Source organism: Arachis ipaensis, chromosome B6, assembly GCF_059453495.1.
Source record: "Arachis ipaensis isolate K30076 ecotype BB chromosome B6, ASM5945349v1, whole genome shotgun sequence".
NCBI classification, from domain to species: Eukaryota; Viridiplantae; Streptophyta; class Magnoliopsida; order Fabales; family Fabaceae; genus Arachis; species Arachis ipaensis.
Genome location: NC_142441.1, coordinates 80,306,533 through 80,450,711, shown reverse-complemented (window position 1 = coordinate 80,450,711; position 144,179 = coordinate 80,306,533). Strand labels below are relative to the sequence as shown.

At 38.0% G+C, this 144,179-nt stretch overlaps 1 protein-coding gene and 4 non-coding genes across 5 annotated transcripts; 2 read left to right on the top strand and 3 right to left on the bottom strand.

Annotated features, from left to right (window-relative positions):
• Positions 1 to 33,016: 33,016 nt before the first annotated feature.
• LOC148561487 (small nucleolar RNA R71) lies at positions 33,017 to 33,124 on the bottom strand. The gene has a single exon (XR_015888095.1). It is a non-coding gene; the product is annotated as a small nucleolar RNA R71 (small nucleolar RNA).
• Positions 33,125 to 57,160: 24,036 nt separating this feature from the next.
• LOC148561486 (small nucleolar RNA R71) lies at positions 57,161 to 57,268 on the bottom strand. Its single transcript, XR_015887663.1, has one exon. It is a non-coding gene; the product is annotated as a small nucleolar RNA R71 (small nucleolar RNA).
• Positions 57,269 to 73,022: 15,754 nt separating this feature from the next.
• LOC148561485 (small nucleolar RNA R71) lies at positions 73,023 to 73,130 on the top strand. Its single transcript, XR_015887796.1, has one exon. It is a non-coding gene; the product is annotated as a small nucleolar RNA R71 (small nucleolar RNA).
• A 10,891-nt stretch (positions 73,131 to 84,021) lies between these two features.
• Positions 84,022 to 89,684, bottom strand: LOC107646929 (uncharacterized). The gene is made up of 6 exons (XM_088490761.1): positions 89,532 to 89,684; positions 87,096 to 87,170; positions 85,827 to 86,316; positions 84,949 to 85,172; positions 84,294 to 84,437; positions 84,022 to 84,198 (listed from the first exon to the last, which is right to left on the bottom strand). The coding sequence occupies exons 1-6, from the start codon at positions 89,682 to 89,684 to the stop codon at positions 84,022 to 84,024; spliced, it is 1,263 nt and encodes a 420-aa protein (XP_088346887.1).
• Positions 89,685 to 106,505: 16,821 nt separating this feature from the next.
• Positions 106,506 to 106,613, top strand: LOC148561484 (small nucleolar RNA R71). Its single transcript, XR_015887845.1, has one exon. It is a non-coding gene; the product is annotated as a small nucleolar RNA R71 (small nucleolar RNA).
• The last annotated feature ends 37,566 nt before the right edge of the window (positions 106,614 to 144,179 follow it).

The window sequence follows — 144,179 nt, the reverse complement described above, 5'->3', positions numbered from 1 at the left end:
ATCATATGAGTAGGTCTATGGCGGATTGTAATTGATTGGATCCAAATTCCTTGGCAATCCAATTTCTCTAATCATAGTAAATCATGCCAATTCCTTGAACTAATTGTCATGAGAAGAGGTTAAGTGCATTTCTCTCATCCATAGGCCACACTAACTCTCAAGACCTCAATTCCTCCGGAATGGTGTTGATCAAGAGAGTTGTGAAGGATAGAGCTCCAATTCTAATGCTCATGATTCTCCTTCCGAGGCTCATACAAGCATTCAATTGAATCAAACCCCCTTCCAGAGTGAATGATTCACAATCAAAACAGAAGGTATCCTATAGCTACCCAAGCGGATTGAGAAGAAGAAGATGTTCATTCAATCATGTGAATTACAACAGAGCTCCTCCCCCTAATGAGTTGGGATCAGTGAATCATAGCTATGAGAACATTTGCAGGAAATGAAAGTAAATTGACAGAAATGTAAAATTACAACAGAGAAGAAGTGCAGAAAATTGTAATTTGTATAAAAGTAAAATTGAATTCAGTACAAGCTAACAAAAAAGTGCAGAAAGTAAAATGGGAACAAAAGAGAAATTCGATACTAAGCTCTCTGGAGTCTCTAATCCTCCAAGAGAGCTCTGGAGTCTCTAATCCTCCAGCCTCTATCCTACCAGCGCCTCCTAGGCCTAACTTAAACTCAATGCTATTTATACACTTTCTGTATTTAGTCTTCAAGTCTTTGGATTGGGATGGCCTTTGTTGAAAAAGTTAAAGTGCCTCTCAATGACGTAGGAGGGACGTTTGGCAACTAACATTTATACTCTGCATGGTGCTCAATTATAGTGGAGTCACCATCAACGTTGGTGATCAACGTTTATGAGAAAACTTTGGGTCAAACGTTGTGAATAAAAGAATCTGGGCAGTGCCCTCAACGTCGGGACACCGACGTTTGTCCACCCACGCGTATGCATTACCCATGCGTACGCGACAAAACAGCATTTTGCGCGTATGCGTTGCTCACGCGTTTGCGAGATCGGCAAAAATGCATGTCCACGCATACGCGTCATCGACGCGTACGCGTCACTGCAAAATTTTCCAACTCCAAATTTTGAAATCTTTTTCGCAGGCATTGGAGGTAACGTTCGTGAGGCAACGTTCCCTCCAACGTTGGCTTTGCCACGCATGCGCGTCACCCACGCGTACGCGTGGAGAGTCAATTTCCACGGTCACGCGTGGGCGTCGCTGCAAATTTTTCCAATTCCAGAAATCAAAATTTATCGAAGACGTTAGACTCAACGTTGGATTGCCAACTTTACCTCTAACGTTGCACCCCTTTTTGCAAGAACGTTGCCAGCAACTTTGGTGAGCCAACTTTGGCCACCAACGTTGCTTCCTCATGAAAATGCACCAATTTAACCATGTTTGATTGAATCAAGATATACACGAATTTCTCATCCAATTACTTACTTATTGCTCAAGAAAGTGCATGAAACCTAATGAAAACAAATGAAAAATGGTTGTGAAATTAGTCTAAGATGACTTGATTGTTCAAACTCCCTCATTCCTTGTTGATATTCCCAGCCACCATGAGGATAATGACATGAATCATTTTGTGGTGTTGGGCAATATCCCATGTAATTTGCATGATCATTTCATCGCCCTGGAGTATATCCCCACTGGGTGGATTGCTCATAATCTATCATTTCTTGGTGATATTCCCAGCCACCATTAGGATAATGGCTTGAATTATTTTGTGGAGGTGGATAATATCCCATGAAATTTGCTTGATCAAAAGATGAGGTAAACTCCATTTGAATTTTCTAAAACATAATCACCAAGGAAAATTGAAATTCCTCATGTCATAGATAAGAATTTCTTAGTGAGGCAATAACACAAACACCTTACTATCAAGAGAAAATAGAAAATTAAAAGAAAATGCTTAATCTAGACTTATCACCCACTTAATCATTGTCAATCTAAATCAATCCCCGGCAATGGCGCCAAAAACTTGATACCAAAAACTTGCATCCGCATAAACTACCGGCAAGTATACCGGGTCGCATCAAGCAGTAAAACTCACCAGAGTTAGGTCGATCCCACAGGGATTGATGGATCAAGCAACTTTAGTGGGGTGATAAGTCTAGTCAAGTGAATATTAAAAGGATTTAGTGAAATTTGATTAACAGAATGTAAATGGCAAGGAATTTAAAGTGCTAAAAATAAATTGGCAGAAACTTAAATGGCACGAAAAGTAAAGAGCTGAATCTTGAAGAGAAAGAAACTTAAATTGTATGAAACTTAAAGGGGCTTGGGTGCTGGGAAATTAAAATGAGAAATAATAGAAGGAAAGAATCATTAGGGATTGGAGATATCATAATCCATAATGAATTAAATGGGTCTCAACTTCCTTCTCAATCATATGAGTAGATCTATGGCGGATTGTAATTGATTGGATCCAAATTCCTTGGTAATCCAATCTCTCTAATCACAATCAATCTTGCCAATTCCTTGATCTAATTGTCATGAGAAGAGGTTAAGTGCATGTCTCTCATCCATAAGCCACACTAACTCTCAAGACCTCAATTCCTCCCGAATAGTGTTGATCAAGAGAGTTGTGAAGGATAGAGCTCCAATTCTAATGCTCATGATTCCCCTTCCGAGGCTCACACAAGCATTCAATTGAATCAAACCCCCTTCCGGAGTGAATGATTCACAATCAAAACAGAAGGTATCCTATAGCTACCCAAGCGGATTGAGAAGAAGAAGATGTTCATTCAATCATGTGAATTATAACAGAGCTCCTCCCCCTAATAAGTTAGGATTAGTGAATTATAGCTCTGAGAATATTTGCAGGAAATGAAAGTAAAATGACGGAAATATAAAATTGTAACAGAGAAGAAGTGCAAGAAATTGTAATTTGCATAAAAGTAAAACTGAATTCAGTACAAGCTAAGAAGAAAGTACAGAAAGTAAAATGGGTACTAAAGAGAAATTCTACACTAAGCTCTCTGGAGTCTCTAATCCTCCAGCATCTATCCTACCAGTGCCTCCTAGTCCTAACTTAAACTCAATGCTATTTATACAATTTTTGTATTCAGTCTTCAAGTCTTTGGATTGGGCTTTTGGCCTTTGATGAAGCAATTTAAAGTGACTCTTAATGACATTAGGAGGGACGTTTGGCAACTAATGTTTAAACTCTGCATGGTGCTCAATTATAGTGGAGTCAGCATCAACATTGGTGATCAATGTTTTTGAGAAAATGTTGGGTCAAACGCTGTGAATAAAAAAATCTGGGCATTGCCCTCAACGTTTGAATCAACGTTGGTGCACCAAAATTCGTCCACCCATGCGTACCCGTTGCTCACGCGTTCGCAAGATTGGAAAAAATGCAAGTGCACGCGAACGCGTCACGGTAAATTTTCCAACTCCAAATTTTGAAATCTTTTTCATAGGCGTTGGAGGTAATGTTGGTGAGGCAACGTTCCCTCCAACATTGTCTTTATCACGCGTTGGCGTCACCCACGCGTACGCGTGGAATGTTAATTTCCACGGTCACACGTGCGCGTCGCTGCAAATTTTTCAAATTCCAAAAATCAAAATTTATCAAAGACGTTGGACTCAACGTTGGATTGGCAACATTACCTCCAACGTTGCACCCCTTTTTGCAAGAACATTGCCAGCAACGTTGGTGAGCCAACTTTGGCTACCAACGTTGTTTCCTCTGCTTCTTTCTCTACTTCTTCCCTGCTTCTCTTTACCTATCATCAACCAAACACATGCATCAAAGCTTTGCCCAAAATCACAAGAATTTGCATCATTCATAACAATCAAGTAAATCTTGCATAAATATCATGAAAATCCACCAATTTAACCATGTTTGATTGAATCAAGATATGCATGAATTTCTTATCCAATTACTTACTTATTTCTCAAGAAAGTGCATGAAACCTAATGAAAACAAATGAAAAATGCTTGTGAAACTAGCCTAAGATGACTTGTCATCAGTTATCCAACCACCTTTTTGCTTGGTTCTTTACTGCCAAAAGAAAAAGCAATAACCTGTAGACATCTTGGTCTACTCCCTCCCTGTGTACTGTGTAAGCAATTTTTAAGAAATCTGCCAGGAATTTTGTAGGTTCTTCCTGAGGAATCCCAGAATACTGGCAGTTTTGCTGTAATAGGGTAATAATTGAGGGTTCACATCAAAGCTACTAGCTCTAATGTGAGGTATGCTGATACTTCTTTCATAGAAGTTAGCAGTGGAATTTGTATAAGATTCCAGAGTTCTCTTGAACTCTTCATTCCCACTTGGGTTCATGATTGAAGAAAGGTAGAAGGAAAAGAAGCAAAAATAGAGATAGGAGAGTTGAATAAGAATTAAAATATTTTTGTTTTTATTTATTTATTTAATTAATTTTAAAAAATTAAGTTATTAATTTAAAAAGAATTTAAAATTTAAATGTTGATTTTCGAAAAATAGAAGGGAGAGAAGAGAGGGAAATTTTCGAAAATTAAGAGAGAAAAGAGTTAATTAGGTAGTTTTGAAAAAGAAGAGAGAGAGAGAAGTGATATTGTTTTCGAAAATTAAGAATAGAAAAGTCAGTTAGGTGATTTTGAAAAATAAGAGAGAGAAGATAAGATATCAATTAAGAAAAGATAAAAACAAAAAATGAAAATAAAACATAAGTTAATAAAAGATTTAAATTTAAAATAAGATAAGAAGTAAGATAAGAAAAGTTTTTAAAATTAAAATTTGAAATTAGAAAAAGATAAGATAAGTTTTTTAAATTTTGAAAAAGATATGATTAGTTTTGAAAAATATAAGATTTTTGAAAAAGATATGTTTTTTAATTTTGAAAGATTTAATTTTTGAAAACTTGACAACTAAAATATGATAAGATAAAATTTTTAAATTTGAAATCTGAATTTTATATGTAATTTTCGAAAATTATGGTTAGAATTTGTTAGAAAATATATTTTTTATTTTAAATTAGTGAGGAGAGAGAAACCCAAGTAAAAGACACCAAATTTAAAATTTTTAGATCTAGTGCACCCAATTTTCGAAAATTTGAAGGAAAACACAAGGAGACACCAAACTTAAAAATTTTAAGATGAAAACAAATACAAGACTCAAGAACACTTTGAATGTTAAAAAGAACACAAAGAAGAAGTCTCAAAGAATACAAGAACATAAAAAGAACACCAAACTTAAAACTTTTAGAAAACTAAAATAAATTTTTCGAAAAGAACACAAAGAAAAATAACAAGAAAACACCAAACATAAAAATTGAAACAAGGTTTAAATAAAGGAAAATTATTTTTGAAAAGTTTTTTTGAAAGAAAGACTCCAAAGAACACAAATTACCAAGAACATAAGCACAACGCTCTAACCAATTGAACACAAAAATTAAAATTATTTTTGAAAAACCCTTTTTTTTTTAAAAAAATTTTGAAAAAAATAGAGAAGGAAAAATAAAAATAAAAATAAAAGACTCAACAAGAACACAAGAATAAATGAAAATAGAATAAAGTAAAATAGAACAAAGTAAAATAAAACTAAGACTGAAAAAAGAACGATCATACCATGGTGGGTTGTCTCCCACCTAGCACTTTGCTTTTACGTCCTTAAGTTGGACGCTCATTAGGCTCATTCTGCTTCTGTTGGTGGGTCTTCCAAGAAAAAAACCTCTAGTTCTTTGTTATTCTTCAACTTCTCACCATGATAAAGCTTCAGGCGATATCCATTGACCTTTAAGAATTTGGATCTAGAATGATGACGCAGGTGGAAAACTCCGTATGGCTCTGCCTTTTCTACTCTATATGGACCTTCCCATCTTGATCTCAGTTTGCCTGGCATAAGCCTCAGTCTAGAGTTATAAAGAAGAACTAACTCCCCTGGTCTGAATTCTCTCCTTTTTATGTGCTTGTCATGGACAACCTTCATCTTTTCTTTGTATCTCCTGGAGTTATTATATGCTTCTAGGCGAAGATTCTCCAGTTCTGCTAGTTGCAGCTTTCTTTCAGCACCAGCTTTCTCAAGATTAATGTTGCACTCCCTCACAGCCAAGAAAGCCTTGTGTTCCACCTCCACTGGAAGGCGGCAAGCCTTTCCGTATACTAAGCAGAAAGGGCTCATCCCAATGGGTGTCTTGTAAGCTATTCTATACGCCCAGAGTGCATCTTGTAGCCTGGCACTCCAGTCCTTCCTATGAGGTTTTACTATCTTCTCAAAAATACGTTTAATCTCTCTGTTAGAGACTTCTGCTTGTCCATTGGTCTGGGGATGGTAAGCTGTTGCTACTTTGTGAATTATCCCATGCCTCTTCAGTAATCCTGTTAGTCTCCTGTTACAAAAGTGAGTGCCTTGATCACTCACGATTGCTTGTGGTGATCCAAAATGGCAAATAATATGGTTTCTAACAAAGGAAACAACAGTGTTAGCATCATCAGTACAGGTAGGAATTGCTTCCACCCATTTAGAAACATAATCTACAGCTAATAGTATATAAAAGTAACCATTAGAATTTAGAAATGGACCAATGAAGTCAATACCCAAACATAAAAAATTTCACAGAAAAGCATAATTTGTTGAGGCATCTCATCCCTCTTAGATATATTACCCAACCTTTGGCAAGGGGAACAAGATTTAAAAAATTCAGCAGCGTCTTTAAAAAGAGTAGGCCACAAGAATCCACAGTCTAGAATTTTTCTAGCTGTTCTTTGAGGGCTAAAATGTCCTTCACTCTCAGATGAGTGGCAGGCCTCTAAAATGGACTGAAGTTCTGATTGAGGCACACACCGTCTAATTACCTGGTCAGCACCACACCTCCACAAATATGGATCATCCCATATAAAATATTTAGACTTGCTTTTCAGCTTGTCTCTTTGATGCTTAGTAAAATTTGGAGGAAAAGTGTGGCTAACTAGATAATTAGCTACAGGTGCATACCAAGGAACTACTTCAGATACTGCATGTAAGCTATCAAATGGAAAATTAACAGTTATAGGAGTGGAATCATCCTTAATTTGCTCAAGGCAACTCAAGTGGTCTGCCACTAAATTTTGGTTACCACTCCTATCCTTAATTTCTAAATTAAATTCTTACAGCAGCAGTATCTAACGTATTAGCCTTGGTCCGGACTCCTTTTTAGCTAATAGATATTTTAGAGCTGCATGGTCTGAGTACACTACTACCTTAGTACCAAGTAAATAAGCTCGAAATTTATCCAGAGCAAAAACAATAGCAGTAGTATTGTTAGATTGAGCAGCATCTAAAGTCTTAGATGCATAAGCTATTACAAAAGGGTCCTTACCTTCACGCTGAGCCAGTGCTGCTCCTGCTGCATGGTTGGAAGCATCACACATAATTTCAAATGGCTGGCTCCAGTCTGGTCCTCTCACAATTGGAGCTTGAGTCAGAGCGATCTTCAGCTTATCAAATGCCTGCATACAGTCCTCACTGAACTCGAACTCAATATTTTTCTGCAGCAATCTGGATAAAGGCAATGCTACCTTACTGAGGTCCTTAATGAATCTCCTGTAAAAACCTACGTGGCCAAGGAACGAACGCACTTCGTGATGACATGTCAACATGTCATGTTTTTCTATGCTTTTTCCTTTGTTTTCAATAGGTTTTATGCACTTTCTTGAGCCATAAGTAAGCCAATTGGGTAAAATTTCATGGTTCCTTTGATTCAATCAATCATGGATAAATTGATGCATTTTCATGAGATTTTGTGCTATAATTGTCATATATTATGAAAGAGAAACAATCTCATGACTTTGAGCCTAGCTTTGATAATTTTGATTGATTGATGATGGGTGAAAAAGCCTTGAAGGAGGTTGAAGAAAAGAATATGGCAAGGGCAAGAAGGAGGACTCATCTTTGAGCTAAAGTTTGCCTCAAACTTAAGCTCAAACGTGAGGAAAAGCAAAACATCACCCAGGGAAGCAAAAAGCTTGCGCTAACGTTTGCCTCAAACTTGAGGTCAAACGTTGCTCCCCACAGCCTGAAGGGGTATACTTCCAACAAGAATAACTTGAGCTACAGAGCTCCAAATGAGGTGATTCAAAAAGAAATGGAAAGTAGGAATCGAGAGCTTTCCAAGCATATATGGCACTGCATGGTGGATGATGAGATATTTTGGTGGAAAAATGAATTTCTCCCAAAACACACAAATCTAACCGGCAAGTATACCGGGTCGCATCAAGTAGTAATAACTCACTTAGAGTGAGGTCGATCCCACAGGGATTGATGGATCAAGCAACTTTAGTGGGTGATTAGTTTAGTCAAGCTAATATTGAGTGAATTGTGTGAAGTTGAGCAACAGAATGTAAAAATTACAGGGAAATTAAAGTTGCAGAATGTAAATGGGCAGAAGCTTAAAGAGCAAGAAATGTAAATTGCAGAAACTTAAATAGCAAGAAATGTAAATTGCATGAAATGTAAAGGGGAGAGGGTGCTGGAAATTAAAAAAGAGCAATAGATCAAAGCTTAGATGAAATTTGACTTGCAGGAAAGAAAAGTGTAGCAGAGACTTGTAGAAACTGAGATTTCAGAAAACTGAATTCAAAATTAGAAAATGACAATTGCAGAAAATTAAAAGTGTATCAAAGGGGACTTTCTATTCTACTCTACTCCTAATGCTCTAGCAGAGCCAGCCTCCTCACAAATATGAAAATGATGCCTTATATAGGCTTTACAAAATGGAAATGAAAATGAAATTAAAAATAAATTACAATTAAATGAAATTCCTATTTTATCTATTTCTTGTGCCTTTGAGTGATGATCATTTGGGCCCTTGCTCTTGATGGAATTGGGTTGATAAAGGCCTTGGTTGATTGCTCTTGGAGTTTGAGGAGGAACCGAATTGAACCGGGTTGAGTTTGCAAAAGTTGGACCAAAAGTTGGAGCTAAAGTTAGGGGTCTAACTTTGGCTCCAACTTTTCATAGCAGCCCACAAAACTTGCTGGTATGAACGTTGGTGCCAACATTAGGGGTCTAACTTTGACCCTAACGTTGGCCTCCCTTATGCACATTTATGGCGCCAACTTTGTCCTCTTGTCATGTTGCCAATTTTATGCCCAATATGGTTGGAAAGCTCTGAATGTCAGCTTTCTAACCCACTTGGAATCACTTCAATTGGACATCTACAACTCAAGTTATGATCATTTGAAGAGGGCATGGTCGCTGGCTTTGGTGTGCAGCGTTTGAGGTAACGTTAGCCCTCAAACGTTGGCGAAAACGCCAGTTCTGGAGGCTCAAATGTATTGTCCAACCCATACTATTATACATTGTTGGAAAGCCCTGGATGTCTACTTTCCAATGCCGTTAGGAGCACATTATTTGGAGCTCTACAGCTCGAGTTATACTCCTTTGAAAGTGCAGAGGTCAAGTGGCCTCACTGCAGGTTGCCACCATGTTCATTTATGCACATTGCGGGGCAGTTTTCTCCCTCAATTTTAGTGTCCACCATGCAGTGCCATATATGCTTGGAAAGCTCTTGATTCCTACTTTCCAATGCTTCTTGAATCACCTCATTTGGAGCTCTGTAGCTCAAGTTATTCTTGTTGGAAGTATACCCCTTCAAGTTGTTGTGGTGTGTGGCGCCAACGTTAGCCTCCAAGTTAGGGGGCTAACGTTGGCGCAAACTTTTGCTCCTTCCCCATTGTAATTCATGTGCCAACGTTAGCCTCCAAGTTAGGGGTCTAACTTTGAGGCTAACTTTTCACCCAAAAGTTTTTGCTTCCTGGTTCAACTTATTCCATTGTCCTCTCTTTACTCCTAGCCATTCCTTCTTGCTTCACCCTTTCTCCAAGCCTTCTTCACCTATCATTAATCAACCAAACACATCAAAGCTATGCTCAAAATCATGAGATATTCATTCTTTCATAATATGTGAAAATTTTAGCATAAAACCTCATGAAATAGCATGAATTCATACATGGTTGATTAAATCAAAGGAAGCATGAAAATCTACCCACTTGGCTTGCTTATGGCTCAAGAAAGTGCATAAAACCTATTGAAAACAAAGGAAAAAGGCATAGAAAAACATGACATGATGACATGTCATCACAACACCAAACTTAAACCTTGCTTGTCCCCAAGCAAGAAAAGAATCATGCAATAAAGATTGACAATCCAAGGTAAGAAGAATAGCAACTCAATGTTCATGGTAAGCTAGTTTTCTAAGCATGCTACAATCACAAAAGAAATGTAAATGATTGATGCTTCCATCTAGCTCAATTTATGAAATCTTTCTTTTATATTTCTTCCTTGAAACAAGCTTTTGATTTTCTTATTTAGCTTCTCCTTTTGGGTGCTTTGCCCCATGAGTTGATAACAAAGCTACGACTTCTAAATGCTTTGTTTTCAAGTATTACCACTTGATACATAAGCACCACAAGCATTTGATTAGAGGACTTCATTAAGCTCATTTTTCTTTTCTTTTCTTAACTCTCTAATCATTGATGCTCAGAGCCTTGAGCTTTGAGGGAGTGCTTTTGCACTTTGAGCCTAGCCTTGACTTCTAAGTGTTTTGTTTTCAAGCATTTGGCTTGATACATAAACACCACAAGTACTTAGCAAATAAATTGCCATTGGTACTCAGAGCCTTCAGCTTTCTCATTCTTTCCCTTTTTCTTTTCTTGCTTTATTTTGCATTTGCTTCTTCAAGGTTTTCATGATTTTAAAAGATTTCACAAAATGTCCTAGATGAAAACTTCAATTAAATAAAATCTAATGCAATTAAGCAACAATCAAACATACTAGCTTACCAATACTTTTATGCACATGCTAAAATCTTCTTTACTGCCTTGTTTGTTTATGATCATGATACTTTGTTGCTTTTGAATTCACAAAACTCAAGTTGGTCATCATAATGACATAGCACCATGTTGCAATTTAGACATCAAACTATGCCTTTTCATACACTCATGAATACAGAGAAGGTACAGACAATCATGCAGTTTATGGTGCTTGAAACAAATGAGAGGAAAAGGAACTTTACAACCTTGTAGTTCATCTTCTCTATTGTTGTCATTTTCCTCCCATTCTCTTCCTTCCCATACCAAACTCAGAATGCTTGTTCATCCTCAAGCAACTATTAGAACCGTGGCTATGGGGCTAAGATGGATCATGAATGTCTTACACAAGGAATGTTAGTAGTACATGTGTTTCAAGCAAGCAAAATTAAAGATAATAATCAAGGCACAAGAGACAGAGACATTGTGATTGCATACTTAAGAAGGTGAGCATAATACTCTGCATAGAAGATAAATGGCACACCAAACTTAGTGTGACACTTTCACTTGGAATTAATGCAAGTATCTTGTAAGAATTGGAACTAAATTTTGTTGCATAGCAACACCAAACCTAGAATGCAACCATATGTCAATTTATTTGAACTAAAACTAAACAAAAGAAACTGTTATATGTTAAATACAATCACCAAATGAAGACTCTGTTATGAATAAGGATGTCTTGGTGATGTATTAACAAAAACAGTTAATGAAGGAAGGCATTAAAAACAAGTAAATAAATGAAACAAAGAGAAAACAAAAATTATCCAACTAAGAAGAAAAATAACACTGTAAAAGGCAATATGATTATACAGACAAGTGATGTTGCTGGATTGATTTGCATAGAAAAATAGGTGGCACACCAAACTTAGAATCTTGGTGTGTCACTTTCATGTAAAATTGATGCAATCATCCATGAAGATGGAAAACAGTTTGTTGCAGGGCAACACCAAACTTATAATGTGATCATATGCCAATTTATTGAAATTTAAACAAAGCAAGGAAAAGAAATGTACCTACTGTCTACCTGTTCTTTACTTTCTTCCTCTTCTTCCAATTTGTTAAGAGAAATGACTTCAAAGGAGGAGAAGTTTCAGCTAGTGCCCCCTGTCTTGGTCTCTCCTCAGCAAGCTTCCTTGTGAAATTGGCTTGATTGATCTTGCTTGCTGGATCAGGGGGAGGATTGTTTGCAGTTGACCTTCTCATGAATGTTGTCCTTGGTGTCTTGGTCACAATCCTCTTCTTGGTGCTTTTGTTAATTGCCTTCACTTCTTGGATGTCAAGACATAGTTGCTGTGTGATTATTGGAGTGATTTCTTCATTCAGGGCCTCTTGTATTGGTGGTTCCATGAACTCCTCCTTTATGTACTTCTCTGCATCACTTGAGTTTGGAATGACTTCTTCACTTTCTTGCTCCTCCACTTCCTCTTTTACACCCAACATTTGTTTCAATCGCTCTATCATGGGGGAGGTTTGTCGATCTTCCCAACATTTCTTCATCTCCTCGTCATACCTTTCAATCATGGATTCAAATGTTGAGGCGTTTTGGTCCAGGGAGGTTTGTGAGAGTTGTGAGTCTTCATGTTCTCTTGTCATCTCAAATGTAGTTTCAGGTTCAACCACCTCATTCTTCATTGAAAGTTCACTTGATGCAATGGCCTCCTTATCTTGCTCTTCCACTTTCTCCTTCATATCCATCAATTGGCCTTCATTTTTCTTGCTCAGTGGTTCTAAGTGTTTCCTTATTTTCTCTAAATCTTCATTCATATTTTTTAAGAGACTTTCTTCCCTTTTCCAGGCTTGTTGTTGTTCCTTCATGAATTGTTCTTGTCTTTTCAACAATTCTCTGGATTTTTGAAGTGGATCTTCATTTTGCTCTTCCACCTCCTCCTTTTTTGCAATTTCACTTAACACAGGGACCTTGCATTCTTGTTTTTCCATTTTCTCCTTCCTTGCATTCAACAATTGGCCTGCCATCACTTCCATGTTTTTGAATGAATTCTCTTGCTCGTTCCAAGATCTTTGCACCTCCCTCTCATATTTTTCAAACATGATCTCTAGCTTTGAGAGGCCTAGGTTCGTGGAAGTTTGTGTTGAGGCATATTTAGGTGATGAAGAATTTTCAAATGTAGAAGTGGGCGGTGAGGTTGGACAATCTCTCATGTGAGTTAACTGCTCAGAATTTGCAGTTTCTTGGTAATACTCCCAGCCACCTTTGAAATAATGACTTGAATCATTTTGTGGTGGAGGAAAATATCCCATATGTTTTTCTTTCTCATCTTGTAGTTCTGAGGCATGGCTCCATGAATTGGAGAGCCCAGAATTTGAAGTTTCTTGGTGATATTCCCATCCATCATTAGAGATTGGTGATGGTGGATGATATCCCATAGAATTTGTTTGATCATGAGATGAGTTGAACTCCATTTGAGTTTTGTAAAACACACAACCAAGGAAAATTGAAATTACTCATATCAGAGATGAGAATTTCTTAGTGAGGCAAAAACTCAAACACCTTGGTTTCACTTTGAAACAGAAACCAAAAATAAAGAAAATGCTTAATCTAGACTTCTCACCCACTTAATCATTGTTGATCTAATCAATCCCCGGCAACGGCGCCAAAAACTTGATGAGATATTTTGGTGGAAAAATGAATTTCTCCCAAAACACACAAATCTAACCGGCAAGTATACCGGGTCGCATCAAGTAGTAATAACTCACTTAGAGTGAGGTCGATCCCACAGGGATTGATGGATCAAGCAACTTTAGTGGGTGATTAGTTTAGTCAAGCTAATATTGAGTGAATTGTGTGAAGTTGAGCAACAGAATGTAAAAATTGCAGGGAAATTAAAGTTGCAGAATGTAAATGGGCAGAAGCTTAAAGAGCAAGAAATGTAAATTGCAGAAACTTAAATAGCAAGAAATGTAAATTGCATGAAATGTAAAGGGGAGAGGGTGCTGGAAATTAAAAAAGAACAATAGATCAAAGCTTAGATGAAATTTGACTTGCAGGAAAGAAAAGTGTAGCAGAGACTTGTAGAAACTGAGATTTCAGAAAACTGAATTCAAAATTAGAAAATGACAATTGCAGAAAATTAAAAGTGTATCAAAGGGGACTTTCTATTCTACTCTACTCCTAATGCTCTAGCAGAGCCAGCCTCCTCACAAATATGAAAATGATGCCTTATATAGGCTTTACAAAATGGAAATGAAAATGAAATTAAAAACAAATTACAATTAAATGAAATTCCTATTTTATCTATTTCTTGTGCCTTTGAGTGATGATCATTTGGGTCCTTGCTCTTGATGGAATTGGGTTGATAAAGGCCTTGGTTGATTGCTCTTGGAGTTTGAGGAGGAACCGAATTGAACCGGGTTGAGTTTGCAAAAGTTGGACCAAAAGTTGGAGCTAAAGTTAGGGGTCTAACTTTGGCTCCAACTTTTCATAGCAGCCCACAAAACTTGCTGGTATAAACGTTGGTGCCAACGTTAGGGGTCTAACTTTGACTCTAACGTTGGCCTCCCTTATGCACATTTATGGCGCCAACTTTGTCCTCTTGTCATGTTGCCAATTTTATGCCCAATATAGACTATCATATATGGTTGGAAAGCTCTGAATGTCAGCTTTCTAACCCACTTGGAATCACTTCAATTTGACATCTACAACTCAAGTTATGATCATTTGAAGAGGGCATGGTCGCTGGCTTTGGTGTGCAGCGTTTGAGGTAACGTTAGCCCTCAAACGTTGGCGAAAACGCCAGTTCTGGTTGATAATAGTATGGGGTGGACAATGCATTTGAGCCTCCAAAACCTGACGTTTTCGTCCACGTTTGAGGCAAACGTCGCCTCAAACGTTGCACACCAAATCCAACGACCCTGTCCCCTTCAATGGAGCATAACTTGAGTTGTAGATGTCCAATTGAGGTGATTCTAGTTGCGTTGGAAAGCTGACATTTAGAGCTTTCCAACCATATATAATAGCCTATAGTGGGCATGAAATTGGCAACGTTGACAAGAGGACAAAGAAGCATCCCAAGACTTGAACTTTAAAAACACACCCAGGAGGACTTAACGTTTGAGCTCACGTTTGACCTCAAACGTGAACTCAAACGTGAGTGACAGTAAACCCCCATTCTACATGATGCCATCACAAGACGTTTGAGTCAACATTTGCCTCAAATGTTGACTCAAACGTGAATGATCCCAATTCCATCAAGGCCATCCAGATCCATTCTTCCTCAAATCCAAAGCAAGCTAAGCCCATTACCATCACTCAAAGGCACACAGAGAAGCTAGATTAGAAATTTTTTTCAATTGTAATTTGTTTTTAATTTCAATTTCATTTTTATTTTTATTTGTAAAAAGCCTATATAAAGGCATCAATTCCATCTCATTAGTAGGCTAGCTCTAATAGAGAGCACTAGAGGCTGGCTCCACGAGGGAGTATTAGGAATAGAGAACTCTCTCTTTAGTTTTTATCTTTGTTTTGAATCTTGGGTTGAGAATTGAAGGAATTCTGTTTCATTCTCACTTTGAGATTTCTCTTGTTCTTCTTCTACAAAATTTCAGTGAATTAAGGATTTGAATCAACACTCTGTTTACTGCTTTCATCTTCATTTCTTTTGCAAATTGTTCTTTATTGGATCAAGGAAGGACTTGAGATCTAGACTTATTTTCTAGTCTCATTGAGCCCCTGAGATCTTCACTTGTCTTTCTAGATTTCACAATTGATTTGAGTTTTCTTGCTGATTTACTTTTCTGCTACAATTTCCTTCTCTGCAATTTTTACTTTCTACTGCATTGCTTCCAATTTACATTTCCTGCACATTTACATTCTACACTTTAACTTTGAGCTTGCTGCAAATCTGAATTTACTTTTCTTGCCTTGGATCCATTGCTTTCTTTAATTTCCAACACCCAGTCCCCCTTTACTTTTCATGCAATTTACATTTCTTGTCATTTAAGTTTCTGCAATTTACATTTCTTGTTCTTCAAGTTTTTTTTTGCCCATTTACTTCCTGCACTTTAAATTCTCTTGTTATTTACTTTCTGCTCCACCAATTATCACACAATTAACTCAATGTTAGCTTGACTAAATTAATCACCCACTAAAGTTGCTTGATCCATCAATCCCTGTGGGATCGACCTCACTCTAAGTGAGTTTTACTACTTGATACGACCCGGTACACTTGCCGGTGAGTTTTAGGTGTTTTGGAAATTCTTTTTCCACAAAAACACCATCACTTCCCTCATGGAGGAGGGGTAAGGTAAACTAGAAATGACATCCACCTTTGCTGGATCTATAGAAATACCAGTATTAGACACAACATGTCCTAGTACAATTCCTTGTTTTACCATAAAATGACATTTTTCAAAATTTAACACAAGGTTTGTACTAACACACCTGTCTAATACTCTAGATAAACTATCCAAGCAAAGGCTAAATGAATCACCATATATGCTAAAATCATCCATAAAAACTTCCATACAGTTCTCAATAAGATCTGAAAAGATACTCATCATACATCTTTGGAAAGTAGCAGGTGCATTACACAAGCCAAAAGGCATTCTTTTATAAGCATATGTTCCAAAGTGACATGTAAAAGTGGTCTTCTCCTGATATTCAGGAGCTATATGAATTTGAAATCATCTTGTATAACCATCTAAAAAACAATAATGATATTTAGCTGACACGCGATCAAGCATCTGATCAATAAATGGCAAGGGGTAATGATCCTTGCGAGTAGCTTGGTTGAGACGCCTATAGTAAATGCAAACTCTCCATGAATTCTACACTCTTGTTGCCTCCCAACAAGCTCTCTTTTAAAGTCACTAGCTTAACCTTCAGCTCCTTAAGGACATAAGTAAGGGCTCAGATTTTTGCCCCTTACAGTGAATTTTCTGCCTTTCCTCTCATGAATGAGTTCTACATGCTCTAGAGATAGGACACGGTTCACTGTATGTGGTAGGACTGAATTCTTAATGAAGCCAACTCTCATTCCAGGTGAGAGGCCTTCAGTTGGGACTTTCTTGTCCTTCTAGCCTTTAGGTACTTTCTTCTTATTACCTTTGTGCCTAGAGCTTGTTGAGGGCTGTCCAACACCAAACTTAGAATTGATGTCTGGGGGATCTGTAGAGCTCTGCACAGAAAGAGAGGGTTGGCACACTAGGTGTTACACTGTTATCTCTCTTTTAAAAGGAGACCTTGGATGAGGCATCTTGAATAAGATGTAATCTTCTCCTAACTTTAGGGTTATTTCTCCCTTATCCATATCAATGATAGCATTAGCTGTGGCTAGAAAAGGCCTTCCAAGGATGACACAGTCATCCTCACCCTTTCCTATATCCAAGACTATGAAGTTTGCTGGGATGTAGTGGTTTTCAACTTTAACCAAGACATCCTCCATTAAGCCATATGAATTTTTCATGGTGTTATCTACTATCTCTAAAGAGACGTGTGCAGCTTGTACCTCAAGTATGCCTAACTTCTCTATTACAGAGAGTGGCATGAGGTTGATGCTTGACCCTAGGTCACATAGAGCCTTTTCAAAGGTCATAGTGCCTATGGTGCAAGGAATCAGAAAGCGTCCAGGGTCTGGAAGCTTTGAGGTAGTTCTTGCTGAACCAAAGCATGGAGTTCTTTGGTAAGCAATGGAGGTTCTTCCTCCAGAGGTTTTGAAATAACCCCGTTTTTTCGAGTACGCGAGATCTTTTCTATAGGCACGAATTTCACCGGAAGATTAGTAAAGGGAACACCTCTGCTGTATCATCAAGAATCTCAATCCTCATTGTCATTATGTCATCCTTAAGCTAGAACCTCTTCTGAGGCAAGCTCGATAAGGCAATCACCAAGAACCTAGTTTTTGAACTGTATCGGTTAGGAGTTTTTATTCTAGTATCCGTAAACAGTCTCAGTTTCATGAACCGGACTCGATTCATGAGAGAAGAAAGATAATAGTATAATATTATTATTATATTAGTATTAGAAGAAGCTTTAAAGATATTATAATATTACCTGGTCTGTTTTAGTTAAAAACAGGAAATCGGTTTAACCGGGCTCACAGTCTACTGGTGCAGATTAACACTAGCACTCTCTGTTGACTTTAGCAATGCTAATGCCTCATCATATATCTTCTATTCTCATGTTATTCATTTTACTAGTCTCATTTAGACTAGTAGCTCAAATATTAATCTCTAGAAGTGTTATTAAGTGTATGTTCTAATACATCTACTTTTAGTAATATCTAGCTGAGATATTTTCCAACAACCTCCTAAACTAGCCAATCATCATCAAGCATGACTTTTATCACCCCCAAGACCTCAAAGGCTACCTCATTTGCTCATTGTGGACGAAAATTATCAAGAGAAAAAGGAGAGAAAGTTCTTAGTTCCAAATCTTCAAAGCTTGATTTCTTCTGAATTAAAACTCAAATCAAAACTCCGATTACACCATAAAGATTCTCTCTTCTACCTCTACATAACCATGTAACTTATCAAGGCTGAAAATAAGGTGAGATGGCTTTTCCGTTCCTTTTTGAATTTAGTTTTCAAGGAAACATGCATGAACATGTGTTTTCTTGATGTTCTTCCTTAGATCTCTTGCTTAGCTTGACTTGTGGGACAAATATCTTCAATTCCCAGCACATTTAAGATGAGGAATCCCTTCCTAACATGTTGATTAAGGTTTGCTCAGTTGAGGTTTTATGGATTCAAAGTTGTTCTTGATGTGTTTTAGGAGGAAAAAGTGCTTTAAGAACACTTCAAAGAGTAGCCGGATTTGGAGCAGCAAATCAAGGTAGGGTTTGGTAAAATTAATCTTGATTAATTGTGTTTGAGTTGTGTGACTATTATATGGTTTGGTTTTTCCTTGAATTGATTGTTTATATGAGTGATTCCTGTTGAAATTTCGGTGAAAATTTGATGAAATATGATGATATTTAACTATGAATTTGAGTTCTTCATGGCTGCTGGAATTTCAAACCCTAACCCTCAAATAGGGGTTGAATTTATGTTGTAATCAAGGGGAAAATATGGGGCTTTAGTGGCTGCAATTTTATTTTGAATTATGGTGAAAATCGGTTGCTTAAAAGATTGAAAAACGAGTGAAAAGAAAGAAAGAATCTGAAAAATTTACGAAGAACACGAAGAACACTTTGAGTGTGGTGAAGAACAATGAAGAACAACTTTTTGATCCATAAAAGGGCAAGGAAGTAAATATTTGGTGTTTGGGGGGTTATTTTGTAATTTCTAAAAGTTACGGTGGTTAAAGTATAAATATTAAAAGTTACTGGGGTAAAAAGTGAATTTTACTGGGGTAGAAAGTTACTTTTTCCTTTAATTAATTTTCAAGCTTTATTTTATTTAATTTATCATGTCTTCTTCTTATATTTTTATGAGTGTTATATCCATGTTAATGGAGTAGATTCCCTACTTGACACAGGGGTTGATTAAGATGAGTCACTTGAGTTGGAATGCTCAAGTGGTTAGTTAAATTGGAAGTTGTTGGCTAATTCTGTATTTACTAATGCTAGATCTTCCCAAGGGAGAGGACTAGGATTTGCGAATAAGAGTTAGCTCAATCACTTTACTTTCCTTTATTTAGTAAGGGTTAACTAAGTGAAAATAACAATCTCTTTATGTCACTTGAGAGAATCCAACAAGGATAGAACTTCCAATTAATCATTCCCCCCAGTCAAGGATTTTTATTTTGAATAATATAAATTCCTTTTTAATTTTCATTGCATTTAATTACAATTATTTATTTTCTGTCATTCAACACTTAAAATCTCTCGGAAACTCCTGATTAATGAATTAGCACCCTTTTTAGCAACTCGTTGGGAGACGACCTGGGGCTCATATTCCCAGTATTTTTATTCTAAACTTTTGTGACAACCTTTCTAAATTGATGAGGCAAATTTTAGCTGGTTAAGAACTATACTCACAACGCTGTTTTTATATTAACCTCTTAATTGGCCGACTTACGCCCCGCATCAACAACTTTAAGCTCAGAATCTCATAATTACCTTCATAAAACACTTAGGGAGTAGTAATAACATATTAGTAAGGCAAAGACAAAGAAAAAATAAAAAGTTGAAGAAAATATAAAAATCAAGGAAAAAGTCGGTAAAGTTTTAATGACAGAAACTAAATATAACCATTCATACCGAAATTTACATAAGCTTTAAATACATACATTAAACAGAATAATCAGAGCAGAGTAAAGAGATATAGAGAAAAGAGTAATCAGAGCAGAGTAAAGAGACAAAGAGAAAAGAGTAATATAACCAAGAGAGTAGAGGAAAAGAGTATAAAAATAAAGAGTTAAGCCTTGTCGCATGATATTCTATTGTATATTCATCTGTTGCTTTTCCGTTGGCCCTAGAGGTCCTGTAGGCCCAAGTTCACCTACAGTAAATTGTTATTCCTATAGGCCAAAATTCACCTACAGTGAATATCAATTGTGTAGCTCAGGATGTTGCTCTTGTAGGCCGAAGTTCACTTACAGGGGCACCATTTCTGTAAGCCGAAGTTCACTGACGTTAGGACTTTTGCCAGTAAAGAAGTTCATAAAAACAGTCGTGTTGTAGATATAGTCTCTAAACCAACAAAAATCCCTTCGTGCAAACGTTTTGGTTGTCACAAGTAACAAACCCCTTTAAAATTGATAACCGAGTATTTTAAACCTCGGGTCGTCTTCTCAAGGAACTGCAGGGAAGTATGTTCTTATTATTGGTTATGGAGGTTGTAAAATCGGGGTTGAGAGTGAAGAGTAGATATGACAAATAATTTAAATGGCAATTAAAATAAATAAATACTGTAAAGCAAACTTTTGGCAAGGTAAGAGAAATTGGAAGTCCAACTTAGTTATTCCTCTCAACAATAGTGAAAGTTGAATCTTAATTCCACTTAGTTAACCTTTACGAAAGTAAAGGAAAGTCAAGGGACTAATTAGTTTGACCTTCGAATCCTATTTATTTCCTAAGAAAAAGTTGGGATTATTGAAGTTCAGTTCAATTAGCAAGATAACGATTTTCAATTATGCTGAGTTTAATAATGTTGAGTTACTGATTTCTTAACCAAGACCAAAAAGGGAAAAAGTAAAATTGTTGGAATAAAAATGTCCTTAGATGGGAAGCAATAATAACTTAAATTAAAGAGAACAATAGTAAACTGAAATACCTCAAATAATCATTAATTCAAATAATAATCTGTAACATGGAATAATTCATAAGCCAATTGGGTAACATTTATAGATACGAATAAAAGCATTAAAGTAAAAGTAGCATAGAAACATAAATTAAAGTAAATACTAAACCTGGATCGAGAGTTACTCTTAAAAACTAAGAGATGTCCTAAATCCTAATCCTAAGAGAGAGAGGAGAGAATCTCCCTCTCAAAACTAAATCTAAATCATGGAAAGTAATAAAAATGCGAGCTCTCTTTTGAATGGATGCATTCCCCCACTTTATAGCCTCTAGTCTGTGTGTTCTATATCTGGATCTGGGCCAAAAGGGCTTCAGAATTCGCTGGGGGCGTATTCTGTAAATTCTGATACGTGGCCTCTGTCACGCGTCCGCGTGGGTCACGCGGTCGCGTCATCTGGAGTTTTCCTTGTGGCGCGGTCGCGTCGGTCATGCGTCCACATCGAATGTGCTATGCTCAAGTCACGCGGCCGCGTCAGTCATGCAGCCGCATCGCTGCTTCTTCGCTCCTGGCACACGATCGCATCGTCCATGCGATCGCATGCATGCCAGTTTCTTCAAAACTCCGTTTCGCACTTTTCTTCCATTTTTGTATGTTTCCTTTTCCATCCTTTAAGTCATTCTGTCTTAGAAAATCTGAAACTACTCAACACACTAATCACGGCATCGAATGGAAATAAAGTTAATTAAAATAATTAATTTTAAAGCTTAGGAGACATATTTTTCACGTACATCACATAATAAGTAAGGGAAAGTAAAACCATGCAATTAATATGAATAAGTGGGTGAAGGATTGAATAAATCACTCAAACTAAGCACAAAATAACTCATGAAATATGGGTTTATCATTCACTTATAAGGGTGCCATTTATGTAGACCAAAGTTCACCTACAGAAAGTTGTTGTGTTATGTTTAAACTATTCCTGTAAGCCGAAGTTCACTTACAAGAGTGCTTTTCCTGTAGGCCAAAGTTCACCTACAGAGATAGAGCCATATCTAGGACTAGTTCCAAGGTAATGTTAGGCTGCAGGGTGTAAACAGACACGTGAACTCATGGCCTACATAGGACAGATATGCATCATTCTTGGTTGTGCATTTCTTCTGTTATGATTGTTGTATGAATGTATGCTTTTCCTGTTTGCTTTCTATTCTCTGTGTCTGTGTTTTATTTTCTTGTATTTTTCTATTTGTTGTATGAATGTTTTATTCTCTGTTATGATTATTGTATGAATGTCTCGACAATATTTTTGCGAGAAGACATGGTCAACTATGTCCTACAGTAAGAAAAAGGAAAATGGGTTACTAAGAAAATAGCTCGGACATAAATGGATACAACTCGGACTAAAGCACGCAAATGTTAAGAAGCCAGTTACAAACAGCAAAAGGAAACCCTAGGACTCACACCAAAGATCCAGGGGCATCCTTTGGAGGCAGTAACGGAATAAGGACTCAGGAAAAATCTACAAACCTACATCTCGACACCTCCTAACAAGAAAATAACCCTCTTTCAATAAAGGAACACTCTGAAAGAAAAATCACGAACCAGAAAGTCATCAAAATCGTAATCTTTTATCTATCAGCAAAGGGAACTATCAATGCATCAAACATGCCAAAGGGAAATCACAAAAAATGCAATCTTTTTTCAGAATCAAACAGTTCATCACCCCAAAACATTAAATGTGGCGACTCAATCAGAAGCAATAGCAACATTCAAAGCCCTAGAAGCATCAACTAGCAAGAAATGAGAAAAGGTGTATACAAAAATTGAGGAAACCCTAGAATAATGCATATCATGGAAACAATCAGACACAGTAGACAAAGAAAGGTTCAAAACTCCCCAACGTGGAGGCAAGCAAAGATCAAAATTTCTTAAAGCATCAAAAATACATAGCATGAAAAGAATAAAGACAAAGAAAGAGGCCAACCTGTGAAGAAGACGATGAAATATCAGAGCAAAAGGTGAGCAGCTCCAACGATCACTTCCAAAAAGCAAGAAAATGCACAAAGACGTGAAAAGCTTGGGAATAGTAGAGCGAAGAGTCACAAACGAAACAGAGGAGCAAAAAGAAAAGGGGGGAGTTACGGCAAGCATGGAGAAGGGAAATTGAAGGGATGGCACTTTGAAATTTCAAAAGTTAAAATGAGAAAGGGGGAAACGGCGAAAAAGGAAGTTAATGAAATCCTTAAAAACCTTTGCACGTTCCCTAGGAAAAGCGCAACGCACGAGACAGTTAAAAGGAATGAGAAAACATTCTGCATTTAAAAACCACTAAAGGGAAAATTCTACCCAATGGAGACCAACCAAAAATGCTCGAGCTCGGCTTCTCCGGAAAAAGATCGAAGTCTAAAGGACTCGACCTTAAAAAAGACCGAGCTCAAGCAGGGGCACTATTCATACCTTGGGTCGAGCTGTACGATCCGGGATGATTGAAGACAAGTCGACCGACCTCTTCAAGTCAGGGTTACTCGACCTCTTCTTAAAGAGTTCGGCCAAAACACCAAGAGAAGCCCAAAAAGGGTCCAAACAGAGGAACACGACCCAATTCCAAAGGCAGCCCAAGCCTAGAGAGATAAGGGCAGTTCCGTTAAAGATAAGATAACTCCACTCAAATATAAGATAAGATAGCTATCTTATATCCCGAAAAGAACACTCCACAACATTATAAATACACTAGAGTACCCAGGTATAACTCATACTCTGATTCTACTAAAAACCTGCTTAATACCCTTGCTAACTTAAGCATCGGAGTCGCTTGCATGTACCACCACCCTCCGGTTACGAAGGATCAACATAACCAACAAGTCCAATAAGTCGGATACAACAGCTCCGACCAATTACAGAAGATCTCGTTCGAGATCGACCAACAGTTTCAGGTAACTCACGGAATAGTGTGGTTGTTTAGAACTGTTGTATCTATTAATACAAATGTTTAAAAAAAAAAGTACCTCGCAAAGTAACTACACTTTTAACAATGAATCAGGCTCATATAATTAAATAACAGATAATAATTAGGAAGACAAGTTGGTGATGCTCAGTTTTCGTTATGATCTAGACATACTGAGAATTGGGTCGTTATGTAACGACCTAATTTTCAATATGTCTAGATCATACCGGAAACTGAGCGCTACTAATTTGTCTTCCTAATTATTATCTATTATTTATCATATGAGCTTGATTCGTTGTTAAAAGCGTAGTTAATTTGCGAGGTGTATTTTTTTTTTTGAAAACGTTTGGATTAATAGACAGAATCATTTATAATCAATTCACAAATAATAACAGATAAAACAGTTATAAACAACCACACATAAATACATTACGAGTAGCTAGCAACATTCAGTTATCCAGCCTTTATTAGAGTATAGACCTTTAGTTAGAACACCCCTAGACATAGCTAGAGAATAACTATATACATATACATACATACAACATCCCAGGTCCTGACCTGTTCAAGAGGTCTCTAATCTGGCACCTAGGCTAGCCTAGACTCTATACTCACCTAGTCCCTCTAAACTACTAAAGCGAGGGAAAGTACATTCTAGGTCTTCAAAACTCAAGTCAGGTGGAACGTCATCAAAAGATAGAACATCATCTGCTACTCCTCTGCACGATCAGACTTTTCCACAGGACATCTCTCTGGTACCTCATGAAGTAGCCACACAATAGGAATCTCGTACACAGGATTTAGGTTAAAGTGCGCATACGAACGGGGTGCAGACGTTGGCTGGTCTCACAGTATATACATATAAACAGAGAACAATATTCACCCTAGACTCAGAAGACTATCTAGAGCAGAATCCTCTTCTTGCCAACAGTCATCAGCGAACTATGGTAAGGTACTCTTACTTCCATCTTAATGGGGAAGGGAGAGAGAAGGGGTAAGAACTGGGGAGTTCTTAGTAGGGTCGGGGTTATTAGTTACGTTCATTAATTCTATGTTGTTTAGCAGACTATTAGCAGAATACAAAGAAGCAGTAATTAGAAAACACAGATAAGTTGAGAAGATAGAGAAAACAGATAGCAGAACACAAACAGAAGAATACAAGAAAATAACACAAGTACAGAGAATGGAATACAAACAACGAAAGCATACATTCATACCACAATCATAACAAAGGAAATGCGCAACCATGTATGATGCATGTCTAGCCCTAGCGCAGGTAATGAGCTCATTTATCGGTTACATACCCGCTCCCGACGTTATCCGGAGTTCTCTGACCAGGTAAGGCTTCCCTGTTGGCAATGCCCCTCGCAAGAATCCTTTGACTTGTGAGGCAAACCACTGCAAGAGTCCTTTGACTTGCATGGCGAAGCTAGTTAACTTATATCTGCTCAACACACTCGCTGTAAGAGTCCTTTGACTTACAGGAGCACACACACACTCACTGTAAGAGTCCTTTGACTTACAGGAGTATATGCTAGTTGTGTTTTCTCGATACCTCTGTAAGAGTCCTCTGACTTACAGAATAGCATTATAGCTAAGTATCCCAGGAAAGCACTCTCAGTGGTCGTACCACCATCTATCTGACTACCTTTATGCAGCAGATCATCACATAATCATTCTCATTATCATTATTCATTATCATTCTCATTATTTATTATTACTTTCACATTCTTATACAGTACCTCTTTCTTTCTCTGTTCAATCATACTATACAAACTTTACATCTTTCACTTTTACAAAAGCTTGGCTCAAACCATTTCTCTTTATCATATTACTCTTTTCTCTTTGTATCTCTTTACTTTTCTCTGGTTACTCTTTCTTCTATATCTATATCACTTTTTCTCTTTATCTCTTTACTTTACTCTGGTTATTCTGTGATCTGTGTTTCTTTACTCTGCTCTGATTTTTCTGCATAACATATGTATTTAAAGCTTATGTTACTTTCGGTATGAATAGTTAGCCTGTCCCACGTATAGGCTCATTAAGTCTATACTGAAATAGTTTAACTTTTCATATAATACCTAACCCTAGTCGCAACTCAAGGACTAACTATGTTGCCTTAGTTCGTTCACTAGTCTCTGTCTATTTTTCTGTCGTTAAAACTTTACAGACATTTCTTTGTATTTTTTTATCTTTTCTTTAGCTTTTTATCTTTCTTTTATCTTTACCTCACTAATATGTTCTTACCACTCCTTAAGTGTTTTATGAAGGTAATTATGAGATTCTGCGCTTAAAGTTGCCTTTCTAAAACTTTTACAGAAAACTGCCTTTTCCGCATTATTTTATTATTTTTATTAAAATATTATTTTATTATTAAATATTATTATTTAATATTTTATTATTATTTATTATTTTATCATTAATTTTCGAAAATTACCTTATCTTTACCTTAAACCTTTAAAATTCACTTTTTACCACCCCTTAAACACCAAAAATTTTACTTCCTTGCCCTTTTTAAAGTCTGTTCTTCATTGTTTTTCATCACACTCAAAGTGTTCTTCATGTTCTTCATAAATTCTTCATATTCTTTCTCTGTTTTTACCCGTTTTTTAGTCTTTTCAGCAACCAATTTTTACTATAATAAATTAGCAGACACTAAAACCCCATCTTTTCTACATGATTTCAACACAAATTGAACCTCAATTTAAGCCTAGGGTTTCTTTTTTCCAGCTGCTCCAAGAACATGAACTTTAAAGCTTGAATTTCATCAAATTTCATCAAAATTTCACCAAATTTTCACCAAGAATCAATCATATATGCAACCAATTTTTAGCACAGCCAAATCACACAACATTCACACAAATCAAACACAAATAATCATGATTAATTTTGTTACACCCTACCTGGTTTTGCTGCTCCTAATTCGGTTAAACTTTCAGGTGGTCCTTAAGCACTTTTTCCTCCTAAATCACATCAAGAACAACTTTAAATCCAGAAACTCTCAACTGACCAAATCTCACTCAGTATGTTAGGAAGAGATATCTCACATTAGACTTGCTGGAAATTAACGTTTCTTGGCCCTCAAGTGAAGTTAAGCATGATTCCTAAGGAAGAACATCTAGAAAACACATGTTTTGCATGGTTTTCCTTGAAAACCGAATTGAAATAGGAGGGAGACAGCCATCTCACCTTATTTTCATCCTTGATAAGTTACATGGTTATGTAGAGGAAGAAGAGAGGATCATTTTGGTGAAATCAGAGTTTTGATTTGAGTTTCAGTTCAGAAGAAATCAAGCTTTGAAGATTAAATGTTCATGAAAGTTTCTCTCTTTTCTCTCGTTATTTTTGGCCAAAATGATGAAATGAGATAGCCTTGGAGGTCTTGGGGGTGTAAGGTGAGTTGTGATTGGTTGGCTTGGAGGTGGATTAAAATAATATTAAAATATCTCTGGTGTATAACTAATAAAACTAGGTGTATCGGAACACTTGTAAAAACATCTCTAAAAATTATTTTCTGAGCTACCAGCATAAATGATACTAGTAACATATTTATTATGAGAATAAAACATGTATAATGAGGCCTTAGCATTGCTAAAGTCATCAGAGAGTGCTGGTGCTAAGCTGCGCCAGTAAATTGTGAACCCGGTTAAACCGATTTTCTGTTTTTAACAAAAACAGACCAGGTAACCTTATAATGTCATTCAAGCACTTTCTAATACTAATATAATGATAATATTATACTATTATCTCTCTCCTCTCATGAATCGTGTCCTGTTCGTCAAATAGAGACTATTTACGAAAATCAGAATCAAAACTGCCAACCGATACGGTTCAAAAACAAGGTTTGTCGCGATTGCATTATCGAGCTTGCCTCAGAGGAGGTTCTAGCTTAAGGATGACATAATGATAATGAGGATTGAGATGCTTGATGATATAACAGAGGTGTTCCCTTTACTGATCTTCTGGAGAAATCCGTACTTTCAGAAAAGATCTCATGTACTCGAAAATCAGAGTTGTTACATTCTACCCTCCTAAAAGAAAATTTTGCCCTCAAAATTTCAGTTACCTGAGAACAGATGCGGGTAATCAGCTCTCATCTTATCTTCCAATTCCCAAGTGTGCTCTTCTTCTCCTCTTGGTTCCCATGCTACTTTGACTAAGCGAACAGTCTTGCCTCTTAGCTGCTTATCACTTCTTTCTATGATCTAAACTTGTGATGCTTGATATGTCAAATCATTTTATAACTGTACTATTTCTAGTTGTGAAATGTGCCTCTCATCGGGAACATATTTCTTAAGTTGCGAGACATAAAAAAAAATCATGAAGGTTTGATAAATAAGGAGGAAGGGCTATTTGATAAGCAACTAGACCGACTCTTTTAAGTATTTGGAAAGGTTCTATGTATCGTGGGTTAAGCTTTTTAGTCTTAAGGGCTCTACCTATTCCAGTAATCGAAGTTCTTTCTAGAAAGACATGGTTTCCCTCACTAAACTCTAAGGGTCTACGTCTATTATCGGCATAGCTCTTTTGACGGCCTTGTGCTGTCTGGATCTTTCGACGAATCTACTTTATATTCTCAGTAGTTTCTTACACTAAGTTTGGACCTAAGACACTAGCTTCCCCATCGTCATTCCAACACAATGGTGTCCAACATCTTCTTTCGTAGAGAGCTTCGTATAGTCTCTTCATTCCACCTGACTTGATTTTTGAAGACTTAGAATGTACTTTCTCTCGCTTTAGTAGTTTAGAGGGACTAGGTGAGTATAGAGTCTAGGCTAGCCTGGGCGCCAGCTTAGGGACTTCTTGAACAGGTTAGGGCCTAGGATGTTGTATGTATATATATGTATATTTGTATGTATATAATATCTATATACATATATATACATACAACATCCTAGGTCCTGACCTGTTCAAGAGGTCCCTAAGCTGGCTGATGAGCGGATAATTTATACGCTTTTTGGCGTTGTTTTTAGTATGTTTTTAGTAGAATCTAGTTACTTTTAGGGATGTTTTCATTAGTTTTTATGTTAAATTCACATTTCTGGACTTTACTATGAGTTTGTGTGTTTTTCTGTGATTTCAGGTATTTTCTGGCTGAAATTGAGGGACTTGAGCAAAAATCAGATTCAGAGGTTGAAGAAGGACTGCTGATGCTGTTAGATTCTGACCTCCCTGCACTAAAAATAGATTTTCTGGAGCTACAGAACTCAAAATGGCGCGCGTCGAATTGTATTGGAAAGTATACATCCAGGGCTTTCCAGTAATATATAATAATCCATCCTTTGCCTAAGTTTAGACGACGCAAACTGGCGTTCAACGCCAGCTCTCTGCCCAATTCTGGCGTCCAGCGCCAGAAACAAGTTGCAAAGTGGAGTTCAACGCCCAAACTGGCACAAAAGCTGGCGTTCAACTCCAAGAATGACCTCTCCACGTGTAGACTTCAAGCTCAGCCCAAGCACACACCATGTGGGCCTCGGAAGTGGATTTATGCATCAATTACTTACTTCTGTAAACCCTAGTGACTAGTTTATTATAAATAGAACTTTTTATCATTGTATTCGCAGTCTTGGTTACTCCGGTTCCCCTCTGGGGCCGAGACCAATGAACTCCATTATCACTTATGTATTTTCAATGGTAGAGTTTCTGCACTCCATAGATTAAGGTGTGGAGCTCTGCTGTTCCTCAAGGATTAATGCAAAGTACAACTATTTTCTATTCAATTCAACTTATTCAGTTTCTAAGATATTCATTCGCACTTCAACCTGAATGTGATGAACGTGACAATCATCATCATTCCCTATGAACGCGTGCCTGACAACCACTTCCGTTCTACATTAGATTGAATGAGTATCTCTTAGATCTCTTAATCAGAATCTTTGTGATATAAGCTAGATTGATGGCGGCATTCATGAGAGTCCGAAAAGTCTAAACCTTGTCCATGGTATTCCGAGTAGGACTCTGGGATTGAATGACTGTGACGAACTCCAAACTCGCGAGTGCTGGGCGTAGTGACAGACGCAAAAGGATAGTAAATTCTATTCCAGTATGATCGAGAACCTCCAAGATGATTAGCCATGCAGTGACAGCGCATCGGACCATTTTCACAGAGAGGAATAGGATGCATCCAACGACAAGGGTGATGCCTCCAGACGATTAGCCGTGCTGTGACAGAGCATTTGGACCATTTTCCCGAGAGGATTGAAAGTAGCCATTGGCACTGGTGACATCCTTACACAAAGCCAGCCATAGAAAGGAGTAAGACTGATTGGATGAAGACAGCAGGAAAGCAGGGGTTCAGAGGAATGAATGCATCTCCATACGCTTATCTGAAATTCTCACCAATGATTTACATAAGTATTTCTATCCTTATTTTAGTATTAATTTCGAAAACTCCATAACTATTTTATATCCGCCTGACTGAGATTTACAAGGTGACCATAGCTTGCTTCATACCAACAATCTCCGTGGGATCGACCCTTACTCACATAAGGTTTATTACTTGGACGACCCAGTGCACTTGCTGGTTAGTTATGCGAAGTTGTGAAGATATGTTTAGACCATGGTTGTGTGCATCCGTTTTTAGTGCCACCGCCAGGGAATCAATTTCGAACAATAATTCACAACCTGAGTAACAATTTCGCATACCAAGTTTTTGGCGCCGTTGCCGGGGATTGTTCGAGTTTTCGGCAAGCTTTTGGTCCGGTAACATCAGTGCCAAGTTTGATCTGGCAACAACACCAAGTTTTTGGCGCCTTTGCCGGGGATTGTTCGAGTTTGGACAACTGACGGTTCATCTTGTTGCTCAGATTAGGTAACTTTCTTTTTGTTTTCTTTTCAAAAAGTTTTCAAAAATCTTTCAAAAATTTATCCTTTGTTTTCTAAAAAAAAAATTGTTTTCAAAAATATATTTTTCTTCAAAATTTTTAAGAATGAATTCTAGTGTTTCATGAAGCATGTTGAAGCCTGACTAGCTATAAAGCCATGTCTAAATTCTTTTGGACTGAGGCTTCCAAACCATCAGCATAGAGGCAAGTTACTTTGATAAGTAATGAGCAGTATATTCTCTGATGTTATATGCTAAAGCTTGGCTAGCTATTAAGCCATGCCTAACCCTCAGATTAGAGCTTTAGACTAAGAATGCTAGATTCCAGGAATTCATATTAAAAATTTTGGAATCCTTATTTTTGTTTTTCAAATAATTTTCGAAAAAAAATACAAAAAAATTAGAAAATCATAAAAATCAAAAATATTTTTTGTGTTTCTTGTTTGAGTCTTGAGTCATGTTATAAGTTTGGTGTCAATTGCATGTTCATCTTGCATTTTTTGAAAAAAATTCATGCATTCATAGTGTTCTTCATGATCTTCAAGTTGTTCTTGGTAAGTCTTCTTGTTTGATCTTTGCATTTGCATGTTTTGTCTTTTCTTGTTTTTCATATGCATTCCTGAATTCTTTGTCTAAGCATTAAAGAATTCTAAGTTTGGTGTCTTGCATGTTTTCTTTGCATTAAAAATTTTTCAAAAATGTGTTCTTGATGTTCATCATGATCTTCATAGTGTTCTTGGTGTTCATCTTGACATTCATAGCATTCTTGCATGCATTCATTGTTTTGATCCATAACTTTCATGCATTGCATCATTTTTCTTGTTTTTCTCTCTCATCATAAAAATTCAAAAATAAAAATAATATCTTTCCCTTTTTCTCTCTTAAAATTTCGAAAATTAGATTTGACTTTTTAAAAAATTTTAAAATCTAGTTGTTTTTATGAGTCAAATCAAATTTTCAATTTAAAAAAAAATCTTATCTTTTTCAAAATCTTTTTCAAAAATCAAATCTTTTTTCAATTTTTTTTAGTTATTTTCGAAAAAATTTCAAAAATATTTTTCAAAAATCTTTTTCTTAATTTTACATCATATTTTCGAAAATAACATCATCAATTAATGTTTTGATTCAAAAATTTCAAGTCTGTTACTTACTTGTTAAGAAAGATTCAAACTTTAAGTTCTAGAATCATATCTTGTGATTTCTTGTGAATCAAGTCATTAATTGAGATTTTAAAAATCAAATCTTTTTCAAAAACTAATTTCTATCATATCTTTTCAAAAATATCTTCTTATCTTACCTTTTTCAAAAAAGTGATTGCAAAATATCTTTTCTAACCTCCTAACTTCTTATCTTTTCAAAATTTGTTTCAACTAACTAACTAACTTTTTGTTTGTTTCTTACCTTTTTCAAAACTACCTAACTAATTCTCTCTCTCTAATTTTCGAAAAAATCTTCCCTATTTTTCAAAATTTCTTTTTAATTAGACTAATTATTTTATTTTTTATTTGAATTTTCGAAAAACTACTAACCTTTTTCAAAAACTATTTTCGAAAATCACTAACTCTTTTTCAAAAATTATTTTCGAAAATCCTTCTCCCTCATCTCCTTCTATTTATTTATTCATCTACTAACACTTCTTTTCATCTCACATCTCTGCTCCTATCATCACCTTGGTGTTTGGATTCTTCATTCTTCTTCACCCCTATTCCTTTTCTTCTTCTACTAACAATAAGGAACCTCTTTACTGTGACATAGAGGATTCCTCTTCTTTTCTTTTTCTCTTCTCTTTCTTATGAGCAGGACAAAGAAAAAGGCATTCTTGTTGAAGCTGATCCAGAACTTGAAAGGACTCTGAAGAGAAAACTAAGAGAAGCTAAATTACAACAATCCAGAGACAACCTTATTGAAAATTTCGAACAAGTAAAGGAGATGGCAGCCGAACCCAACAACAATAATGCAAGGAGAATGCTTGGTGACTTTACTGCACCTAATTCCAATTTACATGGAAGAAGCATCTCCATTCCTACCATTGGAGCAAATAATTTTGAGCTGAAACCTCAGCTAGTTTCTCTGATGCAGCAGAACTGCAAGTTTCATGGACTTCCATCTGAAGATCCTTTTCAGTTCTTAACTGAATTCTTGCAGATCTGTGATACTGTTAAGACTAATGGAGTAGATCCTGAAGTCTACAGGCTCATGCTTTTCCCTTTTGTTGTAAGAGACATAGCTAGAATATGGTTGGACTCTCAACCCAAAGACAGCCTGAACTCTTGGGATAAGCTGGTCACGGCTTTCTTAGCCAAGTTCTTTCCTCCTCAAAAGCTGAGCAAGCTTAGAGCTGATGTTCAAACCTTCAGACAGAAAGAAGGTGAATCCTTCTATAAAGCTTGGGAAAGATACAAGCAGCTGACCAAAAAGTGTCCTTCTGACATGCTTTCAGAATGGACCATCCTGGATATATTCTATGATGGTTTGTCTGAGCTATCAAAGATGTCATTGGATACTTCTGTAGGTGGATCCATTCACCTAAAGAAAACGCCTGCAGAAGCTCAAGAACTCATTGACATGGTTGCTAATAACCAGTTTATGTACACTTCTGAGAGGAATCCTGTGAGTAATGGGACGCCTATGAAGAAGGGAGTTCTTGAAATTGATACTCTGAATGCCATATTGGCTCAGAATAAAATATTGACTCAGCAAGTCAATATGATTTCTCAGAGTCTGAATGGAATGCAAGCTGCATCCAACAGTACTCAAGAGGCATCTTCTGAGGAAGAAGCTTATGATCCTGAGAACCCTGCAATAGCAGAGTTAAAATACATGGGTGAACCATATGGAAACACCTACAATCCATCATGGAGAAATCACCCAAATCTCTCATGGAAGGATCAAAAGCCTCAACAAGGCTTTAATAATGGTGGAAGAAACAGGTTTAGCAATAGCAAGCCTTTTCCATCATCCACTCAGCAACAGACAGAGAATTCTGAGCAGAATCCATCTAGCTTAGCAAATTTAGTCTCTGATCTATCTAAGGCCACTGTGAGTTTCATGAATGAAACAAGGTCTTCCATTAGAAATTTAGAAGCACAAGTGGGCCAGCTGAGTAAAAGGATCACTGAAATCCCTCCTAGTACTCTCCTAAGCAATACAGAAGAGAATCCAAAAGGAGAGTGCAAGGCCATTGAATTAATTGCCATGGCCGAACCCACAAGAGAGGAGAAGGACGTGAATCCCAAGCAGAAAGACCTCCTGGGACGTCCAGTGATCAATAAGGAGCTTCCCTCTGAGGAACCTAAGGAATCTGAGACTCATCTAGAGACCATAGAGATTCCATTGAACCTCCTTATGCCATTCATGAGCTCTGATGAGTATTCCTCTTCTGAAGAGAATGAGGATGTTACTAAAGAGCAAGCTGCCAAGTTCCTTGGTGCAATCATGAAGCTAAATGCCAAATTATTTGGAATTGAAACTTGGGAAGATGAACTTCCCTTGTTCACCAATGAACTAAGTGATCTGGATCAACTGACATTGCCTCAGAAGAGACAGGATCCTGGAAAGTTCATAATACCTTGTACCATAGGCACCATGATCTTTAAGACTCTGTGTGACCTTGGTTCAGGAATAAACCTCATGCCCCTCTCTGTAATAGAGAAACTGGGAATCTATGGGGTGCAAGCTGCTAAAATCTCATTAGAGATGGCAGACAATTCAAGAAAACAGGCTTATGGACAAGTAGAGGACGTGTTAGTAAAGGTTGAAGGCCTTTACATCCCTGCTGATTTCATAGTCCTGGATACTGGAAAGGAAGAGGATGAATCCATCATCCTAGGAAGACCTTTCCTAGCCACAGCAAGAGCTGTGATTGATGTGGACAGAGGAGAATTGATCCTTCAATTAAATAAGGACAACCTTGTGTTTACAACTCAAGGATCTCTCTCTGCATCCATGGAGTGGAAGCAGAAAAAGCTTCTCTCAAAGCAGAGTCAACCAAAGCCGCCACAGTCAAACTCTAAGTTTGGTGTTGGGAGGCCACAACCAAACTCTAAGTTTGGTGTCAAACCTCCATATCCAAACTCTAAGTTTGGTATTGGAAGGTCTCAACAAAGCTTTGCACATCTGTGAGGCTCCATGAGAGCCCACTGTCAAGCTATTGACATTAAATAAGCGCTTGTTGGGAGGCAACCCAATGTTTATTTATCTAATTTTATTTTTTTCATATTTTCTTAGGTTCATGATCATGTGGAATCACAAAATAAACGAAAAATTTAGAAACAGAATAAAAAATAGCAAAAGAAAAATCACACCCTGGAGGAAGCACCTGCCTGGCGTTCAACGCCAGAACAGAGCATGGTTCTGGCGCTGAACGCCCAAAATGGACAGTATCTGGGCGCTGAACGCCAGAATTACACCCTGGAGAGGAGCTGGCACTGAACGCCCAGAACAAGCATGGTTCTGGCGTTCAACGCCAGAAATGGGCAACAAATGGGCGTTGAACGCCCAAAATGGGCACCAACCTGGCGCTGAACGCCTAGAGTTGTGTGCAAGGGCATTTTACATGCCTAATTTGGTGCAAGGTTGTAAATCCTTGAACACCTCAGGATCTGTGGACCCCACAGGATCATCTCAGGATCTGTGGACCCCACAGGATCCCCACCTACCTCCACTCACTCTCTTCTCTCTTCTCAATCATCCTCTATTCCCGATAAACACTCTTCCCCCAAACCCTTCACCTATCACCTCCATCTCTCTTCCCTATTAACCCTTCACCACTCACATCCACCCACTCTTCCCCAAACCCACCCATATGGCCGAAACCTAAACCCCCCTCCCTTCCCTATATATAGCCCTCCATTCTTTCTCATTTTCACACAACACAACCCTCTCTTCTCTTCTTGGCCGAAACACACCTCCCCCCTCTTCTCCATTTTTTCTTCTTCTTCTTCATCTAATTCTTTATTTTCTTGCTCGAGGGCGAGCAATATTCTAAGTTTGGTGTGGTAAAAGCATAAGCTTTTTGTTTTTCCATTACCATTGATGGCACCTAAGACCGGAGAATCCTCTAGAAAAGGGAAAGTGAAGACAAAAACTTCCACCTCCGAGTCATGGGAGATGGAAAGATTCATCTCCAAAGCTCATCAAGACTACTTCTATGATGTTGTGGCCAAGAAGAAGGTGATCCCCGAGGTCCCTTTCAAACTCAAAAGAAATGAGTATCCGGAGATCCGACATGAAATTCAAAGAAGAGGTTGGGAAGTTCTAACTAATCCCATCCAACAAGTCGGCATCCTAATGGTTCAAGAGTTCTATGCCAATGCATGGATCACCAAGAACCATGATCAAAGTAAGAACCCGGATCCAAAGAACTATGTTACAATGGTTCAGGGGAAATACTTGGATTTTAGTCCGGAAAATGTGAGGTTGGCGTTTAACTTACCTATGATGCAAGGAGATGAACGCCCCTACACTAGAAGGGTCAACTTTAATCAAAGGTTGGACCAAGTCCTTATGGAGATATGTGTAGAAGGAGCTCAATGGAAGATTGACTCCAAAGGCAAGCCGGTTCAACTAAGAAGATTGGACCTCAAGCCTGTGGCTAGAGGATGGTTGGAGTTCATCCAACGCTCCATCATCCCCACTAGCAACCGATCTGGAGTTACTGTGGATCGGGCCATCATGATCCATAGCATCATGATTGGAGAAGAAGTAGAGGTTCATGAAGTCATCTCCCTTGAACTCTACAAAATAGCCGAAAAGCCCTCTCCTGGGGCAAGGCTAGCTTTTCCTCATCTTATCTGCCATCTATGTTACTCAGCTGGAGCTTCCATAGAAGGAGAGATTCCCATTGAGGAAGAAAATCCTATTACTAAGAAAAAGATGGAGCAAGCAAGAGAGCCCATTCATGGAGCTCAAGAGGCGCAGGAAGCTCATCACCATGAGATCCCGGAGATGCCTCAAATGCACTTTCCTCCACAAAACTACTGGGAGCAATTCAACACCTCCCTAGAAGAATTAAGTTCCAACATGGGACAATTAAGGGTGGAACATCAAGAGCACTCCATCATCCTTCATGAAATTAGAAAAGATCAAAAAGCAATGAGGGAGGAGCAATAAAGACAAGGAAGAGACATAGAAGAGCTCAAGGACATCATTGGTTCCTCAAGAAGGAAATGCCACCATCACTAAGGTGGATTTATTCCTTGTTCTTATTTCTTCTGTTTTTCGTTTTCTCTATGTTAAGTGCTTATCTATGTTTGTGTCTTCATTACATGATCATTAGTAGTTAGTAAATTTGTCTTAAAGTTATGAATGTCCTATGAATCCATCACCTCTCTTAAATGAAAAATGTTTTAAATTCCAAAGAACAAGAAGTACATGAGTTTTGAATTTATCCTTGAACTTAGTTTAATTATATTGATGTGGTGACAATGCTTCTTATTTTCTGAATGTATGCTTGAACAGTGCATATGTCTTTTGAAGTTGTTGTTTAAGAATGTTAAATATGTTGGCTCTTGAAAGAATGATGACTAGGAAACATGTTATTTGATAATCTGAAAAATCATAAAAATGATTCTTGAAGCAAGAAAAAGCAGCAAAGAACAAAGCTTGCAGAAAAAAAAAAGGGCGAAAAAAATAGAAAGAAAGAGAAAAAGCAAGCAGAAAAAGCCAAAAGCTCTTAAAACCAAGAGGCAAGAGAAAAAAGCCAATAACCCTTAAAACCAAAAGGAAAGGGAAAATAAAGAGGATCCCAAGGCTTTGAGCATCAGTGGATAGGAGGGCCTACAGGAATAAAATCCTGGTCTAAGCGGCTAAACCAAGCTGTCCCTAACCATGTGCTTGTGGCGTGTAGGTGTCAAGTGAAAACTTGAGACTGAGCGGTTAAAGTCAAGGTCCAAAGCAAAAAAAAGAGTGTGCTTAAGAACCCTGGACACCTCTAATTGGGGACTTTAGCAAAGCTGAGTCACAATCTGAAAAGGTTCACCCAATTATGTGTTTGTGGCATTTATGTATCCGGTGGTAATACTGGAAAACAAAGTGCTTAGGGCCACGGCCAAGACTCATAAAATAGCTGTGTTCAAGAATCATCATACTGAACTAGGAGAATCAATAACACTATCTGAACTCTGAGTTCCTATAGATGCCAATCATTCTGAACCTCAATGGATAAAGTGAGATGCCAGAACTATTCAAGAGGCAAAAAGCTATAAGTCCCGCTCATTTGATTGGAGCTATGTTTCATTGATAGTTTGGAATTTATAGTATATTCTCTTCTTTTTATCCTATTTGATTTTCACTTGCTTGGGGACAAGCAACAATTTAAGTTTGGTGTTGTGATGAGCGGATAATTTATATGCTTTTGGCGTTGTTTTTAGTATGTTTTTAGTAGAATCTAGTTACTTTTAGGGATGTTTTCATTAGTTTTTATGTTAAATTCACATTTCTGGACTTTACTATGAGTTTGTGTGTTTTTCTGTGATTTCAAGTATTTTCTGGCTGAAATTGAGGGACATGAGCAAAAATCAGATTTAGAGGTTGAAGAAGGACTGCTGATGCTGTTGGATTCTAACCTCCCTGCACTATAAATGGATTTTCTGGAGCTACAGAACTCAAAATGGCGCGCTTTTAATTGCAATAGAAATTAGACATCCAGGGCTTTCCAGCAATATATAATAGTCTATACTTTTCTCAAGTTTAGATGATGCAAACTGGCGTTCAACGCCAGCTCTCTGCCCAATTCTGGCGTCCAGCGCCAGAAACAAGTTGTAAAGTGGAGTTCAACGCCCAAACTGGAACAAAAGCTGGCGTTCAACTCCAAGAATGACCTCTCCACGTGTAGACTTCAAGCTCAGCCCAAGCACACACCAAGTGGGCCCCGGAAGTGGATTTATGCATCAATTACTTACTTCTGTAAACCCTAGTGACTAGTTTATTATAAATAGAACTTTTTATCATTGTATTCGCAGTCTTGGTTACTCCGGTTCCCCTCTGGGGCTGAGACCAATGAACTCCATTATCACTTATGTATTTTAAACGGTAGAGTTTCTGCACTCCATAGATTAAGGTGTGGAGCTCTGCTGTTCCTCAAGGATTAATGCAAAGTACTACTGTTTTCTATTCAATTCAACTTATTCAGTTTCTAAGATATTCATTCGCACTTCAACCTGAATGTGATGAACGTGACAATCATCATCATTCCCTATGAACGCGTGCCTGACAACCACTTCCGTTCTATATTAGATTGAATGAGTATCTCTTAGATCTCTTAATCAGAATCTTCGTGGTATAAGCTAGATTGATGGCGGCATTCATGAGAGTCCGGAAAGTCTAAACCTTGTCCGTGGTATTCCGAGTAGGACTCTGGGATTGAATGACTGTGACGAACTCCAAACTCGCGAGTGCTGGGCGTAGTGACAGACGTAAAAGGATAGTAAATTCTATTCCAGTATGATCGAGAACCTCCAAGATGATTAGCCATGCAGTGACAGCGCATCGGACCATTTTCACAGAGAGGAATAGGATGCAACCAACGACAAGGGTGATGCCTCCAGACGATTAGCCGTGCTGTGACAGAGCATTTGGACCATTTTCCCGAGAGGATTGAAAGTAGCCATTGGCAACGGTGACATCCTTACACAAAGCCAGCCATAGAAAGGAGTAAGACTGATTGGATGAAGACAGCAGGAAAGCAGGGGTTCAGTGGAATGAATGCATCTCCATACGCTTATCTGAAATTCTCACCAATGATTTACATAAGTATTTCTATCCTTATTTTAGTATTAATTTCGAAAACTCCATAACTATTTTATATCTGCCTGACTGAGATTTACAAGGTGACCATAGCTTGCTTCATACCAACAATCTCCGTGGGATCGACCCTTACTCACGTAAGGTTTATTACTTGGACGACCCAGTGCACTTGCTGGTTAGTTATGCGAAGTTGTGAAGATATGTTTAGACCATATTTCTGTGCATCCGTTTTTGGTGCCATCGCCAGGGAATCAATTTCGAACAATAATTCACAACCTGAGTAACAATTTCGCATACCACTAGCACCTAGGCTATCCTAGACTCTATACTCACCTAGTCCCTCTAAACTACTAAAGCGAGGGAAAGTACGTTCTAGGTCTTCAAAACTCAAGTCAGATGGAACGTCACCAAAAGGTAGAACATCATCTGCTACTCCTCTGCTCGATCAGACATTGCCATAGGACGTCTCTCTGGTACCTCATCAAGTAGCCACACAACAGGAGTCTCGTACACATGATTTAAGTTAAAGTTCGCATACAAACGGGGTGCAGACATTGGCTGGTCTCACAGTATATACATATAAACAGAGAACGGGATTTACCCTATACTCAGAAGACTACCTAGAGCGGAATCCTTTTTACAAACGGTCGTCAGCAAACTACAGAAAGGAACTCTTGCTTCCATCTGAAGGGGGAAGGGAGAGAGAAGGGGTAAGAACTGGGGAGTCCTCAGTAGGGCTGGGGTTATTAGTTAAGTTCATTAATTATATGTTGTTTAGCAGATAAATAGCAGAATAAAAAAAGCAATAAATAGAAGGGGTTATTAGTTAAGAACTCTTCTATTTATTGCTTTTTTTATTCTGCTATTTATCTGCTAAACAACACAGAATTAATGAACTTAACTAATAACCCCGACCCTACTAAGAACTCCCCAGTTCTTACCCCTTCTCTCTCCCTTCCCCCTTCAAATGGAAGCAAGAGTTCCTTTCCATAGTTCGCTGACGACCGTTTGCGAAAAGGATTCCGCTCTAGGTAGTCTTCTGAGTCTAGGGTGAATGCCGTTCTCTATTTATATGTATATACTGTGAGACCAGCCAATGTCTGCACCCCGTTTGTACGTGAACTTTAACCTAAATCCTATGTACGAGACTCCTGTTGTGTGGCTACTTGATGAGGTACAAGAGAGACGTCATATGGCAATGACTGATCGTGCAGAGGAGTAGTAGATGATGTTCTACCTTTTGATGACGATCCACCTGACTTGAGTTTTGAAGACCTAAAACGTATTTTCCCTCGCTTTAGAAGTTTAGAGGGACTAAGTGAGTATAGAGTCTAGGCTAGCCTAGGTGCCAGCTTAGGGACTTCTTGAATAGGTCAGGACCTAGGATGTTGTATGTATATATATGTATATAGTTATTATCTAACTATATCTAGGGGTGTTCTAACTAGAAGTCTATACTTAAATAAAAGTTGCATCACTGAATGTTCCACCTGACTATGCTATACAAAGTAAGAACATACTCTGACATACCAGAGAACAAATATTAACATACTCTGCTAAAAGTTATAGCAGATAATAACATACTCATTAAATAATGCGGAAAATGGAGTTTTAAAATGAGCCTGACTCGTTGTTAGAAGCGTAGTTAGTTAGCGAGGTACTTTTTTTTTTGAAAATATTTGGATTAATAAACATAATCATTTATAATCAATTTAGCAAGCACAAGCACAAGACTCAGAAATGATGATACTGAGACGGATGAACACAGAAGCTGTGAGACAAGATCGTAGTGGCCTATAGAGGTACAAGAACAGAATTTGTGTGCCTAACTCTGGAGAATTGTGACAAAAGATTCTTGCTGAAGCTCACCAAAGTAGATTTTCTATGCATCCTGGAGTGACAAAGATATATCGAGATTTAAAACAAATGTTCTGGTGGCCAGGCTTAAAGAAAGAAGTAGCTGATTATGTCTCAAAATGTTTAACCTGCCAGAAGATGAAGGTGGAACATCAGAAGCTGTCAGGAACCCTGCAACCCTTAGAAATACCACAATGGAAATTGGAGCAGATTACTATGAATTTTGTCACGGGATTGCTAAGGACCTCAACAGGACATGATACCATCTGGGTAATTGTGGACAGGTTGACAAAGTCAGCGCACTACCTTCTGATTCGAGTTGACTATACTTTAGAAAGGCTGGAACGAATATATATTCAAGAAAACGTACGACTACATGGGTTACCTTCATAAATTGTCTCAGATCAAGTTTCGAGGTTTACTACTAGATTTTGGGGAGCTTTTCAGAAAGCGTTGGAAACAAAATTGCACACGAGTATAGCATACCATCCTCAGATAGATGGACAATCAGAGCAGACAATCCAGACATTAGAAGACATGTTACGATTATGAATGATAGACAACCAAAGCAGCTGGGATAAGTATTTGCTGTTGGTCGAATTTGTCTACAACAACAATTGCCAATAAAGTATCGGGATGGCACCATACGAAGCTCTCTACGAAAGAAGATGTCAGACACCATTGTGTTGGAATGACGATGGGGAAGCTAGTGTCTTAGGTCCAAACTTAGTGTAAGAAACTACTGAGAAGATAAAGGAGATTCGTCGGAAGATCCAGACAGCACAAGGCCGTCAAAAGAGCTATGCCGATAATAGACGTAGACCCTCAGAGTTTAGTGAGGGAAACCATGTCTTTCTAGAAGTAACTTCGATTACTGGAATAGGTAGAGCCCTTAAGACTAAAAAGCTTAACCCACGATACATAGAACCTTTCCAAATACTTAAAAGAGTCGGTCTAGTAGCTTATCAAATAGCCCTTCCTCCTTATTTATCAAAACTTCATGATGTTTTTTTTATGTCTCGCAACTTAAGAAATATGTTCCCGATGAGAGTCACGTTTCACAACCAGAAACAGTACAGTTATAAAATGATTTGACATATCAAGCATCACCAGTTCAGATCGTAGAAAGAAGTGATAAGCAGCTAAGAGGGAAGATTGTTCGCTTAGTCAAGGTAGCATGGGAACCAAGAAGAGAAGAAGATCACACATGGGAATTGGAAGATAAGATGAGAGCTGATTACCCGCATCTGTTCTCAGGTAACTAAAATTTTGAGGGCAAAATTTTCTTTTAGGAGGGTAGAATGTAACAACCCTGATTTTCGAGTACATGAGATCTTTTCTGAAAGTACGGATTTCTCCGGAAGATCAGTAAAGGGAACACCTCTGTTATGTCATCAAGCATCTCAATCCTCATTATCATTATGTCATCCTTAAGTTAGAACCTCCTCTGAGGCAAGCTCGATAATGCAATCGTGAAGAACCTTGTTTTTGAACCCTATCGGTTGGCAGTTTTGATTCTGATTTTCGTAAATAGTCTCTGTTTGACGAACCGGACTTGATTCATGCAAGGAGAGAGATAATAGTATAATATTATCATTATATTAGTATTATAAAATGGTTGAATGACATTATAAGGTTACCTGGTCTGTTTTTGTTAAAAATAGAAAATCGGTTTAACCGGGTTTACGGTTTACTAGTGCAGCTTAGCACCAGTACTCTCTGATGAATTTAGCAATGCTAAGGCCTCATTATACATGTTCTATTCTCATAATAAATATGTTACTAGTGTCATTTATGCTAGTAGCTCAGAAAATAATTTTTAGAGATGTTTTTACCAGTGTTCCGATACACCTAGTTTTAGTAGTTGTACACCAGAGATATTTTAATATTATTTTAATCCACCTCCAAGCCAACCAATCACAACTCACCTTAGACCCCCAAGACCTCCAAGGCTGTCTCATTTCATCATTTTGGCCGAAAATAACAAGAGAGAAAAGAGAGAAACTTTCATGAACACTTAATCTTCAAAGCTTGATTTCTTCTGAACTAAAACTCAAATCAAAACTCCGATTTCACCAAAATGACCCTCTCTTCTTCCTCTACATAACCATGTAACTTATCAAGGATGGAAATAAGGTGAGATGGCTGTCTCCCTCCCATTTCAATTCGGTTTTCAAGGAAAACCATGCAAAACATGTGTTTTCTTGATGTTCTTCCTTAGGAATCATGCTTAACTTGACTTGAGGGCCAAGAAATGTGAATTTCAAGCAAGTCTAAGGTGAGATATCTCTTCCTAACATACTGAGTGAGATTTGGTCAGTTGAGAGTTTTTGGATTTAAAGTTGTTCTTGATGTGATTTAGGAGGAAAAAGTGCTTAAGGACCACCTGAAAGTTTAACCGAATTAGGAGCAGCAAAACCAGGAAGGGATTGACGAATTTAATCTTGATTGATTGTGTTTGAGTTGTGTGATTATGATATGGTTTGGTTGTGCTTGAAATTGATTGTTTTTATGAGTAATTCTTGTTGAAATTTTGGTGAAAATTTGATGAAATTTGATGAAATTCAAGTTATGAATGTGTGTTCTTGTGGCTGCTGGAAAACGAAACCCTAGAGCTTAAATTGAGGTTCAATTTGTGTTAAAATTATGTAGAAAATATGGAGTTTTAGTGGCTGGAAATTTATTTTGAATTTTGGTAAAAATCGGTTGCTGAAAAGACTGAAAAACGGGTAAAAACAGAGAAAGAATTTGAAGAATATACGAAGAACATTGAAGAACACCTTTTAGATTTTAGAAAGGGCAAGCAAGTAAAATTTTTTGTGTTTAAGGGGTTATATGGTAATTTCTGGAAGTTAGGGTGGTAAAAGTAGAAATATTAAAAGTTTCGGGTGGTAAAAAGTGAATTTTAAAGGTTAAAAGTAAAAGGTAAGTTAATTTCAATATGATCTAGTCATATTGAAAATTGGGTCGATACCCAGGTAATGAGCTCATTTGTCGGTTTATAAAATAATGCGGAAAATGTAGTTTTCTACTCTGTTTGATCACTTGGTATCATTTATAATCAATTCACAAATAATAATAGGTAAAACAGTTATAAACAACCACACATAAATACATCACAAGTAGTTGACAGCATTCGGTGATTCAGCCTTTATTAGAAAACAGACTATTAGTTAGAACACCCCTAGATATAGCTAAATAATATCTATATACATATATAAACATACAACATCCCAGGTCCTGACCTGTTCAAGAGGTCCCTAAGCTGGCACCTAGGCTATCCTAGACTCTATACTCGCCTAGTCCCTCTAAACTATTAAAGCGAGGGAAAGTACGTTCTAGATCTTCAAAATTCATGTCAGGTGGAACATCACCAAAAGGTAGAACATCATCTACTACTCTTCTGCACGATCAGTCATTGTCATATGACGTCTCTCTAGTACCTCATCAAGTAGCCACACAATAGGAGTCTCGTACATAGGATTTAGGTTAAAGTTCACGTACAAACGGGGTGCAGACATTAGCTGGTCTCACAGTATATACATATAAACAGGTAATGAAGTTCACTCTAGACTCAGAAGACTACCTAGAGCGGAATCCTCTTTGCAGAACAGTCATCAGCAAACTACGGAAGGGTACTCATGCTTCCATCTGAAGGGGGAAGGGAGAGAGAAGGGGTAAGAACTGGGGAGTTCTTAATAGGGCCGGGGTTATTAGTTACGTTCATTAATTCCATGTTGTTTAGCAGATAAATAGCAGAATACCGAGAAGCAGTAGACAGAAGAAACAGATAAATAGAGAAAATAGAGAAAACAAAAAGCAAAACACAAACAAAAGAATACAAGAAAACAAAACAGATACACAGAGAATAGAATGAAAACAAAGAAGGCATACATTCAAACAACAATCATAACAGAGGAAATGCGCAACCAAATATGATGCATGTCTAGCCCTAGTGCAAGTAATGAGCTCATTTATCGGTTACATACCCGCTCCCGACATTACCCAGCAACCTCTGTCTGGATAAGGCTTTCCTGTTGGCAATATCCACTGCTAGCAACCTTTGTCTTGCAGGGTGGCACTTATTAGCCGATATACGCCCAACAGACTCACTGTAAGAAACCTCTGTATTACAGGAGCAACAACATACTCACTATAAGCAACCTCTGTCTTACAGGAGCAACAACTCACTCACTGTAAGCAACCTCTGTTTTACAGGAGCACACTCATCTCGATACCTCTGTAAGCAACCTCTGCTTACAGCAAAGCATTATAGCAAGGTATCCCAGGAAAGCGTTCTCAGTGGTCGTACCACCATCTATCTGACTGCCTCTCTGCAGCAGATTCTTACATAATCATTCTCATTATCATCATTCATTAACATTCTCATTATTCATCATCACTTTCATATTCTTATGCAGTACCTCTTTCTTTCTCTGTTCAATCATGCTATACAAACTCTACAACTTTTACTTTTACAACATCTTAACTCAAACCATTTCTCTTTATCACATTACTCTTTTCTCTTTGTCTTTTTACTTTGCTCTGATTACTCTTTTCTCAGTATCCCATTATGCTTCTCTGGTTACTCTGTTCTCTGTGTTTCTTTACTCTACTTTGATTTCTCTACTTTTTACTGGTGCAGCTTAGCACTGGCACTCTCTGATGACTTTAGCAATGCTAAGGCCTCATTATACATGTTTTATTCTCATAATAAATATGTTACTAGTGTCATATATGCTAGTAGCTCAGAAAATAATTTTTAGAGATGTTTTTACAAGTGTTCCGATACATCTAGTTTTAGTAGTTATACACCTGAGATATTTTAATATTATTTTAACCCACCTCCAAGCCAACCAATCACAACTCACCTTACACCCCCAAGACACTCCAAGGCTGGTCATTTACTCCCTTTGGCCGAAATTGAAAGGAGAGAAAAGAGAGAAAACTTCATGTACACTTAATCTTCAAAGCTTGATTTCTTCTGAACCAAAACTCAAATCAAAACTTCGATTTCACCAAAATGATCCTCTCTTCTTCCTCTACATAACCATGTAACTTATCAAGGCTAAAAATAAGGTGAGATAGCTATCTCCCTCCCTCTTCAATTCGGTTTTCAAGGAAACATGCTTAAATAAGTGTTTTCTTGATATTCTTCCTTAGATCTCTTGCTTAGCTTGACTTGTGGGCGAAGGATCTTTGATTTCCTGCACGTTTAAGGTGAGGATAACCTTCCTAAGATGCTACTGAAGTTCGTTTACTTGATGGTTTAGAGTTTTAAAGTTGTTCTTGATGTGTTTTAGGAAGAAAAGTGTTTTAAGAACACTTCAAAGAGTAATCGGATTTGGAGCAGCAAATCAAGGTAGGGTTTGAAGAATTTAATCTTGATTGATTATGTTTGAGTTGTGTGATTATGATATGGTTTGACAAATTGGTAGTACTCAGTTTCTGGTATGTCCTAGGCGTACCGAAAAATAGAGAAAGAATCTGAAGAATACACGAAGAACACGAAGAACACTTTGAGTGTGATGAAGAACATTGAAGAACACCTTTTAGATCTTAGAAAGGGAAAGGTTGTAATTATTTTGGTGTCTGAGGGGTTATTTGGTAATTTCTGAAAGTTAAGGTGGTTAAAGTAGAAATATTAAAAGTTACCAGGGTAAAAAGTGAATTTTAAAGGTTAAAAGGTAAAGGCAAGGTAATTTTCGAAAATTTAATGATAAAATAATAAATAATAATAAAAAATTAAATAATAATATTTAATTAAAAATCATATTTTAATAAAAATAATAAAATAATGCAGAAAATGCAGTTTTCTGTAAAAGCTTTAGAAAGACAACTTTAAGCGCAGAATCTCATAATTACCTTCATAAAACACTTAGGGAGTGGTAAAAACATAATAGTGAGGCAAAGATAAAGGGAAGATAAAAAGTTAAATAAGAGATAAAAATCGAAGAAAAAGTCTGTAAAGTATTAATGATAGAAAAACAGACAGAGACTAGCGAACGAACTAGGGCAACATAGTTAGTCCTTGAGTTGCGACTATGGTTAGGTATTATATGAAAAGTTAAACTGTTTCAGTATAGACTTAATGAACCTATTCTTGGGACAGGTTAACTATTCATATCAAAATTTACATAAGCTTTAAATACATACGTTAAACAGAAAAATCAGAACAGAGTAGAGAGATACAGAGAATAGAGTAATCAGAGCAGAGTAAGGAGACATTGAGAAAAGAGTAATATAACAAAGAGAATATAGGAGAAGAGTATAAGAATAAAGAGTTAAGCCTTGTGGCATGATGTTCTATTGTATGTTCATCTGCTTCTTTTCCCATTGGCCCTAGAGGTCCTGTAGGCCCTAGAGGTCCTGTAGGCCCTAGAGGTCCTATAGGCCCAAGTTCACCTACAGTGGGTTGTTATTCCTGTAGGCCGAAGTTCACCTGCAGTGAATATCAATTGTGTATCTCAGGGTGTTGCTCCTGTAGGCCAAAGTTCACCTACAGAGAGTTGTGATTCCTGTAAGCCGAAGTTCACTTACAGGGGCGCCATTTCTGTAAGCCGAAGTTCACTTACAGAAGTGTTATTTCTGTAGGCCAAAGTTCACCTATAGAAAGTTGTTCTGTTGTGTTTATATTATTCTTGTAAGCCGAAGTTCACTTACAGGGGCACCATTTCTGTAAGCCAAAGTTCACTTACAGAGGTGTTATTTCTGTAGGCTGAAGTTTACCTACAGAAAGTTGTTGTGTTGTATTTAGATTATTCCTGTAAGACGAAGTTCACTTACGAAAGTGCTATTTCTGTAGGCCGAAGTTCACCTACAGAAAATAAGCCATATCTAGGACTAGTTCCAAGGTAATGTCGGGCTGCAGGGTGCAAACCAACACGTGAGCTCATGGCCTGCATAGGACAGACATGCATCATACTTGGTTGCGCATTTCCTCTGTTATGATTGTTGATTGAATGTATACTTTCTTTGTTTTCATTCTATTCTCTGTGTCTGTCTTTTGTTTTCTTGTATTCTTTTGATTGTGTTTTGCTTTTTGTTTTCTCTATTTTCTCTATTTATCTGTTTCTTCTGTCTACTGCTTCTCGGTATTCTGCTATTTATCTGCTAAACAACACGGAATTAATGAACATAACTAATAACCCCGGCCCTACTAAGAACTCCCTAATTCTTACCCTTCTCTCTCCCTTCACCCTTCAGATGGAAGCTTGATTATTTTAACATAGTTAGTCCTTGAGTTGCGACTAGGGTTAGGTATTATATGAAAAGTTAAACTGTTTCAGTATAGACTTAATGAACCTATACGTGGGACAGGCTAACTATTCATACCGAAATTTACATAAGCTTTAAATACATACGTTAAGCAGAAAAATCATAGCAGAGTAAAGAAACACAGATCACAGAGTAACCAGAGTAAAGTAAAGAGATAAAGAGAAAAAAGTGATATAGATACAGAAGAAAGAGTAACCAGAGAAAAGTAAAGAGATACAAAGAGAAAAGAGTAATATGATAAAGAGAAATGGTTTGATCCAAGCTTTTGTAAAAGTGAAAGATGTAAAGTTTGTATAGTATGATTGAACAGAGAATGAAAGAGGTACTGTATAAGAATGTGAAAGTAATGATAAATAATGAGAATGATAATGAATGATGATAATAAGAATGATTATGTGATGATCTGCTGCGTAAAGGCAGTCAGATAGATGGTGGTACGACCACTGAGAGTGCTTTCCTGGGATACTTAGCTATAATGCTATTCTGTAAGTCAGAGGACTCTTACAGAGGTATCGAGAAAACACAACTAGCATATACTCCTGTAAGTCAAAGGACTCTTACAGTGAGTATGTGTGTGCTCCTGTAAGTCAAAGGACTCTTACAGCGAGTGTGTTGAGCAGATATAAGTTAACTAGCTCCGCCATGCAAGTAAAAGGACTCTTGCAGTGGTTTGCCTCACAAGTCAAAGGACTCTTGCGAGGGGCATTGCCAACAGGGAAGCCTTACTTGGTCAGAGGACTCCGGATAACGTCGGGAGCGGGTATGTAACCGACAAATGAGCTCATTACCTGCGCTAGGGCTAGACATGCATCATACATGGTTGCGCATTTCCTTTGTTATGATTGTGGTATGAATGTATGCTTTCCTTGTTTGTATTCCATTCTCTATGCTTGTGTTATTTTCTTGTATTCTTCTGTTTGTGTTTTGCTATCTATTTTATCTGTCTTCTCTACTTATCTGTGTTTTCTAATTACTGCTTCTTTGTATTCTGCTAATAGTCTGCTAAACAACATAAAATTAATGAACATAACTAATAACCCCGACCCTACTAAGAAGTCCCCAGTTCTTACCCCTTCTCTCTCCGTTTCCCCTTCAGATGGAAGTAAGAGTACCTTACCATAGTTCACTGATGACCATTCACAAGAAGAGGATTCTGCACTAGATAGTCTTCTGAGTCTAGGGTGAATATCGTTCTCTGTTTATATGTATATACTGTGGTACCAGCCAACGTCTGCACCCCGTTCGTATGCACACTTTAACCTAAATCCTGTGTACAAGATTCCTATTGTGTGGCTACTTCATGAGATACCAGAGAGACGTCCTGTGGAAAAGTCTGATCCTGCAGAGGAGTAGCAGATGATGTTCTATTTTTGATGACGTTCCACTTGACTTGAGTTTTGAAGACCTAGAATGTACTTTCCCTCGCTTTAGTAGTTTAGAGGGACTAGGTGAGTATAGAGTCTAGGCTAGCCTAGGTGCCAGCTTAGAGACCTCTTGAACAGGTCAGGACCTGGGATGTTGTATGTATGTTTATGTATATAGTTATTATCTAGCTATATCTAGGGTTGTTCTAACTAAAGGTCTATACTCTAATAAAGGCTGGATAACTGAACGTTGCTAGCTACTCGTGATATATTTATGTGTGGTTGTTTATAACTGTTTTATCTGTTATTATTTGTGAATTGATTATAAATGATTCTGTCTATTAATCCAAACGTTTTCAAAAAAAAATACACTTCGCAAATTAACTACGCTTTTTACAACGAATCAGGCTCATATGATAAATAATAGATAATAATTAGGAAGACAAATTAGTAGCGCTCAGTTTCCGGTATGATCTAGACATTGAAAATTGGGTCGTTACACGTTACAATTTGGTATCAGAGCAGTTCGTTCCCAGTAGAGCCTGGGGAGTGGACTGAGTATGCTTTACTGCATACTCTGCTTGTGTGTCTCATTCCGTGAGGGTATCTTTAAGATACATTAAGCATGAATGTCTATGAGTGCTCATTTTGGGAATTTTCGTGCTTAACTTGAGATATTAAGATTGATCACCTTAATGTTGATTGTTTGGTGTAGATAAGACCTCAATGAATGTGAACAGGCATGGTTTAATCGAGTTTCGAATGTCAAATCGATGCAAGGCACATCTATCTTCATAGTTGTTGTGATCTCCATGGCTATGACTATATGAGATTTGGATGCTGTAAGTAATGGGCTGATCTCTTCTTCAGGATGGCTTGAAGGAAATAGATCGCTTGAAGATGGATTCTACACATGGCTAAAATTTTGGGGGCAAAATTTTCTTTTAGGATGATTGAATGTAACAACCCTGTTTTTCGAATACGCGAGATCTTTTCTGAAGGCACGGATTTCTCCGGAAGATTAGTAAAGGAAACACCTCTATTGTATCATCAAGAATCTCAATCCTCATTGTCATTATGTCATCCTTAAGCTAGAACCTCTTCTGAGGCAAGCTCGATAACGCAATCACGAAGAACCTAGTTTTTGAACCGTATCGGTTAGGAGTTTTGATTCTAGTTTCCATAAACAATCTCAGTTTGATGAACTGGAGTCGATTTATGAGAGAAGAAAGATAATAGTATAACATTATTATTATATTGGCATTAGAAGATTCTTGAATGATATTATATGGTTACCTGGTTTGTTTTAGTTAAAAAAGGAAATCGGTTTAACCGGGTTCACAATCTACTAGTGCAGATTAACAACAGCACTCTCTGTTGACTTTAGCAATGCTAATGCCTCATCATATATCTTCTATTCTCATGTTATTCATGTTACTAGTGTCATTTATACTAGTGGCTCAGATATTAATCTCTAGAAGTGTTATTAAGTGTATGTTCTAATACATCTAGTTTTAGTAATTATACAGCTGAGATATTTTCCAACCACCTCCCAAACTAGCCAATCATCATCAAGCATGACTTTTCTCACCCCCAAGACCTCCAAGGCTTCCTAATTTGCTAATTGTGGCCGAAAATTATCAAGAGAAAAAGGAGAGAAAGTTCTTAGTTCCAAATCTTCAAAGCTTGATTTCTTCCGAACTAAAACTCAAATCAAAACTCCGATTACACCAAAATGATCCTCTCTTCTTCCTCTACATAACCATGTAACTTATCAAGGCTGGAAATAAGGTGAGATAGCTGTTGCTTTCCCTTTTGAATTCGGTTTTTAAGGAAACATGCATGAACATGTGTTTTCTTGATGTTTTTCCTTAGATATCTTGCTTAGCTTGACTTGTGGGCCAAATATCTTCAATTCCTAGCACATTTAAGGTGAGGAATCCCTTCCTAACATGTTGATTAAGGTTTGGTCAGTTGAGATTTTATGGATTCAAAGTTGTTCTTGATGTGTTTTAGGAGGAAAAAGTGCTTTAAGAACACTTCAAAGAGTAACCAGATTTGGAGCAGCAAATCAAGGTGTGGTTTGGTAAAATTAATCTTGATTAATTGTGTTTGAGTTGTGTGATTATGGATTGGTTATGCTTGAAATTTATTGTTTATATGAGTGATTCTTGTTGAAATTTCGGTAAAAATTTGATGAAATTTGATGATATTTAACTATGAATTTGTGTTCGTAATGGCTGCTGGAATTTCAAACCCTAACCCTCAAATTGGGGTTGAATTTGTGTTGTATTCAAGGGGAAAATATGCAGCTTTAGTGGCTGCAATTTTATTTTGAATTATGGTAAAAATTGGTTGCCAAAAAGATTGAAAAATGGGTGAAAACAAAGAAAAAATCCGAAAAATTTACGAAGAACACGAAGAACATTTTGAGTGTGGTGAAGAACAATGAAGAGCACCTTTTTGATCCATAAAAGGGCAAGGAAGTAAATATTTTGGTGTTTGGGGGTTATTTTGTAATTTCGAAAAGTTAGGGTGGTTAAAGTAGAAATATTAAAAATTACCGGGGTAAAAAGTAAATTTTAAAGTTTAAAAGTTAAAGGTAAGGTAATTTTTGAAAATTTAATAATAAAATAATAAATAATAATAAAATATTAAATAATATTATTTAATTTAAAATAATATTTTAATAAAAATAATAAAATAATACGAAAAAGAGAGTTTTTCTTAAAAGTTTTAGAAAGACAACTTTAAGCTCAGAATCTCATAATTACCTTCAAAAAACACTTAGGGAGTGGTAATAACATATTAGTGAGGCAAAGACAAAGAAAAGATAAAAAGTTGAAGAAAAGATAAAAATCAAGGGAAAAGTCGGTAAAGTTTTAATGACAGAAACTAACAGAGACTAGTGAACGAACTAGGAGCAACATAGTTAGTTCTTGAGTTGCGCCTAGGGTTAGGTGATATATGAAAAGTTAAATTATTTTAGTATAGACTTAATGAACCTATACTTGGGACAGGCTAACCATTCATACCGAAATTTACATAAGCTTTAATTACATACATTAAACAGAGTAATCAGAGCAGAGTAAAGAGATACAGAGAAAAGAGTAATCAGAGCAGAGTGATGAGCGGATAATTTATACACTTTTTGGCATTATTTTTACATAGTTTTTAGTATGATTTTGTTAGTTTTTAGTATATTTTTATTATTTTTTAATAAAAAATCACATTTCTGGACTTTACTATGAGTTTGTGTGTTTTTCTGTGATTTCAGATATTTTCTGGCTGAAATTGAGGGACTTGAGCAAAAATCAGATTCAGAGGTTGAAGAAGGACTGCAAATGCTGCTGGATTCTGACCTCCCTGCACTCAAAGTGGATTTTCTAGAGCTACAGAACTTAAAATTGCACGCTTTGAATTGCGTTGGAAAGTAGAGATCCAGGGCTTTCCAGCAATATATAATATTCCATACTTTGCCCGAGTTTAGACGACACAAACTGGCGTTAAACGCCAGTTCCATGTTGCATTCTGGAGTTAAACGCCAGAAACAGGTTGCAATTTGGAGTTAAACGCCATAAACAGGTTACAAACTGGCGTTCAACTCCAAGAGAAGCCTCTACACGTTTAAAGCTCAATGCTCAGCCCAAGCACACACCATGTGGGCCCCAGAAGTGGATTTCTGCATCATTTACTCATTTCTGTAAACCCTAGTATCTAGTCTGATATAAATAGGACATTTTACTATTGTATTAGACATCTTTGATCAGTTTTATGCTATCTTAGACCTTTATGAGAGCTAGCCAATTGGCCATACCTGGACCTTGTTCTTATGTATTTTCAACGGTAGAGTTTCTACACACCATAGATTAAGGTGTGGAGCTCTGCTGTTCCTCATGAATTAATACAAAGTACTATTATTTTTCTATTCAATTCAAGCTTATTCCGATTCTAAGATATTCATTCGCACTTCAATATGAATGTGATGATCGTGACAGTCATCATCATTCCCAACCTATGAACGCGTGCCTGACAACCACTTCCGTTCTACCTTAGATTGAACGAATATGTCTAGGATTCCTTAATCAGAGTCTTCGTGGTATAAGTTAGAATCCATGGACGGCCATTCTTGAGATCCGGAAAGTCTAAACCTTGTCTGTGGTATTCCGAGTAGGATCTGGGAAGGGATGGCTGCGACGAGCTTCAAACTCGCGAGTGCTGGGCGTAGTGACAGACGAAAAAGGATCAATGGATCCTATTCCAGTATGATCGAGAACCGACAGATGATTAGCCATGCAGTGACAGAGCATTAGACCATTTTCACTGAGAGGATAGGATGTAGCCATTGATAACGGTGACGCCTAACATACAGCTTGCCATAGAAAGGAGTATGAATGATTGGATGAAGATAATAGGAAAGCAGAGGTTCAGGAGGAACAAGCATCTTCATACGCTTATCTGAAACTTTCACCAATGAATTACATAGGTATCTCTATCTTTAATTTATGTTTTATTTATATTTTAATTATATTTTAATTATCAAATATCCATAACCATATGAATCTGCCTGACTGAGATTTGCAAGATGATCATAGCTTGCTTCAAGCCGACAATCTCCGTGGGGTGGGATCGACCCTTACTCACGTAAGTTTATTACTTGGATGACCCAGTGCACTTGCTGGTTAGTTGTGCGAAGTTGTGACAAAGAACTAAGATTATGAACGTGCGTATTAAGTTTTTAGCACCGTTACCAAGGAATGAACCGTCACAATTTCTGCTCACCAAGTTTTTGGCGCCGTTGCCGGGGATTGTTCGAGTTTGGACAACTGACGGTTCATCTTGTTGCTCAGATTATGTAATTTTATTTTAATTTTAAGCTTTTTGTTTCGTTAATTTTATTTTCGAAAAATAAAACAAAAAAAATTTTTTTTTTGTAAATAAATATTTTAAAAAAAAAATTATTCTATGTTCTTCATATTTTTTAAGAATGAATTCTAGAGTTTTATGAAGCATGTTGAAGCCTGGCTGGCTGTATAGCCATGTCTAATTCATTTGGAACTGGGGCTTCCACTTATCAGCATAGAATGAAGTTGGATGAAGTATCAGCTTTTGTATGTCTGATTTGTATCTGCTAAAGCTTAGCTGGCCATTGGCCATGTCTAGTGTTTTGGACCGGAGGTTTCAATGAAAGCTTGGCTGGCTACTAAGCCATGTCTAATTCCTGGACTGGAGCTTTATACTAATATTGCAAGATTCCTGGAATTCCTATTAAAAATTTTGAAATCCTTATTTTTCTTTTTCCAATTAATTTTCGAAAAAAATTTAATAAAATCATAAAACCAAAAATAATTTTGGGTTTCTTGTGTGAGTCTTGTGCCAATTTTTAAGTTTGGTGTTAATTGTATGTTTTTATAATTTTCTTGCATTTTTCAAAAATTCATCATGCATTCTTCATGATCTTCAGGTTGTTCTTGATGAATCCTCTTGTTTGATCTTCATGTTTTCTTATTTTGCATCTTTTCTTGTTTTCCATATGCAATTTTAATTTGTTGGTGTCTAGTTATTGAAAATTTCTAAGTTTGGTGTCTTGCATGTTTTTCTTTTCTTAAAAATTTTCAAAAATAAGTTCTTGGTGTTCATCTTGACATTCAAAGTGTTCTTAGTGTTCATCTTGACATTCATAGTGTTCTTGCATGCATTGTGTGTTTTGATTCATAATTTTTATGTCTTGTGTCTTTTTTGTGTTTTTCTCTTTCTTCATTAAAAATCAAAAATAAAAAAAAATATCTTTCCCTTATTTTACTCATAATTTTTGAAAATTTGAGTTGACTTTTTCAAAACTTTTTAAAATTTAGTTGTTTCTTATGAGTCAGATCAAATTTTCAATTTAAAAATTCTATCTTTTTTTTCAAATCTTTTTCAAAAATCAAATCTTTTTCATTTTTCTTTTATGATTTTCGAAAATTTCAAATTGATTTTCAACATCTTTTTCTTATTTTTATTTCATATTTTCGAAATTAATGTTAACAATTAATGTGATTGATTCAAAATTTTTAAGTTTGTTACTTGCCTAGTAAGAAAGGTGCAGTCTTTAAACTCTAGAATAATACCTTTTTAGTTTCTTGTTAGTCAAGTAATCAACTTTGATTTCAAAAATCAAATCTTTTTAAATTTCTTTTTCAAATCTTTTTCAAAATAAATGTCAATTACATCTTTTTCAAAATCAATTTCAAAATCTTTTCCAACTTCTTTTCTAACTTCTTATCTTTCCAAAAATTGATTTTCAAATCTTTTTCCATCAACCACTTAATCTTTTGTTTGATTCTTATCTTTTTCAAAACTACCTAACTAACTCTCTCTCTCTAATTTTCGAAAATCCCTTCCCTGTTTTTCAAAATTCCTTTTTAAATTAACTAACTGTTTTTAATTTAATTTAATTTGATTCAATTTTCCTTTCTATTTTTCGAACTTTAATTTTTATTTTTATTTTAAATTCAATTTAAAAACAAAAATACTTTTATTTTAATTTATTTAATTTTCAAATTTCTCTTCTCCTCATCTCTTTCTAATTATTTATTCATCTACTAACACCCCTCTTTCACCCAAGAATTCGAACTCATTCCTCTCCCTTGTGTTTGGATTCTTATCTCTTCTTTCCTCCATTATTCTCTTCTTATACTTACATAAGGAATCTCTATACTGTGACATAGAGGATTCCTCTTCTTTTCTGTTTTCTTCTTTTTCATATGAGCAGGAACAAGGATAAGAACATTCTTATTGAAGCTGACCCTGAACCTAAAAGGACTCTGAAGAGGAAGCTAAGGGAAGCTAAAGCACAACTCTCTGGAGAAAATCTGACAGAAATTTTCGAAAAAGAAGGAGACATGGCCGAAAATAATAACAATGCAAGGAAGATGCTTGGTGACTTTACTGTACCTAATTCCAATTTACATGGAAGAAGCATCTCAATCCCTGCCATTGGAGCAAACAATTTTGAGCTGAAACCTCAACTAGTTTCTCTGATGCAACAGAATTGCAAGTTTTATGGACTTCCATCCGAAGACCCCTTTCGGTTGATCCCGAGGTTAACAGGCTTATGCTTTTCCCATTTGCTGTAAGAGACAGAGCTAGAATATGGTTGGACTCTCAACCTAAAGACAGCCTGAACTCTTGGGATAAGCTGGTCACGGTTTTCTTAGCCAAGTTCTTTCCTCCTCAAAAGCTTAGCAAGCTTAGAGTGGATGTTCAAACCTTCAGACAGAAGGAAGGTGATTCCCTCTATGAAGCTTGGGAGAGATACAAGGAACTGACCAAAAAGTGTTCTTCTGACATGCTTTCAGAATGGACCATCCTGGATATATTCTATGATGGTCTGTCTGAATTATCAAAGATGTCATTGGACCATTCTTCAGGTGGATCCATTCAGCTAAAGAAAACGCCTGCAGAAGCTCAAGAGCTCATTGACATGGTTGCAAATAACCAGTTCATGTACACTTCTGAAAGGAATCCTGTGAGTAATGAGACGCCTCAGAGGATGGGAGTTCTTGAAATTGATACTCTGCATGCCATACTGGCTCAGAATAAAATATTGACTCAGCAAGTCAATATGATCACTCAGAGTCTATATGGATTGAAGGAATCATCCAACAGTACTAAAGAGGCATCTTCTGAAGAAGAAGCTTATGATCCTGAAAACCCTGCAATAGCAGAGGTAAATTACATGGGTGAACCCTATGGAAACACCTAAAATCCCTCATGGAGAAATCATCCAAATTTCTCATGGAAGGATCAACAAAAGCCTCAACAAGGCTTTAATAATGGTGGAAGAAATAGGTTTAGCAATAGCAAGCCTTTTCCATCGTCCACTCAGCAACAGACAGAGAATTCGGAGCAGAATCCATCTAGCTTAGCAAATATAGTCTCTGATCTATCTAAGGTCACTGTAAGTTTCATGAATGAAACAAGGTCCTCCATTAGAAATTTGGAGGCACAAGTGGGCCAACTTAGTAAAAGAGTCACTAAAACTCCTCCTAGTACTCTCCCAAGCAATACAGAAGAAAATCCAAAGAGAGAGTGCAAGGCCATTGATTTAACCATCATGGCCGAACCCACAAGGGAGGAGGAGGATGTGAATCCTAGTGAGGAAGACCTCCTGGGACATCCAGTGACCAATAAGGAGTTTCCCTTCGAGGAACCAAAGGAATTTGAGGCTCAATTAGAGACCATAGAGATTCCATTGATCCTCCTTCTGCCCTTCATGAGCTCTGATGAGTATTCGTCCTCTGAAGAGGATGAAGAAATTACTAAAGAGCAAGTTGCTAAGTACCTTGGTGCAATCATGAAGCTGAATGCCAAATTATTTGGTGATGAGACTTGGGAAGATGAACCTCCCTTGCTCACCAATGAACTAAATGCATTGGATAGGCAGAAATTACCTCAAAAGAAACAGGATCCTGGTAAATTCTTAATACCCTGTACCATAGGCACCATGACCTTTGAGAAGGCTCTGTGTGACCTGAGATCAGGAATAAACTTAATGCCACTCTCTGTAATGGAAAAATTTGGGATCTTTGAGGTACAAGCTGCCAGAATCTCATTAGAGATGGCAGACAACTCAAGAAAACAGGCTTATGGACAAGTAGAGGAAGTGTTAATAAAGGTTGAAGGCCTTTACATCCCTACTGATTTCATAATCCTAGATACTGGGAAGGAAAAGGATGAATCCATCATCCTTGGAAGACCTTTCCTAGCCACAGCAAGAGCTGTGATTGATGTAGACAGAGGAGAACTAGTCCTTCAACTGAATGAGGACAACCTTGTGTTTAAAACTCAAGGATCTCTCTCTGTAACCATGGAAAGGAAGCATAAAAAACTTCTCTCACTACAGAGTCAACCAAAGTCCCCACATTCAAACTCTAAGTTTGGTGTTGGGAGGTCCCAACAATGCTCTGAACATCTGTGAGGCTCCATGAGAGCTCACTGTCAAGCTATTGACGTTAAAGAAGCGCTTATTGGGAGGCAACCCAATGTTATTAAATTATATCTATTTTATTTTCCTTGTGTAATTTCATGTTTTATTAGGTTGATGATCATGTGGAGTCGCAAAACTACTGAAAAATCAAAAACAGAATGAAAAACAGCATTAAAAATAGCACACCCTGGAGGAGAGCAGTCTGGCATTTAAATGCCAGAAACAAGCATCTGTCTGGTGTTTAATGGTAGAAACAAGCACCAAGCTGGCGTTTAACGCCAGAAACAAGCATCTGCCTGGCATTAAACGCCAGAAACAGGCTACATTTGGGAGTTTAACGCCAGAAACAAGCAGTAATCTGGCGTTAAACGCCAGGATTGCACAGCAAGGGCGTTTTACACGCCTAATTATAGCAGGGATGTTAAGTCCTTGACCCCACAAGATCTGTGGACCCCACAGGATCCCTCAGGATCTGTGGACCCCACAGGATCCCCACATCTTCTTCTCTCCTTTTCACACCGTTTCATAACTCTCTTCCCCAAATACCCTTCACCAATCACCTCAATCACTCTTTCCCATCACCTCTTCACCACTTACATCTATCCTCTCTTCCCCATAAACCCCACCTACCTCCAAAATTCAAACTCTTTTCCCTCCCAAACCCAACCCTAATGGCCGAACCCTAAATCCCATCCCACCCCTATATAAACCCCTCTTTCCTTCTTCATTTTCACACAACACAACCCTCTCTTCTTACCCTTGGCCGAATACACCTTCTCCCTCCATCTCCTCTATTCTTTTTCTTCTTCTCCTTCTTTCTTTCTTCTTTTTCTCGGGGACAAGCAAACATTTTAAGTTTGGTGTGGTAAAAGCATAGCTTTTTGCTTTTTCATAACCATTTATGGCACCTAAGGCTAGAGAAACCTCTAGAAAGAGGAAAGGGAAGGCAATTGCTTCCACCTCTGAGTCATGGGAGATGGAGAGATTCATCTCAAAGGTCTATCAAGACCACTTCTATGAAGTTGTGGCTAAGAAGAAAGTGATCCCTGAGGTTCCTTTCAAGCTCAAAAAGAATGAGTATCTGGAGATCCGACATGAGATCCGAAGAAGAGGTTGGGAAGTTCTCACCAACCCCATTCAACAAGTCGGGATCTTAATGGTCCAAGAGTTCTATGCAAACGCATGGATCACTAGAAATCATGATCAAAGTGTGAAACCGAATCCAAAGCATTGGCTCACCATGGTTCGGGGGAAATACTTAGACTTCAGTCCGGAAAATGTAAGGCTAGCGTTCAACTTGCCAATGATGGAAGAGAACGCACGCCCCTACAGAAGAAGGGTCAACTTTGATCAAAGGTTGGACCAAGTCCTCATAGACATATGTGAAGAAGGAGCTCAATGGAAAATTAACTCAAGAGGCAAGCCGGTTCAATTAAGAAGGCATGACCTCAAACCAGTGGCTAGGGGATGGCTAGAGTTCATTCAACGCTCAATCATTCCTACTAGTAACCGGTCTGAAGTTACTCTAGCCCGGGCCATCATGATCCATAGTATCATGATTGGAGAGGAGGTGGAAGTTCATGAGATTATACCTCAAGAACTTTACAAGGTGGCTGACAAGTCCTCCACTTGGGCAAGGTTAACCTTTCCCCACCTCATATGCCACCTCTGCAATTCGGCTGGAATTGACATAGAGGGAGACATCCTCATTGAAGAGGACAAGCCCATCACTAAGAAAAGGATGGAGCAAATAAGAGATCATGGACCTCAACAAGAGCATGAGGAAATTCCCCACCATGAAATCCCTGAGATGCCTCAAGGGATGCACCTTCCTCCACAAAACTATTGGGAGAAAATCAACACCTCCCTAAGAGAATTAAGTTCCAACATGGGACAACTAAGGGTGGAGTATCAAGAGCACTCCATCATCCTTCATGAGATTAGAGAAGATCAAAGAGCTATGAGGGAGGAGCAACAAAGGCAAGGAAGAGACATAGAGGAGCTCAAAAGCACCATTGGTTCTTCAAGAAGAGGAAGACGCCACCCTCACTAAGGTGGACTCATTCCTTAATCTCCTTGTCTATTTATTTTACTGTTTTTCATTTATTATGCTTTATGTTTATTTATGTTTGTGTCTTATTACATGATCACTAGTGTTTAAGCGTCAATGTCTTAAAGCTTTGAATGTCCTATGAATCCATCACCTTTCTTAAATGAAAAATGCTTTAATTACAAAAGAACAAGAAGTACATGGTTTTGAATTCATCCTTAAAACTAGTTTATTTATTTTGATGGGGTGACAATACTTTTTGTTTTCTGATTGAATGCTTGAACAGTGCATATGTCTTTTGAAATTGTTGTTTATAAATGTTAAATATGTTGGCTCTTGAAAGAATGATGAAAAAGGAGACATGTTATTTGATAATCTGAAAAATCATAAAAATGATTCTTGAAGCAAGAAAAAGCAGTGAATACAAAATCTTACAGAAAAAAAGAGAGAAAAAAGAAAATGGCGAAAAAAAAGAAGAGAAAAAGAAAAAGAAAAAGCAAGCAGAAAAAGCCAATAGCCCTTAAAACCAAAAGGCAAGGGTAAAAAGGATCCAAGGCTTTGAGCATCAGTGGATAGGAGGGTCTAAAGGAATAAATCCTGGCCTAAGCGGCTAAACCAAGCTGTCCCTAACCATGTGCTTGTGGCGTGAAGGTGTCAAGTAAAAACTTGAGTCTGAGCGGTTAAAGTCAAGGTCCAAAGCAAAAAGAAGAGTGTGTTTAAGAACCCTGGACACCTCTAATTGGGGACTCTAGCAAAGCTGAGTCACAATCTGAAAAGGTTCACCCAGTTATGTGTCTGTGGCATTTATGTATCCAGTGGTAATACTGGAAAACAAAGTGCTTAGGGCCACGGCCAAGACTCATAAAGTAGCTGTGTTCAAGAATCAACATACTGAACTAGGAGAATCAATAACACTATCTGAATTCTAAGTTCCTATAGATACCAATCATTCTAAACTTCAATGGATAAAGTATGATGCTAAAACTATTCAAGAGGCAAAAAGCTACAAGTCCCGCTCATCTGATTGGAGCTAAGTTTCATTGATATTTTGGAATTCATAGTATATTCTCTTCTTTTTACCCTTGCCTTTTGGTTTAAAGGGCTATTGGCTTTTTCTGCTTGCTTTTTCTTTCTCTTTTTTTTCTTCTTTTTTTTCGCATTTTTTTGGCATATCTGTATTTTTTCTGCAAGCTTTTCACTGCTTTTTCTTGCTTCAAGAACCAATTTTATGATTTTTCAGATTATCAAATAACATTTCTCCTTTTCCTATCATTCTTTCAAGAGCCAACAATTTTAACATTCATAAACAACAATATCAAAAATATGCGCTGTTCAAGCATTCATTCAGAAAAACAATAGTATTGCCACCACATCAAAATAATTAAACTGTTTTAAAATTTGAAATTCATGTACTTCTTTTTCTTTTTCAATTAAAAACATTTTTCATTTAAGAAAGGTGATGGATTCATTTTCATAGCTTCAAGGCATAGACACTAAGACACTAATGATCATGTAATAAAGACGCAGACATAGATAAACATAAAGCATAATTTTCAAAAAACAGATAAATAAAGAACAAGGAAATTAAAGAACGGGTCCACCTTAGTGATGGCGGCTAGTTCTTCCTCTTGAAGATCTTATGGAGTGCTTGAGCTCCTCAATGTCTCTTCCTTGCCTTTGTTGCTCCTCTCTCATGGTTCTTTGGTCTTCTCTAATTTCATGGAGGAGGATGGAATGCTCTTGGTGCTCCACCCTTAGTTGTCCCATTTTGGAACTTAATTCTCCCAAGGAGGTGTTGATTTGCTCCCAATAGTTTTGTGGAGGAAATTGCATCCCTTGAGGCATCTCAGGGATTTAATGATGAGGAAATTCCTCATGCTCTTGGTGAGGTTCTCTTATTTGCTCCATCCTTTTCTTAGTTATGGGCTTATCCTCATCAATGAGAATGTCTCCCTCTATGTCAATTCCAACCGAATTGCAAAGGTGACAAATGAGATAAGGGAAGGCAAACCTTGCCAAAGTAGAGGACTTGTCCGCCACCTTGTAGAGTTCTTGGGATATAACCTCATGAACTTCTACTTTCTCTCTAATCATGATGCTATAAATCATGATAGCCCGGTCTATAGTAACTTCAGACCGGTTGCTAGTGGGAATGATCGAGCGTTGGATGAACTCCAACCATCCCCTAGCCACGGGCTTGAGGTCATGCCTTCTTAGTTGAACTGGCTTCCCTCTTGAATCTCTCTTCCATTAGGCGCCCTCTTCACAGATGTCCATGAGGACTTGGTCCAACCTTTGATCAAACATGACCCTTCTAGTGTATGGGTGTGCATCTCCTTGCATCATGGGCAAGTTGAATGCCAACCTTACATTTTCCGGACTAAAATCTAAGTATTTCCCCCGAACCATTGTAAGCCAATTCTTAGGGTACAGGTTCATACTTTGATCATGGTTCTTGGTGATCCATGCATTGGCATAGAACTCTTGAACCATTAAGATCCCGACTTGTTGAATGGGATTAGTGAGAACTTCCCAACCTCTTCTTCGGATCTCATGTCGGATCTCCGGATATTCACCCTTTTTGAGCTTGAAAGGGACCTCGGGGATCACCTTCTTCTTGGCCACAACTTCACAGAAGTGGTCTTGATCCACCCTTGAGAGGAATCTCTCCATCTCCCATGACTCGAAGGTGGAAGCTTTTGCCTTCCCTTTCCACTTTCTAGAGATTTCTCCGGCCTTTGGTGCCATAAATGGTTTTGAAAAAACAAAAAGCTTTAGCTTTTACCACACCAAACTTAGAGGGTTTGCTCGTCCTCGAGCAAAAGAAGAAAGAAGAGAGTAGAAGAAGAAGAAATAGAGGGGATGGAGGGGGCTTTGTGTTTCGGCCAAGGGGGAGAAGTAGTGTTTAGGTTGTGTGAAAATGAAGGAGTGAAGATGGGTTTATATAGGAGTGGAGAGGGGGGGTATGGTTTGGCCATTATGGGTGGGTTTGTGAGGGAAAGTGGTTTGAATTTGAATGGTGAGGTAGGTGGGGTTTTATGATGGATGGATGTGGATTGGTAGGATTTGATAGGGTAGGATTTGATAGGTGAGGGGTTTTTGGGGAAGAGGTATTGAGGTGATTGGTGAATTGATGAAGAAGAGAGAGAGAGATGAGATAGGTGGGGATCCTGTGGGGTCCACAGATCCTGAGGTGTCAAGGATATCTCATCCCTGCACCAAGTGGCGTGCAAAAACGCCCCTTTCTACCAATCCTGGCATTAAACGCCAAGCTGCTGCCCATTTCTGGCGTTTAACGCCAGCTTCTTGCCCTTTTCTGGTGTTAAACGCCAGTCTGGTGCCCATTTCTGGCGTTAAACGCCCAGAATGGTGCCAGACTGGGCGTTTAACGTCCATTCTACTACCCTTACTAGCATTTAAACGCCAGTAAGTTTCTCCTCTAGGGTGTTCTGTTTTTAATACTATTTTTCCTTCTGTTTTTGCTTTTTCAATTGTTTTTGTGACTTCACATGATTATCAACCTACAGAAAACATAAAATAACAAAAGAAAACAGAAATTTAACAAAAATAATTAAAGATTGGGTTGCCTCCCAACAAGCGCTTCTTTAATATCAATAGCTTGACAGTGGCTCTCATGGAGCCTCACAGATGTTCAGAGCAATGTTGGAACCTCCCAACACCAAACTTAGAGTTTGAATGTGGGGGTTTTAACGACCCAACTTCCAGTACGTCATGATCGTACCGAAAGTAAGGCATTACCAACCTGCTTTCCTTTATTAACTATTTACTATTGAGCCTTTAGTTCAATATCGCGTTTTAGTTTTATAGAAAATTCCAGAAAAATTTTGTTTTTATTATTTAAAATCATATAGCAAACATCACCAAGTAATAATAATCACATAATTATTAGTAATAATATCTGTCATACAAAAGATTTCAAATAAAACTCAGATACAAATCCTATCCCTCTGTATAAAATAAAAATCTTAAGCAATAAGGGCGAGGGAACTCTATGAAAGCAAATTAACTCATACACTTAACTCATAAATATAGTCCAACAATCGTCCGCAGCTTCAAACTGAGTCTTCGAACCTGTGTCACTGAAAGGGTGGAAGATTTTGTGGTGAGAACAAACCACACGTTTTCAGTAGGGAATGGGAATGCCGTAAAAGTAATGATTAATATGCAAATAATTAACATACTCAAGGAAACTATATTTTTATCAAAACTTTTTGAAAATACTTTTGGTTTTACTTTAGCTAATTAACTACCTCCTTCAAAAATCTCTAAACTCAAAACAAATTCTAAATACGAAACTAGTCACATTAACCATCTATCAGTCACATAATTACTTCTCAATCAAAACGTCAATTCTCAATCACCTTCATATATTCATTAACCAATAGCACTAACAAGAGATTCAATTCAACATACAAACAAGTCATAGCAAGGCAAACAGCACAATCACAGGGAAGTACAACGAGCAAGCCCAATCAAATGCAAATGCACACACAAGGATGATGCATGGCTAGCCCTAGTGCAGGTAATGAGCTCATTTGTCAGTTACATACCCGCTCCCGACGTTACCCGGAGTCCTTTAACTAGGTAAGGCTTCCCTGTTGGCAATGCCCCTCGCAAGAGTCCTTTGACTTGTGAGGTAAACCACTGCAAGAGTCCTTTGACTTGCAGGGCGGCACTAGCAACCCACTGCAAGAGTCCTTTGACTTGCATGGCGGAGCTAGTTAACTTATATCTGCCCAACACACTCACTGTAAGAGTCCTATGACTTACAGGAGCATACACACACTCTCACTGTAAGAGTCCTTTGACTTACAGGAGTATATGCTAGTCGTGTGTTCTCGATACCTCTGTAAGAGTCCTCTAACTTACAGTATAGCATTATAGCTAAGTATCCCAGGAAAGCACTCTCAGTGGTCGTACCACCATCTATCTGACTGCCTTTACGCAGCAGATCATCACATAATCATTCTCATTATCATCATTCATTATCATTCTCATCATTCATCATCACTTTCACATTCTTATGCAGTACCTCTTTCTTTCTCTGTTCAATCATACTATACAAACTTTACATCTTTCACTTTTGCAATATTTTGGCTCAAGCCATTTCTCTTTACCATTCATTCATAAAAATCTCAATCATCAATTCAGTTCCTAATCTCTGCTATGGCAATCTTGAGTCAAGCCAACTTTAAAACTATCTTTCATTTTAGTTCTCTATCAAAGACTCAAGAAAATCATTTATTATTATTTTTTTAATTCATTAAACACTTTTCAAAACATAACCTTTCATTAGAAGTAATCAAATAAAACTTTCTCAAGTTTACCAACTTAACAAAGATTCAAAAATCATCTCTCTTACTATTCAAATTCAAATATTATTATTTCACCAAATTTCTAAAAAGGTAATCCTTTATTTCAAGCCCAAAACATAACTCTTTCTATATTGAATCAAATTCAAAACATAATTTCTTTCTTAAATAATTCAAGTTCGAAACATAAACCCTTCCTTGGTAATTCAAATTCAAAATATTATAATTCTTTTCTTAACTAAATAAAACCCAAATAATATAATTTTCCAAGTTCAAATCTTCTAAAATAACTTCTCAAATAAAATCTCAGATTTTATAAAATTTCGGCAGCACCTCCCCTAAAACTCGGACTTAGCCACCCTTACGGGTCTCCTCTTTCTCAACATCTTATCAAACCTTTCTCAATAATTATCACAGCAAATTCTCAATCAATCAGAAATTTAACAATCCGCAATAGTTAGCAATTCAGCCATAATCCGCAACTTTCACATACTCCATCAGTCCAATTCCATTCTTATCAATTCATAACTAATTTCCACATAATCCATCATTAACTTCTATTTCATCAATTCATCCTTTATTTTAACCAAAGGACTAACAGTTTTTCACTTTCCAAATACCCAACACACATTATCACCTAACTTAACCAAAATCTTAGCAATATTGACACCAAAATACCCAAAGTATGTGTTATTTACATAATTCCAGTTCTCTTATAATTTGTTCACCCAAAAATTCTGCTCCATATAGTTTCCAATTATCACAAGTTATCCTTATACTTTTTAGAGTTACTGATTTTATCTCTAAATTCAGATTTCATAAAAAAGTCAATTTAATAATCAAGATTCAATCTTTTAACAGTTCTCAAGCATAACCCTAATTAATCACGAATCAACATTAACAAGCATCAAAACCAATTCCAGCCAGTCACAAGTCAATTCCACAGCCATTTTGACATATCAAATTACTAAAATCTACAGCAAATGCTTGTTCTCAATAACCAAAATACAGCCACACAACTCAACTAATTCAATATAATCACATAGAATCAGAACTTTTCAACAATTCCATCAAAAACAGAAAAACCAATATCAATTACAGCTTTAAGTACTCACAACAATGCCCAAGAACATTCACAGCCATAACCTGAATTCAATACTCCTATTGAAACACTAAAACATCATCAAGCTTAATCCAAGTTTCACAACCTCAAACCAAGCTTATTTCTATCAATTAGTCTCTCATAACAACAAAACCAATTACATTCACAGCAATAATCCAACCTCAATTCATCAGTTATCCATACCACAGCTTTTCAATAATTAACTCGGCATATTTCAATTTAATAAACTATACTATATTAATCATTATTCACAACAGCATCTAAATTCATTCACAGCTCAGAATAATCACAACAACTAACTAATTTCAAATGCATTTCAAATCATTCATGTCAATTAAGAAATTCTTAACCATTGTTAGCCATTTGCACTTATCCAATAACTTTGTAGGCATTCTAAATTAAAAACGTTAAATTCCCTACCTCAGTGTCGCATTAACAACGGAATCAAACAAAACAGCAGCCTTGGTGATGTTTTTCCTATGAGTTCCCTTCCTCTAGCAATGACACAACAGTTCAGAACCTACGTAGCAGCATCAGAATTATCAAGGGCAGCTCCAACATTGGTTCCTAGCGACTCCAATGGTAGTATCCACGGTAGCAGAGACTCTGGTAACTACGAAAATCACAAGCAGAGGTAGAACAGAGCAAGAACAGCAACAGCGATCTTGAACCCAACAAACAGCAGTGATAGTGGCATTTTCTCAGATTCCAGAAACCCAGAAGCAAAAGCAGAACTGGCGAGCCTTTCCATTCGATCCTCCAGCAATGATGTCCAGCGATGTAGCAGCTCAAGGATGGTTGTGGCAGTGGCAACAGCATCAACGGCGGGATTGGAAGCAGCAGCGATGACTGGGTACATAACAGTGACGAGAACTCCTCTTCTGCGCGTTCTACTCGTCGGCGGCTCCAAGGCAGACCGGCAGCGATGGCGACGGCAACAATGAACGGCGACGAAGGCGGCTGGCTCCAGCGACGGTGACGGCTCTAAGGGAGACAACGAGCAAGGACAACGGTGGCTCCTTGGATGACGGCACATGCGACGGATCCAACGGCGGTGGGAACAGCCGAGGCGACAGCAACGCGGGCTCCACGGAGGTCACGGTGGCTGGACTTCTGATGGGATATTTTTGTGGAAAAACGAATTTCTCCAAAACACCCAAAACTAACCGGCAAGTGCACCGGGTCGCATCAAGTAATAATAACTCACGGGAGTGAGGTCCATCCCACAGGGATTGAAGGATTGAGCAATTTTAGTTTAGTGGTTGATTTAGTAAAGCGAATCAAGATTTGGTTGAGAGATTTGTGATTTGCAGAATTTAAATTGCATGAAATTAAAGAGAACTGAAATTTAAAGTGCTGAATCTTAAAGAGCAAGAAATTAAAGAGCAGAAGCTTAGAACGCAAGAAATGTAAATTGCAGAATCTTAGAGTGCAAGAAATGTAAATGGCTTGAATTGTAAAGGGAATTGGGAATTGGATTTGCAGAAATTAAACAAGGAAAAGTAAAATTCAACACACAGAAGAGTAGAAGATGGCTTGGATTGAACCGGATCTAAAACGGAAATGTAAATGAACATGAAAAAGCGTTAAACAGAGAAAGTAAAATGATAATTCAGATCTCAGGACCCAAGAGACTAGATAACCAAGTCTAGATCTCAATGCCTTCCTAGATCCAACAAGAGCAATTGCAAAGGAAATGTAAATTGCAGAGAAAGTAGATGAAAAAGCAAGTACAGAAATGGAAATTCAATTATGCAGTAAAATTAAACAGAGAGATCTCAGGATGAGATTGAAACAGAATTCCTTCAATTCTCCACCCAAGATCCGAAGCAAGAAAAGTAAAGAGTGCTCAAGCAAGAACAAGGAAGAAGAGAGATCAATTCTCCTCCCCAATTCTCTTGAATTCTAGAACAACAATGCCAAAATGTAAAAGTGAGCTCTCTACAAACTACCAAATCAAAACCGAAAAGAAAAGCTCTCTACTGCAAGTATTGAAAATTCTAAAAAGGAAGCTCTCTTAGAAACTTAAATCCTATGCTATTTATACACTTTCTTCAAATGGTCTTCAAGCCTTCAATTGGGCCTTTGCTCTTGATGGACTTGGGTTGATAGAGGCCTTGGTTGATTGCTCTTGGAGTTTGGAGAAGAACCGAATTGAACCGGGTTTGGAATCATGAAAGCTTGAGTAAAAGTTTGAGTAAAAGTTTGAGGCTAACTTTTACTCCAACTTTTCACATCAGCCACCCTTCTTTGCTGATACCAACGTTGGGGCAAAAGTTAGGGGTCAAACTTTTGTTCCAACATTGGCCTCCCCTTGCATACTCATGGCGCCAACGTTAGCCAAAAAGTTAGAGGCTAACGTTGGCGCAAACTTTTGCTCTCCAGGGTGTGTTGTTCATGCGCCAACGTTTGCCAAAAAGTTAGGGGCTAACGTTGGTGCAAACTTTTGCTCTCCAGGGTGTGTTTTTCATGCGCCAACGTTAGCCAAAAAGTTAGGGGCTAACGTTGGCGCAAACTTTTGCTCTCCAGGGTCTTGATTTGTGATGCCAAAAGTTAGCCAAAAAGTTTGAGGCTAACTTTTGCTCCAGCTTTTTGCCCAAAAGTTAGCCAAAAAGTTTGAGGCTAACTTTTGCTCCAACTTTTTGCCCAAAAGTTAGCCAAAAATTTTGAGGCTAACTTTTGGTCCAGCTTTTTGCTCCCTGGTTCATTTTCAATTAATCCAAAAGTTTGAGCTAAAGTTTGAGGCAAACTTTTGCTCAAACTTTTTGTCCTCTCTTCCTCCTAGCCATTCCTTCTTGCTTCAACCTTTCTCCAAGCTTTCTTCACCTATCATTAATCAACCAAACACATCAAAGCTATGCTCAAAATCATGAGATATTCATTCTTTCATAATATGTGACAATTTTAGCATAAAACCTCATGAAATTGCATTAATTCATACATGGTTGATTAAATCAAAGGAAGCATGAAAATCTACCCAATTGACTTGCTTATGGCTCAAGAAAGTGCATAATTCAGTTGAAAACAATAGAAAAAGGCTAGTGAAACTAGGCTAAGATGACTTGTCATCAACTTCGCAACGCTGCAACTCACGTGGATGGCGACGAGGGTGACGGTGAAGAACCCCCAGCGGCGGCTCTGGCGACTGAACGGTGGCTGCGTGGCAATGATGTCTCCCTCCTCTCCTTCCTTGGATCACACTCTGATTTCCTATTTCTCCCTGTCTGATTCCGTTTCTATGTTAGGTTTAGGAAGGGAGTGGGGGCTGCGGTCAGAAGCTGAGGAAAAGGAAAAATTAGGGTTAGGGTTTCTTAATTTAGGAATTTAGGGTTTTTGAGTTTGATTTGGGAATTAAGATTAGAAATTAGGATTTTATAAAAGAATATAGATAGATATGAATAGATATTTTGATAAAATTGGAGGGTAGGATAATTTTAAAATCAAATATACTCTATTAAAAATATTTAGGAACATTATTTATCAATATATTGCTAAGTTCAATCAATTATTTCTAATTTACATTATAAAATGAACAAGTTAATTATATTTTATAAAGTACAATTTAAATCCAAATATCAATTTTCTAGATTAAATCATACAAATCTCTATTATTTTTCTATCTCTGAAACTTTAATTTCAATTTATAAAATAATTAATTATAATAAAAATTGTACATAAATATTAATTGACTTAAACTTAAAGTATTTATAAATATCAATCTAATCATTTTTAATAAAATAATTTCTAGGAGTTCAAATTAATAACATAATTCATTTAAAATAGAATTTATTTAAATTAAATTATACAATTCTTTCTTATTTTTCAATTACCAAAATTATAATTTCAATCATACCAAATATCTAATAAAGATTATATAAAAATTCTAATTAATTTAATCACCTTTAGCAAAATAATTTTCTTAAAATAAATCACCAATAACTAATTATTTGATTTTCAAAAACTAGGGTTGTTACAGGGGTTCAACACCAAACTTAAAGTTTGGTTGTGGCCTCCCAACACCAAACTTAGAGTTTGACTGTGGGGCTCTCTTTGTCTCTGTATTGAGAGAAGCTCTTCATGCTTTCTCTCCATAGTTACAGAGGGATATCCTTGAGCTTTAAACACAAGGGAGTCTTTATTCACTTGAATGATCAATTCTCCTCTGTCAACATCAATCACAGCTTTTGCTGTGGCTAGGAAGGGTCTGCCAAGGATGATGGATTCATCCATACACTTCCCATTCTCTAGGATTATAAAGTCAGTAGGGATGTAGTGGCCTTCAACCTTTACCAAGACATCCTCTACAAGTCCATAAGCCTATTTCTTTGAATTGTCTGCCATCTCTAGTGAGATTCTAGCAGCTTGTACCTCAATGATCCATAGCTTCTCCATTACAAAGAGAGACATGAGGTTTATACTTGACGCTAGGTCACACAGAGCCTTCTCAAAGGTCATGGTGCCTATGGTACAAGGGATTGAGAATTTTCCAGGGTCTTGTCTCTTCAGAGGTAATTTCTGCCTAGTCAAGTCATCTAGTTCTTTGATGAGCAATGGAGGTTTATCCTCCCAAGTCTCATTAGCAAACAACCTGGCATTTAGCTTCATGATTGCTCCAAGGTACTTAGCAACTTGCTCTTCAGTAACATCTTCATCCTTTTCAGAGGAAGAATACTCATCAGAGCTCATGAATGGCAGAAGTAAATTCAATGGAATCTCTATGGTCTTCGTGTGAGCCTCAGATTCCCATGGTTCCTCATCAGGGAACTCCATGGAGGCCAGTGGACGTCCAGTGAGGTCTTTCTCAGTGGAGATCACTGCCTCTTCCTCCTCTACAGGTTCGGCCGTGTGGGTTGTGGTTATGGCCTTGCACTCTCTTTTTGGATTCTTTTCTGTATTGCTTGGGAGAGTACTAGGAAGGAGTTCAATAATTTTCTTACTCAGCTGACCCACTTGTGCCTCCAAATTTCTAATGGAGGACCTTGTTTCAGTCATGAAACTTTGAGTGGTTTTGATTAGATCAGAGACAATGGTTGCTAAGTTATAGTGGCTCTGCTTAGAATTCTCTGTCTGTTGCTGAGAAGATGATGGAAAAGGCTTGCTATTGCTAAACCTATTTCTTCCACCATTATTGTTGTTGAAACCTTGTTGAGGTCTCTGTTGATCCTTCCATGAGAGATTTGGATGATTTCTCCATGAAGGATTATAGGTGTTTCCATAGGGTTCTCCCATGTAATTCACCTCTTCCATTGCTGGGATCTCAAGATCATAAGCTTCTTCTTCAGAGGAAGCTTCCTTAGTACTGCCTGTTGCTGCTTGCATTCCAGACAGACTCTGAGAAATCATATTGACTTGTTAGGTCAATATTTTATTCTGAGCCAATATGGCATTTAGAGTATCAATCTCAAGAACTCCTTTCTTTTGAGTTGTCCCATTATTCACAGAATTCCTTTCAGAAGTGTACATGAATTGGTTATTTGCAACCATCTCAATGAGTTCCTGAGCTTCTGCAGGCGTCTTCTTCAGATGAAGAGATCCTTCAGCAGAGCTGTCCAATGACATGTTGGACAGTTCAGACAGACCATCATAGAAGATTCCTATGATACTCCATTCTGAAAGCATGTCAGAAGGGCACCTTCTGATCTATTGCTTGTATTTTTCCCAAGCTTCATAGAGGGATTCACCTTCCTTCTGTCTGAAGGTTTGGACTTCCACTCTAAGCTTACTCAATTTTTGAGGTGGAAAGAACTTTGCCAAGAAGGCATTAACTAGCTTTTCCCAAGAGTTTAGACTTTCTTTAGGTTGTGAGTCCAACCATGTCCTAGCTCTGTCTCTTACAGCAAAAGGGAAGAGCATAAGTCTGTAGACCTCAGGATCAACCCCATTGGTCTTGACAGTGTCACAGATTTGCAAGAATTTAGCTAAGAATTGATGAGGATCTTCCAATGGAAGTCCATGAAACTTGCAATTCTGTTGTATTAGAGAAACTAATTGAGGCTTAAGCTCAAAGTTGTTTGCTCCAACGGCAGGGATTGAGATGCTTCTCCCATAGAAGTCGGGAGTAGGTGCAGTAAAGTCACCAAGCACCTTCCTTGCATTATTGGCATTGTTGTTTTTGGTTGCCATGGCTTCTTCCTCCTTGAAGAGCTCTGTTAGGCCCTCTAGAGAGAGTTGTGCTTTAGCTTCTCTTAGCTTTCTCTTCAAGGTCCTTTCATGTTTAGGATCAGCTTTAACATGGTTGCCTTTGTCTTTGCTCTTGCTCATATGAAAGAGAAGAGAACAAGAAAGTATGAAATCCTCTATGTTACAGTATAGAGATTCCTTGAGGTGTCAGTGGAAAAGAAGAATAGAAGGAGATGGTAGATACAAGAGAATTCGAACTTATCAAGAAGGATAGAGTTCGAATTGCACCTTGAGGAGGAGTGTTAGTCCCTTAAATAGAAGGATGTGAGAAGAGGGGAAGAATTTTCGAAATTAAAGTAAAAGATTTTGAAATAATTAAAAGAAATTTTGAAAATTTGATTGATGATTTTTGAAAACAAAAATTGGGAAAGAAATTAAGTGATTTTGAAAAAGATTTTGAAATTAGAAATTAAAAAGATATGATTGAAAATTAATTTTGAAAAAGATGTGATTGAAAAGATATGATTGAGAAGATATGATTGAAAATTAAATTAAAAAAAAATTTTAAAATTAAAGTTGATTACTTGAGTAACAAGAAATTAAAAGATATGATTCTAAAATTTAAAATTTGATCCTTTCTTAATAGGCAAGTAACAACTTGAAAATTTTGAAGTAAATCATTAATTATAGCAAGGATTTTCGAAAATAATAATAATAAAACAAATTGAAAAGAAATTGATTTTGAAGAGATATGATTTGAAAAAGATTTGATTTTGAAAAATTATGAAAATTTGAAAAATATTTGAATTAAAAACAAAATCTTCCCTCTAGTGTCCTCATGGCGTTAAACGCCCAGAATGGCATCCATTCTGGCATTTAACACCCAAAATCCTACCCTTTTGGGCGTTTAACGCCCAGCCAGGTACCCTGGCTGACGTTTAAACGCCAGTTTTCCTTCTTCATTGGGCGTTTTGAACGCCCAGCTTTTTCTGTTTGATTCCTCTGCTGAATGTTCTAAATCTTCAATTCTCTGTATTATTGACTTGAAAAGACATAGTTTTGAAAATTTTTTTGAATTTTTCAATGATGAGAAACAATCAAAATACAACTAATCTTAGGAAACTCAAATCAAACAAACAATGCATTCAGGACACCAAACTTAAAAATTTTCATATAAGAGACACTAACAAATTGAGAATGCATATGAGAAACAACAAAACACACAAAACAAGAGAATTTAAAGATCAGAGCAATGAAATCATCAAGAACATCTTGAAGATTAATGAAGAACATAATGCATGTAATTTTTGAAAATTAGATGCATGCAATTGACACCAAACTTAAAACTAGACACTAGACTCAAACAAGAAACATAAAATATTTTTTATTTTTATGAAAGCTGGTGGTTCATCATTGTCCGATGAAAGACGTACTTTGAACCCATGTAGAATGTGATAACCTTATGCCAGTTCAATGCATCCATATTGATGAAGAACGAATAAACATCTTTGAATTGATCAAACACAGATCGAAGAGAAACAGTAATACTTTTATTAATTCATAAAACTCAACAAGGCTCCTCTCCTCAACCTAGGAGGTTTAGAAACTCATACTGAGGTAAAAACAATGGAAAAACAAAAATAATGCTGAATGGTGGTAAAAGTGTATGAATAACATGAATCTAATCCCTTAAATACTAAACAAATGACTACTAAGGTAAAACAGTCTATTTAGGGCTAAAATCAACTTCTGGGGCCCACTTACTGGGTGCTTGGGCTAAGCTTTGATGAGATCCAAGTGCTATGAGGCTCCTTGGGCATGGAATGCCAGCTATGGGGTCCTCTAGGCCTTTGGACTCTGGGCTCTGCTCTTTGGGCACTGGACACCTGGAAGGGGGTAGGAGGCTGGCGTTGGATGCTAGTTTTGGGCCTTCTAATCCGAAGCAAACTATGGACTATTATATATTTTTGAAAAGCTCTGGAAGTCAGATTTCTATAGCCATTGAGAGCGCTCCATCTGGACCTCTGTAGCTCCAGAAAAACTCTTCCGAATTCAGGCAGGTCAGATCTAGACAGCATCTGCAATGCTTCCTCTGTCTCTGAATCAGACTTCTGCTCCAGCTCCTCAATTTCAGCCGAAAAATACCTTAAATTGTCCAAAAATACAAAAACTCATAGTAGAATCCAAAAATGCGATTTTAACACTAAAACCTATAAAACATTAATAAAAACTACTAAAAGCTATATGAAAATGATGTCAAAAAGCATATAAAATGTCCGCTCATCACTTTTGCTTATCTGTCATCCACAGATTAGCATAAAATTCCCGGACCATGTTGTATCCAACATTTAACTCAGGATCACATAGAATCTCCCAGCCTCTCCTTCGAATCTGCTCTTGGATCTCTGGGTATTCTTCTTCTCCAAGGTCGAATCCTACTTCAGAGATTACTGGCCTTTTACTCGTTACCTTGTGGTAATGTTCCTCATGTTGCTTGGTGAAGGATCGAACAGGTTTGAAAACAACTGTTGAGTTGTCTTCTTTCCTGTTCTTTGGGGCGGTCTGGCTACTTTTTGGAGGCATGGAATTGAATTCTTGATAAGAGAACAGGGTTCCTGTCACACCAAACTTAAAAATTTGCTCGTCCTAGAGCAAAAGGTAAGAAAGGAAGCACACTTGAAAAGAGAGTAGAAGAAGAAATAGAAGAGGGAATTCAAATGAGAGGTGGTGCATGAGGGAGAAAAAGCGCAGCATACATATATATAGGAAGCGGGGGAGGGATTTTCGAAAATAAGCATGAATAAAAGATAATGACTTTTGAAAAAGATGAAAAATTAAGTTGTTAAATTTAAAAAAATATAAGATAAGATTTTAAGAAGATAGAAAAAACATTAAAGACAAGATATGGAACATGAAAAGGATTTGAAAGGTTAATAAAAGATATGAATAAGATAAGAAAGGATTTTGAAAAGATTTTGAAAGCAAGTTGTAAAAGAGATGAAAATTTGAAAAGGATTTGAAAGAAATTTGAAAAAATTATTTTAATTTTAAAATTAAATTGAAAATGAAATATTTGAACAATATTTAATTTAAAAATTAAAGAATTTTTGAAATTAAATTGGATGAAGATGAGTTGAATCAAGATAAGATTGAAAAATTGAAGTTACCTCCCTGTTGCCATGCTGGTGTTTAAACGCCCATAATGCTAGCATTCTGGCGTTTAATGCCAGAGTAGTCCTCCCTGTGGGGCGTTAAACGCCTAGCCAGGACCTCCTGGCTGGCATTTAACGCCAGGCCTGCTGCCTCTATGGGCATTTAAACGCCCAACACCCTACCCTTTCTAGCGTTTAAATGCCAGAAAACTCTTTACTTTAGGGTATACTATTTGCTGTTCCACATCATTCTGTCACTGTTTAAGCACTGTACAGGATCACTAACATGAAAAATAACTTAAAATATAATTAAAAACTAATTAAAAAGAAAATTGATCAAAATGGAAACAACTAGAAAGTCAATAAAGCATGAGTGATTATTGGGTTGCCTCCCAACAAGCGCTTCTTTAATGTCTTTATCTGGACTTCACTGTACTTAACTTAGTAATAGTGTTGAGCCTTCTGGCTCTATATCTCCTTCAAGGTAATGCTTAAACCTCTGTCCATTGACAGTGAACCTGGTTTCTTTACCTTGAAGCTCTATATGCCCGTATGGTGATACCTTAGTAATCACAAATGGTCCTGTCCAACAGAATTTGAGTTTCCCAGGGAACAGTTTGAGTTTTAAGTTGAAGAGCAGGACCTTCTGTCATGGTTCAAAGACTTTGGAAGCTAGCTTCCTGTCATGCCACCTCTTTGCCTTCTCCTTATAGATTTTTGCATTTTCAAATGCATCTAACCAGAATTCATCCAACTCATTCAGTTGGAGCATCCATTTCTCTCCTGTTGCTTTAGCATCAAGGTTGAGGAATCTTGTAGCCCAATAGGCTTTGTGTTCTAGTTCCACTGGCAGATGACAGGACTTCCCATATACTAGCTGATATGGTAAAGTTCCAATGGTGGTTTTGAAAGTTGTTCTGTATGCCAATAGAGCATCATCAAGCTTTCTAGCCCAATCCTTTCTAGAGGCACTTACTGTCCTCTCTAGAATTTGCTTTAGTTCTCTATTTGAGACCTCAGCTTGTCCATTGGTTTGAGGATGATGTGGTGTTGCTAATTTATGGCAAACTTCGTATCGGCTTAAGATAGAATCCAGTTGTCTGTTGCAGAAATGAGTTCCTCCATCACTGATTAGTGTCTTAGGGACACCAAACCTAATAAAAATGTTCTTTTGGAGGAAATTCATTACCACTCTAGGGTCATTAGTGGGTGTTGCTATTGCTTCAACCCATTTAGACACATAATCTACTGCCACAAGGATGTAGATGTTTAAGTATGAAGGCGGGAAGGGTCCCATGAAATCTATGCCCCAGACATCAAACAAATCAATCTCTAAGATTCATTGCTGAGGCATTCTCTGACCATGAGGAAGATTGCCAGCCCTCTTGCAACTATCACAGTTACGGACGAACTCTCTAGAATCTTTAAAGAGAGTAGGCCAGTAAAAGCCACTTTGAAGTACCTTAGTGGCTGTCTGCTCACCTCCAAAGTGTCCTCCATAGTCAGAGCTATGGTAATGCCATAGAATTCTCTGTGCCTCTTCTTCAGACACACAGCGTCGGATTATTTCATCCGAGCATCTCTTAAAGAGATATGGCTCATCCTATATGTAATATTTTACATCATACATGAGTTTCCTGGCTTGCTGCTTGGTAAACTCCTTGGGAATGAACCGTATAGCCTTGTAATTTGCAATGTCTGCAAACCAAGGTACTGTTCGGATGGCATAGAGCTGCTCATCTGGAAAGGATTTGGATATGTCAGTAGAGGAAGAAGAAGTCCCTACTACTAGCTCAATCCCGGATAAGTGATCAGTCACCTGATTTTCTGTCCCTTTTCTGTTCCTTTTCTATCTCTAATTTCTCTATCAAACTCTTACAGGAGTAACATCTATCTTATAAGTCTGGATTTAGAATCCTGCTTAGTGAGTAGATACTTTAGAGCAGCATGGTCAGTATAAATAATGACCTTAGATCCTACTAGGTAGGATTTAAACTTGTCAATGGCATAAACCACTGCAAGTAGCTCCTTTTCTGTAGTAGTGTAGTTTTTCTGCGCATCATTTAATACGCGACTAGCATAATAAATGACATGCAGAAGCTTGTCATGTCTCTGACCTAGGACTACGGCAATTGCATGATCACTTGCATCATACATTAGCTCAAATGGCAGGTCCCAGTTGGGTGCAGAGATGATAGGAGCAGTGACAAGCTTGGCCTTCAGAGTTTCAAAGGCATGCAGGCATTCTTAGTCAAAGACAAATGGAACATCAGTGGCTAGGAGATTACACAGGGGTTTGGAGATTTTTGAAAAATCTTTTATGAACCGTCTGTGGAATCCTGCATGTCTTAGAAAGCTTCTGATTGCCTTAACACTAGTTGGTGGAGGCAAGCGTTCTATCACTTCCACCTTATCTTGATCCACCTGTATCCCTTTATTTAAGATCCGATGCCCAAGAACTATGCCTTCAGTTACCATGAAGTGGCATTTCTTCCAGTTTATAACTAGGTTTGTTTCTTGGTATCTTTTCAGGACCAGGGTCAGATGATTAAGACAGGAGTCAAATGAGTCTCCATAAACAGAGAAGTCATCCATGAATACTTCAAGGAATTTCTCTACCATATCAGAAAAGATGGATAACATGCATCTCTGAAAGGTGGCAGGTGTATTGCACAGGCCAAATGGCATTCGTCTATAGGCGAACACGCCAGATGGGTATGTGAATGCTGTCTTCTCTTGATCCTGTGGATCTACTGCTATTTGATTGTACCCGAAATATCCATCCAGGAAAAAATAAAAAGCATGACCTGCTAGTCTTTCTAGCATTTGGTCAATGAAGGGTAAAGAAAAGTCATATTTCCTAGTGGTGTCATTGAGTTTTCTATAATCAATGCACATACTTGATGGGTGGAAGTCAGAATTCCACACAAAACTCACCGGCAAGTGTACCGGGTCGCATCAAGTAGTAATAACTCACTTAGAGTGAGGTCGATCTCACAGGGATTGATGGATGAAGCAACTTTAGTGGGTGATTAGTTTAGTCAAGCTAACATTGGTGAATTTGATGAAATTGAAGCAATAGAATGTAAATTGCAGAAATTATAAATTGCAGGAAGTAAAGTGACTGAATCTTAAAGAACAAGAAAAGTAAATTGGCAGAATCTTAAATGACAACAAAGGTAAATTGCATGAAATTTAAAGGGGTCTGGGTGCTGGAAATTAAAGAAAGCAATGAAGCAAGCAATCAAAGAGATCTTGAGAACAAGTGATAGGAAATTTAAACTGCAGGAAAATTAAATTCAGATCACAGTAGCTCAAATGTAAAATGCAGAGGAACAAAAGTGCAGGAAAGTAAATTGGGAGCAATAGAAACAGAAAGTAAAAATTTTAGAGAAGGAAATTGTAGCAGAAAAGTAAACCAGCAAGAAGACTTAGACCAATTCTCAAATCTCAAAGAGAAATTAACAATTTCTCTTCAAATAGCAAAAACAGAAAGAAAGCCAAGAGCTCAATTGCTCTCTCGATCAAAACAGAAAGGAAATTGCAGAAGAAGGAATTTGAAACTTGCATAAGCCAATTTGAATTCAATACTTGAAATGAAAAAATGCAGAAAAATAAAAGTGTTTCAAAGAGAATTCTCTATTTTACTCTACTCCTATTACTCTCTAGCAGAGCCAGCCTCCCTAATAAAATGAAACAGATGCCTTTTTATAGGCTCTACAAAAAATAAAAATGAAATTGAAAATGAAATCAAATTACAAATTAAATGAAATTCCTAATCTAGCTTGTTCTTGTGCCTTTGAATCATATCAATGGGCTTTGCTTGCTTTGGGGCTTCAATGAAATGGGTTGATTTGGATTTGGCTTTGAATGAATATGGATCCGGATTGGCACTTTATGGCATGGGTTAGAGTGGCTTGGTGCAGCTCTAGTGGAGTCAGGGTGTGTTGGGTGGAGCTTAGGTCATTCCCAGTGGAGCGCTCAGTTCATTTAGTGAATGTAGCACTACATGCCTTGTGTGCCTTGTGTGCCTCCCTTCGAACCTTCCTCCTTGCCCATGCATAGCGCTCAGTTGGAATTTCCAACGTAGCTCCCCAAGCTTGCCTTGGTTGCCCCATTTGTGCCAATTTCGTTGTGATGGGCCACGAAAAAGTGAAACTAGTTAACGGAGCACTCCTTGTTTGAGTGCTGGCTTGCTATCCCTTGAGCGCTCAGTTAGTTCACTCAACGTAGCGCCCCTTGCTTTGCTTTGGTCTCCCTCTTCGAGCCTTGGCTCCTTCATTTGTGAATGTCATCCCTTGATTTTTGGGCCTTAAAGATGCCTTTTATTTGTGCTTCCATTTCATGCCAAATATAAATTGCTATATATTGTTGGAAAGCTCTGAATGTCAGCTTTCCAACGCAACTGGAAGTGTATCAATCAGACATTTGTAGCTCAAGTTATGGTCCTTTGAAGGAGGCATGGTCGTGCTGTCTAGCGCTCAAAGCGTAGCGTTTACTAACACAACGTAGCGCGATGGGCACTGTTTGGAGGCCAAACTTAGCGCCAGCTTCTGAGGACCATCCTTGAGGTTCACCCAATACTATTATATATTATTGGAAAGCTCTGGATGTCTACTTTCGAATGCAATTGAGAGCGCATCATTCCTAGCTCTACAGCTCAAGTTATCCTCCTTGGAAGGTGAAGAGGTCAGCTGGCCTTACTGCAGGTTGATACAGAACTAGAAAATGAATTAATACAGATAGATTTACAGACGGATTTAGTCTTTATTACAGACAGATTTTTGGTTACCGACAAAATTACCGACGGATTTTGTCCCTCTGTAAAAGCCCCGTCGGAAATTATTTACCGACGGATTTTTTTCCGTCGGAAAATTACCGACGGATTTTTACCAGTTACCGACGGATTTTCCCTCTGTAAATTCTCCATTCATTTTTCGGAGGCGACGAACTTTCCGACGGATTTTCCGTCTGTAATTACAGACGGATTTTCCGTCTGTAATTTTAACTTTGGAAAATCATCTCACACTCTGATTACAGACAGAAAATCCGTCTGTAAATCTGTCAGTAAGTTAAAATATAATTTTTTTTAGATTTTTTCATTGCAAAAACTTGTTTTCATACAAAATAAATATAAATTTAATACAAATTTTTATCTATTTTGTATTTGAATATTTATATTATTTCAAAAAATAAACAAATTCATCGTATTATCAAATTAAAAGAAAAGTATTATAAACAAACAAGTCAATATAATTCAAAACACAAACAAATTGATACATCAACTATAATTAAAACTGAAAGTTAGCAATAAACACAAATATGAGCAAGCACACAAATATTTCTCTGAATATAGGGGCATTCACCTCAGATAATTAAAACTGAAAGGGCTTTAAATACGCCATAGGATAAAATAAATAAATAAATACACTAAAAAAATTGAACATGGAAATAAATTGATAGACCCAGAATATAAGGATCAATAATTTCTTATATGAAGGAAAATCTTGTAACATGAGAGCTGCTTAATTGGAGATTGGAGAGCTGCTTAACATGGGAGTTGGTGAAGTAAGCAATTCGTCAACCTTGTCATCTTTATCCCGAAAAGTCTGCAACAAAGGCATAGATTACACAACCTTGGTAGCATGAACACTAACATGTTCTCTGATGAGTTCATTATGAATCACCCTCAACATCTCAATCATCTTCTCTGCAACAAAGGCATAGATTACACAACCTTATGATTGCTATATCACAGTTTTCTAGAATGGTATGATTAAAACTAATCGAATTTCTTGCAATGATGCATGGAACTATTCCCATGAATTCACATAAGAATAAAGAATGCACTCTAAATTTTAGAGCACATATAACAGATAAGCAAAGAGACATGTATGAGGAGTGACATGGTGGAAGAGACGGACCTTATGCTAGAAGCATTGCCAGCAGTCACAGTACCACCATTCTGCTTGAAGTTTGCTCTAAGCTTCTTTAACTTTGCAGCATCAAACTAGCCACAAGAACAATAATATAGATATTAATCAAAATGCACAAATCTCCACCATAATTCAATGCCAAGTAAGTCAGAAAGACCATGAATCAAGTAAACTGCGAACCATAAAAAGTCAGAAGAACTTCTTAACTAAATAACAGAAGTAATCACACCAACATTAACCATTGTATGATACCATATTAACAGAGCTTAATTTTAGGGTGTTCAGAAGAACCTTAACCTTGGCGATACCAAAAGGCTAGATGCTGAGATAACACTGAAAACAAAAATAACAATGAACTGAAAAATTTCCCTTGCCTTCCAAAAATCAACAACAGATACAGATTTTTTTTTTATTACCGAACATACGTGAATTCGGTGACAAATTTCTCTAGTTATACCAATAGAGGCAGAAGACGTGAATTCAACAAATTTCTCGTTATGTCATTTGGTGAGCTAGTAAATAATTGGGGAAAGGATTAAAAGAAAAAGCACAAGAGTCCAAAGCCCCAAACTCCAATCAGAATTGGAAGAAAACATAACAGAATTGGATAGAAGCCGAGCAGATAATAAACAATTTCCTTAACTCACATGTATATCAAAGAAGTCCTGGATCAAATGGAAATCCTTATTAAAAAGTAAGAAACAGAAATAAAATAAGATGAATTGAATTGACAAACCTTATATTGAATTCCAAAACAGAAATAAAATAACAAAAATAACTTTCTTCCAATCATCTCCAATACTTTCTTCTCATGCTTGACAGGACTTTAGAAACCATGAAATGAGATAATTAGATGAGAAAATAGCTACAAACAAATGAATTAAATATTTCAGAAAGGGACAGTTTTTTGTACCTTCCAGCAAAGACAATAATCCTTTGCTGCTGCTTCTTATTTTGCCGATGCTTAAGAGCCTATTGTGCCACCTGAATGCCAGCAGCTAGGTTCATATCACCACCTATTTCTAATCCTAAATCAGGAAGAAAAATCTTCCTTCGGCTATGTTTCAGATTTCATAAATTATGTTTCAGATTTCACAAATTATTTCATAAATTATGTTTCCTAAATAGTTCATAAACAAACTTCATTCTATACTACAATCATAGAAATTATGTTTCAGATTTCACAAATTACAGGAATATACAAAATTCATACCTTAGAATTTACAAACTTCATTCTAAACTCAGTATATGATGCTCTGGCTGATAGAAGATGATGCACAAGTGACAAAAAGAATTAGTCAATTTAAGGAACAAAATGCCCTATCCCCAATTTAACTCCAAAAGTTCAGTCCAAGTATTGCCTCCTAAATATATTTTGAAGCATTCTAGAAGCATTCAGGAAAACTATGAAAGCTTACCTTTAGACTTGGTAGAAAAGGAATCAACATCAAAACTCAATCTGGAACCAGTTCCACTGCTGGAGATGCTTGTATCATTAAAGCTATTCTCAAATATTTCCGAGCCCATTGACTGTAATGGGCCAAAACCTCCTTTATAATTATCACCTTTGTTCTTTATAATCTATATATTACATGAATTGCCTTTTGATTAAATGATGCACACTATTAGAATTTAAAATAAACAAAAATTAAAAAGAAAATCACATCCAGTCATACCTTGTTTTTATCAATCTCATTAGCTTTCCTTTTCATTTCATCCTTTGCTTCTCTAATCTTGTCCTCCCTCATCTGTCTGTGCAGCTTCTCTTCATGACTCTCCATCTCACAATATTGCTTAACTTGTGCAACAGTCACATTTTCCTTGTGTCCAAGAGAGATTAAAATTAGGTCAAATGCACATTTGCAAATACTTTCTTCAAAGTAGTAAGAATATTCAGGTACCTAAAATGTTAAGGATTAAGGAATAAACTAATTGTAAGCTAAATTTTGACAGAAATTTCATCAATGGTTCCAAATCAGAGATCAAAGCTAAAATATCCTCCCATACCAAAAACCATTTGGTCAAATGTTAACCATTCTGAACCTTACTATAAAGATTAATGTTACTAAATGCAACCTCCGAAGTAAGAATGCAAAGTCATGTACCAAAATATTTTACCATTAAAAGTTAGAACTAAAAGGGAAAACAACAGAAAGAGAGGAAACTTAGAATACAAGGCATAGAAAAAGTCAATGAAATAACTGATTTAGGCGAACAAGCTGTATAAGTTCAAGGACAAAACTGACATTGCACATATCCAGAAGACTAACCAATTGAAATTTAAGAACATACTTAATATCTACCAAACATATAGGTTCAGAAGAAGGATACAAGTTTCGACAAAATTCTTAGAGTATCCAAATCTTCCAGTATGTTGCTCTGCTTGTTTGTTATAAGAAGCAGGTACAGTGCCTCCATTGGCTGATAAACATAACGCACATTCTCAGTCTCAACATACGTGTGCTGTTTTCCAGTTCCTATCAACTTGGGAAATGCTGCTAGAAGACCTTCAATTCTCATGCGAGTCATATCCACAAACTGTCTAGAAACCAAAACTGCAAAAGAAGTAAAAGGCTTATCAGCATAAGGGCATTGATGCTGAATCCAAAATAATTTAGCAATACCAGACTCAACATCAATTCAGGACTTATCGGCAGTTTGCAAACTAAAAATGAATCTAGGATACCCAAAATATAAAATATAAAATAGCACCTCCTAAACATATTGCCTCCTAAACTCTTGCTGAGGTGAAAATAGCACCTCCTCTCAAGTTTTCTTCTATTTGCTCAACTGCTTGTGTCCACTCAAGAAAATCCCTATAGTTAGGTTAGTAGACTGTTGCTATAAAGAACCTGTTTGATAAATACAAAAGAATATGAAAAAAATTTGATAATTGGAAGTACAGCACAACCAATCTTCCTTTGTATCATCTCATCTTCTTAAAATACTTCTCTTATCAACCAATCTAAATTTAATAATTTAATAGTAATAAGATATCAAACAAACTAACAATTTTCATATCTATAAAAATACTTCTCCTATCAACCAATCATACATTATTTCATCACTAGGCCCTGTTTCGTACATTGTATAAGGCATGATAGAATTATTTAACAATATCAAATAGAATTTTATCACATGTTTGAAGCTATATGAGTTAAAAACTAAACTTAAAAGAAGAAAACACAAAGAAATGATTTAGCAGATACCTGCATACTCAAACAAGAACTCCTTTTTCCGAATCCACTGGTCAGAATGCAAACACCACCCTTTCCTTGCATCCCTCACAATCTTCACCCGAACAGCAACCCCATTCTGAATCAACCGGTTTCCGCACTCTGGTCCGCACCCACATCCCGGCCCGCACTCACTGCCCACGTCATCTAGCACACCCAAGCCCAAACAAGGGCAGTCGGAACCCACACCGCCACAAGCCTCGCAGTCACAACCAGACAACACACTTTGACCTAACTCGTCGACCAAACTCACCGATTCCGCGGGGATCCGACTCGGCGCGGAGGCGGGAGGAGCAGCGGATCCCCAGGGTTGGCGGAGGAGGCGGGATGCGACGGAGGGAAGGATGAGGGAAGGGGTGTAGAGGAAGTAGGCATAGGGGTAGTGGTTGACGGTGTTGTAGAAAGGGACTGGAAGGTTCTCGAAGGTTCTAGAAGCGTCAGAGGATCGGCGGGTGGTGATGGAGGCAAAAGAAGCGTCAGCTGAAGAAAAATACAAAATACGAACTAATAGAAAAGTTAGGGTTTGTGATCTACCAGCTGCGCGAAGGGAATCTGATAAAGAAAGTGCTGATCTGGAACGAAAAGAAGCTCGGAATCCGACGGCAACGAATCTTCTACGGTGGCGGTGGAGGCTGTGTCTGTGTAGGGGCTGCGGTGGCTGCACCGCTGAGGGGCTGCGAGGCTGTGGGGGTTACGGGGAGCTGCGAGGGCTGATGCGGGGGCTGCGTGGCTGCAGTGGCGGCAGAGACTGCGGTGGCTGTGGGCGGCGGGGTGCAGGGCGAAGTGAATGGCGAGTGAAATGGAGTGAATGGCGAGTAACTAGGTGTGAATGGCGAGTGAATGGAGTTAATCTTCAACTAGGGTTTTTAACATTTCTGACGGATTTCATTTAAATTACAGACGAATTTTCTGTCTGTAATAATTTAATAAAATGCGCATTTTGTCTACTTAATTACAGACGGAAAATCCGTCTGTAACTATTCGCACGAAAAAAAAATTAATTTTTCCGACGGAAATATAGACGGATTCTCTTTTCCGTCTGTAATTTATGCTAATCGATTTTTTTTGTTTTCCGACAAAAAAATCCCTCTGAAATTCCGTCTGTATTTCAGTGGGATAAAATCCGTCGGAAATATCTGTAAGTAATAACTAGTTTTCTAGTAGTGATACCATGTTCATCTATGCACTTTCGGGGCAGTTTTCTCCCTCAGATTTAGTGTTCACCATGCAGTGCCATATATGCTTGGAAAGCTCTAGATGTCTACTTTCCAATGCCACTAAAATCACTTCATTTGGAGTTTTGTAGCTCGAGTTATTCTTTTTGGAGTGTAAAGAGGTCAGGGTTGCAAATCCTCTTTGCTCCTTTTGAGCTTAATTGAGCTTAATTTGTGTTTCTTTGCTTCTTTTTCTTCTTATTTCCTACAAAGTTTATCAAACCAAAAGATCAAAGAAATATAACATTTAAGCACAAATCATCAATTTCTTGTATGAAAAAGCATAGAAAAACATGACATGATGACATGTCATCACAACACCAAACTTAAACCTTGCTTGTCCCCAAGCAAGAAAAGAATCATGCAATAAAGATTGACAATCTAAGCTAAGAAGAATAGCAAGTTAATGTTCATGGTAGGCTAGTTTTCTATACATGCTACAATCACAAAAGAAATGTAAATGATTGATGCTTCTATCTAGCTCATTTTATGAAATCTTTTCCTTATGTTTCTTCCTTGAAACAAGCTTTTGAATTTATTTTTTTCTTGAAACAAGCTTTTGATGAACTTGAGCCTAACCTTGACTTCTAAGTGTTTTGTTTTCAAGCTTTTTGCTTGATACATAAACACCACAAGTATTTAACAATGGAATTGTCATTGGTACTCAAAGCCTTCAGCTTTCTCATTCTTTCCATTTTGCTTTTCTTAATTTGCAATTGCTTCTTCAAGGTTTTCATGATTTCAAAAAATTTCACAAAATGTCCTAGATGAAAACTTCAATTAAATAAAATCCAATGTAATTGAGCAACAATTAATCATACTAGCCTTCCAATTACTTGTATGCTCATGCTAAATTCTTCTTTAATTCCTTGTTTGTTTATGATCATGATGCTTTACTGCTTTTGAACTCACAGAATTCAAGTTGGTAGTCATAATGCCACAACATGATGTTACAAATCAAAATTCAAGCTATGCTTATTCATACCACACATGCATACAGAGAATATAAAGACAATCATGCAATTTAAAGTGCTGGAAACAAATGAGAGGAAAAAGAACTTTACAACCTTGTAATTCATCTTCTCTATTATTATCATTTTCCTCCCATTCTCCTCCTTCCCATACCACACTTAGAATGCTTGCTCATCCTTAAGCAACAATTAGAAAAATGGTGGTGGGGTCTAAAATGGATCATAAATGTCTTACACAAGAAGATGTCAGTAGCATATGTGTTTAAGCAAGCAAGTTAAAAATAACCATCAAGGCACAAAAAAATAGAAACATTGTGATTGCAAACATAAGAGGGTGTGCATGATACATTGCATAAAGAATAAGTGGCACACCAAACTTAGTGTGACACTTTCACTTGAAATTGATGCAAGTATCCAGTAAGGATTGGAAGCGAATTTTGTTGCATAGCAACACCAAACTTAGAATGCAGTCACATGTCCATTTTATTTGAACTAAGACTAAGCAAAGGAAATTTTTATACGTTAAATACAATCACCAAGCCAAGAATTTGTCATTAATAAGGATTTCTTGGTGATGTATTAACAAAAACAGTTAATAAAAGAAAGCATTGAAAACAAGGAAATGACTAAAACAAAGAGAAAACTAAAATTGTCTAACTAAAAGAAAGATAACACTGCAAAAGGCCTTATGATTATGCAGACAAGTGGTGTTGCTGAATGAATTGCATAGAAAAATAAGTGGCACACCAAATTTAGAATCTTAGTGTGACATTTCCATGTAGAATTGATGCAATCATCCAAAGGGATTGAAACACAAATTGTTGCAGGGCAACACCAAACTTAGAGTGTAACCATATGCCAATTTATTGAAATTTAAACAAAGCAGACAGAGAACATAAACAAAGCAAAGAAATAAAATGTTACCCAAGGTTGGGTTGCCTCCCAACAAGCGCTCTTTTAGTGTCATTAGTTTGACATGTTGTTCTTTACTTTCTTCCTCTTCTTCCAGTTTGTTAAGAGGAATGACCTCAAGGGGGGAAAGATTCAGCTAGTGTCCCCTGTCTTGGCCTCTCCTCAGCAAGCTTCCTTTTGTTAATGGCTTGATTGAGCTTGCTTGCTGGATCAGGGGTAGGATCGGTGCTCATGTTAGTTGTCTTCACTTCTTTAGATTCAAGACTTGGTTACTGTGTGATTATTGGAGTTTTATCTTTATCCTGAGCCTTTTGAATTGCAGCCTCAATGAGCTCTTCCTTCATGTACTTCTCTTCCTCATTTGAGAGTGAATTTTCTTGACTGGCTTCCTCACTTTCTTGTTCTTCCACTTTCACTTTTGCACTCAACATTTGAGTTAATAGAACTTTCATAGAGGAGGTCTATTGTTCTTTCCAAGATTTCTTCATCTCCTCTTCATATCTTTCAATCACAGATTCAAGTGTTCAGCATCTTTGGTTCAGGGAAGTTTGTGGGGGTTGTGAGCATTCATGTTCCTTTGCCATCTCAAGTGGCTTCTGTGGATATGCAAGTTCAGGTTCAAATTCCTCCTCCGCTTCATTCTTCATTGAAATTTCACTTGATACAGTAGCCTTTTCTTCTTGCCCTTCCACTTTCTTCTTTGCACTCAACATTTGATCTACCATCACTTCCATGTTTGTGAGGGAGTTTTCTCGTTCTTTCCAGGATTTCTTTGTCTCCTCCTCATATCTTTTGAACATGGACTCAAGCTTTGAGAGTCTTTGGTTCATGGAAGTTTGTGTTGGTTGTGAGTCATGGGAGGGATTTTGTGTTGAGGTGATAAGCGGATAATTTATATGCTTTTTGGCATTGTTTTTAAGTAGTTTTTAGTATGTTTTGGTTAATTTTTATTATATTTTTATTACTTTTCAAGCAAAATTCACATTTCTGGACTTTACTATGAGTTTGTATGTTTTTCTGTGAATTCAGGTATTTTCTGGCTAAAATTGAGGGACCTGAGCAAAAATCTGATTCAGAGGCTGAAAAAGGACTGCAGATGCTGTTGGATTCTGACCTCCCTGCACTCAAAATAGATTTTATGGAGTTACAGAACCCCAATTGGTGCGCTCCCAATTGAGTTGGAAAGTAGACATCCAGGGCTTTCCAGCAATATATAATAGTCCATATTTTGCCCGAGTTTTGACGACTCAAGCTGGCACTCAAACACCAACTTCCTGCCCTATTCTGAAGTTAAACGCCAGAAACAGGTTACAAACTAGAGTTAAACGCCACAAACAGGCTGCAACCTGGCGTTTAACTCCAAGAGAAGTCTCTACACGTGTAAATCTCAATGCTCAGTCCAAGAACACACCAAGTGGGCCCCGGAAGTGGATTTCTGCATCATTTACTTAACTCTGTAAATCCTAGTAACTAGTTTAGTATAAATAGGACTTTTTACTATTGTATTAGATGTCTTGGTCATTCTAGTTCCCTCTCTGGGGGCCGAAGCCAATGAACACCATTATCACTTATGTATTTTCAACGGTGGAGTTTCTACACCCCATAGACTAAGGTGTGGAGCTCTGCTGTTCCTCATGAATTAATGCAAAGTACTATTGTTTTTCTATTCAATTCAAGCTTATTCTTATTCTAAGATATTCATTCGCACCTAAGAACATGATGAATGTGATGATTATATGACGGTCATGACCATTCTCACCCATGAACGCGTGCCTGACAACCACTTCCGTTCTACATGAAAACAAGCTTGAATGCATATCCCTTAGCCTCCTGGTTCATGATCAGAGTCTTCGTGGTATAGGCTAGAATTATTGGCGGCCATTCCTGAGATCCGGAAAGTCTAAACCTTGTCTATAGTATTCTGAGTAGGATCTGGGGATGGGATGACTGTGACGAGCTTCAAACTCGCGAGTGTTGGGCGTAGTGACAGACGCAAAAGGATCAATGGATCCTATTCCAACATGATCGAGAACCGACAGATGATTAGCCGTGCGGTGACAGCACATTTGGACGATTTTCACTGAGAGGACGAACGGTAGCCATTGACAACGGTGATCCCCCAACATACAGCTTGCCAAGGAAAGGAATATGAAGGATTGAATGAAGGCAGTAGGAAAGTAGAGATTCAGAAGGAGCAAAGCATCTCCATACGCTTATCTGAAATTCTCACCAATGAATTACATAAGTATCTCTATCTTATTTTATGTTATATTTATATTTTAATTCTCGAAACCTCATAACCATTTGAATCTGCCTGACTGAGATTTACAAGATGGCCATAGCTTGCTTCAAGCCAACAATCTCCGTGGGATTTACCCTTACTCACGTAAGGTTTATTACTTGGACAACCCAGTGCACTTGTTGGTTAGTTGTGCGGAGTTGTGACAAAGAAGTTGAGATTACATTCATGCGTACCAAGTTTTTGGTGCTGTTTTAGAGATCACAATTTCGTGCACCATGAGGCATAGTCAAGTGATGAAGAATTTTCAAATGTAGAAATGGGAGGTGAGGTTGGACAATATCTCATGTGATTAGCTTGATCAATTTGTGGCTCTGGAGCAAATCTCCATGGATTGGAGTGCTCAGAATTTGTAATTTCTTGGTGATACTCCCAGCCACCATTAGGATAACGACTTGAATCATTTTGTGGTGGTGAGAAATATCCCATATGATTCTCTTGCTCATCTTGTGGTTCTGAAGCATATCTCCATGGATTGGAGTGCTCAGTATCTGAAATTTCTTGGTGATATTCCCAGCCACCATTAGAGATTTGTGATGGTGGGTAATATCCCATAAAAGTTGTTTGATCACAAGATGATTTGAACTCCAATTGAACTTTGTAAAACACAACACCAATAAAAATTGAAATTGCTCATATCAGAGACGAGAATTTCTTAGTAAGTAACACAAACACCTTGCTTATTGAAGTCAACGTTGAAGTCAACGTGATCATATTTGGGTTAGGAACGTTAGTGAAAAAGGTGATTGTCACTAACGTTCTCGAACCCACACTTTCACTTAACGTTGACACCACTAACATCCTGAGTTAAAGTTCCTGCCTACTTCACCTTTTCTCTCTTCACCTTTTCTCTCTGAAAAGGATAACTACTTCAAACTCAAGATTCAGAGGCCCATACCCAAGACTTGAAGAGCCAACTAGAAGATGAGAAGAGTAGTATATATAGGAATAGCTTCGAATTAGTTAGGGAGTTAGAAAAATTAGGGAGCCTTTGGCATAGAACTACTCTCTGTATTTTACTTTCTGTGCACTTCTAGTTTTACTTTCATCATGTATTCTCCATCTTGTTTTTTATTTTCCAGAGCTATGAACAACTAAACCCCTTTCATTGGGTTAGGGAGCTCTGTTGTAATTTGATGGATCAATATTAGTTTTCATTCTCCTTCTTCTATCTTTTCTCTTGATTTTACTAGAAAGCTTTCGATCTTCATCCAATTGGGTAGTTATCTTGGAAAAGAAGCTATTCATACTTGGATCTCTTCTGAACCTTGAAAGAGGAATGAAGAGATCATGCTAGAAATGTTTTCTCATGCTGGACCAAATTGGGTTTGGATGGATATGTGACTATAATCCTACCAACACTTGATTTGAGAAATGCATGTGGTATAATCAGTGACCATACTTCATCTCTTCTCATGAGCAATTGACCAAGGAATTGGCTATTGATCAAGATTTGAGAGATTGAATTACCAAGAAATTGGAATTCGATCACTTAAGATTGCCAAGGAGATCAATGAACGCATTGATTGAGGAAGAGATGAAAATGAACTTGATCCGGAGAATGCAACATCTCCTGAGCCCAATGAACTCCCCATTTCTGACCTTACCCATTCTCTTTAATTTCTGCCATTTACTTTTATGAGCAATTACCCCATTCCCGTTTAAGATTCTGCAATTTACTTTCCGCCATTTACATTCAGCTCTTTATTTCTAGCATTTACTGTTTCTGCTATTTACTTTCCCGCCATTTAATTTTCTGCAAATCTCAAATCAAATTCTGGTTCGCTCAACTAGAACATTCCTCTAATAAAAGTTGCTTGATCAATCAATCTCTGTGGGATTTGACCTCACTCTATTGTGATTTTTTACTTGACGACAAATTCGATACACTTGCCAAAGAAAATTTGTTGAGAGACAAGTTTTGTGCGTATCACTTATCAGCAAAGAATAAAAACAAAGTTTTTGGCACCGTTGCCGGGGATTGTTCGAGTTTGGACAACTGACGGTTCATCTTGTTGCTCAGATTAGGTAATTTTATTTTAATTCTAAGCTTTTTGTTTTTATTTTTATTTTCGAAAAAGTTTCAAAAAAATATTATTCTATGTTCTTCAGAATTTTTAAGAATGAATTCTAGAGTTTCAGATGATGCATTTATCATCACAGGAGCTAGTTGATTCCATCAATTTGGCTGTTGTATATAATGTCCTGCTGAAGCTTGGCTAGCCATGTCTAATCTTTTTAGACTGAAGCTTTAGACTAACATTGCACGATTCCTGGAATTCTTATTAAAAATTTTGAAATCCTTATTTTTCTTTTTCCAAATAATTTTTGAAAAATACAAAATTTTTGTTTTATAAAATCATAAAACCAAAAATAATTTTGTGTTTCTTGTTTGAGTCTAGTGTCAATTTATAAGTTTGGTGTCAATTGCATCTTTTTAATTTTCAAAAAAAAAATTCGAAAACTCATGCATGGTGTTCTTCATGATCTTCAAGTTGTTCTTGATGATCTTCTTTGTTTGATTTTTGCATTTTTATGTTTTGTGTCTTTTCTTGTTTTTCATATGCATTTTCAACTTGTCATTGTCTAAAGTTTGAAAATTTCTAAGTTCGGTGTCTTGCATGTTTTTCTTTTCTAAGAAAAAAAACAAAAGTCTTGATGTTCATCCTGATCTTCAAAGTGTTCTTGCATGTATTAGTTGTTTTGATTCATAATTTCTATGTTTTGTTTCAATTTGGTGTTTTTCTCTCTCTTTACTAAAAATTCAAAAATAAAAAATATATCTTTCCTTATTTTACTCATCAATTTCAATTTCAAAATGCTATCTTTTTCAAATCCTTTTCAAAAATCAAATCTTTTTCATTTATTTTTACATATTTTTTATTTTTTTTTTTAATTTGATTTTCAAAATCTTTTTCTTATTCTTACTTCATATTTTCGAAAATCTCACTAACATTTAATGTTTTGATTCAAAAATTTTCAAGTTGTTACTTGCCTATTAAGAAAGGTTCAATCTTTAAACTCTAGAATCATATCTTTTTAGTTTCTTGTTAGTCAAGTAATCAACTTTAATTTTCAAAATCAAATCTTTTTAAATTTCCAATTCAAATCTTTTTTAAAATGATTTTCAATCATATCTTTTTCTATTTCAATCATATCTTTTTCAAAAATCAGTTTCAAAATCTTTTCTAACTTCTTATCTTTTCAAATTTGATTTTCAAATCTTTTTCAATTAACTACGTGACTTTTTGTTTGATTTTAAAAGTTTTCTATTTTAATCATATCTTTTTTAAAACCACCAAACTATTTCTTTCTCTCCAACTTTCGAAAATCACTAACAATTTTTCAAAATTCTTTTTAATTAACTAATTGTTTCAAATTTTAATTTTAATTTTATTTCTCCTTTTAATTTTTGAATTCTAACTAATAATTAAAATAAAAACAAAAATATTTTTCTTTTATTTTTTTAAAATTCGAAATTCTCTCTCTTATCTCTCTCATCTCTCTTTTCTCCTTCTTCTATTCTTCTCTTCTTCTACTCACATAAAGGAATCTCTATACTGTGACATAGAGGATTCCTCTTCTTTTCTGTTCTATTCTTTTTCATATGAGCAGGAACAGGGACAAAGACATTCTTATTGACGCTGATCCTGAACCTGAATGGACTCTTAAGAGGAAACTAAGAGAAGCTAAAGCACAACCCTCTGGAGAGGACCTGACAGAAATTTTCGAAAAAGAAAGAGACATGGCTGATAAACCATTATTTTATGGTTTATATTGTGTTTAATTGTGTGGTTTTATCAAATCTTTACCCACTTATTCATATGATTAGCATGTATTTACAATTCCTTCCCAAAATTATTCCATGGTTGAAAACTTGCTTCCTAGAGACTTTTAATTATGTATTTTAATTCTCCTTTATTTCATTCGATGCCGTGATCCCTGTGTTAAGTGTTTCAGGATTTATAGGGCATGAATGACTTGGAAATTGGAGAGGAGGCTTGCAAAAATGGAAGGAACACAAGAAATTAAGGAGATGACCAGCAAGAAGAGACGCGGACGCATGGCTCACGCAACCGCGCGAAACGGAGAAATCGTAGTAACGCGCCTGTGTGCCTAACGCAAACGCATGGATTGGAAACTGCACGGATGACGCAAATGCGTGGAAGATGCGCACGCGTGGCAAGGCAAAATGCTGGATGACGCGAACGCGTGGATGACGCGATCGCATGACGTGCGCGATCTGCAGAATTTGCAGAATTTGCTGGGGGCGATTTTGGGCCATGTTTTGAACTAGTTTTTGGCCCAGAAAAGCAGATTAGAGCCAGGGAACATGCAGAGACGAGAGGAGACATTCATTCCGGATGATTTTTAGTTTTTAGATCTGAATTTACTCCTCCTTTAATTTTTTCTCTACACATTTATAGTTCCTAGGATTTTGTTTTTATTGCTTTTTGGATTGGGATATTGAGAAGAGTTATTACCTCCGCCAAGACTTCATCATTCTAGTTTGTTTTCCTTACTTGTCACTTACTCTTTCATATCCTTAATTTGTTCAGAATTACTATTGGATTATTTTTAGAATTTATTAATACAAGAACTATTTTTATTTTTAATTGGTCTTTAGGATTATTATTTATCATGTCTTCCTTTATTTCCCTTTCTTATTTTGTGAAGTTTACATTCATAATGAGCGAGTAGTTCCATAACTTGATTGGGAGTTGATTGAAAGGAGAACCTTGAGTTGGAATGCTCAAGAGTAAAATTGTAATTGGGTTTATTGTTGGATCGCCCTCTAGTCACTGACACTAATCCTTCCCAAGGGAGAGGATTAGAACTTGTGAATAGAAATAGACTTCCAACTTGATTGACTTTCGTCTACCTGGTAAAGGATAACTAAGCAGAACAACCTTCAATTATCAATTAATCTTGGGAGAACTCCAACAAGGATAGACTTTCCTACTAATCTACTCCCGGTCAAGATTTTTATTTAAATTACATAAATTCTCTTATTTAATTTCCTATTTATCAAACTCAAAACCATTTTTGAAAATATCTGATTAATAAAATAGCACATCTTTCTGCAACTCGTTGGGAGACGACCTGGGATTCATACTCCCAGTATTTTAATTCTAATTTTGTGACAACACTTCTAAATTGATAAGCGGATTTTTGTTGGTTAAGAACTGTACTTGCAACGTATCTCTTACATTAATTTCTTAATCCGCCAATTTCCGCTACGTCAATTTTTGGCGCCGTTGCCGGGGAGTTGCAATAGAGTGCTAAGTTATTGATTGGAATTTATTTATTTGCATTTTATTTTATTTTGCTACTATGAGCTGCATGTTTCTTTCATTAAATGACGCGTTCACTTCCTGATCCAAGCTTGCCAGTATTTGATCCTGAGATTGAAAGAACTATTTCACGTATAAGGCAAGCTCGGCGTCGGTTAGTCCTCTTCGAGGGCAAATCTGAAACGTCACTTGAGGAAGAAAGAAGCTCCCTTTCTACTGATTCGGTTGATTAACGTGCAGGTGACATGGCAGCACCTAGGAGAGTTACTGTCCAGGAAGCTGGAGCCCCTGATTTTACACTGCAACCGTATCAAGCGCATCACCCAGTAGTGGCTGTAGATTTTGAACTCAAGACTGCACTACTCAACTTGATGCCTAAGTTTTATGGCTTACCTGCTCAAGAGCCTATCAAGCACCTTAGGGATTTCCAGGTAGCCTGTTCTACTGTCAGGCATGATGGTACAGATGAAACTTCTATTTTGTTAAAAGCCTTCTCATTCTCTCTTGTGGGAAAGGCGAGAGAGTGGTACTACACTCAACCCGCAGCAACTGTTTCTAACTGGGATACACTTAGAAGAGAATTATTGGAAAATTTCTTTCCAGCTGAAGTTACTGATAAACTGAGGAAAGACATTTCCATGATTGTTCAGGATGAATTCGAGACTCTCTACAAATACTCGGAGTGCTTCAACAATCTTCTGGAAGCATGCCCCCACCATATGATTGACAAGATAGTGTTGCTCGGCTACGTCACACAGGGCATGAGGCCTCAAGATAAGACCACATTGGAAAGTGCTAGCAACGGGTCTATGAAAAAGTACAAGACCACTGATGAGGCATGGCAATTGATTAGTGACTTAGCTGAATTTACTCGGAATCACAGGCAGAAACAAAGCCGATCAAAAGCTGTTGCAGAGGTATCCTCTAGTAGAGAGACTGCTGCCCTAACTCAAGAGTATATGTGAAATGACCAACTTACTGAAGTAAATGCAGTTGAGTCAACAACAAGCTTAGCAAGCTCAGCCCTCTCTACCACAGCAAAGCCAACAGTTAGTTCCACAGAGAGTGTGTGGAATCTGTGCTGATTATAGTCATTATACTGATGAATGTCCGCAGCTCCAATAGGAAGACAATACTGTAGCAACCACTCATAACTTTTATGACCGCCCCAATCAAGGATACAATCAAGGTGGCAGCTACAACCATGGATGGCAGGACAATTCCAACCAAGGTTGGAGAGATAATTCTAACCAGGGTTGAAGGGACAACAATAACAGAGGAGGCAGAGATAATCAAGGAAACCAGAGGTGGAATAATAACAACAACAGGCAGCAGAACCAGAACCAGCCTTACAGAGCACCTCACCTGAGGCAATCCCAAGGACCACAGCACAACCAACAACAAGTGCCTCAGGTCACTTATTCTAATTCCTCTCCAAATGATGAGATGTTTCAATCCATTGCGCAAGGACAAAAGAACATGGAAAGTTCACTTAACGGTCTAACATCCGCTATACAAACTCTCATCTCTAAGATGGGATCATCCAATACTTCAAACACTCAACATGCAAGCTCCAGTAGAATTCCTTCTCAACCGTTACCCAATCCAAAGGGTGGCATCAATGCTATCACCCTAAGGTTCGGAACCATACTGCAAGAGAGGAATCAGGAGGAGCCAAACCCACCTGAACACGCCCCAGCTGAAGAGGTGGTGGAAGTAAAGGATGCTGAAGAGGAAGAGGACATACAAGACATGGTTAAAGAAGAAGAAGCTCAACCACAGAAAGAAGCACCAAGAGTTGCAGACGCTGCAGAAAATGCCCTCCCTATTCCATTTCCACAAATTGCAAGGAAGCCCAGGAAGCAGATGGAACTTGATCCCAAAATGGTAGAAATATTCAAAAAGGTTGAGGTAACTGTTCCCCTTTTTGATGTTATTCAGCAGGTACCTAAATACGCAAAGTTTCTAAAAGATTTATGTATACATAAAGACAAAATTAATGAATTAGAAACTATTCCTTTAGGTAGTTCTATATCTGCTTTAATGGGAGGTATACCTGAAAAGTGTAGTGATCCAGGTCCATGTATGGTTAACTGTACTATTGGAGGTGTGATATTTTCAGACTGCATGTGTGATTTAGGAGCGTGTGTTAGTATAATGCCTTTGTCTATATATGATACCTTGAGGCTCCCTCCCTTAAAAAGGTCGACAGCTCATTTTATGTTAGCAGATAAAAGCATTATTACAGTGATTGGAGTTGCTGAAGATGTATTAGTGAGCATTAAAGGGCTCACATTTCCCATTGACTTCTATATCCTGGAAATGCCCCCTAATGACTCAAGAAGGCCATCATCAATCCTGCTTGGAAGACCATTCCTGAAGACTTCAAAGTTCAAGCTAGACGCATTTTCAAGAACTTAATCTTTTGAAATAGATGGCAGAATAGTGAAATTCAGTTTAAATGAAGCTCTGAAGCACCCTCGGGATGATCATTCTATCTCCTAGTGTGACATCATAGATGAAACTGTGGCTGAAGTTCATCAGGAGGAATTAGAAGAGAAGTACATAGGGCAAGATCCAAGTGTGGGGATATTCTCAGAGGACAATGAGAGCACTGCACCATTATCACCAGCTCTGAATGATCCAGAGCCTGGCCATGAGCAGAAATTAGAATTAAAGCCCCTCCCTCCACACCTCAAGTATGCTTACCTTGAGGACAAGCAGAAGTTTCCAGTTATCATTGCAAGGGAGCTCACTTCTCAACAAGAAAAACAGCTACTCAGTGTGCTAAGAAAACACAAGAAAGCAATTGAATGGAGCCTAGCGGATATAGTAGGCATCAACCCTCAAGTTTGTGAGCACAAAATATTCCTAGAAGAGGGAGCAAAGCCTGTCCGTTAACCTCAAAGAAGGTTGAATCCCACCATCTTAGAAGTTGTCAAGAAAGAAGTAACCAGGCTACTTGAAGCATATATCATTTACCCCATCTCAGATAGCAAATGGGTCAGTTCAGTACATGTGGTGCCCAAGAAGTCTGGAATCACAACAGTAAGAAAAGAGCACGGAGAGCTTCTGACAACTAGAGTACAGAATTCATGGAGAGTTTGCATTGACTATAGGCGTCTCAACCAAGCCACTCGCAAGGATCATTACCCTTTGCCATTCATTGATCAGATGCTTGATCGCCTGTCAAGTAAATCCCATTATTACTTTTTAGATGGTTATACAGTCTATTTTTAAATCCGTATAGCTCCCGAAGATCAGGAAAAGACTACTTTTACATGTCCTTTTGGAACTTATGCTTATAAGAGAATGCCCTTTGGCTTATGCAATGCACCAGCTACTTTCCAAAGGTGCATGATGAGTCTTTTCTCTGACCTTATTGAGAACTGTATGAAGGTTTTTATGGATGATTTTAGCATTTATGGTGATTCATTTAGCCTTTGCTTAGATAGTTTATCTAGAGTATTAGATAGATGTGTTAGTATGAACCTTGTATTGAATTTTGAAAAATGTCACTTTATGGTAAAACAAGGGATTGTGCTAGGACATGTTGTGTCTAATACTGACATTTCTGTGGATCCAGCAAAGGTGGATGTTATTTCTAGTTTACCTTACCCCTCCTCTGTGAGGGAAGTCCGTTCGTTCCTTGGTCATGCAGGTTTTTACCGGAGGTTCATTAAGGACTTTAGTAAGGTAGCACTACCCTTATCCAGACTACTGTAGAAAGATATTGAGTTCGAGTTCAGTGAGGATTGCAAACAAGCATTTGATAAGCTGAAGACCGCCTTGACTCAAGCTCCAATTGTGAGAGGACCAGACTACAGCTAGCCATTTGAAATCATGTGCGATGCCTCCAATCATGCAGTAGGAGCGGCGCTGGCTCAGCGTGAAGGTAAGGATCCTTTTGTAATTGCTTATGAGTCTAAGACTTTAGACGCTGCTCAGTCTAATTACACTACTACTGAGAAAGAGCTTCCTGCTATTGTTTTTGCTCTGAATAAATTCCGAACCTATTTACTTGGTGATAAAGTAGTAGTGTACTCAGACCACGCAGCTCTAAAGTATTTATTAGCTAAAAAGGAGTCCAAACCAAAGCTTATACGTTGGATACTGCTACTACAAGAATTTGATTTAAAAATTAAGGATAGGAGTAGTACCCAGAATCTAGTGGCAGACCACTTGAGTCGCCTTGAGCACATTAAGGATATCTCCACTCCTATAAATGATAATTTCCCATTCGACAACTTACAAGCAGTATCTAAAGTAGTCCCTTGGTATGCGTGGTATGCGAAACTGTTACTCAGGTTGTGAATATCTTCACAACTTCGCATAACTAACCAGCAAGTGCACTGGGTCGTCCAAGTAATACCTTACGCGAGTAAGGGTCGAATCCCACGGAGATTGGTGGTATGAAGCAAGCTATGGTCACCTTGTAAATCTCAGTCAGGCGGATATAAAATAGTTATGAAGTTTTCAAAAATAGAAAATATAATAAGGATAGAAATACTTATGTAAATCATTGGTGAGAATTTCAGATAAACGTATGGAGATGCATTCGTTCCTCTGAACCTCCGCTTTCCTGCTGTCTTCATCCAATCAGTCTTACTCCTTTCTATGGCTAGCTTTAGGTAAGGATGTCACCGGTGCCAATGGCTACTTTCAATCCTCTCGGGAAAATGGTCCAAATGCTCTGTCACAGCACGGCTAATCGTCTGGAGGCATCACCCTTGTCGATGGTTGCATCCTATTCCTCTCTATGAAAATGGTCCGATGCGCTGTCACTACATGGCTAATCATCTTGGAGGTTCTCGATCATACTGGAATAGGATTTACTATCCTTTTGCATCTGTCACTATGCCCAGCACTTGCGAGTTTGGAGTTCGTCACAGTCATTCAATCCCAGAGTCCTACTCGGAATACCACGGACAAGGTTTAGACTTTCCAGACTCTCATGAATGCCGCCATCAATCTAGCTTATACCACGAAGATTCTGATTAAGAGATCTAAGAGATACTCATTCAATCTAATGTAGAACGGAAGTGGTTGTCAGGCACGCATTCATAAGGAATGATGATGATTGTCACGTTCATCACATTCAGGTTGAAGTGCGAATGAATATCTTAGAAGCGAAATAAGATGAATTGAATAGAAAACAGTAGTACTTTGCATTGATCTTTGAGGAACAGCAAAGCTCCACACCTTAATCTATGGAGTGTAGAAACTCTACCATTTGAAAATACATAAGTGAAAGGTCCAGGCATGGCCGAATGGCCAGCCCCTCTGATCTAAGAACCAGGCGTCCAAAGATGTCTAATACAATAGTAAAAAGTCCTATTTATAATAAACTAGCTACTAGGGTTTACAGAAGTAAGTAATTGATGCATAAATCCCCTTCCAGGGCCCACTTGGTGTGTGCTTGGGCTGAGCTTGAATGTTATACGTGTAGAGGTCCTTCTTGGAGTTGAATGCCAGCTTTTGCGCCAGTTTGGGCGTTGAACTCCACTTTGCAACTTGTTTCTGGCGCTGGACGCCAGAATTGGGCAGAGAGCTGGCGTTGAACGCCAGTTTGCGTTATCTAAACTTGGGCAAAGTATGGACTATTATATATTGCTGGAAAGCCCTAAATGTCTACTTTCCAATGCAATTAGAAGCGTGCCATTCTGAGTTCTGTAGCTCCAGAAAATCCATTTTGAGTACAAGGAGGTCAGAATCCAACAGTATCAGCAGTCCTTCTTCAACCTCTGAATCTGATTTTTGCTCAAGTCCCTCAATTTCAGCCAGAAAATACCTGAAATCACAGAAAAATACACAAACTCATAGTAAATTCCAGAAATGTGAATTTAACATAAAAACTAATGAAAACATCCCTAAAAGTAACTAGATCCTACTAAAAACATACTAAAAATAATGCCAAAAAGTGTATAAATTATCCGCTCATCACAACACCAAACTTAAATTGTTGCTTGTCCCCAAGCAACTGAAAATCAAATAGGATAAAAAGAAGAGAATATACTATAAATTCCAAACTATCAATGAAACATAGCTCCAATCAGATGAGCGGGACTTGTAGCTTTTTGCCTCTTGAATGGTTATGGCATCTCACTTTATCCATTGAGATTCAAAATGATTGGCATCTATAGGAACTCAGAGTTCAGATAGTGTTATTGACTCTCCTAGTTCAGTATGATGATTCTTGAACACAGCTTCTTTATGAGTCTTGGCCGTGGCCCTAAGCACTTTGTTTTCCAGTATTACCACTGGATACATAAATGTCACAGACACATAATTGGGTGAACCTTTTCAGATTGTGACTCAGCTTTACTAAAGTCCCCAATTAGAGGTGTCCAGGGTTCTTAAGCACACTCTTCTTTTGCTTTGGACCTTGACTTTAACCGTTCAGTCTCAAGTTTTCACTTGACACCTACACGCCACAAGCACATGGTTAGGGACAGCTTGGTTTAGCCGCTTAGGCCAGGATTGTATTCCTTTAGGCCCTCCTATCCACGGATGCTCAAAGCCTTGGGATCCTTTTTATTTACCCTTGCCTTTTGGTTTTAAGGGTTATTGACTTTTTGCTCTTGCCTTTTGGTTTTAAGAGCTTTTGGCTTTTTCTGCTTGCTTTTTCTTTCTATTTTATTTTTTTTACTCTTATATTTTTTTTCTTCTGTTATAGTTTTTTTTTTCTGCAAGCTTTGTTCTTTGCTGCTTTTTCTTGCTTCAAGAATCATTTTTATGATTTTTCAGATTATCAAATAACATGTCTCCTTGTCATCATTCTTTCAAGAGCCAACATATTTAACATTCTTAAACAACAACTTCAAAAGACATATGCACTGTTCAAGCATTCATTCAGAAAAAAAGAAGCATTGTCACCACATCAATATAATTAAACTAAGTTCAAGGATAAATTCGAAACTCATGTACTTCTTGTTCTTTTAAATTAAAACATTTTTCATTTAAGAGAGGTGATGGATTCATAGGACATTCATAACTTTTAAGACATGGTTACTAACTACTAATGATCATGTAATGAGGACACAAACACAGATAAGCACTTTAACATAGAGAAAACGAAAACAGAGAATGTAAGAACAAGGAATGAGTCCACCTTAGTGATGGTGGCATTTTCTTCTTGAGGAAACAATGATGTCCTTGAGCTCTTCTATGTCTCTTCCTTATCTTTGTTGCTCCTCCCTCATTGCTTTTTGATCTTCTCTGATTTCATGAAGGATGATGGAGTGCTCTTGATGTTCCACCCTTAGTTGTCCCATGTTGGAACTTAATTCTCCTAGGGAGGTGTTGATTTGCTCCCAAAAATTCTGTGGAGGAAAGTGCATTCCTTGAGGTATCTCAGGGGTTTCTTGATGATGAGCTTCTTCATGTGCCTGTTGAGATCCATGAATGTGCTCTCTTGGTTGCTCCATCCTTTTCTTAGTGATGGGCTTGTGAGATGAATCTTTCCATCTCCCTTGGCTCAGAGGTGGAAGCAATTGCCTTCCCTTTTCTCTTTCTTGAGGTTTCTCTGGCCTTAGGTGCCATTAATGGTAATGGAAAAACAAAAAGCTATGCTTTTACCACACCAAACTTAGAATGTTGCTCGCCCTCGAGCATTAGAAGAAAGAATAGAAGAAGAAGAAGAAGATATGGAGGAGATGGAGGGATGTGTGTATGGATATGAGTGGTGAATGGAAAATAGAAGGGATGATCATGAATGGAGAGAGAGAGGGTGAGGTGGGTGGGGATCCTGTGAGATTCACAGATCCTAAGATGATCCTGTGGTGTCCACAGATCCTGAAGTGTCAAGGATTTACATCCCTGCACCAAATTAGGCATGCAAAATGCCCTTGCACACAACTCTGGGCGTTCAGCTCCAGATTGGTGCTTGTTCTGGGCGTTGAACGCCCATTTGTGGCCCATTTCCGGCGTTGAACGCCAGAACCATGCTTGTTCTGGGCGTTCAGTGCCAGCTCTTCTCCAGGGTGCATTTCTGGCGTTCAAACGCCCAGATGCTACCCATTTCTGGCGTTCAACGCCAGAACCATACTCTGTTCTGGCGTTGAACGCCCAAAACATGCTTCTTACTGGCGTTTAAATGCCAGTAAGGTCTTCCTCCAGGGTGTGATTTTTCTTCTGCTGTTTTTTATTCCGTTTTCAATTTTTTCATTTATTTTGTGACTCCACATGATCATGAACCTATAAAGACATATAACTAAGAAAAATATAGTTAGATAAAAATTGGGTTGCCTCCCAACAAGCACTTCTTTAATGTCAATAGCTTGACAGTGGGCTTTCATGGAGCCTCACAAATGTTCAGAGCATTGTTGAGACTCTCCAACACCAAACTTAGAGTTTGGTTGTGGCCTCCCAACACCAATCTTAGAGTTTGACTATGGGGGCTCTGTTTGACTCTGCTTTGAGAGAAGCTTTTTATGCTTCCTCTCCATGGATGCAGAGAGAGATCCTTGAGTTGTAAACACAAGGTTGTCCTTATTTATTTGAAGGATCAATTCTCCTCTGTCCACATCAATCACAGCTCTTGCTGTGGCTAGGAAAGGTCTTCCTAGGATGATGGATTCTTCCTCATCCTTCCCAATATCCAAGACTATGAAATCAGTAGGGATGTAAAGGCCTTCAACCTTCACTAACACGTCCTCTACTTGTCCATAAGCCTGTTTTCTTGAATTGTCTGCCATCTCTAGTGAGATTTTAACAGCTTGCACCCCATAGATTCCCAGTTTCTCTATTACAGAGAGGGGCATGAGGTTTATCCCTGAACCAAGGTCACACAGAGCCTTTTCAAAGATCATGTTGCCTATGGTACAAGGTAGTAAGAACTTTCCAGGATCCTGTTTCTTCTGAGGCAATGTCAGTTGATCCAGATCACTTAGTTTATTGGTGAACAAGGGAGGTTCATCTTCCCAAGTTTCAATGCCAAATAATTTGGCATTTAGCTTCATGATTGCACCAAGGAACTTGGCAGCTTGCTCTTCAGTAACATCCTCATTCTCTTTAGAAGAGGAGTACTCATCAGAGCTCATGAATGGTATAAGGAGGTTCAATGGAATCCCTGTGGTCTCTAGATGAGCCTCAGGGTCCTTTGGTTCCTCAAAGGGAAACTCCTTATTGATCACTGGACGTCCCAGGAGGTCTTCCTCCTTGGGATTCACGTCCTCTCCTTCCCTTACAGGTTCGGCCATGGTAATTAATTCAATGGCCTTGCACTCTCCTTTTGGATTCTCTTCTGTATTGCTTGGGAGAGTACTAGGAGGGATTTCAGTGATCCTTTTACTCAGTTGGCCCACTTGTGCTTCCAAATTTCTAATGGAAGACCTTGTTTCATTCATGAAACTTACAGTGGCCTTAGATAGATCAGAGACTAAGTTTGCTAAATTAGAGGTATTTTGTTCAGAGTTCTCTGTCTGTTGCTGAGTGAATGATGGAAAAAGTTTATTATTGTTAAACCTGTTTCTTCCACCATTATTAAAGCCTTGTTGAGGCTTTTGTTGATCCTTCCATGAGAGATTTGGATGATTTCTCCATGATGGATTATAGGTGTTTCCATAAGGTTCACCTAAGTAATTTACCTCTGCTATTGCAGGGTTCTCAGGATCATAAGCTTCTTCTTCAGAAGATGCCTCTTGAGTACTGTTGGATGCAGCTTGCATTCCATTCAGACTCTGAGAAATCATATTGACTTGTTGAGTCAATATTTTATTCTGAGCCAATATGGCATTCAGAGTATCAATTTCAAGAACTCCCTTCTTCATAGGCGTCCCATTACTCACAGGATTCCTCTCAGAAGTGTACATGAACTGGTTATTAGCAACCATGTTAATGAGTTCTTGAGCTTCTGCAGGCGTTTTCTTTAGGTGAATGGATCCACCTGCAGAAGTATCCAATGACGTCTTTGATAGCTCAGATAAACCATCATAGAATATATCCAGGATGGTCCATTCTGAAAGCATGTCAGAAGGACACTTTTTGGTCAGCTGCTTGTATCCTTCCCAAGCTTCATAGAGGGATTCACCTTCTTTCTGTCTGAAGGTTTGAACATCAGCTCTAAGCTTGCTCAGCTTTTGAGGAGGAAAGAACTTGGCTAAGAAAGCCGTGACCAGCTTATCCCAAGAGTTCAGGCTGTCTTTGGGTTGAGAGTCCAACCATATTCTAGCTCTGTCTCTTACAGCAAAAGGGAAAAGCATGAGCCTGTAGACTTCAGGATCTACTCCATTAGTCTTAACAGTACCACAGATCTGCAAGAATTCAGTTAAGAACTGAAAAGGATCTTCAGATGGAAGTCCATAAAACTTGCAGTTCTGCTGCATCAGAGAAACTAGCTGAGGAATGGAGATGCTTCTTCCATGTAAATTGGAATTAGGTGCAGTAAAGTCACCAAGCATTCTCCTTGCATTATTGTTGTTGGGTTCGGCTGCCATCTCCTTTACTTGTTCGAAATTTTCAATAAGGTTGTCTCTGGATTGTTGTAATTTAGCTTCTCTTAGTTTTTTCTTCAGAGTCCTTTCAGGTTCTGGATCAGCTTCAACAAAAATGCCTTTTTCTTTGTCCCTGCTCATAAGAAAGAGAAGAGAAAAAGAAAAGAAGAGGAATCCTCTATGTCACAGTAAAGAGGTTCCTTATTGTTAGTAGAAGAAGAAAAGGAATAGGGGTGAAGAAGAATGAAGAATCCAAACACAAAGGTGATGATAGGAACAGAGATGTGAGATGAAGAGAAGTGTTAATAGATGAATAAATAAATAGAAGGGGATGAGAGGAGGAGAGAATTTTCGAAAATAATTTTTAAAAAAGAGTTAGTGATTTTTGAAAATAGTTTTTGAAAAAGGTTAGTAGTTTTTCGAAAATTCAAATAAAAAAATAAAATAATTAGTCTAATTAAAAAGAAATTTGGAAAAAGAGGGAAGATTTTTTCGAAAATTAGAGAGAGAGAGTTAGTTAGGTAGTTTTGAAAAAGGTAAGAAACAAACAAAAAGTTAGTTAGTTAGTTGAAACAAATTTTGAAAAGATAAGAAGTTAGGAAGTTAGAAAAGATATTTTGCAATCACTTTTTTGAAAAAGGTAAGATAAGAAGATATTTTTGAAAAGATATGATAGAAAATAGTTTTTGAAAAAGATTTGATTTTTAAAATCTCAATTAATGACTTGATTCACAAGAAATCACAAGATGTGATTCTAGAACTTAAAGTTTGAATCTTTCTTAACAAGTAAGTAACAAACTTGAAATTTTTGAATCAAAACATTAATTGATGATGTTATTTTCGAAAATATGATGTAAAATTAAGAAAAAGATTATTGAAAATATTTTTGAAATTTTCGAAAATAACTAAAAAATTGAAAAAACATTTGATTTTTGAAAAAGATTTTGAAAAAGATAAGATTTTTTTTTTAATTTGAAAATTTGATTTGACTCATAAAAACAACTAGATTTTAAAAATTTTTGAAAAAGTCAAATCTAATTTTCGAAATTATAAGAGAGAAAAAAGGAAAGATATTTTTTTGATTTTTGAAATTTTTATGATGAGAGAGAAAAACAAGAAAAATGATGCAATGCATGAAAGTTATGGATCAAAACAATGAATGCATGCAAGAATGCTATGAATGTCAAGATGAACACCAAGAACACTTATGAAGATCATGATGAACATCAAGAACACATTTTTGAAAAATTTTTAATGCAAAGAAAACATGCAAGACACCAAACTTAGAAATCTTTCATGTTTAGACACTAAGAATTCAAGAATGCATATGAAAAACAAGAAAAGACACAAAACATGCAAATGCAAAGATCAAACAAGAAGACTTACCAAGAACAACTTGAAGATCATGAAGAACACTATGAATGCATGAAAATTTTTGAAAAATGCAAGATGAGTATGCTATTGACACCAAACTTATAACATGACTCAAGACTCAAACAAGAAACACAAAAATATTTTTGATTTTTTTGTATTTTCTTTTAATTTTTTTTTTCGAAAATCATTTTGAAAAAGAAAAATAAGGATTCCAAAATTTTTAATATGAATTCCAGGAATCTTATGCTCTTTAGTCTAAAGCTCCAATCAAAGGGTCAGGCATGGCTTAATAGCCAACCAAGCTTTAGCATGTAACATCAGAGAATATACTGCTCATTACTTATCAAGGTAACTTGCTTCTATGCTGATGGTTTGGAAGCCTCAGTCCAAAAGAATTTAAACATGGCTTTACAGCCAGTCAGGCTTCATATGCTTCATGAAACACTAGAATTCATTCTTAAAAATTATGAAGGAAAATATATTTTGAAAACATTTTTATTTTAAAATTTTTTTCAAAAACAAAGGAGAAATTTTTGAAAGAATTTTTTGAAAATTTTTTTTTTTTGAAAACTTTTCGAAAAGAAAGTTACCCAATCTGAGCAACAAGATGAACCGTCAGTTGTCCAAACTCAAACAATCCCCAGCAACGGCGCCAAAAACTTGGTATGCGAAATTGTTACTCAGGTTGTGAATATCTTCACAACTTCGCATACCTAACCAGCAAGTGCACTGGGTCGTCCAAGTAATACCTTACGTGAGTAAGGGTCGAATCCCACGAAGATTGTTGGTATGAAGCAAGCTATGGTCACCTTGTAAATCTCAGTTAGGCGGATATAAAATAGTTATGAAGTTTTTGAAAATAGATAATATAATAAGGATAGAAATACTTATGTAAATCATTGGTGAGAATTTCAGATAAACGTATGGAGATGCATTCGTTCCTCTGAACCTCCGCTTTCCTGCTGTCTTCATCCAATCAGTCTTACTCCTTTCTATGGCTGGCTTTAGGTAAGGATGTCACCGGTGCCAATGGCTACTTTCAATCCTCTCGGGAAAATGGTCCAAATGCTCTGTCACAGCACCGCTAATCGTCAGCAGGCATCACCCTTGTTGATGGTTGCATCCTATTCCTCTCTGTGAAAATGGTCCGATGCGCTGTCACTGCATGGCTAATCATCTTAGAGGTTCTCGATCATACTGGAATAGGATTTACTATCCTTTTATGTCTGTCACTACGCCCAGCACTCGCGAGTTTGGAGTTCGTCACAGTCATTCAATCCCAGAGTCCTACTCGGAATACCACGGACAAGGTTTAGACTTTCCAGACTCTCATGAATGCCGCCATCAATCTAGCTTATACCACGAAGATTCTGATTAAGAGATCTAAGAGATACTCATTCAATCTAATGTAGAACGGAAGTGGTTGTCAGGCACGCATTCATAAGGAATGATGATGATTGTCACGTTCATCACATTCAGGTTGAAGTGCGAATGAATATCTTAGAAGCGAAATAAGATGAATTGAATAGAAAACAGTAGTACCTTGCATTGATCTTTGAGGAACAGCAGAGCTCCACACCTTAATCTATGGAGTGTAGAAACTCTACCATTTGAAAATACATAAGTGAAAGGTCCAGGCATGGCCGAATGGCCAGCCCCTCTGATCTAAGAACCAAGCGTCCAAAGATGTCTAATACAATAGTAAAAAGTCCTATTTATAATAAACTAGCTACTAGGGTTTACAGAAGTAAGTAATTGATGCATAAATCCACTTCTGGGTCCCACTTGGTGTGTGCTTGGGCTGAGCTTGAATGTTATACATGTAGAGGTCCTTCTTGGAGTTGAACACCAGCTTTTGTGCCAGTTTGGGCGTTGAACTCCACTTTGCAACTTGTTTCTGGCGCTGGACGCCAGAATTGGGCAGAGAGCTGGCGTTGAACGCCAGTTTGCGTCCTCTAAACTTGGGCAAAGTATGGACAGTTATATATTGCTGGAAAGCCCTGGATGTCTACTTTCTAATGAAATTGGAAGCGCTCCATTTTGAGTTCTGTAGCTCCAGAAAATCCATTTTGAGTGCAGGGAGGTCAGAATCCAACAGCATCAGCAGTCCTTCTTCAACCTCTGAATCTGATTTTTGCTCAAGTCCCTCAATTTCAGCCAGAAAATACCTAAAATCACAGAAAAATACACAAACTCATAGTAAAGTCCAGAAATGTGAATTTAACATAAAAACTAATGAAAACATCCCTAAAAGTAACTAGATCCTACTAAAAACATACTAAAAACAATGCCAAAAAGCGTATAAATTATCCGCTCATCAATGCGCCTGTAGCTAATTATCTAGTCAGCCGCAATTTTCCTCCAAACTTTACTAAGCATCAAAGAGACAAGCTGAAAAGTGAGTCCAAATATTATATATGGGATGACCCATATTTATAGAGATGTGGCACTGACCAGGTAATTAGACGGTGTGTGCCTCAATCAGAATTCCTGTCCATTTTAGAGGCCTGCCACTCATCTGAGAGTGGAGGACATTTTGGACCTTAAGGAATAGCTAGAAAAATTTTAGACTGTGGATTCTGGTGGCCTACTTTTTTTAAAGACGCTGCTGAATTTTGTAAATCTTGTTCCTCGTGCCAAAGGTTTGGTAATATATCCAAGAGGGATGAGATACCTCAACAGATTATGCTTTTCTGTGAAATTTTTGATGTTTGGGGCATTGACTTCATGGGTCCATTTCCAAATTCTAATTGTTATTTTTATATATTGTTAGCTGTAGATTACATTTCTAAATGGGTGGAAGCAATTCCTACCCGCACTGATGACGCGAACACTGTTGTTTCCTTTGTTAGAAACCATATTATTTGTCGCTTTGGATCACCACGAGAAATCGTGAGCGATCAAGGCACCCATTTTTGTAACAGGAGACTAAAGCGTATATTGCAGAAGATAGTCAAACCTCATAGAAGAGATTGGAGCACCAGTCTATAAGATGCACTCTAGGCATACAGAACGGCTTACAAGACACCCATTGGGATGAGTCCCTTCCGCTTAGTTTATGGAAAAGCCTGTCACCTCCCAGTTGAGGTAGAGCACAAAGCCTTTTGGGCAGTGAAGGAGTGCAACATGGGATTTGAGAAAGCCGGAGCTGAAAGGAAGTTGCAACTGCAAGAATTAGAAAGCCTTCGCCTAGAAGCTTATGAGAACTCAAGACTGTACAAGGAAAAGATGAAGGCTGTGCATGATAAGCACATCAAGAGGAGAGAGTTCCAACCTGGGGATTTAGTCCTCCTTTACAACTCTAGACTGAGGCTCATGCCAGGCAAGTTGAGATCAAGATGGGAAGGTCCATATAGAGTAGAGAAGGCTGAGCCATACGGAGTTTTCCACCTGAGTCATCCTTCAAGCTCTGAATTCATCAAAGTTAATGGACATCACTTAAAGCTATATCATGGTGAGAAGGCGACGAAAAACAAGGAGTTAGAAATCTTCCTCTTGGAGGATCCACCAATAGCAGAAGACTGAGCTAGTGGAGCGTCCAACTTAAGGACGTTAAAGCAAAGTGCTAGGGGGGAGACAACCCACCATGGTATGATCGTTCCTTTCTTTCTTCTTAGTTTTCTCTTTCAATAACTCTTCTCATTATTAGCACATATAGTTTGCATCTTCATTTGCATAATTGCATAATAAAAAAAATAAACATGCGACGTAATAGCGTCACTGACGCGCCCGCGTCACAGATGCATAAGGAAGAAAAAGAAATCGAACAGAAAGTCACACGAGAGCGTGGCTGGAGGCGTACCTTTGGCACAATTTGACCCACGCGACCGCATCGTTGATGCGTCCGCGTCATGTGGGAAAAATGCCTCCCACGCGTCCGCGTCAAGCACGTGAACGCGTGCCCTGAAAATCGACGTAAAAAAGGGTGTATGGCAGAATGTTACGCTGGACTGGGGCTGGAATGGCGCTAGATGCACAGGCCCTACCACGTGAACGCGTGCCCCATGCGTCCGCATTGTCTTCCAATCTTTGCCATTCACGCGATCGCGTCCACCACGCGAACGCGTCACCCTGGAATTTGGCAACAATGAGTTTCGAACAGAGAGTTGTGCGAGCGCGAGGCTGCCCTCGCGCCAGTAGCACAGAACAAGTCATGCGTCCGCGTCGTTTCATCTAAGCGCCATTCGCGCGAATGCGTACCCCACGCATCCGCGTCGCTTGCGCCGCACAACATATCAATATCTGCCAAAATATTTTATCTTTCTCTTCCCCAAATCCTACTTTTTATTTTCCCTCCTTATTTCTTTCCCACCCTTTTTCTTCCTTCTTCCTTCTTTCTCACTTTCTACTTTCTCTTTCTCACCACCATCAGCAAGGTTTTTCTTTTCTTCTTCCCTCCTTACTTTTCTATTCTTCTTCTTGTTTTTATGTTTTCTTCTTTTCTTTTCTTTTTTACTTTCATTATCCATGTTTTCTTTTTCTTTCGTTTTCTTTTAATTGGTGTTGGAAATTTATTTGGGTCATCATTATTTCTTATGATATGCTTGTGGATTGTTACGGAATTATTTGACAATTATATATTAATTTTTATAGGGTTGCTTGCATGTTCAATTTAATACTTTCAATAGCTTATTTACCATGCATGCTACGTGTTTGTGAAAACGCCCGTATAGCATTGTGCACTCTTTTTCGATCTCTTATTCTACTACTCTAAATGCTTGCTTTTCACAAAACCCTTTTTATATTATATTATTTAAATATAATTGTTATTACAAACGGGTTATTAGTTTGAAAGGCTTGGTAATCTAACATGGACATTGAATGCGTGATCTATGCTACTGATGCCTTTGCCGGCATGCCAATAAACACTTTGCATTTAATTGTCATCATATGCACTTGCTATATTTCCATTGATGATTTTTCACATGTAGTCATGACCATGTGTTAACATCATTCATCTTTAATGTGTATTGATTCCCACCTTTCCCATTCTCTTCCTTGTTCTAACCCTTGACATTTTAACATACTTTCTCTTTTCTTTCTTTTAGGATGGCCACCAAGAAAGCCAAGGAGAATGCTACTCCCAAATCAACAGCGAGAAGAGGAACAAAGAGAGCATTAGTGGCAGAGCCATCTTCAACTGTAGTTAAGCCCTCAACAAAAAGAATTAAGAGGATTATAAAGGTTGATGAAAAAGAGAAAGCCTTCCCAGCAAAGGACACTGCACGATTTACCAACCACTACTGTGAGCAGATGTCCCCCATACTGGCAGAAAGGAGTTACAACAATGAATACCTTCTTATCCTCCCGACCTATATTGCTGAATTTGTTGAGACGTGAATTGAGCGACGACAATGGGGATTCTTACAGAGACAACCACGGCAGGTTAATCTTTCCTGGGTATTCGAGTTCTACTCTAATTTCCACCTGCCAACCCTGCAGTCTGTCTATGTCCGTCAGAAGTAAGTCCCCATTACAGAAGAGACCATTCAGCGAGCTTTAGATCTTCCCCCTACTCCAGAAGGACTGGACGCATTTCAAGAAGCTTCACTCAAGTGCCAGACATACCAATTCGACTGGGACGTTGTTCTCAGAGTTATCGCACAACCTGGCAGCAGATGGATCTACGGATACCATCGTTCCCGACCTAAGGGAATATCGGCTTCCGCACTTACCTTGGAGGCTTGCGTATGGGCAGAGATCATGTCCCATTATGTATTTCTGAGCACTCACGAGTCCTCCTTTGCTGCAGACATGGCTGTTTTACTATAGTGCATCCTTACAGACATATCCGGAATCCAATGGGACACGTACACATTGCGGGCAACTTACCTTTTCCCGCCTTGGTTTCCGATTTCATCTCCACAGCTGGAGTCTCCTACAGAGCTGGGGACACCAAAGCCATGCTTCCACGGGATGATCAATACGTCCCTAACGGGAAATACATCAGACCTCCAGCAGCCACTCCAAGCCAACCTACTGAACCGGCTGAAGACATTCCTCCTTCAACACCACAAGCACCCACAACAAACCAACAGCTCCATCAGATACTTGAAAGGTTGGATCGGCAGGAACACAAAGCAAAGCTAAGAGAGCACCGTAATAAGCGCCGATTCACATACCTCAAGGAGCTACTTATGGGAAACTACAAAGACCCAGACACCCCGGACTCCACTTCCTTTACCAGCACAGGGAGCCATGACGGTCCCGACTGTGGAGATACTGCTACCAGCCCACCTTTATTCCTGACAGATGGCATCGAGGACGGTGCAAAGCCTTTAAGTGTGGGGAGGTCGGTCAGTACCTGACTTCCGGATGTAATTTCTCTTCCTTAACACCAATAAAATAGGATATTTAGTTAGTTTTTCTTTTGTATAATTGGATAAATTGCATAGTAATAGGTTAGTTGCATGCATGTTCTACTTGATTGAAAAGATAATAAGTTCTTTTTAAGATCCTATTTTTTTGAAAAAATATTTCACTAATTTAAATAAATAAAACATTTATGTTAAATTTTTTTGAAGTTGTAATTGGAACATGGTTTTTGAGCTAAAGAACACACAACCTGTGAAACATTGAGCTTAGTTACATGGTTACCTTATTTAACCATAAATATTTTATTCTTGTGTGTTTACTTCTTTATGATTGTAATCTATATTTTGTTTCACCCTATGTGTCCAATGTTTAATATATTTATATGCTTGCATATGATTGAGGCCATTATTTGTTTAGCTCACTTATCCCAATTAAGCTTACCTCTTAAGTTACCTTTGTTATCCACTTTGAGCCCTTAAATCCCATTTGTTCTGTATTTTACCACATCACTAGCCTTAAGCAGAAAAACAATTACATATCCCAATTGAATCTTTAGTTAGCTTGAGATAGAATTGTGTGTTAATCGAGTATGGGAAGATTGTGGGAACAAAAGATAATAAGGGAATGTGTCATGATAACATAATGGGAATTTGGGTACCTACTCTTGTGAAACCATAGAAATTAAAAATCCTTGTGCATTGATAAGCTATGTTTATTTTCCTGTTAAAAAAAATCCAAAAATATTCAGAAAATAAACAAGGGGACAAAATTACCCCAATGCCAAGTTAAAATTCAAAGATCAATGCATATATGATAAAATTAAAATAAAGGGTGATACATGAGTAGGGAATGTGAAAGGGAAATTTTGGGTAGCTAGGTATGAAATTTATAGTTATATAGAATATATATATGTGTTAGGTAAAAGCTTAGGTTAATTAAAGATTCAATTTATAAGCTTACTTAGCCATATATGTACCCTTACCCTTACCTTGGCCCCATTACAACCTTGAAAAGACCTCATGATATTTGCATTGGTACGTTAAATGTTGTTGATTGGTTAGGTGTGGAACAAATTTTAGAAAGCATGATTAGAGAGGGGTAGAGTGATCACCCTATACACTTGAGAGACTAGAGTGCACATACATTATCAGTGAGGGTTCAATGCTTAAATTCTATGTTCCCTGCTTTCATGAGCTACCTTCTTGCATGTTTATCTGTTCTTATTGTATAAGAATTGAATTAGTGGAATTTGATTTGTGATTGTCTTGAAGAGTTTATTTACTTTTAACCAAGTGGACAAGAATCATATAGTTGCATTCATATGTATAGGTTGCATTGCATTGCATGAGCTTTACATGTTCCTACTCATTTATTTTATCTCCTTCAACTAAGCATGAGGACATGCTAATGTTTAAGTATGGGGAGGTTGATAAACCATTATTTTATGGTTTATATTGTGTTTAATTGTGTGGTTTTATCAAATCTTTACCCACTTATTCATATGATTAGCATGTATTTACAATTCCTTCCCAAAATTACTCCATGGTTGAAAACTTGCTTCCTAGAGACTTTTAATTATGTATTTTAATTCTCCTTTATTCCATTCGATGCCATGATCCCTGTGTTAAGTGTTTCAGGCTTTATAGGGCATGAATGACTTGGAAATTGGAGAGGAGGCTTGCAAAAATGGAAGGAACACAAGAAATTAAGGAGATGACCAGCGAGAAGCGACACGGACGCATGGCTCATGCGACCGCGCGAAACAGAGAAATCGTAGTGACGCGCTTGCGTGCCTGACGCAAATGCATAGATTGGAAACTGCAGAGATGACGCGAATGCGTGGACGACGCGCACGCGTGGCAAGGCAAAACGCTGGATAACGCGATCGCGTGATGTGCGCGATCTGCAGAATTTGCAGAATTCGCTGGGGGCAATTTTGGGCCATGTTTTGACCTAGTTTTCGGCCCAGAAAAGCAGATTAGAGCCAGGGAACATGCAGAGACAAGAGGAGACATTCATTCTGGATGATTTTTAGTTTTTAGATCTGAATTTACTCCTCCTCTAGTTTTCTCTCTACACATTCATAGTTCTTAGTATTTTGTTTTTATTGCTTTTTGGATTGGGATATTGAGAAGAGTTATTAACTCCGCCAAGACTTCATCATTCTAGTTTGTTTTCCTTACTTGTCACTTACTCTTTCATATCCTTAATTTGTTCAGAATTACTATTGGATTTTTTTTAGAATTTATTAATACAAGAACTATTTTTATTTTTAATTGGTCTTTTGGATTATTATTTATCATGTCTTCCTTTATTTCCCTTTCTTATTTTTGTGAAGTTTACATTCATAATGAGCGAGTAGTTCCATAACTTGTTTGGGAGTTGATTGAAAGGAGAACCTTGAGTTGGAATGCTCAAGAGTAAAATTGTAATTGGGTTTATTGTTGGATCACCCTCTAGTCACTGACACTAATCCTTCCCAAGGGAGAGGATTAGAACTTGTGAATAGAAATAGACTTCTAACTTGCTTGACTTTCCTCTACCTGGTAAAGGATAACTAAGCAGAACAACCTTCAATTATCAATTAATCTTGGGAGAACTACAACAAGGATAGACTTTCCAACTAATCTACTCCCGGTCAGGATTTTTATTTAAATTACATAAATTCTCTGATTTAATTTCCTGTTTATCAAACTCAAGACCATTTTTGAAAACATCTGATTAATAAAATAGCACATCTTTCTGCAACTCGTTGGAAGACGACCTCGGATTCATACTCCTAGTATTTTAATTCTAATTATGTGACAACCCTTCTAAATTGATAAGTGGATTTTTGTTGGTTAAGAACTGTACTTGCAACGTATCTCTTACATTTATTTCTTAATCCGCCAATTTCCACTACGTCAATGGCTGAACCCAACAACAATGGTGGAGATGCAAGGAAGATGCTTGGTGACTTTATTGCACCCTCTTTTGACTTCTGTGGAAGGAGCATCTCAATTCCTGCAATAGGAGAAAACAACTTTGAGCTTAAGCCACAATTAGTTTATCTAATACAGCAGAATTGCAAGTATCATGGACTTCATTTGGAAGATCATCATCAATTTTTAGCTGAGTTCTTGCAAATCTGTAACACTGTTAAGACTCATGGGGTTGACCCTAAGATCTACAAACTTATGCTTTTCTCTTTTTCTGTAAGAGACAGAGCTAGGACATGGATGGACTCACAACCTAAGGACAGCCTGAACTCTTAGGAAAAGGTGGTCAATGCCTTATTGGAAAAGTTCTTTCCACCTCAAAAATTGAGTAAGCTTAGACTGGAAGTCCAAACCTTCAGACAGAAGGAAGGCGAATCCCTCTATAAAGCTTGGGAAAGATACAAGCAATTGATCAGAAGATGTCCTTGTGGTATGCTTTCAGAATGGAGCATCATATGCATATTCTATGATGGTCTGTCTGAACTGTCCAAGATGTCATTGGACAACTCTGCAGGTGGATCTCTTCATCTGAAGAAGACGCCTGAAGAAGCTCAGGAACTCATTGAAATGGTTGCAAATAACCAATTCATGTACACTTCTGAAAGAAATCCTGTGAATAATGGGACAATTTAGAAGAAAGGAGTTCTTGAGATAGATACTCTGAATGCCATATTGGCTCAGAAAAAAATATTGACTCAGCAAGTCAATATGATTTTTCAGAGTCTGAATTGATTGCAAGCTGCATCCAACAATACTAAAGAAGCATCTTCTAAAGAAGAAGCTTATGATCCTGAGAACCCTACAATGGCAGAGGTGAATTACATGGGAGAACCCTATGGAAACACCTATAATTCTTCATGGAGAAATCATCCAAATTTCTCATGGAAGGACCAACAGAAGCCTCAACAAGGTTTAGCAATAATGGTGGAAGAAATAGGATTAGCAATAGCAAGCCTTTTCCATCATCTTCTCAGTAATAGACAGAGAATTCTGAACAGAGCCATTCTGGCCTAGCAACCATAGTCTCTGATCTATCCAAGACCACACTAAATTTCATGAATGAAACAAGGTCCTCCATTAGAAATTTGGAGGCACGGGTGGGTCAGCTGAGTAAGAAGATTACTGAAACTCCTCCCAGTACTCTCCCAAGCAATACAGAAGCAAATCCCAAGAGAGAGTGCAAGGCCATAACCATGATCAACATGGCCGAACCTGGAGAGAGTAAGGAGGACGTGAATCTCAGTGAGAAAAGCTTCATGGGACGTCCTCTGGACAGAAAGGAGTTTCCCGTTGAGGAACCAAAGGAATCTGAGGCTCATACATAGACCATAGAGATTCCATTGAACTTCCTTCTTCCATTCATGAGCTCTGATGAATATTCTTCCTCTGAAGAGGATAAAGACATCACTGAAGAGTACGTTGCTAAATATTTAGGAGCAATCATGAAGCTGGATGCCAAGTTATTTGGTACTGAGACTTGGGAGGATGAACCTTCCTTGCTCACCCATGAACTGAGTGCATTAATGAGGAAGACATTACCTCAGAAGAAACCGGATCTCGGAAAATTCTTCATACCTTGTACCATAGGCACCATGACCTTTGAGAAGGCTCTATGTGACCTGGGGTCAGGGATAAACCTCATGTCCCTCTCTATAATGGAGAAACTGGGAATCTTTGAGGTACAAGCTGCAAGAATCTCACTAGAGATGGCAGACAAATCAATGAAACAGGCTTATGGACTAGTAGGGGACGTGCTAGTAAAGGTTGAAGCGCTTTACATCCCTGCTGATTTCATAATCCTAGACACTGGGAAGGATGAGGATGAATCCATCATCTTTGGCAGACCCTACCTAGCCACAGCAAAAGCTATGATTGATGTTGACAGAGGAGAGTTGGTCCATCAGTTAAATGAGGACTACCTTGTATTTAGGACTAAAGGTTCTCCTTCTGTAACCATGGAGAGGAAGCATAAAAAGCTTCTCTCAATACAGAGTCAAACAAAACCCCCACATTCAAACTCTAAGTTTGGTGTTGGGAGGCTAAAACCAAACTCTAAGTGTGGTGTTGAGAGCCCACAACCAAACTCTAAGTTTGGTGTTGAGAGGCCCCAACCCTGCTCTGATTATCTGTGAGGCTCCATGAGAGCTCACTGTCAAGCTATTGACATTAAAGAAGCGCTTATTGGGAGGCAACCCAATGTTATTTAATTATATATGTTTATTTTCCATTGTTATTTTATGTTTTCTGTAGGTTGATGATCATGTGAAGCGACAAAAACAACTGAAAAATCAAAAACAGAATGAAAAACAACATTAAAAATAGCAGACCCTGAAGGATAAGTTTACTGGCATTTAAACGCCAGAAAGAAGCATCAAGCTGGCGTTAAACGCCAGAAACAGGCACCAGACTGTTATGCCAGAACAGAGCACAAAGTTGGCGTTAAACGCCAAGAAAGGGAGAAAAGCTGGCGTTTAACGCCAGAAACAAGCAGCAGTCTGGCGTTAAATGCCAGGATTGTACTCTAAGGGCATTTTTGCACGCCTCAATGGAGCAGGAATGCTAAGTCCTTGACCCCTCAGGATCTGTGGACCCCACAGGATCCTCACCTACCCCACCTCTTCTTCTCTCTTCTTCACACCTTTTCATAACACTCTTTCCCAAATACCCTTCACCGATCACCTCCATATCTCTTCCCAAATACTCTTCACCAATCACATCCATCCACTCTTTCCCAAAAACCCCACCTACCTTCAAATTCAAAATCCTTTCCCTCCCAAACCCAACCCTAATACACGAAACCTAACCCTCCCCCCACCCCTATATAAACCCCTCACCACTCCTTCATTTTTACACATTACAACCACTACTTCTACCCCTTGGCCGAACCACATATCTCCTTTCATCTCCTCTATTTTCTTCTTCTTCTACTACTTTCTTTCTTCTTTTCTCAAGGACGAGCAAACCTTCTAAGTTTGGTGTGGTAAAAGCATTGCTTTTTGTTTTTCCATAACCATTTATGGCACCTAAGGCCGGAGAAACCTCTAGAAAGAGGAAAGGAAAGGCAAAAGCTTCCACCTCCGAGTCATGGAAGATGGAGAGATTCATCTCATTTGTCACCTATGCAATTCAGCTGGAGTTGTCATAAAGGAAGACACCCTCATTGAAGAGGACAAGCCCATCACTAAAAAGAGGATGGAGCAAATAAGAGAGCCCACTTATGGACCTCAACAAGAGCATGAGGAAGTCCCTCATCAAGAAATCCCTGAAATGCCTCAAGGGATACATTTTCCTCCACACAACTATTGGGAGCAAATTAACACCTCCCTAGGAGAATTAAGTTCCAATATGGAGCAACTAGAAATAGAGCACCAAGAGCACTCCATTATTCTCCATGAAATTAGAGAGGATCAAAGAGCCATGAGGGAGGAGCAACAAAGGCAAGGAAGAGACATTGAGAAGCTCAAGCACTCCATAAGATCTTCAAGAGGAAGAACTAGCCGTCATCACTAAGGTGGACCCGTTCTTTAATTTCCTTGCTCTTTATTTTCTGTTTTTCGTTTATTATGCTTTATGTTTTATTTATGTTTGTGTCTTCATTACATGATCATTAGTATCTAGTGTCTATGTCTTAAAGCTATGAATGTCCTATGAATCTATCACCTTTCTTAAATGAAAAATGTTTTAACCACAAAAGAACAAGAAGTACATGATTTCGAATTCATCCTTGAAATTAGTTTAATTATTTTGATGTGGTGGCAATACTTTTTGTTTTCTGAATGAATTCTTGAACAGTGCATATTTTTGAATTTGTTGTTTATGAATGTTAAAATTGTTGGCTCTTGAAAGAATGATGAAAAAAGAGAAATGTTATTGATAAACCAAGCTGTCCCTAACCATGTGCTTGTGGCGTGAAGGTGTCAAGTAAAAAGCTTGAGACTGAGCGGTTAAAGTCTTGATCCAAAGCAAAAAGAGTGTACTTAAGAACCCTGGACACCTCTAATTGGGGACTCTAGCAAAGCTGAGTCACAATCTGAAAAGGTTCACCCAGTTATGTGTCTGTGGCATTTATGTATCCGGTGGTAATACTGGAAAACAAAGTGCTTAGGGCCACGACCAAGACTCATAAAGTAGCTGTGTTCAAGAATCAACAAACTGAACTAGGAGAATCAATAACACTATCCAAAATCTGAGTTCCTATAGATGCCAATCATTCTGAACTTCAAAGGATAAAGTGAGATGCCAAAACTGTTTAAAGGCAAAAAGCTACTAGTCCCGCTCATCTAATTGGAGCTAAGTTTCATTGATATTTTGGAATTTATAGTATATTCTCTTATTTTTATCCTATTTGATTTTAAGTTGCTTGGGGACAAGCAACAATTTAAGTTTGGTGTTGTGATGAGGGGATAATTTATACGCTTTTTGGCATTATTTTTAGGTAGTTTTTAGTATGTTTTGGTTAATTTTTATTATATTTTTATTAGTTTTCAAGCAAAATTCACATTTCTGGACTTTAATATGAGTTTGTGTGTTTTTCTGTGATTTCAGGTATTTTCTGGCTGAAATTGAGGGACCTGAGCAAAAATCTGATTCAGAGGCTGAAAAAGGACTGTAGATGCTGTTGGATTCTGACCTCCCTGCACTCAAAATGGATTTTCTAGAGCTACAGAAATCTAATTGGCGCGCTCTCAATTTCGTTGGAAATTAGACATCCAGGGCTTTCCAGAAATATATAATAGTCCATACTTTACCCGAGTTTTGACGATGCAAACTGGCGTTCAAACGCCAACTTCCTGCCCTATTCTGAAGTTAAACGCCAGAAACAGGTTACAAACCAGAGTTAAACGCCACAAACAGGCTGCAACCTGGCGTTTAACTCCAAGAGAAGTCTTTACACGTATAAAGCTCAATACTCAGCCCAAGCACATACCAAGTGGGCCCCAGAAGTGGATTTCTGCATCATTTACTTATCTCTGTAAACCCTAGTAACTAGTTTAGTATAAATTGGACTTTTTACTACTGTATTAGATGTCTTGGTCATTCTGGTTCCCTCTCTGGGGGCTGAAGCCAATGAACACCATTATCACTTATGTATTTTCAATGGTGGAGTTTCTACACCCCATAGACTAAGGTGTGGAGCTCTGTTGTTCCTCATGAATTAATGCAAAGCACTATTGTTTTTCTATTCAATTCAAGCTTATTCTTATTCTAAGATATTCATTCGCACCCAAGAACATGATGAATGTGATGATTATGTGACACTCATCACCATTCTCATCCATGAACGCGTGCCTGACAACCACTTCCGTTCTACATGAAAACAAGCTTGAATGTATATATACTAGCCTCTTCGTTCATGATCAGAGTCTTTGTGGTATAGGCTAGAATTTTTGGCGGCCATTCCTGAGATCCGGAAAGTCTAAACCTTGTCTGTGGTATTCCGAGTAGGATCTGGGATGGGATGATTGTGACGAGCTTCAAACTCGCGAGTGTTGGGCGTAGTGACAGATGCAAAAGGATCAATGGATCATATTCCAACATGATCGAGTAACGACAGATGATTAGCCGTGCGGTGACAGCACATTTGGACCATTTTCACTGAGAGGACGGACAGTAGCCATTGACATCGGTGATCCCCCAACATACAGCTTGCCATGGAAAGGAATATGAAGGATTGAATGAAGGCAGTATGAAAGCAGAGATTCAGAAGGAGCAAAGCATCTCCATACGCTTATCTGAAATTCTCACCAATGAAATACATAAGTATCTCTATCTTATTTTATGTTCTATTTATATTTTAATTCTTAAAACCTCATAACCATTTGAATCTGCCTGACTGAGATTTACAAGATGGCCATAGCTTGCTTCAAGCCGACAATCTCCGTGGGATCGACCCTTACTCACGTAAGGTTTATTACTTGGATGACCCAGTGCACTTGCTGGTTAGTTGTGTGGAGTTGTGACAAAGAAGTTGAGATTACATTCATGCGTACCAAGTTTTTGGCGCTATTTTAGAGATCACAATTTCGTGCACCATGAGGCATAGTCAAGTGATGAAGAATTTTGAAATGTAAAAATGGGAGGTGAGTTTGGACAATATCTCATGTGATTTGCTTGATCAATTTGTGGCTCTGGAACAAATCTCCATGGATTGGAGTCCTCAGAATTTGCAATTTCTTGGTGATACTCCCAGCCACCATTAGGATAATGACTTGAATCATTTTGTGGTGGTGAGAAATATCCAATATGATTCTCTTGCTCATCTTGTGGTTCTGAAGCATATCTCCATGGATTGGAGTGCTCAGTATCTGAAATTTCTTGGTGATATTCCCAGCCACTATTAGAGATTTGTGATGGTGGGTAATATCCGATAAAAGTTGTTTGATCACAAGATGAGTTAAACTCCAATTGAATTTTGTAAAACGGAACACCAATGAAAATTGAAATTGCTCATATCAGAGATGAGAATTTCTTAGTGTGGCAATAACACAAACACCTTGCTTATTAGCAGAGAATAAAAACAAAGAAAAAAATGCTTAATCTAGACTTCTCACCCACTTAATCATTGTTGATCTAATCAATCTCTGGCAACAGCGCCAAAAACTTGATGGGTGGAAGTCAAAATTTCACACAAAACTCACCGGCAAGTGTACCGGGTCACATCAAGTAGTAATAACTCACTTAGAGTGAGGTCGATCCCACAGGGATTGATGGATCAAGCAATTTTAGTGGGTGATTAGTTTAGTCAAGCTAACATTGGTGAATTTGATGAAATTGAAGCAATAGAATGTAAATTGCAGGAATAATAAATTGCAGGAAGTAAAGTGACTGAATCTTAAACAACAAGAAAAGTAAATTGGTAGAATCTTAAATGACAAGAAAGAAAAATTACATGAAATGTAATGGGGCTGGGTGCTGGAAATTAAAGAAAGCAATGAAGCAAGCAATCAAAGAGATCTTGAGAACAAGTGACAGGAAATTTAAAGTGCAGAAAAATTAAATTCAGATCACAATAGCTCAAATGTAAAGTGCATAGGAACAAAAGTGCAGGAAAGTAAATTGGGAGCAATAGGAACAGAAAGTAAAAATTTCAGAGAAGGAAATTATAGCAAAAAAGTAAACCAGCAAGAAGACTTAGATCAATTCTCAAATCTCAAAGAGAAATTAACAATTTCTCTTGAAATAGCAAAAACAGAAAGAAAGCCAAGAGCTCAATTGCTCTCTCGATCAAAACAGAAAGAAAATTACAGAAGAAGGAATTTGAAACTTGCATAAGCCAACTTGAATTCAATACCTGAAATGAAAAAGTGCAGAAAAATAAAAGTGTTTCAAAAAGAATTCTCTATTCTACTCTACTCCTATTGCTCTCTAGCAGAGCCAGCCTCCCTAATGAAATGAAACAGATGCCTTTTTATAGGCTCTACAAAAAATGAAAATGAAATTGAAATTGAAATCAAATTATAAATTAAATGAAATTCCTAATCTAGCTTGTTCTTGTGCCTTTGAATCATGTCAATAGGAAGAGCGTTGCGTTTACTAACACAACGTAGCGCTATGGGCGCTGTTTGGAGGCCAAACTTAGCGCCTGCTTCTGAGGCCCATCCTTGAGGTTCACCCCATACTATTATATATCGTTGGAAAGATCCGGATGTCTACTTTTCAATGCAATTGAGAGCACATCATTACAACCTCTACAGCTCAAGTTATCCTCCTTGGAAGGTGAAGAGGTCAGCTGGCCTTACTGCAGGTTGATACCATGTTCATCTATGCACTTTCGGGGCAGTTTTCTCCCTCAGATTTAGTGTCCACCATGAAGTGTCATATATTCATGGAAATATCTAGATGTCTACTTTCCAATGCCACTAAAATCACCTCATTTGGAGTTTTGCAGCTCGAGTTATTCTTGTTGGAGTGAAAAGAGGTCAGGGTTGCAAATCCTCTTTGCTCCTTTTGAGCTTAATTGAGCTTAATTTGTGCTTCTTTGCTTCTTTTTCTACTTATTTCCTACAAAGTTTATCAAACCAAAAGATCAAAGAAATATAACATTTAAGCACAAAAGCATTCAATATTTAAGCACAAATCATCAATTTCTTGTATGAAAAAAGCATAGAAAAACATGACATGATGACATGTCATTAATACGCCACCCTGTGACTGTCCTTTTTGGGATCAGTGCATTTTTTTCATTGTGAACCACTGTCATTCCTCCCTTCTTAGGAAAAACCTGGACAAGGCTCACCCATGGGCTGTCAGAAATGGGATAAATAATCCCAGCCTCATAGAGTTTAGTGACCTTCTGTACTACTTCCTTCATGGCTGGATTCAATCGCCTTTGTGGTTGTACAACTGGTTTGGCATTATCCTCCAGTAGGATTTTATGCATGCATCGGGTAGGGCTAATGCCCTTAAGGTCACTTATAGTCCACCCAAGGGCGGTCCTATGTGTTTTAAGCACCTGAATTAGTGCTTCTTCTTCCTGTGGCGCTAGTGTGGAGCTTATGATCACAGGAAAGGTTTCTCCCTCTCCCAGAAATGCATATTTCAGGGAGGGGGGGTAATGGCTTAAGCTCAGGCTTTGGAGGCTTCTCCTTTTCTTCAAAGGTTTCCAAAGGTTCCTTTGAATCAGGCTGATTATCATCAAGGATATCATCAAGCCTTTCATTGAAGCTTTCGGCCATGTTGACTTCTTCCACCAGGGAATCAATGAAGTCAATGCTCATACATTCTTAAGGAATGTCTGGATGCTGCATAGCCTTGACAGCATTCAGTACGAACATTTTCTCATTAACTCTTAGGGTTACTTTTCCTTTTTCAACATTAATGAGGGAGCGTCCTATAACTAGGAAAGGTCTTCCTATGATAAGGGATGCACTCTTGTGCCCCTCCATGTCCAATACCACAAAATTAGTGGGAAAGGCAAAGGGTGCATCCTTAACGATCATGTATTCAATTACTCCTGATGGTATCTTAATAGAACTATCAGCAAGTTGAAGGCACAAGCGGGTTGGTTTACCTTCATTAGTCAAACTAAGCTTCTTTATTAGTGAAGCAGGTATTAGGTTGATGCTTGTCCCAAGGTCGCAAAGAGTTGTCCTTGTACAAGCATCACCTAGAGTGCAGGGTATCATAAAGCTTCTAGGATCTTTAAGCTTCTCTGGTAAGCTGTTCTGAATGATTGCACTGCATTCCTCAGTGAGGAGGATTGTTTGTCTCACTCTCCAATTCTTCTTATGACTTAGGATTTCCTTCATGAACTTTGCATTAGAAGGTATCTATTCAAGAGCTTCTGCAAAAGGGATTTTTATCTCTAATGTTCTGAGATACTCCGCAAAGCGGGCAAACTGTTTATCCCTTTCCTCTTGACAGAGTTTCTGAGAAAATGGCATCTTAGCCTTATAATCATTAGGTGACTGACTTCCCTTGCTTGGGTGTTCAACGCCCAAGCTCCTGCCTCTTTGGGCGTTTGAACGCCCAGTCCCTGCCCATTCCTAGCGTTCAATGCCAAGAGACCTCTTTGGGCATTTGAACGCCCAGTCTCTGCCCATTCTTAGCATTCAACGCCAAGAGGGATACCTTTTTGGGCGTTTGAATGCCAGTCTCTCCCCTTTTCCGGTGTTCAACTCCAGGGATGGTACTTCTCTGGGCATTTGAACTTCTAGAACCATCTTGTGCATAGATCTGGTTATCCTCTATGGGCTTTTCGTTCTTATTGGGATGAGGTTGGGAGCTCAAGGTTTTCGCATTCCTTAGTCGAATGGCCTGGCATTCATCTGTTATCTGCTTAGATAACTGCTGCCTTGTTTGACTAAACTGGACTTTTACATTTTTGTTAGAAGCCTGAGTTTCTCGTAGAGCCACTTGCAATTCTAGCATTTGCTGGGCTAGGGCTGGCAACTGCTGAGTCAATGAGCCATCCTGCTTTGGAGGGTTAGGTTCAGCAATTACTACCTTAACCTCTCCTTTTATAGAGACCTCAAGAGATGAGTACAGATGCTGATTAATGGCAACTGTCTCAATAAGCTCTTGGGTTTCATGAATGGTCTTTCTCATGTGTATGGAGCCACCTAAAGAGTGGTCCAAAGACATTTTAGCCATGTCTGAAAGCCCATAGTAGAAGATGTCTAACTGTACCCATTCTGAAAACATTTCAGTGGGACATTTTCTTAGCATCCTCCTATACTTCTCCCATGCATCATAAAGAGATTCATTGTCTCCTTGTTTAAAGCCTTGGATGTCCAGTCTCAGCTGGGTGGTCTTTCTTGGGGGGAAGTATTGGTTTAAAAACTTGTCCACTAACTGTTTCCACGTTTTTAAACTAGTTTTAGGCTAGTTATTGATACAGAAAAATTTCATCCGCATAAACTACCGGCAAGTATATCGGGTCGCATCAAGTAGGAAAACTCACCAGAGTGAGGTCGATCCCATAGGGATTGATGGATCAAGCAACTTTAGCGAGGTGATAAGTCTTGTCAAGCGAATATTGAAAGGATTTGGTGAAATTTAATTAACAGAATGTAAATGGCAAGGAATTTTAAGTGCTGAAAATAAATTGGCAGAGTTTAAATGGCACGAAAAGTAAAGAGCTGAATCTTAAAGAGCAAGAAACTTAAATTGTATGAAACTTAAAGGGGCTTGGGTGCTGGGAAATTAAAATGAGAAATAACAGAAGGAAAGATTCATTAGGGATTGGAGATATCATAATCCACAATATATCAAATAGGTCTCAACTTCCTTCTCGATCATATGAGTAAATCTATGGCGGATTGTAATTGATTGAATCCCAATTCCTTGGTAATCCAATCTCTCTAATCACAATCAATCTTGCCAATTCCTTGATCTAATTGTCATGAGAAGAGGTTAAGTGCATGTCTCTCATCCATAAGCCACACTAACTCTCAAGACCTCAATTCCTCCCGAATGGTGTTGATCAAGAGAGTTGTGAAGGATAGAGTTCCAATTCTAATGCTCATGATTCCCCTTCCGAGGCTCACACAAGCATTCAATTGAATCAAACCCCCTTCCAGAGTGAATGATTCACAATCAAAATAGAAGGTATCCTATAGCTACCCAAGCGGATTGAGAAGAAGAAGATGTTCATTCAATCATGTGAATTATAACAGAGCTTCTTCCCCTAATAAGTTAGGATCAGTGAATCATAGCTCTGAGAATATTTGCAGGAAATGAAAGTAAATTGACGGAAATGTAAAATTGCAACAGAGAAGAAGTGCAGGAAATTGTAATTTACATAAAAGTAAAACTGAATTCAGTACAAGCTAAGAAGAAAGTGCAGAAAGTAAAATGGGTACTAAAGAGAAATTCTACACTAAGCTCTCTGGAGTCTCTAATCCTCCAAGAGAGTTCTGGAGTCTCTAATCCTCCAGCTTCTATCCTACCAGCACCTCCTAGTCCTAACTTAAATTCAATGCTATTTATACAATTTTTGTATTCAGTCTTCAAGTCTTTGGATTGGGCTTTTGGCCTTTGATGAAGCAATTTAAAGTGACTCTTAATGACATTAAGAGGGACGTTTGGCAACTAATGTTTATACTCTGCATGGTGCTCAATTATAGTGGAGTCAGCATCAACGTTGGTGATCAATGTTTTTGAGAAAATGTTCGGTCAAACGTTGTGAATAAAACAATTTGGGCATTGCCCTTAATGTTTGAATCAACATTGGTGCACCAAAATTTGTCCACCCATGCGTACACGTCGCTCACGTGTACGCGTCAAAATAGCATTTTGCGCGTATGCGTTGCTCACACGTTCGCAAGATTGGAAAAAATGCAAGTCCACGCGTACGCGTCACTGCAAATTTTCCAACTCCAAATTTTGAAATATTTTTCATAGGGGTTGGAGGTAATGTTGGTGAGGCAACGTTCCCTCCAACGTTGTCTTTGTCACGCGTGCGCGTCACCCATGCGTACGCATGGAGTGTCAATTTCCACGGTCACGCGTGCGCGTCGCCCACGCGTGCGCGTCGCCGCAAATTTTTCCAATTACAAAAATCAAAATTTATCGAAGACGTTGGACTCAACGTTGGATTGGAAACATTACCTCCAACGTTGCACCCCTTTTTGCAAGAACGTTGCCAGCAACGTTGGTGAGCCAACTTTGGCTACCAACGTTGTTTCCTCTGCTTCTTTCTCTACTTCTTCCCTACTTCTCTTCACCTATCATCAACCAAACACATGCATCAAAGCTTTGCCCAAAATCACAAGAATTTGCATCATTCATAACAATCAAGTAAATCTTGCATAAATCTCAAGAAAATGCACCAATTTAACCATGTTTAATTGAATCAAGATATGCATGAATTTCTCATCCAATTACTTACTTATTGCTCAAGAAAGTGTATGAAACCTAATGAAAACAAATGAAAAATCCTTGTGAAACTAGCCTAAGATGACTTCTCATCAGTTATCCAACCACCTTTTTGCTTGGTCCTTTATTGCCAAAAGAAAAAGCAATAACCTGTAGACATCTTGGTCTACTCCCTCCCTATGTACTGTGTCAATAATTTTTAAGAAATCTACTAGGAATTTTGCAGGTTCTTCCTAAGGAATCCCAAAATACTGGCAGTTTTGCTACACTAGGGTAATAAGTTGAGGGTTCACTTCAAAGCAACTAGCTCTAATGTGAGGTAGGTATGCTGATACTTCTTTCATAGAAGTCAGCTGTGGAATTTGTATAAGATTCTAGAGTTCTCTTGAACTCTTCATTCCCACTTGGGTTCATGTTTGAAGAAAGGTAGAATGAAAAGAAGCAGAAATAGAGATAGGGGATTTGAATAAGAATTAAAATATTTTATTTATTTATTTATTTAATTAATTTTCAAAAATTAAGTTATTAATTTAAAAAGAATTTAAAATTGAAATGTTGATTTTCAAAAAATAGAAGGGAGAGAAGAGATGGAAATTTTCGAAAATTAAGAGAGAAGAGAGTTAGTTAGGTAGTTTTGAAAAAGAAAAGAGAGAAAGAAGTGATATTGTTTTCGAAAATTAAGAATACAAAAGTTAGTTAGGTGGTTTTGAAAAAAAAAAGAGAGAGAAGATAAGATATCAATTAAGAAAAGATAAAAACAAAAAATGAAAATAAAAGATAAGTTAATAAAAGATTTAAATTTAAAATAAGATAAGAAGCAAGATAAGAAAAGTTTTAAAAATTAAAATTTGAAATTAGAAAAAGATAAGATAAGATTTTTAAACTTTGAAAAAGATATGATTAGTTATGAAAAATATAAGATTTTTGAAAAAGATATGATTTTTAATTTTGAAAGATTTAATTTTTGAAAACAGACAACTAAAATATGATAAGATAAAATTTTAAAATTTGAAATCTGAATTTTATATGTAATTTTCGAAAATTATGTTAGAATTTGTTAGAAAGATATTTTTTTATTTTTTAAATTAGTGAGGAGAGAGAAACCCAAGTAAAAGACACCAAACTTAAAATTTTTAGATCTAGTGCACCCAATTTTCGAAAATTTGAAGGGAAACACAAGGAGACACCAAACTTAAAAATTTTAAGATCAAAACAAATACAAGACTCAAGAACACTTTGAATGTTAAAAAGAACACAAAGAAAAAGACTCAAAGAATACAAGAACATAAAAAGAACACCAAACTTAAAACTTTTAGAAAACTAAAATAAAATTTTCGAAAAGAACACAAAGAAAAATAACAAGAAAACACCAAGCTTAAAAATTGAAACAAGGTTTAAATAAAGGAAAATTATTTTTGAAAAGTTTTTTTAAAAGAAAGACTCAAAAGAACACAAATTACCAAGAACATAAGCACAACGCTCTAACCAATTGAACACAAAAATTAAAATTATTTTTGAAAAACCCATTTTTTTAAAAAAAAAATTTGAAAAAAATATAGAAGGAAAAATAAAAATAAAAATAAAAGACTCAACAAGAACACAAGACTCAAACAAAGAATGAAACTTAAACAAAGAAAAGAAAATATTTTTGGAAAAAAGCTTTTTAATTTTTCAAAAAATAAAGAAGAAGAAAATCAAAATCAAAGACTTAACGAAAATAAAAATTACCTGATCTAGGGAACAAGACAATCCTTCAGTTTGTCCAAACTCAACGATCCCCAGAAATTGCGCCAAAAACTTGGTGCGCGTGCACGCAAACCCCACACTATTCGTACAACAGTAGTACCAGCAAGTGCACTGGGTCGTCCAAGTAATACCTGAGCGAGTCAGGGTCGATCCCACGAGAATTGTGGCTTGAAGCAAGCAATAGTCGTCTTGCAGGTCTTAGACAGGCAGAATTAGAAGGAGTTGGATTATATTATGTAAACCTTGAATGATTATGTGTCATAAATGCTTGGATGTGAGTAGAAATAAGGATAGGAATTATATGCTGGGAATAGAGTTAGGAGTCGGAGTTGCTTTGCCTTTTTGAATTAATTTTGGTATCACTATCTTCTTTGCTTGTGAATGATGTTCTTCTATGGCAGGCTGTATGTGATCAAAGCCATTGCTCATGGTCATTGATCTCCTCTGCTACAGAATGAATGCCATGGCCCGTGGTCATTCAATCTAACGGAGGGTGAAGCTCTAGCAAATCATTCTCCTGGCGATCCTACTCAACACGCCACAGACAAGGTCGAATCTTTCAGATCAGAGAATGCTGATTCTTTGGATCTAGCCTATACCATGGAGACCTTAATCTCCCCAGAAATTGGCTGAACTGGTGTCTCGAGAAGTCCCCAACGATGTTGTGGATTAACCGTCTGAGAGATGTATAAACATAGTTGTTGGCTCGTGCTTTCCGGCCAAGTATTCGCATGAACCCAAGTAGACGCGGGTGTTTGTCAGGCACGTTCATCTTAGTGTTGTGAACAGAGCTAATTTGTTAGATATCCTATTCACCACGATGAAGATCGGATTATACATCTTAGAGATAGATCAAACACAGATCGAATAAGAAATAGTAATACTTTTATTAATTCATAGGGATCAGCAGGGCTTTTCCCTTCAACCTAGGAGCTTTAGAAACTCATACTAAAAGTGAAAATACAATGGTGAAAACAAAATAGGGCTAAATATCCTAAACAAAGAGTAATCTTCTACTTTAAATACTAAACTAGTGACTAGTAAGGGTAAAACAGTTTATCTAATGCTAAAATCTACTTCTGGGTCCCACTTTCTAAGTGTTTGGCCTGAGCTTTGATAAAATCCATGTGCTTAGGCTTCCTTGGGAGTTGAAGTCCAGTCCTGGCACCCCCTTGGGCGTTGGACTCCAGCTTAGAATCCCTTTCTGGCATTGGACGCTAAAACTGGTCAGATGGCTGGCATTGAATGCCTGTTTTGGGCCTTCTAATCTGAAGTAAAGAATAGACTATTATATATTGCTGGAAAGCTCTTGAAGCCAGCCTTCCATATCCATTGAGGAAGCTCCATTTGGACTCCTGTAGCTCTAGAAAATCTCTTCCGAGTGTAGGCAGGTCAGATCTAGACAACATCTGCAGTGCTTTCTCTGTCTCTGGATCAGACTTCTGCTCCAGCTCCTCAAATTCAGCCAGAAAACACCTGAAATGGTGCAAAAACACACAAATTCAAAGTAGAATACAAAAGTGTGAATTTAACACTAAAACCTCAAAAAACTTAATAAAACCAGACAAAATATGCTGAAAACTATGTGAAAACTATGCCAAAAAGCGTATAAAATATCCACTCATCAGTGATCCCCGAGGTCCCTTTTAGGCTCAAAAAGGATGAGTACCCGGAGATCCAACAAGAAATCCGGAGAAGAGGTTGGGAAGTTCTGATCAGTCCTATCCCGGAAGTTAGAATCTTGATGGTGCAAGAGTTTTATGCCAATGCTTGGGTCACCAGAAAGCATGACACTAGTGTGAACCCACATCCCAAAAATTGGTGCACCATGGTCCGAGAATGGCTCTTAGATTTCAGCCCAGAAAATGTAATACTGGCGCTCCAACTACCATTAATGCAAGGAGACCCACACCCTTACACTAGAAGAGTAAATTTCGATCAGAGGCTGGACCAAGTCCTCTCAGACATCTGTGTGGAAGGAACACAGTGGAGAAGGGATGCTCAAGGCAAGCCTTCCCAACTAAGAAGGATTGACCGAAAGCTCGTAGCTAGAGGATGATTGGTATTTATCCAACGCTTTATCATCCCTACTAGCAACCGGTTCGAAGTGACCATTGACCGAGCCATCATGATTCATTGCATCGTGCTTGGGAATGAGGTAGAGGTACATGAGGTGATACCTCAAGAGCTGTACAAGGTGGCAAAAAAGCTTTCCACACAAGCAAGGTTGGCATTCCCATATCTTTTTTGTCACTTATGCAACTCAGCTAGAGTTATCACAGAAGGGGGCATCCTCATTGAGGAGGACAAGCCCGTCAGTAAAAGAAGGATGGAGCATGCTAGAGATTCGGCACATGAACCACAGCAAGACCATGTGGAGCCGCCTCAACAAGAAACCCCTGAGATGCCTCAAGGGATGCATTTTCCTCCTAAAATTTTTTGGGATCAACTGAATATCTCTCTAGGAGAGTTGAGCTCCAACATTGATCAGTTGAGGATGGAACACCAAGAGCAGTTCACCATCCTCCATGAAATAAGAGTAGATCAAAGAGCTATGAGGGAAGAGCAACAAAGGCAAGGACGAGATATAGAGGAGTTTAAATGCTCCATTGGATCCACTAGAGGTAGCATTAGCCGCCGTCACTAAGGTGGTCACGTTCCATTCCCTTGCCTATTTTATGTTTCTCTTTACCATTCTATTTTATTGTCTATTTCATGTTTCTAGTGCATGATCATCTTTGTTTATGTCTTAAGGGTATGAAATATTCCATGTATCACTCACCATGCTTAAAAGAAAAATTTTATTTGAAAAAGAGAAGTAAGATGCATGAACTCGAGTTACATAATAAGAATAGTCTAATTATTTGATGTGGTGGCATTACTTTTATCTTTTAGAATGCATGAATTAACAGTGCATATTTGATATTGGAGTTAAGAATGTTAGCTCTTAAAAAACTGATGAAAAAGGAGAAGTATTTGATGAGTCTAAATTCACACCCCATTCAAAATTGGTGAATTAGTTCTTTTGGCAAGCGCACCAAAATTATCGTCAAGTAATAACCCACAGTGGAGTGGGATAGTATCCACAGAGATTGGCAAATTCGAGCAGTTTTAATCAATTGATGAATTAGTCAAGCGGATCAATAGGGTTGTGAAGTGCGGAATTGTAAATGACATAAATATAAATGACTAGAATGTAAAGAAAAGCAATAAAGTGCAGGAATATAAATGGCAGAATGCAAAGTGCAGAATCATAAATGACTTGAATGTAAATGGGAATGGGGAATTACTGAATGTAAAAGTAAGCTGTAAAAAAATGGATAGATAGGAATGGGGAAATTCATTGAGATTAGGAGATGTTGTCTCTTTGGATCAAATCTAGCTTCTATCCTCTTCAATCATGCAACTCATTGACCTCTTGGCAATCATGATTGATTGAGCCCTAATCTCTTGGTGACTCAATCTCTCAGATCTTGATCAATAGCCAATTCCTTGGTCTAATTGCTCATGAAGAGAGATATGCTTAGTCCCTGATTATACCACACACCATTATAGGTCCAAGTAGAGGGAGGATTATATGTCACATTTCCAAACACCAAAACCCAGATTCTACTCAAGTGTGAGAAGGGATTTCAAGCATGGTTTCATGTTTCTTTTCCCAAGGTTCCCATGAAACCCAATTGCATTCAATCTCTTTCCCACGATAATTGAATAGTAAGCATTAAGAACGAAATTCCTTCTAGCAAATCAAAGAGAAGATGAAGAGAATAAGAATTTCACTTTTATTAATCCATCAAGTACAACAGAGCTCCCTCTCTCAATGAGAGGGAAGTTAGCTACTCATAGCTCAAAAAGTACTCAAAAGTGGATCTAAAACTGATTGCTTAAACCCCCTTTCATCAGTACTTCTTGGGGGTATTTATAGTACTCCTACTAAAATAAAAGAATTACAAAAGTGAAAAAGGAAAATTACATTTTTGGAGGGAAAAAAAAACACTCAATAAGCGTGACTTCTCAGCTGGCGTGTGGCTGGCGCTTTTCTGGCGTGTCACGTGCCCTTCATTTCCAGCTTGGCGTGCAACACCCAATCCTTTAAGTGGCACGCTCGTCCCTCTAACAACCTTGGCGTGCAATACCTTCGACTTAAGTGGAACGTCATAGTGGAATTCATGTGTTGGCGTGCCACGCCTTCAAACTCAAGTGGCACGCCCCTTGCCTTTCTCACTTCTCTTTGCCTCTGGAAACTTGAACTGGCGTGCCACGCCCAAGGTCTGGCATGTCACGCCCTTGCTCTATGCTTGGCTAGGCTTCTCTGGAAAGTTGAACTAGCGTGGCACGCCCAGGGTCTGGCGTGCCACGCCCCTTTTATGAGTGAGGTTCCTATATTTGGCATGCCACGCCACAAGCTCAAGTGGCACACCCCAATGCTTCTTTGCTCTCTGAATGACAATGGCGTGCCACGCCTGGTTGCTCAAGTAGCATGCCTAAATGAAGAATAGTGAGTAGCGTGCCACACCTTCGATACCAAGTGGCACGCCCCATGTAATTGGCCTCCTTCATCCTCTCTGGAAACTTATACCAGCGTGCCACGCCTAAAGGCTGGCGTGCCACACCCATGATCTTATATTGGTTCCAGTAGTTGGCGTGCCACGCCTCAGCCTTCAAGTGGCATGCCATAGTGAAATGCTAAGGTTGGTGTGCCACGCCTTCGATACCAAGTGGCACGCCCAGTCTTCAATTGCCTTTAGCCCCTTCTCTGGATTATTGTACCAGCGTGCCACGCCATGCTGCTCAAGTGGCACGCCCATTGATTTGTGAACTCTTCAAGCTTGGCGTGCCACGCCTGGGTTCTCAAGTAGCATGCCCAAGTGCCTTCTTGGGGCTGGCATGCCACGCCTTCGATACCAAGTGGCACGCCATAGTGGAGATTCTTCTTGGAGTGGTGAGTTGGCGTGCCACGCCTCTTTGCTCAAGTGGCACGCCCATAGTAGTTGATGGTTCAGGCGTACCACGCCCCTTTTGTGTCCTCCATTTTGCTCTCTGGAATTTTGTTCTAGCATGCCACACCCAGTTCCTGGCGTGCCACGCCCATATGCATGCTTGGACTTCTTCTCTGGATTTTAGTACTGGCGTGCCACGCCCAGCTCCTGGCGTGCCACACCAGTGCATTTTGTGGCGTTTGCTTCAAGTGGCACGCCAGTTTCACACGCCCAGCTTCTTGTTTGTCTTCTACCCATTTTTTTGATGCTTTTCTCACCTAAAATTCAACACAACTCATCTCAAAGTAGTGTACCATAATATTCATCAAATAATGCATGAATTGTACTAATCAAATGAGATTTATGCTCTTTTATGGTCTTCTTTATGCAAGAAAAAAGGGTAGATGATGCAAGTCATCACAACACGAAACTTAAGTTTTGCTTGTCCCAAGCAAATCAAAGTGAGTAAACCTTTATAACTTGAGGCCTTGGCTTTGAGTGATTGCAATACAACTAAGAGTAAGACTAAGTGTTCAACACATGTATGAATGTTTTAATGTCATGGGAAGCTCTTGGATCCTTGAGGGTTCTTTCAGTTTTAGGCTTTAGGGGTCCTTTCTATTGATTGTCAGCTTGAAGTAGTAACGATTGTTTTGCTTTCTTGACCACGACTCTAAGTGTTTTGTCTCAAGACAACCCTTTAATTAATCTTTTAATTAGCACTCCCAAACCAGTTGGTTTTAGGGTACTAGGTGTTGAGACACCCCTAAGAATTTACTTGCCCAGGTCTCTTCTTGACACATCTTCACCACAAGCATCTACTAAGATCTTTAATTCTTTTTGAGCTTTTTAATGTTTCTTTTTTTTTCTATCCCAGTAGTTGATGCTCAGAGCCTTGGGCCTTTATTGCTTACTACCTCTTGGTTCTATGGATATTCAAGGAACACCCTTTGGCCTTCCCTGGTTATACCTTCTAGGACTAGTTGCTCTCCATGACTCATTTTCTTTTTAGCTCATCCAAGGTTCTACACTTAGTTTCTTATTTCTTAGTTTGTTTGATAATCCATCTTACTTTTATTTATGTTGAAATGAAGACTTGAAATACATGGCATTTTCTTTTTTGAAAAAAACTCATAAAGACTTCAAACAGGAATTAAAACTAAGCATAAAACATAAACTATCCTAGCATGATTATTTATTCAAAAAGTAAATAAAGCAAAAACTTAAACAAGATTTCAGAAATTAGAAAGTGTCAACCATGGGACTCAACAACCTTGAGTAGCTTCATCTTTAGTTCATTGGCCCCTTCCCTTTGTCCTTTTTCTTGGAGGGGGAGGAGCCTCCTTCATCTGGCTTGGAGGAACCTTCTTGTGCTTTGGCATCCTTGGGCTTCCAAAATCCTGCCCTCCTCATATAATTCCTTTCATCCTCCTTATGTTTGGCTAGGATTTCCTCTTGTCTTGTACTTAGCTCTTCCATTCCTTGCATGAAGGTTGGGTATCCTGGGTTTAGAGCGGCTACAGCGTTACACAAGTGATTCAGCTTCGCTTGTGTGTTGATGTCATACTTCCTCCTGGATATGGTTCTGGCATCATAGAGATGTCTGAATTCGGCCAAGTTCCTCTGTTGCCATTTGCCTTGCTCTACTATTTTGTCCAGTGCACTTCGCACCTCTCCCTAGTCAAGTTGTTCTTGCTGCTCCTTCCTCATATGCTCCCAATTCCCTTGGAGTTGTTGAATATTTTGGTTGACTTGGCTCTATTGTTGTTGTTGAGTTTCTTTGATTTGATTGACATCTTCCTTTAAGTGGTTTAGATCTCCCTTCATTTGGTGTACATCTCCTTGCAGTTTATCCCAGTTGAATCCCTCTGGAAAGTGCTGATATTGGTATTGTGGTGGTGGTTGAAGTGCCAGGAATTGAGGTTGCTCTTCTGCCTCTTCTTCTTCTTGTTGTTGTTGTGGTTCATGGGCATGAGCTCTTCGTTCTCTGGCCCTGTTGAGTGGGTGAACAGCTACCACATTTGCCATCTTTTTAGCAGTTATGAACTTGTCTTGCTTCACAAGCACTTTATCAATGATCTTTTCAACTCCAGCCTCATCACATATCCTCTGTATAATACTGGGGAATGCCAACCTTGTGTTGTCACTGGTGCTTTTCAGCACCTTGTTGATGTTGTTGGTAATCATCTCCCCCACGTTGATGTTTTCTCCTTTCATGATGTTGTAGATGAGTACTTCTCTCTCCTTGGTCACCTCTGAGGTGTTGGATGTGGGATTAGGGACCTCCTCACAAATTCTAACCACCCTCTAGCTTGGGGGCTCAAATCTCTTCTCCTCAATTGATTTGTTATCCCATCCTTATCATTTATCCAATGTACATGCATCACACAGGTTTCATTCAAGATCTCATCAAACCCAGGGTCTTGCTGCTTCATTCTTTCTTCATAGCTCCGAGTGGAGCTTGTCCTCTTCACCATTAGCATTCTTTCTATGCTAGAGGGACTGTAGTCAATGGACTTCCCCCTTACATAGCTAATATGGCCATAGTGTTGCCCTGGTTGAGGCACTACGTTGGCATAGAATTCCCTCACCAAGCTCTCTACCACTTTCCTTGGTGAGTTGCATAGAAGTGACCAACCTCTATTATTGATCTCAATGTTGATTTTAATGTGCTCCTTCCTCCCTAGTTGAAATCCAACTTCTGGAATGATGATCTCCCTCTCACTCATCCAACCATAGAATTGATTTTGGTTGAATGCAGAGAGGAGCTTGTAGTCATTATAGGAGCTTGAGGATCCAGAGGTTGGTTCCTTGATTTTTCTTTTCTTTGAGGCTGAGCTTTTTGGTGGTGCCATGAGTTTAAGAGAGTGTGTTTGAGGGTGAAAAAAAATTGGGGTTTGCAGAAAAGAGTAAGTAAAACAAGGTTTTGCTCCAACACCAAACTTAGGACTTGATTGTCCCAATCAAGAAAAAGAAAGAAATAAATTAGGGGAAGAGATGGTAAAAGATGAAAAGAGAAAGGAAGGTGAGGAGTGTATGTTCGTCGTGTGTGATTGGTGGTTGTTGAAGTGGGATAGGAGATGGGGAAGTGAGGCTTTTATAGTGTGTGAATGTTGTGGTGGAAATTAAAAGGGTTAAATGTTTTCCCACTTGGGAAGTGGTGCCTAGCGTGGGAAGAGGCGCCAACTCTTTTCTCACTGTGTCTTCTGCGTGTGTTGAGTTCCAAAGTGCAAGTACACTTTAACTTCCTTGCTTTGTGAGTTGTTTCCTGGTGCACGAAATTGTGATCCTTAACAACGGCGCCAAAAACTTGGTGCTCGGAACGTAATTCACACACTTTGTCACAACTTCGAACAACTAACCAGCAAGTGCACTGGGTCGTCCAAGTAATAAACCTTACGTGAGTAAGGGTCGATCCCACGGAGATTGTCGGCTTGAAGCAAGCTATGGTCACCTTGTAAATCTCAGTCAGGCGGATTCAAATGGTTATAGAGTTTAATAATTAAAAGATAAATAAAACATAAAATAAAGATAGAGATACTTATGTAATTCATTGGTGAGAATTTCAGATAAGCGTATAGAGATGCTTTCGTTCCTTCTGAATTTCTGCTTTCCTATTGCTTTCATCCAATCCATCATACTCCTTTCTATGGCAAGCTTTATGTAGGGCATCACCATTGTCAATGGCTACTTCCCATCCTCTCAGTGAAAATGGTCCAAGATGCGCTGTCACCGCACGGCTATTCATCTGTCAGTTCTCGATCATACTGGAATAGGATTCAGTAATCCTTTTTCGTCTGTCACTACGCCCAGCACTCGTGAGTTTGAAGCTCGTCACAGCCATCCCTTCCCGGATCCTACTCGGAATACCACAGACAAGATTTAGACTTTCCAGACCTCAAGAATGGCTACCAATAGTTCTAGCCTATACCACGAAGACTCTGATCTCACGATCAGAAGGCTAAGAGATACACATTCAAGCTTGTTTGCATGTAGAACGGAAGTGTTTGTCAGGCACGCGTTCATAAGTGAGAATGACGATGAGCGTCACATAATCATCACATTCATCATGTTCTTGTGTGCGAATGAATATCTTAGACAAGAAATAGGCTTGAATTGAATAGAGAAACAGTAGTACTTTGCATTAATTCATGAGGAACAGTAGAGCTCCACACATTAATCTATGGTGTGTAGAAACTCTACCGTTGAAAATACATAAGAACAAGGTCCAGGCATGGCCGAATGGCCAGCCTCCATAAAGGTCTAAGATATCATAGAACTAATCAAAGAACTCCCTTAACATGATAGTAAAAAGTTCTATTTATACTAAACTAGTTGCTAGGGTTACAGAAATCAGTAAATGATGCAGAAATTCACTTCCGGGCCCACTTGGTGTGTACTTAGGCTGAGCATTGAAGCTTTCACATGTAGAGGTCTTCCTTGGAGTTAAACGCCAGTTTGTAACCTATTTTCGGCGTTTAACTCTGCTTTGCAACATGTTTCTGGCGTTTAACTCCAGAATAGGGCAGAGAGCTGGCGTTGAACACCAGTTTACATCATCGAAACTCGGGCAAAGTATGGACTATTATATATTTCTGGAAAGCCCTGGATGTCTAATTTCCAACGCAATTGAGAGTGCCCCAGTTGGACTTCTGTAGCTCCAGAAAATCCACTTTGAGTGCAGGGAGGTCAGAATCCAACAGCATCTGTAGTCCCTCTTCAACCTCTGAATTTGGTTTTTGCTCAAGTCCCTTAAATTCAGCCAGAAATTACCTGAAATCATAGAAAAACACACAAACTCATAGTAAAGTCCAGAAATGTAATTTTTATTTAAAAACTACTAAAAATATACTAAAAACTAATCAAATCATACTGAAAACTATGTAAAAATAATGCCAAAAAGCGTATAAATTATTCGCTCATCACAACACCAAACTTAAATTGTTGCTTGTCCCCGAGCAACTAAAAATCAAATAGGATAAAAAGAAGAGAATATAATATAAATTCTAAAATATCAATGAAACTTAGCTCCAATCAGATGAGCGGGACTAGTAGCTTTTTGCCTCTTGAATAGTTTTGGCATCTCACTTTATCCATTGAGGTTCAGAATGATTGGCATCTGTAGGAACTCATAATTCAAATAGTGTTATTGATTCTCCTAGTTTAGTATGTTGATTCTTGAACACAGCTACTTTATGAGTCTTGGTCGTGGCCCTAAGCACTTTGTTTTCCAGTATTACCACCGGATACATAAATGCCAGAGACACATAACTGGGTGAACCTTTTTAGATTGTGACTCAGCTTTGCTAAAGTCCCCAACTAGAGGTGTCCAGGGTTCTTAATCACACTCTTCTTTTTGCTTTGGACCTCGACTTTAACCGCTCAGTCTCAAGTTTTCACTTGACACCTTCACGCCACAAGCACATGGTTAGGGACAACTTGGTTTAGCCGCTTAGGCCAGGATTTTATTCCTTTAGGCCCTCCTATCCACTGATACTCAAAGCCTTGGATCCTTTTTATTACCCTTGCCTTTTGGTTTTAAGGGCTATTGGCTTTTTGCTCTTGCCTTTTGGTTTAAAGAGCTTTTGGCTTTTTCTGCTTGCTTTTTCTTTTTCTTTTTCTCTTTTTTTTTCGCCATTTTCTTTTCTTTTCTTTTTTTTTTCGCAAGCTGTTGTATTCACTGCTTTTTCTTGCTTTAAGAATCATTTTTATGATTTTTCAGATTATCAAATAACATGTCTCCTTTTCATCATTCTTTCAAGAGCCAACATATTTAACATTCATAAACAACAATTTCAAAAGACATATGCATTGTTCAAGCATTCATTCAGAAAACAAAAAGTATTGTCACCACATCAAAATAATTAAACTAGTTTCAAGGATGAATTCAAAACCATGTACTTCTTGTTCTTTTGTGATTAAAAGCATTTTTCATTTAAGAAAGGTGATGGATTCATAGGACATTCATAGCTTTAAGACATAGACACTTAGACACTAATGATCATATAGTAAAGACACAAACATAAATAAAACATAAAGTATAGTAAAATGAAAAATAGAAAAATAAGAACAAGGAGATTAAGGAACGGGTCCACCATAGTGAGGGTGGCATCTTCCTCTTCTTGAAGAACCAATGGTGCTTTTGAGCTCCTCTATGTCTCTTCCTTGTCTTTGTTGCTCCTCCCTCATAGCTCTTTGATCTTCTCTAATCTCATGGAGGATGATGGAGTGCTCTTGGTGCTCCACCCTTAGTTGTACCATGTCGAAACTTAATTTTCCTAGGGAAGTGTTGATTTGCTCCCAATAGTTTGTGGAGGGAAGTGCATCCTTTGAGGCATCTCAGGGATTTCATGGTGAGGAATTTCCTCATGCTCTTGTTGAGGTCCAAGATCTCTTGTTTTCTGCATCCTCTTCTTAGTGATGGGCTTGTCCTCTTCAATGAGGATGTCTCCCTCTATGTCAATCCTAGCCAAATTGCAGAGGTGGCAAATGAGGTGAGGAAAGGCTAACCTTGCCGAAGTGGAGGACTTGTCAGCCACCTTGTAGAGTTCTTGAGGTATAATCTCATGAACTTCCACTTCCTCCCCAATCATGATACTATGGATCATGATGGCCCGGTCTATAGTAACTTCAGACCGGTTGCTAGTAGGAATGATTGAGCATTGAATAAACTCTAGCCATCCTCTAGCTACAGGCTTAAGGTCCAATCTTCTCAATTGAACCGGCTTGCCTCTTGAGTCAACTTTCCATTGAGCTCCTTCCACACATATGCCCATGAGGACTTGGTCCAACCTTTGATCAAAGTTGACCCTTCTAGTGTAGGGGCGTGCGTTTTCTTCCATCATTGGCAAGTTGAACGCCAACTTTACATTTTTCGGACTGAAATCTAAGTATTTCCCCTGAACCATAGTAAGCCAATTCTTTGGATTCGGGTTCACACTTTGATCATGGTTCCTAGTGATCCATGCGTTTGCATAAAACTCTTGAACCATTAAGATCTCGACTTATTGAATAGGATTAGAGACAACTTCCCATCCTCTTCTTCTAATCTCTTGTCGAATCTCCAGATATTCACTCTTTTTGAGCTTAAAACAGACCTTAGGGATCACCTTTTTCTTGGCCACAACTTCATAGAAGTGGTCTTGATGGACCTTTGAGATGAATCTCTCCATCTCCCATGACTCAGAGGTGGAAGCAATTGCCTTCCCTTTCCTCTTTCTTGAGGTTTCTCTAGCCTTAGGTGCCATTAATGGTTATGGAAAAACAAAAAGCTATGCTTTTACCAAAAAACAAAAAGCTATGCTAGGGTTACAGAAATCAGTAAATGATGCAGAAATTCACTTCCGGGCCCACTTGGTGTGTGCTTGGACTGAGCATTGAAGCTTTCACGTGTAGAGGTCTTCCTTGGAGTTAAACGCCAGTTTGTAACCTGTTTCCAGTGTTTAACTCTGCTTTGCAAGCTGTTTCTGGTGTTTAACTCCAGAATAGGGCAG

Excerpts from the sequence above, each read along its gene's own strand:
- LOC107646929 (XM_088490761.1), bottom strand. The coding sequence starts at position 89,684 with ATGGAAGTGATGGTAGATCAAATGTTGAGTGCAAAGAAGAAAGTGGAA. Across the intron at positions 87,171-89,531 it reads CACAGAAGCCACTTGAGATG|AATAACTCGAGCTACAAAAC; the intron begins GCAAAGGAACAT and ends CACTCCAAAAAG. Across the intron at positions 86,317-87,095 it reads GACATCTAGAGCTTTCCAAG|TCCATCACCACCCGCCGATC; the intron begins CATATATGGCAC and ends GCTTCTTTTGCC.